This window comes from Episyrphus balteatus, chromosome 1, assembly GCF_945859705.1.
Source record: "Episyrphus balteatus chromosome 1, idEpiBalt1.1, whole genome shotgun sequence".
NCBI classification, from domain to species: domain Eukaryota; kingdom Metazoa; phylum Arthropoda; class Insecta; order Diptera; family Syrphidae; genus Episyrphus; species Episyrphus balteatus.
In genome coordinates this window covers 98389674-98519751 of record NC_079134.1, presented here as the reverse complement: position 1 = coordinate 98519751, position 130078 = coordinate 98389674, and the positions used below count along the sequence as shown (strand labels likewise).

General features: G+C 33.0%; 2 protein-coding genes and 1 long non-coding RNA gene across 4 annotated transcripts; 2 read left to right on the top strand and 1 right to left on the bottom strand.

Moving 5' to 3' along the window:
• Positions 1–8812: 8812 nt before the first annotated feature.
• Positions 8813–27927, bottom strand: LOC129918346 (succinate dehydrogenase [ubiquinone] flavoprotein subunit, mitochondrial). The gene is made up of 6 exons (XM_055998823.1): positions 27690–27927; positions 22736–23247; positions 21806–22682; positions 21548–21750; positions 9379–9529; positions 8813–9314 (listed from the first exon to the last, which is right to left on the bottom strand). Exons 1-6 carry the CDS (start codon positions 27741–27743, stop codon positions 9135–9137), a joined length of 1977 nt encoding a protein of 658 aa, XP_055854798.1. The 5' UTR covers positions 27744–27927; the 3' UTR covers positions 8813–9134.
• On the top strand, positions 25333–27904 carry LOC129918472 (uncharacterized). 2 transcript variants are annotated; one of them, XR_008772962.1, is made up of 3 exons: positions 25333–25898; positions 25969–27595; positions 27654–27904. It is a non-coding gene; the product is annotated as an uncharacterized LOC129918472 (long non-coding RNA). The 2 variants fall into 2 exon arrangements; XR_008772963.1 differs by having other exon boundaries at positions 25333–27595.
• Positions 27928–31055: 3128 nt separating the features above from the next.
• Positions 31056–82652, top strand: LOC129918334 (1,4-alpha-glucan-branching enzyme). The gene is made up of 7 exons (XM_055998813.1): positions 31056–31810; positions 64071–64240; positions 64305–64555; positions 64609–65126; positions 65191–65362; positions 70856–71671; positions 82475–82652. The coding sequence occupies exons 1-7, from the start codon at positions 31719–31721 to the stop codon at positions 82520–82522; spliced, it is 2067 nt and encodes a 688-aa protein (XP_055854788.1). The 5' UTR covers positions 31056–31718; the 3' UTR covers positions 82523–82652.
• Positions 82653–130078: the final 47426 nt, after the last annotated feature.

Below are 130078 nucleotides of genomic sequence, written 5' to 3'. Positions count from 1 at the left end.
GCATTACATAAGATTTACCATCTGCGGATTCCCACTTACGCCTGAGTAACCCTTCTTGCACATGAAGTGAGTCCCATTGTGCCCAATATGCTTTGAGATTGGGGCTTCGGTCGGAGATGTCGGCCCATTCTGGTTTCTCTTCATGTTCCTTCCATGCAAGGATGGGTTCGATGTCCGAATCTTCCTGTTGGGCCATCCTGAGTTCTTCATTACTCCAGCCGCAAATGGGATCAGCTCTCGTTCTTCTTACAGCGACCACTTCCTTTTCCTCTAGCCGTGTGCAATGCTTGCAGTCTTGCTTGCACGGGCGCCGAGATAATGCGTCTGCATTTGAATGTAGCTTTCCTCTTCGATGTTGAATCTGACATTGATACGTCTGGAGTATCTCGATCCATCTTGCTACTTGACCCTCTGGATTTTTGAAGTTCAAAAGCCAATTTAGTGCACCATGATCTGTGCGAAGAAGGAACTTCTGTCCATAGATGTACTTATGGAAGTGCTTTGTTGCCAATACCAGAGCTAGAAGTTCCCTTCTGGTCACGCAATAGTTTCTTTCTTGTTTCGAGAGTACCTTGCTGAAATAGGCAACGACCTTTTCTTCTCCGTCATGAACTTGCGATAAAACAGCACCAACTCCAACATTACTTGCATCTGCGTCAATGATGAATTGTTTGCCTGGAGTCGGATAGGCCAACACAGGAGCTTCACATAACCGTAGCTTCAGTTCCTGAAAGCTTTTCTCACACTCACCTGACCATTTAAAGGGTTTACCCTTCTCCGTAAGCTGGTGCAAGCTTTTGGCGATTCTCGCAAAATCCTTCACGAACCGTCGATAGTACGTTGCCAGACCGAGGAAACTCCGAAGTTGATGCTTGTCCTGAGGGGTTGGCCAATTCTTCACAGTGTCAACTTTTTCTGGATCAGTCATTACTCCTTGGGATGAGATGATATGCCCCAAATATTTAACCTCGGTCTTGAAAAGTGCACATTTCTTTGGATTTAACTTAAGATGTGCTTCTCGTAGCCTCTGGAATACAGCCTTTAGGTTTTCACAATGGTCATCAAATGTTTTCCCGTAAACGATGACATCATCCAAATAGACTAGGCAAGATTTCCAGGTTAATCCATTTAAAACGCACTCCATTAAGCGCTCAAAAGTAGCTGGGGCATTACATAGCCCAAACGGCATGACATTGAACTGCCACAGACCATTTCCTGTGGAGAAAGCCGTCTTTTCTCGATCTTCTGGATGGATTTCTACCTGCCAGTAGCCACTCTTCAAGTCCAAAGTCGAAAACCATTGTGCTCCTTCCATTGCATCTAGAGTATCGCTGATTCTTGGCAGTGGGTAGCTGTCTTTCTTCGTCACATCATTCAGTCTGCGGTAGTCGACACAAAATCGAGTGCTTCCATCCTTCTTTTTGACGAGAACTACCGGTGATGCCCAAGGGCTTTTGGAATTTTCGATCAGCCCGTCTTTCTTCATTGTCGATATCATTTCTTCAACTTCACCTTGTTTGGCCAAGGGGAGACGTCTTGCTGGTTGACGAATCGGCCTAGCGTCTCCTGTATCGATTCGGTGCTGCACCAGTTGTGTTCGGCCGTATTGCCCGCTGGGTGAAGAGAAGATATCAGCATATTCATGAAGAAGCCTTCCAGCAACATTAAGCTGATGTTGACTCAAGTTGTCTGATTTGAGAATTTGAGTCTTTAGTTTCTCAGAGTTCATAGTCATCTGTGTATCCACCTCGTTGATCTTAGTTATTGCGGCCACAGATTCACATTGCCCAACAACTTCTCCTTTCTTAAGCTTGATTGGGTACGGTTTGATGTTAAGTATCCGTACAGGTACCATGTTGTTCTTTGGTGCCACAAGAGTCTTCCCGATGAAGATGTTTTCGGAACTTTGCTCAACTTCTGGTTCGACCATGAGGTATCGATGGCTTCCACAGTTCCCCTTTAACTTCGTCCACACAAAAACTTCTGAAGAAGGAGGCAAGCACATATCTTCTTTGATGACAGTTCTAATTGTTGTTGAATTTTCGTTGCCATAGACCATTGGGATCTCCACATTTCTGTATTTCAGGACTTGATTACCGATATCCAAAATGATTCCATGCTCCTTCATGAAGTCGATTCCAATGATGCACTCGTCACATATATCTGCCACCAAAAACACATGCGAAAACTCTAGTTCTGCCATACGGATCGTAAGACGAACTTCACCGTACACCCTTGCTGCTTCTCCTGTGGCGGTCTTCAGACGGTAGCTGTTGGTGTTATGTAGCCACGTCATCTTCACCAAGTCTCTTCGTACAATAGAGGCGGTGGCACCGGTGTCAATTGTAGCCACGTGTTGTTTGTTGTTTATGGTCGCTTCCACTGTCAGACTTTTGTTGTCTCGTTTAGTCTGTGAGACTTGAATTGTGGTTCTGGGGCCATCGATATCAGAAATCAGCTTCTGCCCCTCGAAGTTGGTTCTTACTCGTTTTCCCGAATGGGAATCAAGATGAGCATGAGTGTTAGTTGTATCGCTTACCTGTTGTTGGGTAATATTCCTGTTTCCACAGTGTTCGCAAGCAGTTCTTCTTGGTGACAATCTGCACTGCCGCTGGAGATGTCCTGTCTTGTTACAGTTCCAGCATCGAGCAGCTCCGTCTCGCTGGTTTCTTTGGAATGCGAGTTTTTGACAAGAGCATTCCTCCACTGCAACTTCTCTTACCCGATGAACGCCTTGAGAAGCCTGTTCTGCTGCTTCCATAGTGAGTGCAAACGCTAATGCTTCAGGAAGGGAACGTTTTCCAGCTGTTCGAATTGCTCGCTGAAGATTTATATCAGATACAGCACGTACAAAGGCTTCTGTCGCAAACTGATTGATAATGTCGTCTCCTGCTGTCGGATATGCCAGGTGAGCTAACCTTTCAATATCTGCTTGGAGTTGTTGCAGAGTTTCTCCTCTTTTCTGGACTCTTGTATTGAGTTGGACGCGGAAGACTTCCTGCATATGGCCATCTCCAAAGCGTTTTTCAATGACCTGGACAAGAGCGTTAAAGTTACCATTCTTTTCTGGTGGTAAAGTTTGTAACAACTCAGCAGCAGGACCTCTAAGAGCAAGAGTCAGCGCTATACATTTGTCTTCGTCATCCCAGCCATTTGTTGTGGCAGCTGCCTCAAACTGTTTCTTGTAGATCGACCAAGAACTTTGTCCATCAAATGTTGGTGGATGCATTTCCTTCTTCTTTGGGTACTCACCAGAACTTTCTCGGATCTTAATTTTCCGAACCTTGTCAAGTTCCTCAGTAATACTTTGCATTTTAACTTCCATTCCTTTCAATTTGTCATCGAATTTTATTTCTACTTTCTCGAGTTTTTCTTCAACTTTCTCGAACTTTTCTTGAGATTGTTTTTCAACACCTTTGATGGAAGCATCAAGAGCAACGAACTTGTTCTCGATAGCATCAAGCTTACCTTCGATGAGGTTTTTCTGTTCATCCAGAAGGTTCTTTTGGGTTTCCAATTTTTCGAGAAGATTCTGTTGTTCACTCTTTTGTTCTGTTCGTTGCGCCTCGATTTTTTCTAGAACACTACTCTGTTGTTTTTCTATTTGTTCGAGAACATTCTTCTGTTCATCCTTTTGTTCTTTACGTTGTTGTTCCATTTGATCTTTCTGTTCTTCAAATTTTGCAAGGAGAACAGCCATCATGGATGATATATCGGAACTAGTACTTACTCGTTCTTCTATCATTTCAACTTCGAATTGAAATGTATCCAAATCTTCGTTTTTCTGGGTTAAATAATCCTGTAGACGAATAATGAGATCATTTTTCGATCCAGCAGTAGGAAGACCTCGCTTAGTTAATTCCGCCTTCAACTCAGTCAAACTTAACTGATTTAGTGTTTTACCCATTTTAACTTTTCAAAACGCGAGCACTTTCTTATTTCAAAATGTTTTACACTTTGTTTATTGTTAAAACACACGCGCACTTTTTATTTTATTCGCGAAATTATCTGATTCGCACAAATAAATAAGTTTTATTCCACTTTTCTGACACCAATGTAATGTTTTATTCCGGGTTCACAATAAAACTTATTTCGTTTATTTTAACTTCCACTTATCTTTCCGTTCAAATAAGAACACACTTTATTTCAAATCAATTTACTTTTATTATTCGCTCAAACAAACACACTTTTCAATCACTTTATTTACTACTAACAATTTCCAACACTTTATTTCACTTTGTACTGTACTCTTTCACATTCAAGATTAAACTGTGTCCGGTCGGTGTCCACGCTGCCCTTTTATACCTGAAATTCGGAATTCGAGAATGTCTTCGAAGGTTCTCGTCTTTGCTTCTCGAAGCTTCCTTTCCAAGAGGGGGCGCTTCATACTTCCAGTCCAGTGGGATATTTTGGGATATTCAGCAGTCGAGGGAATTTCTTTGGATGCGTTCAGAGGGTAGTTTCTTAATTACTAAAGGTCCGTTCACATTTCTACCTTTACTGTAGCAGGTAGTGTGTTCAGACTTTTATCTTAAAAGTAGTTCGTTCATCGTTACAGTATTTTATGAATAAAAAAACTAACGTCCACCTCAGTTATTTATAAATAAAGATAAATATAAAAAAAGCACCTATCTTTATTTAAAATTTGCTACTTTCATGAAATCTCTTATGATAAAAGCAACAAAAATCTCTCTTTTATTCTTTTATGATTCATAAAAGATTTCAAAACAGATTAAGACTTGCTGAATACCAAAAATGAGATTCGTAAAAGAATTTTTGATAGTTCCAACTTCGTAAAAGATTTTATAAAAGATATTTCATAGCAAATTGTGTATGCCGACTACCAAATATGAAAATCGTAAAAGATTTTTTGACAGATTAGATTTTTCTATGGAAATTCATAAAAGAATAACAGAATGGCAGAATAAAAGATCTCGCCGAATAAGCCCAAATGCAGAGATACCCAAAGGAGATGGGAAACTTTCGTACGTTTTACCCCCCAAAACCCATTTGTTTATTTCGTGTTGTTGTAATCTCTTTTGTATTCGTGAATAAATGTGAAAAACACACATAGTGTAGCCACGGTGTTTTTCCGCACACCTAAGCAAAAATGTGAATTTTTCACGCATACTTCGCCAAAAATGTATATTTTTTCACGCATACTTATCCAAAAATGTCTAAAGCAGCTTGTAGGCAAACCGCGTATGACGTCAGAAGTTTCTCATCTCTTTTGGGTATCTCTGCCCAAATGCCTACCCTTCAAGCAAACGAGTCCGACCTCGGTCTGAATCGGCTCCGAAGCTCAAATTAGTATGGAAATTATAATCACCGCGGAGCCGATTCCATATGAATTGGTATTTTCACTACGATTTCTCCTTCGACTTTGTGTTCATCATACACAAAAAGTTGTAAATGTGTGAGTAAAATGGCGTTTCCAAATGGAAAAATCAAACAGAACTCCGTTTTCTTGCTTGAAATGAAGACTACCTTAGGCCTCAGTTATAGCCATAAACAAAAAATACCAAGACTGGAAACTCGGCGGTCAACTGACGTTTGCCTACAAGCTGCAAGGTGTGGTGAATGTCGTGAACCTATCGTTGTGTTCGTGTCAAATGTGTGGTGAATGTCGTGAATCTATAAATGTGTGCGTGTTAACGTCATTTACCAAAGTGGTGGCTTTCACATATATTCACAGACAGCACTGTACACAAAAGGGTTTCGGGGGGAAAGACGTACGAAAATTTCCAGTCTTGGTATTTTTTGTTTATGGTTATAGCTATCAGTAAAATCCATCAGTAAAATTTGAAACATCAGGAATATGAAATCTTTTACTGATGAGCGTTTATAGCAATCAGCAAATTTACGTCATTAAATTTAATGTTTATTTGACATTCGCGCCTCAAGCAATTTTTTTACTTTTGATTTCATCAGTAATTTTTTTAATGATGGCACCGGAACAGTAAAGCCAGAACTATAATTGGCGGATGGAGTCGGATGCTAATGTCAATTGTTGTTGTATTTCCATAAGTTTCCATCCGACGAGTGCGCTCGCAACCGCACTCGTCGGATGGAAACTTATGGAAATAAAACAACAATTGACATTAGCATCCGACTCCATCCGCCAATTATAGTTCTGGCTTAAAAAACTAGAACGTTATCAGTAAAACGAAATGGAATTTTTTTTGGCATTTGGCAGTCAGCTGTTCATTAAAATGAAATTTCATCAGTAAAATTTGTAAAATGAATTTGTGTATAAAATTTAACACAAAATGCATTGATTCTTTTTGAAAAAATTAGTGGAAATATGTTTTCAATTTATTTCATCAAGATTTTCCACAAAATATAAGAATTAAGTATTCAAAATAGCAAAACTAAATTTTTACTGATGGATTTTACTGATAGCTATAACTGAGCCCTTACTGGATCAGTACAAAAAGTGAGTCAAATAACAAATATCATACTTTTCATTTTTTTCTATCGAAAAAGGGATTGATATTCATATTTTTTTTTATACGGTCATAATTTTAACAAAAGATATAAAAATGTTAATCCAGAAAGTGTTTTGTGTTTTGGCTTAGAAGACTTTTTGCTATTAATATTTCTTAGTTGTGAATTGTGATGTTTTTGGCACGATAAAACTGAAAAAAACATTTTTTTAATATTGGTTTTCATAGCTTGGGTTCGAAAGGGTTAATAAAAACAAAACAAAGAAAACAAAAACAAAAAAAGTGTTCATATTTATTTATTTTTATTTAATTTTAAATTATAAAAATTGTAATGCCCCAACCGGGACTTGAACTGACGAGTACTCTTCCGTCAGACCACCGAGCATTTGCAAATCGGACGTGAAATTAGGTCTGTTCCAGACTTTTTGTGCACTAAATTATGAAGTCTGTCAAATTAATGAGAGTTGCGAGAGAATTCTCTCAGTAGGAAATAAAACTACGAAAGACTGCCAAAAAGTCTGGAACAAGTTGAATACTATGAACACTATTATACAACATAATTTCATATTTTATGCTTTATTCGATAAACATTAACACTTTTTTAATGCAAAAAACACGTAAACGCGATTCAATTTAAAAAATCACTCCAATTTGATTTGTTTTCTTCTCTATTTATTTGTTTGACATACGTCAACTTTTCATTTGACAGAACTCATATTTCTGCCTGAAAAAAATTCTTTGCTCTAAATTTGTCAGGGTGGGGAAACTTTTTACTCTCTCGTGAGCGCTCTCTTCTACACAATTTTTGAAGTTGGGAACCACAGTACACATAATAAGGTAATATATTCCGAAAAATGTCAAGAAATGGGCACCAATCTGTCAGGCCGGCCTTTAATTTTTATATTTCAATCGCAGTAAACAGGAAATTTGTTTTTGTTTTAATTTATAAAATGTAGCATTATACTGCTTTCGACAGAAATTACTGCAATTGCAGATTCATTGAAAAAGGCCTCCAAATTAATTGGAAGTCAAAATACTAAAAAAAATTACTAAAATCCGAAAAACAAAAATGATCCCAACCCTCATCGTCAGCTTAGGCTCTTACTCAAACAAACCCAAACAGCCGTTTTAGAATTTGGAGGGGGCTCGAGCATGTGTGCTGCCTCTAAATCTCTAAGATTTACGAACAAGTTTCAGTTAATCATGTACATCATGATGAAATCAGCTAAATAAAAACATGATCTGAAGGCTTGGGGGGGGGGGGGGGGGCTTGAGCACCTGAACCTCTCAATACGCCACTGATCCCTTATCACTGGTGGGGGGAAATCTTCGGCTATACGTAGATGATCTGTCTAATGGAACTAAACTCGAATGAGATCCCTTTTATATTATAATTATGCTTACGCATCAAATCTTTGTTTGACTGTGGATGATTCAATGTTGCGAAATACTTTGGTATCCATTTGATACTCATGCACAAGCTGTTGAAAACAAGAAAGTGCTGATATGCAATTTAAGTCTTTGTGATCGCTTTATTTGTTTACATTTAATATTCTTTATCATTAATTGGTTTGCTTATTATTGATTTGTTTACATTTGATTGAAAGCAGTCAAGTTTTTGTTTGTGTAGGAAGATTTGGTATTTGTGAAGGCGCACAATTGAGCTTATAATATAAGCTATATATTAAGTTTCAGTTAGACACGATGGCGATGGTTGGAAGAGGGTCAGAACTTCTTAGATTTTATTACATAGTTAGTCTATTCCAAAAACAGTTGATTTTACAGGGGGCCTATTACGTAATACGAAACGAGCGGCAACTCAACGATACTGAAATAAACGATAGTCACGACAAAGAATGATTATGTAAAACGAGAAAGTCGTTTGGCCAAACTAGACCGAAAAAAATATTTTTTTAAGGCTCACATGAATTCTACCAGTAAGCGCAATAATATTGTGACAGCTGAACGAAAACGAAAGTTAAACGATAGGTAAATGGCAGTCGTAAAGATTAACGAGTATCGTTGAAGTCAAACGATTATCGTAATACGTAGTCGCATTTCAACGAAAACGAAGTAGTTTTAACGATAATCGTTTTACAAAATAGGGTCCCAGAAAAATGCATAAGGCAATATTTGTAGATAATTTAATGATAAACAATTTTTCTATAGACCCTATTGACCTTCGAGCAAAAGGTCGCGAGATATATGTGAAAAACTGATTTTCGTGACCTTTTGACCTTCTAACTTCTAACGTCACGATATCCATGCCAATTTTTCACATCTTCATTAAAATGCCGTAACGAAGGTGTATACCAAAATTACTGGACTAGTAGATGAACATGAATAAAAACAACAAAAGAAAAAAGTATATAATGAAATCAAAAACTAGTTAATTTCTTCGTTTAATACAAATATTGTAATATCTTCGACATAGTATAACAATCTAATAAATTATATAGGAAATAACAAACTAAAATAGTCAGAAAAATAGGGAACATGTTTTTTTAGACATAAATCAATGTTTAAGTATTTATGAGCGTTTTATTAATATTTGTTTTGTTTTTGACAAAAATAAAAAAAGGTTAGAAATCGAGAGGCATTTTAAAGTACTTGATGGTTTTAAATACATTTAGAAATAAGTTACTACATTTTTTGTCTGCTTTTCGATACTGTGAGAGTTTTATTTGTTTAGTATGAGCGAACCGCTGGAGGTACTGCTTGTACCGAGTCATCTAAAGGTGTGTCAATCACATTTCTGTATTTAATTTCAACATTGCCTGTTTCTGGGTTTATCCACAACAGTGTATGCTTGCGCCAATGTTGATCCAATGGTTTTCTTTCCTGTCCTTCAATAGGTTTGCTATAATCCTAAAAATATGACAAAACATCATTTTCATTTCCAAAACCTTATATAATTTTTATCAAAACTTACAAATTCATCAATACGGACTTTGAAATCTTCACGAGCGTGTGCACCACGAGATTCTTTGCGGTTTTCTGCTCCAACAATAGTCATAACTGCATTAGTTAACAGATTTTGTAATTCCAAAGTCTCAACAAGATCGGAGTTCCAAACGAGAGATCTGAAATAAAGACAAATATACAAAATATACATACATACACTTTTCATTGATAAAAAAAAAACAAATAGACGGAAAAATGTTAATACAAATCATAAGTTACAAGGAATAATATGATTTTTAGATTTCATATATCAATTTAAAATAGGGTTGCCACATGGAAGTTTCCATTTTAGAAGTGGCAATCCTATTTTTTTATTTTCAGTATCAACTTATCTTTTATTTGACACCAATTTTTTACCTCTAAACTTATGAGCTAAGTAACTTGACGGTCGCCTCTCCGACTATCATATTAGTGAACTTGTTACAAAGGGCCATTTGCTGAATCGAAACTTAAATAATTTATGTTGAACATAAACTCTTATTCCCTATTTTTTCCTCTGCGTAAACTGTCACATAAGGATTTATGTGGAACTCAAATGCTTAAGTTTCGATTCAGCAAACGGGTCTAAGTTTCTTGGCTTTTCTTTTGAAAATATTTTTAAAATGCGTTCAATGATTTTTATTTTTAAAATTATTAAAACTAAAACTCCTTCATATATCTTCAACAGCATTATATTTGGCGCACTTCGACTTCATCCAACTTCAATTTTGTTTAATTCTAAACAGACTATAATTAACTTTTTTAAGATTTTTAATGTGGTTGAAATAATCAATAACGAAATTTTCAGTTGCAAAAAATTTAAAAACGAAGGCATAACAATGGATGAAATAGCGCAGTTAATAGACTGCTCCAAGAAAAACATTTTTACAGCCTTATATTTGTGCTCCAAAGCGGAAACTAGTGGTTTCCGCGAAAAAAATCTTTACGCTTTTACAAAACTTTAATTCTTCTTTCCTAAAAATAACCATTTTCTTCATTAATTAATATGAAAAAGTGTTAAATGCGCCTGTAAAATGTCATACAATTCGATTGATTGAAACCATCATTCAAAGAAATCAACGAAAGGTACCATTCCTAAGAAAACAAAAAAAAAAACATTAACAAGCAATTAGTTTTTACAAAAAAAAAAAAACCCCTTGGTCGTTTTAACTGGATGGTCTTATGGCCCAATGAAACCATGGTGAACTTGTTTACATCCGACGGAAAATTTTATGAAGACCAAAGAACACAGAATTCAATCTTAAGTACTTTAAAAAGACAGCTAAAAACGGTATGGGTCATACTTTCCCCATACAAATTAGTATGGGAAATTTTTAAATTTTACGTAAAATTTTTGTGCTCTCGAGTTAAATCATCTATTTTTGAAATGTTTGTTGATTCTGGGGCCCAATTCCGCAAGAGTGAGTTTTTCTCTGCCTTGTTTCTAAGGCAATTTACACGTTTTTTCGTGTACACAGAGGAATTCACTCTTGCGGAATTGGGCCCCTGGTTGGAAAATAGTTACTTTAAAAGATCACATTATAAATTTCCCGTTAAAAAAAATGTTTTTATATTTTATTTCGGTTTTTGAAATTATTAGCTGTTTTCGCAGTTTTTGCTTTTACGTTTTATTTTATTCTTCTTAAAGTACACCACTTATCACACAATTTTTAATGCAGTTTCATTGGTTTTTAATTCTTTTCAAATATTGCGTTAAAAAATGTGTGTATCTTTTCAAATATTGCGTTCAGAAATGTGTATAATCAAAAATTTTAATTTTTTTAAATTTTTTTTAGTTTGGCCCGGTCACCCTTCAGATTATACATTATGATGGTTACAGTAACGATAAAGGGCTCATTTTATAGATAATTAAAAGTGCTATACTTCATTCTTGAAGAAAATCCCAAATAAATCAAAAGTTCTTCAGATATTTGAAAAAATGTCATTTTGTCCAAAACTTGCGAGACAAACCCGGACTTTGACCGACTGTAAAATTGAATTCAATTAACTCACGGAATTCATTTGTACATCATTTTTTAGATAATTTCATTGTACTTGGACATTTTTGGTTTAAATGAGTAAAAATCGAGCTATGAAATAAAAACGCCACCGAACTCTTTTCCAAGATGGCGACTGTTCCCGATGTCCTATCATCCCCAAAAATTCACTTTTTTGATAAGTTCTATGAAAAGTTCCCGCGAAAAATGCGACTTCATTTATTAATTTGCCTGAGCTATTTTGTTTAAAACACATTTGAGTATTTTTTTTGTTTTTCAAGAGAAACTTTTCGTTGGTCGTTGATTTTACAAGAACAGTTTTTCAGGCCATTGAAAAGTGTTGGTATTAAATGTTCTTCTATGCAATAGACCAAAGCTTATGGCTGTACGTCCATCCACTCGATCCGTATTTATAAAAATACGCATACACAAAATTGCACACAAGGCCATAAGGATGCAAATAATTTTTTTTGTTTGTCATACTTAGTTTATATTAAACCAATCCCTCGAAGTCCGTTTATTTTAAAAGTCTAAAAGTTACCAATTTATACGATTTTATCGTGTTTTAAAAACTTGCTTTTAACTAAAAAAGTCAAAAATATAGAAAAAATTCTAATTTTTGAAAAGGTACATTTAAGTCGTTTCTTGACAAAAAAAATTGCATACTATTACAGGATTCTACCTCTACTTTATTTTATTAGTATTAAGTTTCGACATACCGACTTCATACACAAAATGCCCTTTGATTTAGTAAAAGAAAAGAAAATCGTCAATTTTTGAACTTTTTTTCCTTGGTTTTAGGTTAGAATTTTAGTCAAAAATAATTTTTAAAATTTTTTAACCATCTTAACTTGACAGGAAATTTAATTTGCTACGAAAAGTGCCTTTGAACTATTTTAAAGGTAGGCTGGGTTTTTGAGTTAAATACAAAAAAAAATGAAAACTGACCAGTGTTGCCGTTTTCTCAGAAATGCACCAATGGATTTAGTAGCACTTTTGGCTGGAGTATTCTTTTATGCCAAGGGATCATAATTAGCAATAAAAACTCTTGAACGAATTTGTTCTATTTTTGCTCTGGAGCTCCGGTCTATTAAATAGACTATAAAACCAATAAATTCCAAATATGTGATGAGGCTTATCGTTGCTCTATGATATATGAGCTCTATCTATCGTTTTTTTTTTTAACTAGATAACAATCTTATTATTTTCAATGCCTCATGCATATGTATTATGTATGTATATAAAAAAATCAATGAATTAATTTTTCTGACCCTCTCCGTACTCGATTTTCTATCTCTCCTGGACTAGGTATTTACATTTCAAAATAAAAATCTCACTTCATTCATTCATTCATCATTTCATTAAAACTGGGTTCCCTTTTTCAGCGAAGTAAGATCTCATGTAAAAGCATTTGTGTGTATTAGTGAATGTGTTTCGCTCTCTCGCCATCGAATTCTCTGGTTTTTTCCTTTCAGGATGTTGGTTAAGCCAGAACTATAATTGGCGGATGGAGTCGGAAGCTACTGTCAATTGTTGTTGTTTTCCATAAGTTTTCATCCGTCGAGTGCGGTTGCGAGCGCACTCGTCGGATGAAAACTTATGGTAAACAACAACAACTGACATTAGCATCCGACTCCATCCGCCAATTATAGTTCTGGCTTTATGGTTTTCATTCATTGTCTCTTTGTGAGATCGCCATCGCACTCACGCGTTCGGGGTGGCATGCAAATGGATGTAGGTATACATAGATCTTTATATGGATATGGTGTTAGTGGACGAAAACTGGTTTGAAATTCAATATTTTCATGAAAGATTTATGGAGTGTATACCTATTTATTTTTGAAATGAAAAAGAAACTTGTTTCCATGTTGATGTTGTGGATGGCATTTGAGTTTTTTGTGTACCAGAGAAATTTTTTGGATTACATAAAATGATAATTATAGTTGTTCAGCGGAGAAGCAGGTAGAGGATGTGTTATGTGGGTGCATTGATTTAATATACTTGACAGTATCCTTTGTGTAGTGTGTATAAAAATATGAGTAGGTAGATGCGCAGAAGGATTGATTTTCAGGTTCTTGCTTACTTTTGAGTTGTTCTTCGTTGAGAAATTTTTTGTCTAGCACTCGCGCTGACATGTTAATGTATGTACATACAATATATAGAATGTTTAGGTTCAAATGTGTATGTTGTTTGAGGATGGACTCGAGGTTAGGTTCAAATGTGTATGTTGTTTGAGGATGGACTTGAGATAAATCTTGTATGACATTTACCCCGTTTGTATGATCGATTTAAAGATAGAATTGAAACTGAATCGAAATTTCGATCCAGGTATATGGAAGTACCAGATTGAGGAATCGAATTGAAATAGAATCGAAAACACAATTTTTCTTTTCAATAGGTATATTTGCAGTAAATAGAAAAATCTAACCAAAAACAAAGTGCAAGTAAAACTAGATATCATTAGACGTACATACAGTGAATTTGCAAATAAGAAGACAATCACACACAATTTCCACCATAAATTATATCTCGAGTATTCAATTCGTTAGGTATATATGCATATTTTCGATTCGATTCAGCTCCCCGAGTCGGATCGGATCGACAAATCCGGATTCAATTCGATTCAGGTATATATAGACCTAAATCCTGATTCAATTCGGATTCAAATCGCCATACAAACGGGGTAATTATGATCATGGAGAATGCCGCAAAAAGTGTCTCCTGAACTGATTTTTTGAAACTTAGGCCTCATGCTGATTGCACTAAATATTTAGCCGAGAATAAATTGATAGTTATGATTATGACTGTGTATAAAATTTAGCCTTGAATAAATATAGCTGTGTGAATTTGGATAGACCAAACAAACCAAGATTATTACCAAATTATTTTTATGCAAATATGTAGGTATATCAATCCAATTTACTTTCAACACCTTTTTAATAAAGATTTTTTTTAGAGTAACCAATGCAATGAACTCAGTTCGTAATTGAATCGATTTTGTTTTTTATTAACCTATACCTACATTATTAGGAAACAAAAATAAGGCAGCATTTATAACTTATGTTACTTTTTTTTTAAACCTTGAAATTAACTTTTCAATTAGGTATGTAATCAAAGTTTAGGGAAGTTTTCAAAAATAACTTTCATATAACTCTTTACCCATTCCCCCGCGAAAATATAACTATTATACCTAAAATGGCAAAAATTCTCTGTGGTAACCTACAAAAAAAAAAGCGAATCCGCAACATATAAACAAAGACAATGAAAAACAAAAGGACATACATATTTATATTATATAACCCCTCACGCGCGAGTGTAGTATAATAAACAATACAACCCAGAAATCAACCTAAATATGCAAATCATTGTGCACAAGCACATGTCAAATGTCAATACACATTTTTACACACAAACAAGTGAATACTTACCAATGTACCCACATATCTAATCCTTTACCTATATCCCCGCACGAGCGATGTGAATATTACACAATGCAAAGAATTTCGCTGACACTTGAAAAAAAAAAACCAAAAGTGTCAACTCGCACGCGCGAGTGCTATATTATAAACACGAAATGAATTGTTTGGAAAATTCCAAGAGTCAACAAGAACAAAACAACCCTTTTTGAAAACCAAAGATAATGATCTTGCAAAAAATATCTACTAGCTATCTACCTACTCTCTGCAGCATCTTCATAATTTCATGAATGATTTCTGCCTGCCTGAGTGAGGAAATAGGAAACAAAAAAAAAGTATTATGTAAACACAAAAAAAAAAACACAATATAACGAGAAAATGAGAGCACAAGAGCAAGTTTTTTTTCAATAAATAGAAAAAAGCAGAAAGAAAGAGTTCATCAGCGCCAGCTTATGCGTGGCATTCTTTTCTTCTTTTCTCTAAATTTGTATGTGTGCGTGATTAATGGAATTTTCAAAGTAAAAAAAGCTAAAATAGACACTTTTTCAACAATTTATATTAAAAATACTGTGAGCAAAAACATATATTTTTTTTTGAAACTGATTTGAAATATAACGAAAAAAAATAATAAAATAAATTGTGGATGCTTTGACTGCCCCTTTCTCAAAAACAGAATGCAAATATTGGTTTATTAAAATCAAATATTTTTTTTTGGCAAACTGGCTGCATGAAAAACTTTATTAACTTCTTATTAAAAAAAAACAAAAATATTTTAAAAAATAATCACGCTTTGCCCCACGACTAAAATGGTAAAAAAGTGCATTTTGACACTTTTCCTTCAAATTAACCGTTCAAACTAACTTCAAATTAAATTTTAGTAATTATTTTGGATTCTCCAACACGAAATAAAAAGAAAGGTAGGCCTAAAAACTCCTGGTACAAGCAAATGCAAAAACACCAGCATTCAGTTGGCCTTAGAAACGGAACAATACAAAACCGGGAGGCTTGCCGCAGATTTCTGAGGTCAACCCGGCGAAACCCACAGGCGGATCACTAGTGTGAAGCAGTAACGTGGGAAGGTTATGATCCCCTCGACATCGAGATCATAACAGCGCCGAGAAAAAGGTAGAAGAAGAAGATTTTGGATTCTCCTTATTCCAATTTACAATTTTCTTTTTGTTTCATCTAAAAACACCAATAAATGGTAAAGTTATTCTAAGAAGAGTGAGTAAGAAAAACATGAAATTACAGCATATTGACGAAGCTTTTTTTCTAATAAAAAAAAAAAAAAAATCTGTTGCGCCTACTGCATGAAAACACATTTGATCATTATAAAACAAAAACAAAAAAAAATAAAAAGTTTATAAACAACGGTGCCCCAACCAAAATTCTGATTCAATATAAATTTGCAGGAAAAAAAAATCTATTTCGACTCTTATAAAAATCGCCAAAGAAATGTTTCTTAATTTAAAAAAAATTTAAATGATGCAAAAATGTGCATACGTTTATTGCCTTTTCAAAAAAGTACGTTTCATAAAATTATCTTATAAACTGCAAAAGTTATACAACAATTAGTCAACCATCTTCCATTAAGGGGGGGTTTCCATAGCATTTTAATGGAAGATGGTTGACTAATTGTTGTATAACTTTTGCAGTTTATAAGATAATCTTATGAAACGTACTTTTTTGAAAAGGCAATAAACGTACCCTTCAAGCAAGAAAACGGAGTTCAGAAAAGACACTCCAACCTCCGACCGCGAAAGACGAAGTTGCACTCACACACTTGCAACTTTTTGTATATGAACACAAAGTCGAAGGAGAAATCGTGGTGAAAAAACCAATACATATAAAATCGGCTCCGCAGTGATTCTAATTTCCAACTAATTTGAGCCGCCTTCGGACCAGTTTCTGCCTCGAAGTCGGACTCAGCTCCGCCTGAAGCGGAGCTGATTCGGACCGAGGTCGGACCTGTTTGCTTGAAGGGTATGCACATTTTTGCCTCATTTAAATTTTAGAAACATTTCTTTGGCGATTTTTATAAGAGTCGAAATTGATTTTTTTTCCTGCAAATTTATATTGAATCAGAATTTTGGTTGGGGCACCGTTGTTTATAAACTTTTAATTTTTTTTGTTTTATAATGAACAAATGTGTAGGCGCAACAGATTTTTTTTTTTATTAGGAAAAAAGCTTCGTCAATATGTTGTAATTTCATGTTTTTCTTACTCACTCTTCTTAGAATAACTTTACCATTTATTGGTGTTTTTAGATGAAACAAAAAGAAAATTGTAAAATGGAATAAGGAGAATCCAAAATCTTCTTCTTCTTCCTTTTTCTCGGCGCTGTTATGATCTCGATGTAGAGGGGATCATAACCTTCCCACGTTACTGCTTCACACTAGTGATCCGCCTGTGGGGTTCGCCGGGTTGACCTCAGAAATCTGCGGCAAGCCTCCCGGTTTTGTATTGTTCCGTTTCTAAGGCCAACTGAATGCTGGTGTTTTTGCATTTGCTTGTACCAGGAGTTTTTAGGCTTACCTTTCTTTTTATTTCGTGTTGGAGAATCCAAAATAATTACTAAAATTTAATTTGAAGTTAGTTTGAACGGTTAATTTGAAGGAAAAGTGTCAAAATGCACTTTTTTACCATTTTAGTCGTTTTTTAATAAGAAGTTAATAAAGTTTTTCATGCAGCTGGCGCTGATGAACTCTTTCTTTCTGTTCTTTTCTATTTATTGAAAAAAAATCGCTCTTGCGCTCTCATTTTCTCGTTATATTTTGTTTTTTTTTTTTGTGTTTACATAATACTTTTTTTTTTTGTTTCCTATTTCCTCACTCAGGCAGGCAGAAATCATTCATGAAATTATGAAGATGCTGCAGAGAGTAGGTAGATAGTAGATATTTTTTGCAAGATCATTATCTTTGGTTTTCAAAAAGGGTTGTTTTGTTCTTGTTGACTCTTGGGTTTTTCCTAACAATTCATTTCGTGTTTATAATATCGCACTCGCGCGTGCGAGTTGACACTTTTGGTTTTTTTTCAAGTGTCAGCGAAATTCTTTGCATTGTGTAATATTCACATCGCTCGTGCGGGGATATAGGTAAAGGATTAGATATGTGGGTACATTGGTAAGTATTCACTTGTTTGTGTGTAAAAATGTGTATTGACATTTGACATGTGCTTGTGCACAATGATTTGCATATTTAGGTTGATTTCTGGGTTGTATTGTTTATTATACTACACTCGCGCTTGCGGGGTTATATAATATAAATATGTCCTTTTGTTTTTCATTGTCTTTGTTTATATGTTGCGGATTCGGTTTTTTTTTTTTTTTTGTAGGTTACCACAGAGAATTTTTGCCATTTTAGGTATAATAGTTATATTTTCGCGGGGGAATGGGTAAAGGGTTATATGAAAGTTATTTTTGAAAACTTCCCTAAACTTTGATTACATACCTAATTGAAAAGTTAATTTCAAGGTTTAAAAAAAAAGTAACATAAGTTATAAATGCTGCCTTATTTTTGTTTCCTAATAATGTAGGTATAGGTTGATAAAAAACAAAATCGATTCAATTACGAACTGAGTTCATTGCATTGGTTACTCTAAAAAAAATCTTTATTAAAAAGGTGTTGAAAGTAAATTGGATTGATATACCTACATATTTGCATAAAAATAATTTGGTAATAATCTTGGTTTGTTTGGTCTATCCAAATTCACACAGCTATATTTATTCAAGGCTAAATTTTATACACAGTCATAATCATAACTATCAATTTATTCTCGGCTAAATATTTAGTGCAATCAGCATGAGGCCTAAGTTTCAAAAAATCAGTTCAGGAGACACTTTTTGCGGCATTCTCCATTATCATAATGTCATACAAGATTTATCTCGAGTCCATCCTCAAACAATATACACATATGAACCTAAACATTCTATATATTGTATGTACATACATTTTCATGTCAGCTCGAGTGCTAGACAAAAAATTTCTCAACGAAGAACAACTCAAAAGTAAGCAAGAACCTGAAAATCAATCCTTCTGCGCATCTACCTACTCATATTTTTATACACACTACACAAAGGATACTGTCAAGTATATTATATCAATGCACCCACATAACACATCCTCTACCTGCTTCTCCGCTGAACAACTATAATTATCATTATAATGCATTTCTCTGATACACAAAAAACTCAAATGCCATCCACAACATCAACATGGAAACAAGTTTCTTTTTCATTTCAAAAATAAATAGGTATACACTCCAGAAATCTTTCATGAAAATATTGAATTTCAAACCAGTTTTCGTCCACAAACACCATATCCATATAAAGATCTACATATGTATGTATACTAGACTGGGCCAAAAAAAAAAATATTTTTTTTTTTGAAAGTTACTTCGAAAATCTTGTTCAGGATGATGAAAAAAAAATTTGGTGAAAATTTGAGCCGCTAAAAAAAATTTTAAGATGGTTATCATCGGTGTTTTTTATTTTTATACATGATATGATGTTTTACAACAGAACTGCTAGACGATCAAAGTAAAAAAAATTCTGTTCATTTTTTGTTATATAAAATTAAATTTCCTACAAAAAAGATCTAATTGAAAATTTTCGTCAGACGAGCCGTATTCGAGTAATTAAGCTTTTTAAATCGAAGTGTTTTTTCAATTTGACTGTTTCACTTTGGAATTTTGTGATGAGCAAATAAGTGAATAGAAAAATAAAACCACGACAGATTCTTATAGGAAATTTAATTCTCTACAAAAAAGGTCTCTTAGTAATTTTTCCTAAATTGAGTTCTAAAGAAGTTATTCACGATTTAAATCGAGAAAAAAATTAAAAAATCAATTTTCAATTTCAAAATTTTCTAATTCACTGAAAATTCAATATTTTCAAATTAGCAAGATGTTTTCTTGTAGGGACTTAAACGTTCTATAAAAAGTTCCTTGACAGCAAATTAATTGCTTTAACCGTTAAGAAGATATTCGTATAAAAACCAATGCCCACTGATTTCAATAGTTTTCTTATGACAAGTATGCATTGCGATTTGAATACGATTATCTTCTAAACGGTTAAAGCAATTAATTTGCTGTTGAACTTTTTATAGAACGTTTTAGTCCCTACAAGAAAACATCTTGTGAATTTGAAAATATTGAATTTTCAGTGAATTAGAAAATTTTGAAATTGAAAATTGATTTTTTAATTTTTTTCTCGATTTAAATCGTGAATAACTTCTTTAGAACTCAATTTAGGAAAAATTACTAAGAGAGGTTAACCGCATTAGAACCGATGACAAAACATTTGTACATCGCCCTAAATGTTAAAAGGACAAGCCAAAGTATTCAGCCCTATGATGGTAGCCGATCGGAAGAGATTTGTATCCGATTTGTACGAATTTTTCAGTTTTCATATGATTTTTACCCTTCCGACTGTAAAATCGGACAGGTTTACGAAAAAAATCTTAGGCGCGTTGAAAATTTAAAATAAATGCGATGCTATGCAGTGAACTGTCAAAATATTTGCGACGGAATGTGCTTTGTGCTGTTTTTTCTTTCCGATTCTTCCCGACACAAATTCAAACGTGAAATATTATCCGAAAAATATAAAAACCAAAAAAATGGGAAATGAGTGCGTTGTTTGGAAGTTAATTTTTCTTGTCAAATTCGGGTACCGTGAATACAAAAATCTTCCGATCGCAACTTTTCTCCGATCGGATATTTTTCCGATCGGCTACCATCATAGGGCTGATTATCTCAAGACGAAGAAACTAGGAGGATAGGATTTGATGGTCTGGGGCGCATTTTCCTGGCATGGTAGGACCCATTGGTTAGGTGGATGGCAGAATTTATAAATTTTTTTGTCTTAATATTACATTAGAATACCAAAGAACCATATTTCTCGCCAGTTAATCAGATATTCATACATGACAATGGCCCAAACATGCATCAAAAATAGTACACGATAGGTTTTCGGACGAAAAAATCGATGTTTGCACCTAGCCATCTCAAATTCACGATCTTAACCCCATATAAAATGTATAAATTGATGTCAAGGTTAAGCCTGGGGAAAGAAAATTCGAAAATTCAAAGGATCTTTGGGCCAGAATCAAAGAAGCGTGGTACAGTACTCCACAAAGTGGATATCAGACGTTAGTTGAAAGTTTACCAAAGAGGTGCGAAGGAACTTTGAAAAACTGTGGTCTACTAACAAGTTACTAACTTAGTAGTAGGTATTGAATTTATTGGAAATTGTAAGAATTTTTGCTTAGAAATGATTATTTTTATGATTTTCGGAATGTGTGCTATTTCTTTGTCCACAAGAAAAAAGGGTATTCTCTACAAATTATAATTTTTAAAAATTGAATTGAAATAATTTATAATTATAAATTTTATGAATCCCCATTAGCTAATGCATGCCCTGATATAAAAATTATAATACATAAGTTAAAAGGTCCCAAATAAATCCAATTTTTGTATGAAAAATCAAAAGTGTGCTATTTCTTTGTCCATAGCTGTATATTAATTTAAAAGCTTCAGGGTTCGGAGAAAAGTTGTGTTTTTTACTTTTTCCCATCACTTACATACTTTTGCCATTTAAATGAATTAACTATTTAATCTGTTTTATATAAAAATATATACTACGTATACTAAAATATTTGCAACCTAAAAATAGGAGGCATATCATACAAGCATATACAATATACATATTTATATATTTTATGTAAATACGCTTTTGTTAGAATCTTACCTATCTGATACTTTAATATCTTTGAACTCATTGAAGATTTCTCCCATAACCTTGCATCCCTCTTGAAGTACTGGACCATCACGGAATACAGCAGCATGCTTTTGCATAGCTTTCTGCATTTTTAATCTTAAATCAGCTGTGCATATCTTACCATCAGCATATCGCAATTTATCTAAGTTAGCCACAGAAGCCTCTCCAGCATTCTAGATCAGGAAGCAAAATTAGTACCAATATTGATTTAAAATAAAATAAAATTACATCAGAAAGCGATGGTGCAGGTGCACCAGGTTTGCACTCTTCAGATATTGTTTTTGCACAGGCACGACCAAATACAACCAAATCCAACAACGAATTAGCACCCAAACGGTTGGCTCCGTGAACGGACGATGAGGCTGACTCACCACAGGCATATAATCCAGGTACAACAACATCTTTTCCGTTTTTATCAATGGTTAAAACTTGTCCTCGATAGTTCGTTGGTACTCCACCCATGTTATAGTGAACGGTTGGCAGAACAGGTATAGGTTCACGAGTAACATCCACTCCAGCGAAAATCATAGCTGTTTCAGAAATACCAGGCAATCTCTGGGCCAATTGCTCTGGTGGTAAATGGTGCAGTTGTAAATAAACATGATCCTTCTCAGGTCCACAACCACGACCTTCCATTATTTCCACAGTCATTGATCGCGATACTACATCACGGGAGGCCAAATCTTTGGCCACGGGAGCGTAACGCTCCATGAATCTTTCTCCTTTTGAATTTACCAGATAACCGCCTTCACCGCGAGAGCCTTCAGTAATAAGACATCCAGCACCGTAAATACCAGTTGGATGGAACTGAACAAATTCTAAATCTTGATTTGGAAGATTTTGTCGTGCAACCATAGCTGTTCCGTCACCCGTACATGTATGCGCAGATGTACAAGAGAAGTAAGTACGACCATAACCACCAGTAGCAATAACTGTGTTGTTTGCACGGAAACGATGGAGTGTTCCATCTTCCAGACATAATGCAATCACACCACGGCATTCACCATTTTCGAACAAAAGATCAAGTGCAAAATATTCAATGAAGTAGTTACAATCGTAACTTAGTGATTGTCCGTACAGAGTGTGCAGTAAAGAATGGCCAGTTCTAAAAAATAAACAAAATAATACTCTAATACCCTAAAGTTAACTGTTACGTACCTGTCGGCAACAGCACAACATCTATGCGCTTGACCACCTTTGCCGAACTTCAAACTCTGACCACCAAAAGCACGTTGATAGATTTTACCATCGGGTGTACGCGAGAATGGCATTCCATAGTTCTCCAGCTCTATAACGGCTTTTGCTGCTTCACGAGTCATAAAATGAATTGCGTCTTGATCTCCCAACCAATCGGAACCCTTAATTGTATCATACATATGCCATTTCCAATCGTCTTCTTCCATATTACCAAGGGCTGCATTGATACCACCTTGTGCGGCAATAGTATGTGACCTTGTGGGAAATAGTTTTGTAATCACCGCAGTTTTGAATCCTTCGGCAACCAAACCAAATGCAGCACGCAAACCAGCACCACCTGCACCAACTACAATGGCATCGTATTCATGGTCTACAATGGGATACTCCTTCGAAATCGCATCGGATTTTGTGACATTTGAAGGCCCGTGAGTAATATGCAGCTTACGAGAGGTCAGCAAGGAAGATGCTCTGGTCTGAAAACAAATGAAAATATATTTTATCTAGCTATTTGTTCGTTTATTTTGTTTTAGAGAGAGTCATGACTCTTTTCGAAATTCAATAAGATGCATGTTGGTATTTCTCTTTCGTACTGATTGAATTTCGAAAAAAAAGTCATGACTCTTGAGTTATCGTGTAGTACCAGACATAGGAATAATATACCTACTAAAGATTGATATAAAGCATCGGTTCGAGGTTCCTCGACAGATTTTCTATAAACCATCAGAAATACGTCTTTAACATTATTCTAATGCTCAACAAACATTGTTGCTAAACGAACATTATCGTTTTTACTAATTTCCTCACTCTATTTTATTGCATTTTTGTACCCCTTTCCATAATAGATACGAATCTAACTTTCACCTTTAACCACCTACCAGGCGGTCTCAAAGACCGCGACGTTTTTTATATGCAAAAACGTTTTTAAAAAACGTTTTCTACAAAAAAAAAAACAATTTTCTTAGAGTGCCCAAATTAAATTTGCACTAACTGCTGCGAAAAATTGTGAATGTTGCTGATAGAGGCGTAAGTTGAGTTGCCGGGGCACCGCACCGGGGCAAGATTAAATTTTTGGGCTCCTTTGATATTGGGGACCCCTTTGATATAGAAAATAAAACAAAATAAAAAAGTACGTATAGGCATACGCCCTACATTATTTTTGGGAGCCCCTGATGTATCATTATGTGGCTGGCTACCAATTCATTATGCATTGCAATGAAGAATATAATTCTTTGCTGCCGGGTACAAAGGGGTTAAGTCAGTTTTTTTTCTCTTTCGGTTGGTTCTATCGGCATAGCTCCAGCGTATCTCCTTCCGTTAGAAATGATTCGGTACAAAGGGTTTAAGTAAAAAAAAATTAAAATTGTGTGGTACTAAGAGCGTAAGTTAACTTAACTCCTTTGTTTTTGCATTTATTTTTAATTTTTAAATAAAAAAATTGATCCTAAGGCGTTAAGTCAAGAGGAAGACAGAAAACGAAAAACCATTTTTCTACAGTATTATATTATTTCCAAAAGAATTCTCACATTTGGTAATTAATCAAATTGATATTTTCAACTTTCTTTTATAAATTAAACTTTGACATAATGTAAACAAAGATTTTTCTTGACTTAACACCTTTGAACCAAGTTTATTTTTGAAGACTAAATGGCTCTAAAGTGTTAAGTCAATGATGTTTCTGCATCATTACATTTTCAAAATAATAATATTCTGATTTACAAACAAAAATTTAAACTTCAATTTCATTTTCCTCAAAATTACCTTTTCTGACTTAACACCTTTGTACCCGGCGCACATTGCAGTAAAAACTTGGCCATAAGTCGATTTTCTGAATATCAAAATTGACACCAAAAAGTTTGGCAAAGTGGGTGCAAAATAAACATGTGACAATATGCTGCACTCATTTTTTTGTTTTTCGATCGTGTCTTGTTAAAAAATGAGTTCAAAGTTAACTGTTACATCTACCTCATTTTTATTTGAATGCGAAGTATTTTGGTAAATGTTATTCTACTGGGTGTCCCAAAAGTAATGGATCAAACGAAATATGCTGATAGGCCAACTTTAGGGCTCTCAGAATTTGGTAACTTGTTCATCCTAAATCCTTACGGTTTTCGATTTAATGCAGTTTTTGTGAAATTCCAAAAAATTCCGACTTTGCAACAGTATTTTGCTTCCTCCGCTCATAATTGATTTTTGTTTTTACAATTCTTTCACTTAAACATTGCCTGATAATAAGAAATAATTATTTAATCAGAATATTTTTTATTTCATACGCCATTTTCCTGCAAATGAATTAACAGTTCCATGTTTTATAAAAACTCAATTTCTTATTTTTATTTCAGAGCAACACCCTGAAAAAAATTTTTATGGTGTGACACAGTTTTATTATTTAAAAAACTTGCCGTGTTATTGCAGTTTTCAAAAATGTATAAAAATTTCCAAAGTTGAAGTTAGAACTAAAGATATTACAATTTAAAAGCAACAAAACAGGGCTTTTACAGAAAAATAACAAAATAAACACATTTTCTTGATTTGATTTTTGTTACTTGTTTGTTATTTTGCTCTGAAAACCTCTGTTTTTTTGCATTCAAATTGTTATATCTTTAGTTCTAACTTCAACTTTTATACATTTTTGAAAACTGCAATAGCACGGCAAGTTTTTAAAATAACTGTAAGTGTTGCCGTTGTTTTTTAATAATTGTTTTTGTATTTTAGGTGATATTTTAGAAAATTGCCCCGCCCACCTAAACGGGGGAGATAGACCCCCCCCCCTCCCATAGTAAAAAATGATTGTATTGAACTCCTCTACAGAATACCGTTATCAATTCTTGCCGCCTTAGTTATCGTACTCTCCTCTAAAAAAACCAACGGCCTAAGGCCGTGTGTGAATTGGTTAACAGTTAACCCCTGTTAAATTTTTGACACTATTGAGATGAATAAACAAAATTTTTGACACTATTGAGGTGAATAAATTCAGCTGTCAAAAATTTAATGGGCTCTGGGACCCGTTTAAATTGAAGTTAAATTTTTTTGGCGGATGGTTTTATTTTTTTTATAAAATGAGTATCATGGCAGAAAAGAGGCAGAGAAAAATATTAAACAACAAGCCATACACTTACACTATACTGTAAGTAAATTAATATTATTATTTATAAATATTATTTATGTACATAAGATCATATAATTCATTTTTTAAGGGACGCACGATGAGAAAATTCGGCTTATAAAGCTGAGAACGAGTACAAGAGGTGAAGAGTTACATTTTGATATCGTCAAGACGTAAATAAATAATAAATTATTTCTCGCATCAACCCAATGTTTTTTTTTTGGAGCTAGATTTTTTTTGCTTTTGCTTGCAGCAAACGCCAACGTAGATGTAGAGTTGTAGGGTGGAATGCAAAGTATTCTGAAGTGGCAAAACAACGCTGGAAGATTCCGTGCATTTATGCAGATTAATAATGGCATAAAGTTTAACTATACGTCGATGGTAAGTTTCTCTTCATTGCATTTATAATTTTAGGCATTTTTGGCGCACAGGAGAAGGAGCAGGCGATGACGCACCTGATGAGCGAATTGAAAAAAAGGAATGGCCTGGCAAATAATCATGCCCTATCAAGATTTGGTATTGCAATAAAAACACCAACATCAATGGCACAAACATTTCCGAAATGTCATCCATTTTATGTCTCAAAATAAAACAAAAACTTGGTTTAAATCAATTTGAAATTTATTGATTTTCGAGAATTTTATGTAAACAAACAAAACGTTAAAACTTAACCCTCGAAAAAAAATGTAACCCAATTCACACAGCTAATTGCCCCTTAAATTTTTGACAGCTGTAATTTTTTTTTATTCACCTCAATATTGCCAAAAATTTAACAGGGGTTAACTATTTAACCCAATTAACACACGGCCTAAAGCCTAGTACGCTCCTGAAGCGAAACGAAAGTCTCCAAAGTCAACAGCGGACATGTTAACGAAAAAATACCATCAGAAATTATAGCAAAATAAAAATAATAAAAAAAAATTCAAGAAAAAACATCCGAAAATAAGTTTTAAAGCAAAAACAAGACAACTTTAATTTCGTTAGCAAAATTTTGTGTGGAAATTTTCGTTTCGCATCAGCAGCGTACTAGGCTTAAAGGAATAATTCTATTTGTTTATTGAAACGTACATAATGCCAGAGGCTGTGACATAACTGTGTGTTACATTTCGCTTTATCGTAACAAGAAAACAGGGTTATCCAAAAAAAATTAAATAACACTGCGTTTTAAAAATAGTAAGTTTTTTATGGTTTTTATAGCACTCATTATGTGATCTAATTTTTTTTTTTCGGAATTCTATTGTTTTTTGAGAGTTATTATATAACTCTATGGGATTATACATGTGGATGACAATTTAATTTATCATACTTCATATATACCAACATTAGATACATTCTGCCACATGTATCTACTAAATATGTATTTTGTAAAACAAAACACGTAAACAGGTTTCCCCGCAATTGAATCGGTGCATCTTTTCATAAGGATATTTCAAATGTTGTGAAATAGCTTCATCGATTTTCATTCAAATTCATTCCTCAAATTTGCAGGCAACAATAAAACGAAAATGACATAGATACCTAATTGAAACATATTTATACCCATGATAGTCATTTAAAGAACCAATTTATGCTTCTTAAGTATTATTTTTTTTGCAACAAAAAAATAATTAAAAAATATACCTAAGATTGTTCTTTCTTCATAAAAATTCTTACATAACCACGAAACGAATACAGGAAAAGAAAATTTCAATTTAAAATCACAAGGCATTAAATGGAAGGTAATTTGCACAAAATAACAAAATAAGGCTTCAAAATAGAAGAGTTTCATATTTTTAGAGATTTGGTAAATGATTTGAAGCATAAAACAATTACCATTGCTGTTGCATTCCTAGCGAGAATCGACGGTAGTCGTATAAGACTGGCCATATCGGCAGAATATGTAGCACAATTTATCAGTTATCACACGAAATAATACAAAATTTTAAGTTGAAAAATAAATAATTAATTAACACTTCGAACTTATTTCTTTTTTGAGCAGCCCAGCCACCTGCGTTATCACCGCGAATTTGATATTTGATTTCTTTTCTCTTCTTCGATCAAAATCACTCGAATGAGAGAAAGCGTAATCTTTCAGGAAGAGAAACGTCAAAACTAAATTTTTGGCGAGTTCACCAAAAGGTCTGTTTGTTTCGTTTTTTTTTGTTTTTACAGAAGCCGCGTTCCTTTGGAGACCGTATAGTAGAATAGAAATCCAGTACGTACTACCAACCACAAAAAAGTCTCATGGAGAAATTCCAACGCTTGTCAATGAAATAAAATAGCCAAAGGAAAACAGAAAAAAAGAAAAAAAAATTATAGCTATAGAATAGCTATAATAATAGCTGAAGCGAAACTAAAAATTTTGAAGTCTCCAAAGTCAACAGCGGACATGTTAACGAAAAAGGCTGTGTTCCTTTGGGCTCAGCAAAGTACTTTTTAGTACTTCTGAATCCATTCAAAGACATTTTTTCTATAGAAGAAATTAAGTTGAATACAACCAGAAGTACTTAGCAGTAGATACTTAAGGCCATAAAAACTTAAAATTCTAAAATAGTCGCGAAATATACAAGTTTTTGTGGTTAAATGATTTCGACAACATACAGAGTGTTTCTTTTTTCTTTTTCCGAAAATTCCAAAAACGTGGAACACGCCTATTACCCAGCAAACGTAGAACTACAGAAAAAACCGGTGAAATATGTACGCAAAAGAAGTACTTCTTTTCCACTGAAAAAAGATAGGAGCTCGGGAAAAAACTCAGTTGTATACTTTCTGTGTATAAGAATATGGAAGCATCTATCTCTTTCTTGCATGCAAGATGAAATAAATTTTCCCTCCATTAAAAGTACAGACAAATGCACTTCAAAAATACATCAGCGAAGCACATCTGGAAGTGGTTCTGATGTACAGTTTCCAGTACTTTTTTACCTACAGAAAAACCACTGAAACTCTCCATGGCTCCTCAAATCTAGAAGTACGTAATTAAGTGGTAAAACTTGTCCGTAAGAGAAGTAGTTTGTTCCTAGTAAACCTAAATCTTTTGAAACTACACATGAAATTACAAATAAACTCTGAAGTTGAAACTTTGGTTAGAGATTTAGATTTATTCAGATGAATTATATAATTATCAAAACATATGCACGTCTTGTGTGACACTTCCCTGCAAACCAAACCTCAGTAGCTTAGGGGAAAAAGCAACCACCAACAAAGTCTACTTTGTAGATGTATGTGTTTCCTTATTTACCAAAATCTTTCCCCTCAAAAGATAGTAGTTTTGCATGGTATAAAAAGAGAAGGTATGATCATTAGAAAAAACTCGAGAGATCTGTATCGAGAACTGTCAAAATTTAAAAATGGCTACTTAAGGTTTTGACAGCTGCCCATTGAAATTGTTGTTGTAGCTAAACAAATTTGTCTTGGAAATTAATGTTGCTTTTGACTTTGCCAAATATTAAACGTCAAAACCTTACTACCCCATTTTGTAAGATGGCAGCTCTAATGATCATACCTTGTCTTTTTATACCATGGTAGTTTTGTTTCTCCTGAAAAAATAAACTCTTCTTTGGCAAATGGGAGGAAAAGAGCGCAATGTATGCTATGCACAGTTTTGTCTCTTTTGTTCGCGTTTGTTTTGGCTTTTGCTGCATTTTGTATTTTCTAGTGAAACCTTGATAGCTGTAGTCGCAGCAATATAACTTTGTTAAGCAAATAATTTAGAATTGTTTGTTCGATTTTTCCTCTGTACAGACAAAAACGAAAAATATATTTAAAAAAATTCCACAAAAATTAATTTCAGTTTCCACCATCAAAATGCGTTGTAAATTTTTTTTTGTGTTTAAGCCCAGTACGCAGCTCGCGCTAAACTAAATTTTATCTCGACAATTTTTATCTCTACACGCGTTCTCTAAAAGCAAAGATAAATTTAAATTTAAAAATAACGGCTGAATCACAGTTTCATTTACTTATACCTGCCTACATTCAATATTACATACATATTTTTTTTTGCCAGCAGAATACCTTTTTTACGCTCTCATTTTGTTTTGTTCCTCTTCTTTTATTATATTCCAAGGTTTTTTTGCCTCTTATTCCTTGCAGCAACAACAACGACCACAAAAATGTCAAAATTTATCTGTGAAAAAATGCGCTGAGCATTATTTCGCGAGCTAAATTGAGTGGAGACTTTTTGCAAAAGTAGTAGATGACAATTCGAATTTAGCGCGTGAACTGCGTACTACCTGGCTAAAAATCCTCGCTAAAATTTATCTTTGGAGGAAATTTGTATGAAAGATAAATTTTAGCGTGATCTGCGTACTAGGCTTTAAGAAGTGCTTTATTTTATAAATGATTTATGAAAAAATGAATAAAAAAAAGTGCTTGTAAAACAAAACCAAATGTTTATGATATTTTTCCTTTCTTTATTTTTTTTTTGCAATTGGTGTTGTTGCTTACATTTTTGTTGCTGTCGAAAAAGTAGCAGAAAATTTTGTGCCAAAAGCGTTTGGGTACTTTTACAAAATTTTTCTTTCTCTGAGAGAATTTCATCCCCACTCCTTAAAATTTGACAGGTTTCATATTTTTGTGCAAAAAGAACCCAAACAGACCTAATATTGTTCTCGTTTTCAACCTTTGCTTTGAGACGAACAGCTTCTTAAAAATTCAGAAAGACGATCCGACAATTATAGTTCTGGCTTTAAGCCAGAACTATAACTGGCTTTATAATTCACAACCGACGAAGTGAACTCTGCGAACGACGAAATCAAAAAAAGCAAAACAGCAAAAAAAAGAACAAGATAAAAGAGAAACGTCAAAATGAGTCTCCAATTTTTTGACCGGAGACTCCGGGGCATAAACAAAAAATACCAAGACTGGAAACTCGGTGGTCAACTGACGTTTGCCTACAAGCTGCGAGGTGTGGTGAATGTCGTGAACTTATCGTTGTGTTCGTGTCCGATGTGTGGTGAATGTCGTGAATCTATAAATGTGTGCGTGTTAACGTCATTAACCAACGTGGTGGCTTTCACATATATTCACAGACAACACTTTACACAACAGGGTTTTGGGGGGGAAGACGTACGAAAGTTTCCAGTCTTGGTATTTTTTCTTTATGCTCCGGGGTAGAAAATCTTCCATCCCTTTTTTTCGAACTTTCTTTCTCCCTTGCTCTTATGTGCATCTTAAACTTTACGTGTTCGTGTAGAAGCAGACTTGCTGACACTGACACCTGATAAACAAAAATAAAAGTTGCCAAAATGTTATTTAAATGCAATTTCTCGTGAATTCCCGAAATAAAACATTTTGCATTTAATAAATTAAATAAAGCTTTAAAGCAGTGAAGTAATCAGTTTACATAGCTGAAATCTTAGAATTAGAATTGTTTTCGACCGGAATTGTTGAAATTCCAATTTGATTTTTGAAGTGTGTCAAAATCTAAATAATCATCTCATACATGCCGGCATAAACAAATAAACATCACCTGATAAAAGAATTATATATGAGTAAAGATCAAGCCATGCGGTACAAAATTAAATGCCGACCAGAAAACAAAAACATTATCAGCCTCTCATCTCAATGGATTGTTTTTGTTAGTTCTACAAAGAGTAGTCTAAATAAAGAAATGTTCTTCCGCTTACTAAAAAAAAATTCTCTGAATAAATCTTAAGACTCGTAAAGTAATATACAAGCGCCCACTCAGTCGCTGAAAAAGCATTGGAGGTGCCGTTTGCAAAATCATTTATATTAATTTTATTTCTGTGCTGAAGCACAAAACTTACTAAACGAGATTAAAAATTAAATCAGATATTCAATACATAAGCCGTAGAAAGCGAGGCTAATAATCAATTTTTATTATCAAATTTATTAAAAAAGATGGATCCAATGCAAGTTGAAGTTAGAGGCATTGAAAAGCTCTTTGCTTTGGACGGATATCTGAAGCCATTTGAAAAAGAAATTCGCCGAAGGTATGTTTTTCCAAAAGACACGTTATATATTAAATTATTAAATAAAAATACTTATTGCATAGCTTTTCGTACAAAAAATTTGATTAAAAACAAACCAAAAAATCAAGCCAAAAATACAATGTCAGTTGAAGGTTATTAATTTTTTTATTAGGATTTGTGGAAAAGATCCGTTATCTTGAAACTAATATAAGATCATTATAGTTATGCTTAACAATAAAACATTGAAATTTGACATTTTTTAAACTAACATAATCAACTTGAAAGATAACCAGCAACTCAAGGTCATTTCGATTCATACGAGCAAGTGCGTACCTAGGGTACTTGTTGCTATTGGTACCAAAATAATTAATTATTAGAAAAAAAAAAAAAATAGAAAATAAGATGATAAGATGTGGACATTTAATAATAAATCAATTCATAATATGGAACCAATGGGCGTTTTTTTTTTGGCAAAGCTATCCGCAGTAGGATTTCCCAAATATCAACACTGTTGAAAAATTTATATGTATGCACACACCAAGAGAAAGGAAAACGTAAACTTGTACACTTCGTCAAAATTTTATCCGCAGCTTGGTTTAGCTTGTATTCCTATCGGCGGCTGCGTGTTGTTTTTGTAGTGCATGTAAACGCCAACTGCGGATACGGATAGCAATGCCAAAAAAAAACACACCTGTTGAAACATTTTAAGGGCCAGTTATAGCTATCATTGGTTTTCATCATTGAAACCAATCATTGGAATTTTTTTTGACAGATCATTTATAGCAATCATTGAAAATTTCAGTTTTCCTGGTTGAAATCCAAGTTTTGTATTGGTCCTTTTCTGAGGCCAACTGAATTGGTGTTTTTGAATTTGCTTGTACAAGGAGTTTTTAAGCCTACCTTTTTTCTTACTTCATAAACAGTGAAAACACTAAATCGCCGTTCACGATTTTAGTAGCTCAGATATTACAAACAACACGATTAACTTTAACAGACCTAGAGTCCACAGCGACTGTAGGAAAAGAGTACAAATTTTAAGTACGAATAAATTGCTTGTACCTACATTAGTTTAATTCCGGACTAATTATAAAATCAAGCCTCTTGTGTTTTAGTATGGTGACTTATGTACGTATTTCACCCACCAATTTCTTTAAAAACCCTATTAGTCTAAGAGCCCACAGCAGACTTGGGGAGTGGAGGGAGGTACATATAACCGAAAATCTGTTATATGTATGTGGGTAATTCAATGAAATGGTTTTGGACAATTTTTGTATGTTTTTTTTTTTATCTTATTTATTTATCGATTCATTAAAGTTAAGTATTAAAGACAGAAAGGTACACTTCTTATACTCATACAAAGTTTTATTTTCAACAATTAACGTTTTCGAGAATAGCAATTCTTATCTTCAGATTGTATAGCAAATTAAAAAATTATTTAAATAATTTTGTCAATAAAATCTAAACATAAATTTTTAAAAAATTTTTCTTAATAATAATTTTTAAAGGTTATAAACGAAATATATAATAAAGTTAAAGTGAATAAATGCATCTAGAATTTTGTCTCAAATATTTCTTTGGCCGAAAGTGGTTCTAAAAATTTGTGCAGCAAAGATCGTTCAAATGTTTTATTTTTGTTCATATTTTTTGTTTTTTTTTTATGTTAATAAATAAATAAAGTGGTTATCCAAGGAATTTGGTAAATTTGAGCAACCAATCGGCTTATACGTCAAAAATTCGTATGAATTCATCGATCGAACAAGAAATGTTGCCATACCAGAAGACTACATTCAAGCCTCAATTGACATCGATAATATGTATAACAGTTATGGAAGCTGAAAAATCTATTGAAAATTGGCTTAAAAGTCTAAATACTCTTAATGATGTAAAGGTAAGTGAGTACATGCATCTAGTACACCTATGTTTCTCAAAGAATTATATACAATTTAATAATAATGTCTATGAACAAATAAGTGGTTTAGCAATGGGAAACCCTCTTGCTGCTTTTGCTGCTAATTGTTTCATGGCCAATTTCGAAACAAATGTCAAAAACAATTTTTCAGACTTTCCAATATTATGGGTAAGATATGTAGATGACACTTACATAATAATTCATAAAGATAAACTACAAATTTTTCTTAATTTCTTAAATAACGTAATGCCGGGAATTATAAAATTTACATTTGAAAAAAAAATTGACTTTTGTTTACCATTTTTAGATATTATGGTAAAAAGAAATGAAAATCATGTTGAATTCGATATTTATCGCAAATCCACAAGCACTGATAGATGCATTACATCAAATTCATATCACCCTAAACAAACTAAATTTGCAGCTTTAAATTCGTTTTGCTACCGTGCTATCCAAATTCCCCTAAGTGAACAAAATTAAAATAAAGAAGTTAGAAATATTTATCGAATAGCTGAAGTTAATGGATACAATAAAAATGTAGTAAATTCTCTATTAAAAAAGCATAAAATTAAAAAAGATATAAAAAATTTAACATCATTAACTCCATCTATAGGTAATCCATTTATATACATAAGTAGTTCATTCGTTGAGGGATTAACTTATATTTTGGGAAAAATATTCTAAAAGTATTTTATTAAATTATCTCCAAATACAACAAGGAATAAAGTAAAAAATCTTTTAGGAACAGTTAAAGATAAAACAGAAACCATTGAAAAATCAAGGATATATTCGGTTATTTGTCAAAATTGTGATGAGGTATACATTGGTCAGACAAGAAGATCAGTAAAGACAAGATGGTCAGAATACTACAAATCAATTTTTTATAAAAAAAATAAACGAGTCCACTCCTGCCGACCATATGATCAATAACAACCATGTTTTAGCTGGGTTTCGTTTGTTAAAACAAGTAAATAAACCTAAATTATTAGATGCATTTGAAGAAATTTACATAAATAAAACAAAAAATATGAACAAAAATAAAACATTTGAACGATCTTTGCTGCACAAATTTTTAGAACCACTTTCGGCCAAAGAAATATTTGAGACAAAATTCTAGATGCATTTATTCACTTTAACTTAATTATATATTTCGTTTATAGCCTTTAAAAATTATTATTAAGAAAAATTTTTTAAAAATTTATGTTTAGATTTTATTGACAAAATTATTTAAATAATTTTTTAGTTTGCTATACAATCTGAAGATGAGAATTGCTATTCTCGAAAACGTTAATTGTTAAAAATAAAACTTTATATGAGTATAAGAAGTGTACCTTTCTGTCTTTAATATTGAAACTCATACAGTTCCTGAACGTGTTCTATACGTGTAATTAATTTTTAAAGTTAAGTATTTTAATACATTAACACTGAGTATATTTATTTATTTATTTGACTAAAAGTATTCCAATTATTGTGCTGTCTGAGAATATCTTCAAATAAGATGTAACGGGTGTGACTTTCTAGCTTTGTGATATCATCATTACAAAATTTATTTTACAAAATTGAATTGAAGAATAATTTCCATTATACAGGGTGATTCAGGGTATTTTGCCAAAAAACTCGAGCGTATAGGTTGGGTCGAGACAAGAAAAAATCGTATGGGAGAGGGGGGTCTATGCCGCCCGTTTAGTCGGGAGGGGCAATTTTCTAAAAATTGACTTAATTTGGAAAAAAAATTATTTAAAAAAATTATTAAAAACAGTTACACCTACGATGACGTGCTATACCTTTTTGTAAAACCAAAAACATCGTCTTTTATCTTGTTTGTGAATACAGGGGTGAAATCGGGTAAGCTGATTTTTGATAGTTGACTGTCAAATTCAAGAAAATTCGTCTGTGTAAGATGATAGTCAAAAGTGACTATCATATTTTTTTGACTTTTTCAGCTAGCACCTATTTAGGTGTCAATTTGATACAATTTAACATTTGTAGCATATTTTTTTCCTGGTTTTCGTGGTGCTTTAACTTTGTTTGGGAAAATGAATATTTTTGTGCCTGTGCAATTATTTTAAGCCTACAAATTAAAATAAAGTAAGTGAATATGAAATAGAAAATAGAAGAGTCAAACTTGAGGAACAAATTAAATTATATTTTACCTCCCCGACTCAAAGTTATGTGCAATCATACTTTTGTACACAAAAAAAATAATTTCAAAATAATATTTCGTGTTTTTAATAGACTCGTACAAAATTTTTGAATAACATAAGATACTTTTTTGAGTATATTCAACATTTAGGATCTGCCATCTGAATTGAAAGTTTATACAATATTTTGTGGGATTCTTTTTAAGCGATCCTCTTCGAGTTTTGTTTGCTAGGTAGATATTAAAGTTATAAATTATTATTTTAAGCGTTTTATATTAACTTACGTTTTTAATAATTGTCTTCTCAATTATTGTAGCTATGGAAGTGAACTCTTCATCGGTTATTTTGAAATTTACCGACGTTTGACAGATTTCAAACCCAAGTGATACCAAGTAAACCAAAATTAAAAATGATCACAAAATGATCACCTTACACAGATGGAAAATAGTTGACTATCAAATTTGGTAGTAAAAAATATGATATTCAAATATCATTTTAGCCGATTCCACCCCAGCTGATTTATGATACAGTTTTTGAAAAATTAATGTTTAAAATCAAAATTTCGAAAAAAAATGTTTAACTAATTTTTTTCAAAATTTTATTTAATTAAGTTTTCAAAATACAATGCTCTTATTGGGTTGGGCTCGAAATGCTGTATGTTGCAAAATTCTTTATTCAAAATACTGTATGCCACAATACTGTATGTCAAAATTCTGTATAGTAAAATTTTGGTTGGTCAATACTATATTTAAAAATTCTGTACATCAAAATTCTGTAAAAATGCTTTTTATATTACCAAAACGATATTTTTTATCAAAACGACATTTTGTACATCATTTTTACAGAACTTTGAAATACAGATTTATTTTAAAGAGGTTTTATTAAAAATTTCTATAAGATCAACTTAATAAAGAGGCAAGGTTCTAATGCTGGGGTCGAACTACGGCATTGATTGATTGATTGATAGAGACATAAAGCGTAAATACGTTAACGAACGTATGCCGTAGTTCGACCCCTGATTAATCTAGGAACCTTATTAGGAGCTACGGAAAAAGGAGAGAAAAAACAAAACTCTACACTTATTAAAAAAAAAAAACAATCTGAATTAAACCTCGTGCATATCTAAAACGAATTGCAAAAAAAATAAATTTATATTGATTTTGATATTTTTTGTATATTGTAGTTTAAGAAAAGTTTGATTTGTGTTCCTTGAATTGATTTACTTTTTTACTTTAATAATTATGTTTGTATAAAGTTACAACTTTATTGTCAATAATTATATTTAAAGCTAGTATTATGTGATTTTTTATAAAAGGAAATTTCTTAAAAAATACAATATTTTTCCCTCTTAAACTATTTATTGAATTCTCTCGTCTTTTTTGGTAAATTTAAATTTTTATAAATGTATTATAGAAATTTTTTGTTTGCTCTTTCCTACTTTCTCTTTTCAATTTCTCTTCCTCCCTTTGATTTCCCACAATTTGATTTCATTAATGAATTATATTTACACCCACCGCCAAAAGTTTGGAACCACTTAAAAAAATTGATGAAAATCGAATTATTTAATTTATTTCTAAATTAAGTTATTGGTTCTATCTCTATATAAATATATAAGAAAACAATATAAACAACTTTAATAAAATAGTTAATTCGATCAGAAAATAAAAAAAAATTTCCATTTTCCAAATTTTTCCTTTATTGTCAATAAACACTAGTGACCGCAACTCCCATAGAAAAAAATTTTTGTCGATTTTTTTTCGAGGGAACCCCATAAAATGTTAATCCTTTGCAGATTTTTAGATAGCCTAAATTTCAGCTCGATTGGATATGTCTAAATGGTGCCGACACTCGCTCAAAGTATCAAAAATCTGTCTTTTTCACTGTTTTGCGAAGAAAATTAGCTCTAGCTCCCAAACAGATGGGGTCATTTTCAATTTTTTATATATTAAAATTAAGGTAGTGTTTGTACACATTAATCAAATGCTAAATTTGTTTAGTCTTACTTAAAAAAAAACTATATTGTGTTCAATTCACATTTTCAGTACTGACCTCAAAAAAGAGCTGACGTGCAAACTCTGTTAACCATGAAACTTTCTATGTTATAAGGTTATGTAAGGTCCCTAATAGCAATTTTGCTTCTATAATGCTTTACAGAAGCAACTGTTGTATCTGTAAAGCTTTATAGAACCAAAATTGTTTGTCGGGGTATTTGATCGAAATGTTTCTCGTATAAATTTAACTACAATACAAGCATCAGGGCACAGTAAAATTAATTTTGAAATTTCAAAATCAGCCTTACATTCAAGAAAAATTGAGAACCTCCTCCTTTTGCAAGGTAGTAAAAGAGGTTTCAATATTATGGTCCAAAACAGTTCTAAAAAATAAAGCGAGGATATCCGTAAAAAATGCTAATAAGCACAAAACACTTGATGTAATAACCCAGATTACGGGAGAATTAAAGGCAAAACTCAACTTATGTCAGCTTAGTTCTTCATTATATTATGGTTATTATTATTATTATCCAACTGCGGATACGGATATCGATGCCAAAAAAAAAACAAAGCTAATGTCGATGAATAGTAAGTTTTTCTTAGAAACGACAAAATCACAGTTTATGAAAGAACTGGCCCATTTCTTTTACACTACGTGAAACTACTCATTGTTCTAGCAATTCAAATAAAAAATGTTCTTGTTGTATATAAAACTGATTTTGAAACTATAAAGTTAGTTGGATTCTGCCCTAGTGCTTCTTTTGCTATCAAAATTATACGAGAAGCATTTCGATCAAATACCTTACATCAATCTATAACATAGAAAGTTTCATTATTAACAGAGTTTGCATCTCAGCTCTTTTTTGAGGTCAGTAATCAAAATTTAAATTGAACACAATAAAGTTTTTTTTTTAAAGTAAGACTAAACAAATTTAGCATTTGATTAATGTGTAAAAACACTACCTTTAATTTAATATATAAAAATTTAAAATGACCCCATCTGTTTGGGAGCTAGAGCTAATTTTCTTCGCAAAACAGTGAAAAAACAGAGATTTTTGATACTTTGAGCGAGTGTCTGCGCCATTTAGACTTATCCAATTGAGCTGAAATTTAGGCTATCTAAAAAACTGCAAAGGTTGAACATTTTATGGGGTTCCCCCGACCAAATTTCGAAAATCGATTTCTTGCGGTCACTCTAAACAACACAATTATATATTCAAAACAAGTGTTATATGTTTTTTTATCAAATGAAATTTCTTGAAAAACACTATTGAAAATACAGTCTTTTGCCGTACAGAATTTTACAAATCAAGTCAATATTTTGTTCATACAGTATTTTGACATACAGAATTTTGTATTTACAGCATAATGATATACAGCATTATGGTTTTACAGTATTTTGACCCCCAGACATTGTAAAAAAAATTCTCAGGTAAGTTTTCAGGTGTTATCAATGGAAAAAGTTGATCAATTCAGGGTTAATCCAATACTGTGTCAATTTGTTGTATCCTCATTTAAGTCTGAATGTTTAAAAAATAATAGACAAATGGTTAATGTTTCATAAATTAATTTATCAACAAGTCCGGCCACGTAAGAACAAAAAATAAAGATGTTTCTTAGAAAAAAGTAGTTTTGGTTTTTTGTTGGTTTTCCGAAAATGATAAGATATTTTTCTGTTTTAGTTTAAAAACAAATAAGAGCATCGAATTTTAAAAACTAAATTAGTACTTAATTACATAAAATTTGAAAAAAAAAATTGTTTTAAATTTTTTTTTCCAAATTTTTTTTTCAAAACTTTGATTTTGAAAATTAATTTTTCTAAAACTGTGGTAAAAAATGACTTTACTTAAATTTTTTGTAAAAGACTAGGTTTTTAGCTTTACAAAAATGTATAACACGTTATTGTAGGTATAAATGTTGATTTCCAATTTAAGTCAATTTTTTTTTTAATTGCCCCTCCCCGCTAGACGAGGGAGAATAGACCCCCCTCCCATACAATTTTTTTCTTGTCTCGACCCAACCTACACGCTCTAGCTTTTTGGCACATTACTCCTGAATCACCCTGTATATGGGAGGAGTTTCATGAATACCCCTAATACTCGAATTCAAAATATACCATGAAGCATTTGCATGAAATAATAGTCCCCCTAGAAGTAAAAAAAATATAAACTACTGCGAATCTTTTTTTTTTAATTCATACAAATTTTTCCGTTGGCCTGCTATCACTATTTTCTTCAAGGAAATGAGCCATTTTTGTCTTGTCACACACACAATTACAAAAAAAAATTACTCTCATTATGTTCCATCACTCCGGAAAAAGGAGTAAAAATTTAGAGTACTCCTAAATATTAGACATTAAACTATTATATTAATGACATTTCGTACACATTCCAATAAATATTTATAATAGCGGTCAAACAAATGCTTTGCTCTTGTTAATATTTTAAATAGTTTTAATAGTGTTTTCGTTTGGTAAAAAAAATCAATTTATTTTTTGATCTAAATCTGTGAAATAACTGTTGTTGAGACTACTTAATTGTATTAAAACATATCAAAAATTGTTTTTTTATTGACAGATTTAGATCAAAAAATAAATTGATTTTTTTACCAAACGAAAACATTATGAGTTTGTGCTCCACATATCAAGATTTGACACATTACAGAGCCGAATATTGGAAATAAATACTAGAAAAGGGTCCGCCCATAATTGATTTTTTTTTACTATACTTTCACTAAAACGTTAATTAATCTTAATATTTTTTATTTCATCCGCCATTTTGTTGCAAATTAATTACCAGTACTTTTATTTCAAAGCAACACCATGAAAAAAAATTTGTATGGTGTGACACTGGCTTATTATTTTAATAACTTGTCCCAGTATTGCGGTTTGAAAGAGTTATTTAGCTTTGAGGTTCTGCTGGCACAAAAATCATCCCTAGCTAGCTCAGCTGTGGGTTCTTTTACCTCCTCGTTATCAAAAAAAAAATATGCCAGGCTGTATACATCTTGGTGTTATGATGCGCGAGATGTTAGTTCAAATCCCACCCTACCTGGTTGTTTTCTCGCCAAACAGCTCCTTTGAACACTTTTCTTTTCCTCGACCCCCCTTTACCCGTTCATCACTTTCTCCTCATCTTCCCCTTTTCACATAACTTAGAAAATCATGTTAATTTTGTAAGCATAGGATTTAATTAAAATTCAACTTTTTAACAGAGTAATTATTCATTATTATTTTTCACATTAGAATTCAATTTAAAAAATATGTTATTTAGAAGTATCTTTATCTTTTCTTTACCTTGAAAATCAAAATTATGGCAAATACTTCTTTTTGACATACACAACATGAAATAACTTACCCCCAAAATTATTCGTCGCAGTGGCCACTCTTCCGATGAATCTTGGAGTATTTTCTTTTTTGGTGCTTTCCTTTTAACATTTTTTGAATTTCGTAGAATTATTTAAAATTTAATAAATATCACCGCACTTTCTTCTTTATCTTTAATAAGATTTGCTAAAAGCATATATATATATATATATATATATATATATATATATATATATATAGGTGCATATATATGTATATATATATATATGTATTTCTTTAAGATTGCAAAAAAATTCACCAAAAAAAAAACTTAAATTATTTTGATTTTCAAAAAAAATTATAGATATCACAATTTACAATTATGTTTTTAATATAAAAATCAAAAAAATGAATTAAAAAAATGATTTGAAATTTTTGTTTGCTTTGTTCGCAAATAAAGCGATTATTGAAACGTATCTTAATGCTGCCGCCGCAAACGACGACGTTTTTTTTTTGTTTTCCACTTAGATTTTAGATTTTTTGACTTCCTTGGCTCTTGTACACAAATTAACGGTAGAATCACTATTCTTTTTGTTCAGGCCGCCAAATATCTTGACGACCTATGTAGCTACACATAAAAAAACATTTTTAAGTTACTTTTTAAACTCCTTAAATTCAAGCTTTCGCTAATGGAAGCTTACCTTGTCTTTTCGTTTTAGGAATTCTTTTCCGCAATTTTTAATTTCACGAATGTGTATTTGTCGTATATACGTACACATATATTTGGTACGCCCAAATTCAAGAAATCGTTCTTAAATCCGGCCTTTAGAAATAGATATTTCTTGGTTTAACTACTAAATTAAATTTACAATTAGAATAAAAAAAAACATACATATATTTGAAATTATGTTTTACTCACATTTATAACTGTAGATAATCTAAAATCCAAATCGGTATTAACGATTTATTCTTTCTTTTATAATTATTTATTTAGTTCGATCTCCTATAGATTCTCTATGGCTTCTTCCTGCCCGAGTTGTTCTTTTTGAAAAGAAAGTACATAACGTCGGCTTTGCTATAGAACCCTAAAAACTAAGAACTACACTAATAGCGTTTTCGTTTGGGAATTCTTAGAAGCGTCCGGGACTGTCCGATCCGGAATGCCAAACGATCAGAGTTGGATACTTTTTTTTGATTCTGAAGTTTGGGTTTCTTTGTATTTGTGAAACATCAAATGCGAGCGTCTGATGAAAGTTTTGTTTTGTTTATTTTTTTTATTATCATTAAGTTATCTATTTTTGTTTTGTTTTCTTCACATTATTTTAATATAGTTTAAAGTTTGTGCATAGTTAAAAATCTTAAAATTGAGAAATGAACAACAAAGAATGACATTTCATTACTTTGACGTCTTAAGTGTGAACATGTGTGCGTGATTCTGGTTTTGATTCTGCCTCAAAATTCGGAATCGATTTTCTCTTCTTTTCAGAATTAGAACTCTCATTGAGTGCCAAAAGATCAGTTTCAGAATCGTTCGGGAGAATTCCGGACAGTCCCGGACGACCAAACGAAAACGCTATAATACTTATTTATCTAAATTTTCCAGCCTTTGTTTTATTCAAATATACGCACATAATTAAACGTTATACGCATTTTTACGCAACTTAAATGTGGGTGAAAGTGCAATTGTATTTTCGTGCACTTGTCTTGATTAAATTCAAGATCAAAACCTGGATACATTTATTTCATAAATCTGATAAACATGTTTCAGCAACAAGGATGCGCTTCCCCAAAACATTTAACATTTTTATAGCGCTGAATATTACTCATTTTATAGCAAAAGATTGACATCATTCAAATTATATGAGAAACAAAACATTCTCCTCCTAGCAAAGAGGAAAGCCCTTTATCCTTTTTTTTCTTTAACCCCTATAAGTATGAATGAGATGACATAATTTGTTGCTTAATGTGCGGTGCGGGTTAACAAAAAACATAAATTTGAAGAAGTCGTAGTCGTCGGCCGTGTTGCTTTTTCTAATGTCGTTTTCTTTCACTCTATTAAGGAGTACTCTAAATTTGTACTCCTTTTTCTGGAGTGAAAGAACATAATGAGAGTAATTTTTTTAAAATGTAATTGTGTGTGTGACAAGGCAAAAATGGATAATTTCCTTGAAAAAAAAATAGTGATAACAGGCCTAGGGCAAACATTTTATGCACTGAAAAGAAAAATTAATATTAATAACTTATGAAGCATAATACACGAAGACGGAAGGCGCAGAAATCATCTTCCAATTTCCTTTTGATTTTCGTTTCGGTGCGTCACGCGCTTCTACACGTATTATTTTTTTGAAGACGCAAATTTGACAGTTATTTTTTTTTGGTTTTATTTTGTTCTTCTTTTCGTATGACGACTTCTACAGGAAGAGATGCACATAAGAACAAGAGAGAGAGAAAGATCGATTTCTCCTTTGCTCTTATGTGCATCTTGTGCGTCTACGTCTTCGTGTAGAAGCAGACTATGTATTTTAATTCCAAAAATATAAAAAAAATTCCAAAATATACAAAAAAAGCAACTCCCGTGCGGGGTCTATGTGCAACGAAAACTTTTGAATAAATTAAAAACGTTTCTATACACGCAATTAATACACAACCGACGAAGCAGATTCCGCAACCGACAAAATAAAATAAAGCAGAACAGCAAAAAAAAGAACAAGATCAAAGAGAAACGTCAAAAAGAGTCATACATTTTTTTCCCGGAGACTCACTGTAGAAAATCTTCCTTCCCTTTTTTTCGAACTTTATTTCTCCTTTGCTCTTATGTGCGTCTCGCGCTTTGCGTCTTCGTGAATAAGTCTGCTTTTACATGAAGACGCAAGGCGCAGAAATTATCTTCGAATTTCCTTTTGATTTTCCCTTCGGTAAGTCGCGCGCTTCTACACGTAGTAATTTTTATAAGACGCAAATTTGACAGCTATTTTTTTTATTTTATCTTGTTCTCGTTTTCGTATCTATTTTTATTTAAAAAAAAGCACCCAAAATATACAAAAAACAACATCAGGGGGCTCTATGTGCAACAAAAACATTTAAATAAATTAATAAAAGTTAGTATACACCCAAATAATATACATCCGACGAAGCGAACTCTGCCACCGACGAAATCAATTAAAGCAAAACAGCAAAAAAAAGAACAAGATCAAAGAGAGACGTCAAAATGAGTCTCAAAATTTTCGACCGGAGACTCACAGGGTAAAAAATCTTCCATCCCTCTTTTTCGAACTTTCTTTCTCCCTTACTCTTCATTGAATCTTGACTCTTGCGTCTTCATGTAAAAGCAGACTAAGTGGACTTAGTTTTACTTTTGGTATATTTTTCATTCTTATTGAGTTTTCAATTTCATTTTGGAAAAAGTGAAGAATTAACGCAAAAATGTATGTAAATAAATATTTATAATAAAAAGCCAATTCGGTTACAGGTTTTCAAAAAAGTATAAAACTTTCCAATTTTTAAGTTAGATCGAAAAATATTACAATTTAAATTCAACAAAACAGGGTTTTTCAGAGCAAAAAACACACAAAAATAAAAACATTTTCTCTTTTTTATATATTATTTAATATTTGCGATCTAACTTTAACTTTGAAAACTTTTATACATTTTTTGAAAACTGCAATACCGGTACATGTTTTTAAAATAGTAAATAGTTGCTCTGAAATAAAAGTTAAGCTTTTATAAAACTTGGAACTGCTAACTTATTTGCAACAAAATGGCGTATGAAATAAAAAATATTTAGATTAATTTATTGTTTAGTAATATTAGGCAATGTTTTAGTAAAAGAATAGTACAACACAAAAACCAATTATGTGCGGATGAAGCAAAGTACTGTTGCATGGTAGGGAATTTTCGAAATTTCACAAGAACTGCATTTAATCGAAAACCGTAAGGATTTCGGATGAACAAGTTACCAAATTCTGAGAGCCCTTAATTTGGCCTGTCCGCATATTTCGTTTGATCCATTACTTCTCGGACACCCTGTATATAACTAGCTGACCCGGCGGACTTCGTTCCGCCTTTTCTAGTATTTATTTCCAATTTTCGACTCTGTAATTGTAATGTGTCAATTTTTCCCAATTCAAAAAAAAAAATATTTTCTAAATTTCAATATTTTTTTTTTTGTAATAATAACAAGTAAAATAACTGTATTTAATAAAAACAAGCAAAAAAGAGGCCAAATTTAACAGAAACATTTGTTTTTTTTTGCGCTTGGGAAGGCTTTAATGTAAAAGATTCGGTACGAACTGCTAATATCATGGCTGGTAATACAGGCGCAAAATTTCCATTACCGACAGCTTGAGGTTAAACTTACTTGTTAGACATGAGGTGACATATGTTAGGTATTTATTTGTATACAAGAAAATAATATTTTGTTGGTGTATTCCTTACCGTTAATTACTTTTATTTGCCTTGTAAACGCGTTGCGCCCGCGATGTTGCACCCGCGATATTCTTTTTGTTATTTATTTTTTATGTTTTAAGATAATTGATTTAACGTCATTCGATATATGTAAGTAAAAGAACGAAAGTGTTTGAAAATTAACAGACTTTTATATTTTGTACTCAGATCTAAGGAAAAAAGGTAGGGCCGATTTTGTTGCATTCGCGATCGCACTTTGAACCCTTCCTAATGACGAGTTACTTATTTAATTTAAATTTTATAGTTAAATAAAAAACAGGTTTAAATGTACCCTTTTAAGTTATAATTTAATTAAAATATCTTTGTATTTGTTTGTAAATAAGCTTCAAATGAGTATAAATGTTGCACCCGCGATAATGGAATTTCCCAAGAGCAAATCATTTGTTTGACCGCTACTATAAATATTTATATTTACGAAATCACATTTATTTTTATAATTATTAAGGTATAATAACGTATCTTCAGCGGAAATTGTTCTAAGTCCTTAAAAAATTCAATGGAGATACAACAATTTTGCTTTCAGAAAACGTAATAGAAATAAAATTGAAATTGGATTCGATAGATATTATAAAAACATAAAAGCCACACATACAAAAAAAAAAATCTAAAAAATCTACAACTCGAGATATGGTCTTTTTTAAGTCATGATACTCCAATTCGATATTTGAGAAATAATTCACCAAAAATCAGTATTAAATTTTTGTTTAATATTTTTTATTTGATAAATTAGAAAAACTAAAATAACTTGACACGTATTTGTCAAATTTTTAATTTAACTTACCGTTTTTGCGGGGGGATTTTTTGAAAAGATGCTTATTTTCGTACTTCAGTATATTTAAGGAAAAAATTCCCGTCCTAGGACGACCTATCCACGTCATTATACCAGTTGAAAGCTATATTTTCCTAAGGGTAGTGTCTAAAGAAACAGTTTGTACATGATTTTTGGTGAATTATTTCTCAAATATCGAATTGGAGTATCATGACTTTAAAAAGACTATGGGCGAAATTCAAAGTCGTCACTCAAGTAAAATTTTTCTCAAGCACAAGTCTGAGATGAGTTTTCTGAGTGTTTGCTCACTCATTTACTTCAAAATTTCCTCAGTTGGTATTCATAAGCTAAAATCAAAGAAACCCTTAGGTTTTCTTAACGTAACAAGTAGCTTTAGCGGGCCAAACACAAGAGCAAATGTTCACTTGAGTAAAATTTTTACTTGAGTGACGACTCTGAATTCTGCTCTATATCTCGAGTTGTAGATTTTTTACATTTTTTATTTGTATGTGTGGCTTTTATGTTTTTATAATATCTATCGAATCCAATTTCAATTTTATTTCTATTACGTTTTGTTTAGAAAATAGATTTTTGCCCATTTTCTAAATTCACCTTTGTTTACCCTACTCAAACTTCAAATTTTAAAAAACCCTGAAAATTAAAATTTTCAAATTAAATTTCCTGTGACATAATATTTTTTTTATAACTCTTTGGGTTGCCATATAAGCAGGGTGGCGTATTCTAAAATAGGGAAAAATAAACTTTAAGGCCTGGCAACCCTATGCCTTGACTGGATACCGCTAGGCAACCCATGTGCAAACTGTTTCTTTAGACACTACCCTTAAGAAAATATAGCTTTCAACTGGTATAATGACGTGGATAGGTCGTCCTAGTACGGGATTTTTTCCTTAAATATACTGAAATACGAAAATAAGCACCTTTTTAAAAAATCCCCCCGCAAAAACGGTAAGTTAAATTAAAAATTTGACAAATACGTGTCAAGTTATTTTAGTTTTTCTAACTTATCAAATAAAAAATATTAAAAAAAAATTTAATACTGATTTTTGTTGAATTATTTCTCAAATATCGAATTGGAGTATCATGACTTAAAAAAGACCATATCTCGAGTTGTAGATTTTTTACATTTTTTTTGTATGTGTGGCTTTTATGTTTTTATAATATCCATCGAATCCAATTTCAATTTTATTTCTATTACTTTTTGTTTAGAAAATAGATTGTTGCCCATTTTCTAAATTTACCTTTGTTTACCCTACTCAGACTTCAAATTTTAAAAAATCCTGAAAATTAAAATTTTCAAATTAAATTTCCTATGACATAATATTTTTTTTATAACTCTTTGGGTTGCCATATAAGCAGGGTGGCGTATTCTAAAATAGGGAAAAATAAACTTTAAGGCCTGGCAACCCTATGCCTTGACAGGATATCGCTTGGCAACCCATGTGCAATTTATTTCCTTAGGCACTACCTTTCAGAAAATATAACTCTCAACTGGTATAACGATGAGGGTAGGTCGTCCTATGGCCGGATCTTAGACTATAAGCAGTAGATAAATGTTCCCAAAAGAGCGTACTAGCTACAAAAAATATTTTTTAAAAACAAAATCCTATGTCGATTTCTTTTAAATCACTCACTAAATCAATCACGCTACTAAAATTCGATACTTTTTGGCTGTTAAGGAAATTAAAAAAGTAGCAATCTATTTTTTGTTAATTTATGTATGTCCTAGTGACAGATCAAAAAACAAATATTAGGTATTTTTAAACCATTTTATAAAGTCATATAATTCACAAATTCATATACAAAAACTGGCTGGTTAAATTTTTGTTTTGTGCCAAATTTTAGTTTGATTTGACGTGTTGGAATTGTTAAAATTGTAGTGTGTGAAAATCTATGTAAATCCGTCTCAAGAGATTTGAAATATCAAATCTTGCGGAAAAGCTCTCCTTGAAGCGTACATGCTGAGTGCGGTTTTCTAAATACGATTTGATCCAAGAAAGTATCCAATCTGAAAACCCATATTTCTTGAGCTTCAGCAAAAGTAAAGAGTGACTAACTCTGTCAAAAGGTTTATTTAAATCAGCGTAGAATACATCTGTTTGCAGTCCATTTTGTATATTATTATTTATAAGATTTGTAAATTCGAGAAGATTTGTTTTCGTTGATTTATGAAGACAAAAACCATGTTGTTCAGGTACAATTAATGACTGGCAATAGTATTGAATGTGTCTACAGACAAGTTTTCGAAGAGCTTTGGAATACAAGAAAGTTTAGCTATTCCACGATAATTCTCTGCGTTCTTTTTGTTACCACGCTTATGAAGGGGTAAAATGAACGAAGATTTCCACAACTCAGGAAAAACACCAGATGATAACGAACAATTAAATATGTATGTGATTGCAGGACATATATATATGAGATATGACTTACAAGCTTTTACAAATATGGACGGAATATTGTCAGGACCAGATGAACGATTACTTTTTAAATCGTCAAGTACCTGGGTGACGAGCTTTACTCGGTATCTTTAAATTTTATAACTTTAAGGCCCTATTAACTCACACTCCATAAATTTAAGGTCGCCAATAAAAAGAAAAATTTATTCGTAGATTTATATTTGGTAATGCAGGCTATTTTGGTCAATTGATTTTAAATGCAAATAAAAAAACTTTATTTCATCTTTTACCCAACGTTTCGTCGTTTCTCATGACTTATTCAAGGGTTTTTATGATCTTTATTTAACATTATGAAACAAAGTTTTTTTGTTTATTATTTTACACAATTTGGTTAATTTTTAAAAACTTACATGTTGGTTTTTTTTTTGTATTTTACATTGTTTTTTTGGTTTTGTTTTTTCAACTTTTGTTTTTATTTAGTTTGAAAAAGGAAAATGAAAGAAAATTATTTAAACTATTTAATAAATTAACATTAAGAACAAGACTAATGAATTGAAAAGACAAATATATATTATCACAGTGTAGTTAGTTCAGGTACTTATTTTATTGCTAATGCGTAGCTTACAATGGTGTTTTCTCGATCTTCTTGTGTGTTCATTGTTCCTATTATTTTTTGTTGTATGCGCAAGCTTTCAAGAGTATACCTCGTCGTCGTTCTCTTCTCTTTGTCGAGTACTCTTACCTCACCGAAATTTGGTAGGTGGCCGCTATCAATTATATGTTGTGATAGCCCTGTTGATGGTTTCTTCTTTTTTATGTCCGCTTTGTGCCCCGTCTATCTTATACCAACTTGTCTTTTTGTTGTTCCGATGTAGGTCAAATTGACAACGTTGTGTTTGGTTCTTTTCAATGGAGCTTTGGTGTTCGTGAAAATGTTCCTGAGTGTGGCATTTGACTTATATGCGTAATGATTGAATGTAAGCTTCTACCGTTTGTTAACTTTGGAATATAGCGAATGCTGAAGTACCTGATTATGCTGTTGTTGTTATTAGTTGCTGTTGCTTTATTTATCGGGTTTGTTGTTTGATTTGTTTTCTTTTGGATTAGGTTGTTTATTATGAAGTTTGGATAGTTATTTATGTCTCAGAATGGTTTTGATTTTGTTTATGTAGTCATCTTTGAATTGATCGTCGCTTATATCAAGTATTTTGTTTATGAAATTTGTTGCTGTGTTAATTTTTTGTATAATATTTATGTTTTTTCTTTTAATTTTTGTTTTGCATTGTCAAGAAGGTCATCGAGTATTATATCTGCTATTGTAAGAGATAAAGGATTCCCAATAGGCATACCAAATGTTTGATTAAAAAGTTTGTTTTCGTATTGGAAATAGTTATTTTCTTTCAGACAGAACTCTAACATTCTTAGGAACTGTTTTTTTTTTGGCATGTTTTGTAAATTTTTCTATTGTTGTCCAGTTTTTCATTATGGCAAGGTAGATGGGTATGTTGGTGAATAGTGAGATGACATCAAATGAAACGAGTTTATCGTCTTCTTCTAAAATTATGTCTTGTAATTTTTCTTTAAGTTCGTAGCAATTTTTGACATTGTATTTGTTGAAAATAATGTTTTTCAAAATATCACCCATTTATTATGACATTTGGTAACAAGGTACATTTGAAGAGGAAGAAATTGGTCTAAGTGGTAGAAGAAGATTTTTTCCCTTTAAATAAAATAAGATGGCTGTTTAGTTTTGGTAACAAAGAAATGAACCATGAGTGTAAAAAAATTGGCAGATTTTTAAAAATTACTTCCATTTTTCAATCGCTTAGACCTTAGAAGAAAAACCTTTAAAAACTTATACCATGAAATAATAGAGGAACAAACCTTCAAATTTCCATCGAAAGCTTTAAAGCAGTTTCCGAAAAAAACTTATATATAAGAATATTGGGCGTGGCAGTGGGCGTATTTGTCTGAAAGTTCCAAAATATTTTACTCGCCTAGAGAACATCTCGTAGACGTGGCAGTGGGCGGATTTTTCTAAAAGTTGTTCCAAAATTTTTAACTCGCTTAGCAGAACAAAGCCTGAAAATTTTATCAAAATCGTTAGAGCCGTTTCCGAGATACCAATTTTCTATATAAATATATACATGTAAACAATTTTAGCTCCTTTAAAGTTATAAGATAATGATAATATGTAGGACCCGGATTTTTATGCCCTAAAAAACACTAAATATGCGCCAAAAATATGCGCTTAAAATTAGTAAATATGCCATCAAAATTCTAAAATATGTCTTAATAAATCCAAAATATGCTGCAAAAATACTCAAAAAGTAAACGAAAAAAAACATTCAAATAAAATAATAAATAATTCAGTCTTTTATTAATGGAAAGTTTTCACAGCAAACAGTTAATAAAATTAACATAAAATTAAGGTAGGTTTAATAAAAAATATAATATTTATATAATATGTTAATTAGACTGGGCCAAAAAAATAAAATATTTTTTTTTTTGAAAGTTACTTCGAAAATCTTGTTCAGGATGATGAAAAAAAAATTTGGTGAAAATTTGAGCCGTTAAAAATAATTTTAAGAGGTCTATCATCGGTGTTTTTTATTTTTATACATGATATGATGTGTTACAACAGAACTGCTAGACGATCAAAGTAAAAAAAATTTCTGTTCATTTTTTCTTATATAAAATTAAATTTCCTACAAAAAAGATCTAATTGAAAAATTTTGTTCCAAAATTTTTAACTCGCTTAGCAGAACAAACCCTGAAAATTTTATCAAAATCGTTAGAGCCGTTTCCGAGATACCAATTTTCTATATAAATATATACATGTAAACAATTTTAGCTCCTTTAAAGTTATAAGATAATGATAATATGTAGGACCCGGATTTTTATGCCCTAAAAAACACTAAATATGCGCCAAAAATATGCGCTTAAAATTAGTAAATATGCCATCAAAATTCTAAAATATGTCTTAATAAATCCAAAATATGCTGCAAAAATACTCAAAAAGTAAACGAAAAAAAACATTCAAATAAAATAATAAATAATTCAGTCTTTTATTAATGGAAAGTTTTCACAGCAAACAGTTAATAAAATTAACATAAAATTAAGGTAGGTTTAATAAAAAATATAATATTTATATAATATGTTAATTAGACTGGGCCAAAAAAATAAAATATTTTTTTTTTTGAAAGTTACTTCGAAAATCTTGTTCAGGATGATGAAAAAAAAATTTGGTGAAAATTTGAGCCGTTAAAAATAATTTTAAGAGGTCTATCATCGGTGTTTTTTATTTTTATACATGATATGATGTGTTACAACAGAACTGCTAGACGATCAAAGTAAAAAAAATTTCTGTTCATTTTTTCTTATATAAAATTAAATTTCCTACAAAAAAGATCTAATTGAAAATTTTCGTCATACGAGCCGTATTCGAGTAATTAAGCTTTTTAAATCAAAGTGTTTTTTTCAATTTGACTGTTTCACTTTGGAATTTTGTGATGAGCAAATAAGTGAATAGAAAAATATAACCACGACAGATTCTTATACTAAATTTAATTCTCTACAAAGAAGGTCTCCTAGTAATTTTCCCTAAATTGAGTTCTGAAGAAGTTATTCATCAAATCAATTCTTAAATCGTGAATAACTTCTTCAGAACTCAATTTAGGGAAAATTACTAAGAGACCTTTTTTGTAGAGAATTAAATTTCCTATAAGAATCTGTCGTCTAAACTCGTCTGACGAAAATTTTCAATCAGATCTTTTTTGTAGGAAATTTAGTTTTATATAAGAAAAAATGAACAGACATTTTTTTTACTTTGATCGTCTAGCAGTTCTGTTGTAACACATCATATCATGTATAAAAATAAAAAACACCGATGATAGACCTCTTAAAATTATTTTTAACGGCTCAAATTTTCACCAAATTTTTTTTTCATCATCCTGAACAAGATTTTCGAAGTAACTTTCAAAAAAAAAAAATATTTTATTTTTTTGGCCCAGTCTAATGTTAATACATTAGTTTCGTAAATTAGGTTTAAGGATAACATTGTGGAGAAATTCTTCATTTTTATGTATCCTTCGTTTTTTTTAAGAACATTTTCTATTTTTTTACAAATAGACTGACCCATTGAAGACTTTACTGCATTTATTTTCGAAATTTCTTCCTCCATCAAACTTACTTGTTTATTAACGAGTTCCAACCCTCTCGTTTTACTATAGTCTCGCTGAGAAACCCATAGTTTGAACTTATGAAAGTCAGCTGGAATTGTGTTTATTGCTGCCAAGTTTTCAACAGTATTCTTTTCAAGATGAAGATAGAAATGTTTTGTCGGAGAAATTAGTTTTAGGTCTTTAAAGTTTATTTTTCTTAAAATATGCTCGAAAAATATGCATTTATTGTGAAAATATGGTCATTAAGCCAGAATATGCATTTATACCAAAATATGCAAAAATATGCGCTAACGATTGAATGCCACTTTAATGCAAATCTCTTGATTCGAAAAACTATCTGATTTATTTGTTTCTAAGACTGTCCAAAAAGAATATGCATTTGCATAAAAATCCGGGCCCTGATTAATATGAAATCATTAAATTGTCTTAATATTTGGTAGTTCAAACAATTTAAACATATTTTAAAAATTTCACGAGTCTTCAACTTAAGTTGCAGTTTATCAATTTTCAACTGTGAGATAGCCTGGTTGTAAGGCACTTGCCTAGGAAGATTTGTAGGATCGATCCCCAGTGGCTGCTAGTCTTTTTTGTTTCAATTAAAATGTCTCCACATAAAAATAAGAGGATTTTCATTTTATATTAATTGGAAATCGTTGAAATTAGCACATTCAAGAAATTAATGTCGTTTTCTTTCACTCCAATGAGAGTACCCTTTTAGTACTTATTTTTGCATTTTTGAAGGTTTTGTGATCTTTAAAGCCAAAGTAAACAAAAATTAGTCCGGAGTAATTTTAGTACTACGGAGTACCCCAGATTTACTCCAAATTTTTAGTCAGATTTACGCCGATTTGCACACACACTTATGAATTAGAAGTTTGACAATTTAAAATTTTGTTTGAAAAGAGAAAAATGCGAAAAGTGTTTTTTTTAAATTCTTTTGTTACTAACAAAAACAAGCATTTTTTTTTTCAATGCAGATTCAATCGACTGCAGATTGAATTTTTGGTTGTTTGGAATTCGAAATAAGGTTCTTATCACATTTTTGTAAGTTTTCAGTAGTATTTTAGTTAGTAACGAAGTGTCTGAATTTAAACAAATTCCCTTAGAATATTAAAATTCACAGTATATTCATGCTGTGAGTTTTGTATAGTGTCGATAAACATCGACCAAAATAAGGCGTCTTAGTAAGGGTACGACAGATCTAGCTGATGAGCCCACTGTCGTACCTGAGCGAAACGCTTTATAAATTTGGAGTTGAGGTCACTTGAACTTTAAAATTATATTTTAGTTAGTAAAATCATTTTACTTTTAAACTTTCACTTTGGAACTTATGTAAGTATGATTGTAAAATGCTCACTTCAAAAAATAGCACAATTAGTTTTCAATTCCTTCAAACTTTTTTTCATAAATATTTCAAAATGGCCTTTTAAAAATTCGGCACTTCAAAAATTGGGCTTTTAAGAAATACTGCAATTTGCCAATACACTTGTGGCGACATCTCAAATTTCATCGCTGAATTTTCAATTTATTTGACATTACTTTAAGTCACTCATTCTTTTAAATTTCATTATTTTCTTTTAATTTCTTTTATTTCCTTTTTCTATCAAAATGTAAAATGTATAAATAGAAGGCTTAACCCAAAATCTTTCTTCTTGATAATCATGTACGCCTCCTGGCTACAATCGAAATTTGTATACTTTTATTATTTTGAAATGAAAGTTCGAATCTTTTTATTTAATTAAACGACTCCATACACTTAAACAATACGACTCTTTACAAATTTTAATAATGTGTACCTATGTTAAATTTTAAATAAAGCTGATGAATTGGGCAGCCAAAATTTGTTTTTGTGTTTTATTTTTGACATGATAACGTCTAATAAATCGATGAAACCCGGCTGAATACACAAAAAATATGACGCATTCTCCCGTTTCATTACCCGTTAGCAGTGTGCTTTAGATTATAATTTCATCTTAAAAGCCAAGTAACATGAAGTCAAGTCCAACTTAAGGGGGAAAATCCCTCTGGAAGACAGCTTTTTCAATATTTTTTTTGGAAAACCGAAAGCATTTGTTGAAATTTGGAAAAGTATATGATATTATTGACATTATGAAGTATTGATACAATTTTTTGAAGTAAGAAAAAAACAAAATGGCGGCTCTAGAGCTCTTTGAAGTTGACGCCTCGCGTTTGCGCCGTGCAATGCCCTGGTCCAGAAAACTATTTATGATCAAAAAAGAAATTTTTTTCCAATAAAATATATTTATACGCATTGCATGAACCTAAATTTAGTAAAAACAAATCTAAAATAAAAACTAGAGACCAAAAAAACGAAAAAACACAATGTTTTTTTATAAAGAAAAAGTTAAAAAAAAATTGTATTATAAATATTTAATTAAACTTTTAGGTTCATGCGATGGCCAATTATTTAACGAGTAATTTGGCTTTTATTTCAAGTCTATAGCTTCATTAGTTTTTGAGTTACGTTGCACGGCGCGGAAAAAAACACCTTTCGAGAAAAATGCGTTTAAAGTTTACGTTTTCGTACTGTGGTATGTTCGGAGCGCATGGGATTCATTCATTCTAAGGACTTTTGAGGCTTCATTTTAGACTAAGACCACTGAAAATAGTTTCTTCGGTTGATAAATGAATTTTTAGACAAAAAAAAATAATTCTGAAATAAAAAATTTCAGAGGGATTTCCCCCCTTAAGAAAGTTGAATGATCTTAAGCCCCAAACATTGAATTTGCTTATACCTTGACATCAGCGTCACCTTCCGGGTCCAATTATAAAAAAAAATTGTCTCAATGAACCCTAAATACGGATTGTTGAACGGCGACACTTGCCGACTAGAATATTCTGGATTTTAATCCTCCGTGCGAAAAAAAATGAAATGCTGCTACACACTTGTTGATTTTCGATATATAAATTTCACGTTTTATTAATTTTTAAGTAGTTATTGTTTATAATTGTGAATTTAGGTTTTCTTTTTAGTTTTAAGTTAGTTTAAGATAATTTTAACAAAAGCAAATGGAGACTGGTGAGCGAATTGTTTGAATGATAGAAAAAGAATGAATAAATGAATGACAGCTTTGAGTGAAGTTGGTGGTGGTTGAATGATTGAATGAAGTAATTTGAATGAATGGAACTTGAAACTGGTTGAATGGGATTGAAAAATGCAAGGTGCAAACACAATGTCCTTAAGACGATTACACTTTGCAGTTTCGTTTTCGCTACTTTTTTTACGTAGTTGAGCGTAGTTAAAACGTAGTTAGAACGTAGTTCAACATTACCGCCCGCCTTGCAATATTATTTGCAATTGTAAAGAGAAGAAAGTTCACAATTCGATCACAACAACCACCAAATTCGTACATTCAATAAAGTTAAAATCAATTTATAGTATTATATGTTTTAATTCATAGTTTTGATTTGAAATTAACTTATAACATTACAAAAAATTTTAGGTTTAATAAATCCAAATTGAACAATTCAAATTTTGTTTTGTTTTTGAAGATAATGTTTTGAGTTTTTACATATTATATTTTAATTAGCAAAAGAAAATAGATTATACAAGATATATTTTAGTGCAGTTCATTGGGAAAAAATTCCATTAAGTGATAAAATTCATTAATCAGTGTTTTATACGTATATGAAAAATAATAAAAATTCAAAGTTAAGTGTTTTAATTTTGTTTTTGTTTGTAATCAGTCCGAAGGCAAAATACACAGTTTGACGACAGAACGAGTAACAACCCCTTTTTGGGTTTTAACATCAACAACGCGTACTCTATCATCGGGACCACGGTAGACCTTTAAGACTCTACCAAGCCGCCACTCATTCGGTGGAAGCTGCTCATTTCTCAAAACGACTAGATCATTCACTGCGATATCCCTTTGAGGATATTTCCATTTATAGCGATTCATGAGCCCTTTTAAATACTCTTCCTTCCAACGCAAACTAAATTTATGATGAATAACTTTGAGAGTGTTCCATCTTCGCATAAAGGAAATGTTCTTTTGAGATTCACAAGGCTCAGGGGGACTAAGTAGAGGACCACCCCGTAAAAAGTGCCCTGGAGTTAATGGAAGTAGGTCTTCAGGATTATCAGACATTCTAGTTAAAGGTCTAGAGTTGAGGCATGCCTCGATTCGAGTAAGTAGGGTCGAAAATTCTTCGAAGGTATATTTTGCGTTGCCGGCTATTTTTTTGAAGTGAGTTTTGAAACTTTTCACCCCTGCCTCCCACAAACCACCCATGTGTGGGGAGCCAGGAGGAATAAATTTCCAAGTGATTTTTGAAAAATTGGGTGCTGAGTCAGCAGGATAACTTTGAACAGCTTTCTGCAGATCTGCAATGAGCAACTTAGATGCCCCTACAAAATTTGTTCCGTTATCGGAAAACACTGTTGCCGGCAGTCCACGACGAGAAACAAAGCGTGTAAAAGCGGCCAAGAATGCAGCAGCGGATAAATCGCTGACTGCTTCCAAGTGAATACCCTTTGTGGCGAAGCAGACAAAGAGACATGCGTAGCCCTTTTCTAGACGACATTTTCTTCCGTAGAAATTTTGAATTGTGAAGGGACCAGCAAAGTCAATGCCAGTGTTGGTGAATGGTAAGCTTAAAACTGTTCTTTCTGCCGGTAAGGCACCCATAAATTGAGCCTGGACAGATTTTTTGTATAAAACACAAGGTTTACACTTTCGAATAAAGTTTTTGATCAGGTTTGATAGTTTGGGTATCCAATACTCGGAACGCACCAAACGAGTCATCAATTGGATTTCACCATGTAACGACAATTGATGAATATAAGATAAAATAAGATGTGACAAATAAGATTTATAGGGAACAATGATAGGAAATTTTTCATTGTATGATAAAGTTGAGCATGCAAGTCTACCTTGAGAACGTATTACCTGGTTGGAGTCAAGAAACGGGCTAAGTGATAAAATTTTACTTTTTGAGTGTACTTTTGTTCCTTGAACGAGGGCAAAATATTCACCTCCAAAATACTGTTTTTGAGTTAATTGGATAATTTTTGTTTTTGTAGACTTGATCTCTTCATGAGAAAGGGATATCGTATGATATTCGGTTCTATTTGGAACTTTGCGAGCTGCTTCACGAAAACGAAATACATAGCTCATTACACGGAGCGCTCTATGCCATGAAGAAAATCTGTTTAAAATTTTGTTTTCGAATTCGATTTTTTGCAGTGCAACATTTACGTGTTTTGAAATTGATTTAAGTTCAAGGATTGATTCATCCGGAGGATCATGTTCCTGAAGTGAGGGCCAGTTTAATTTTGGTTCTTGTAACCAATTAGGTCCGGTCCACCATAATTGATTTGATTTAAGTTCTCCAGGGGAGATACCACGACTCGCCAAATCAGCGGGATTATAAGCAGAGGGAACATGACTCCATTGTACATCAGGAACGTTAGTTATAATTTCTGAAGTTCGATTAGCAACAAACGTTTTCCAAGTACTTGGTGGTTTGCTAAGCCACGCAAGAACAATTGTGGAATCAGTCCACAGATGAATAGGGATATTGTTTAAAAAATCAAATTGATTGAGTAATATTCGAATCATACGTGACAGAAGATATGCACCTTGGAGTTCAAGGCGTGGAAGTGAAAGTGTGTTAACAGGCGCAACTTTAGATTTGGCCCATAATAAATGAGATGTAACTAACGAAGAATCATGGCGGACCCTAACATAAACAGTGGCCGCATAAGCCTTTTCGGAGGCATCCGAGAAACCGTGGAGTTGCATTTTTTTCCAAGGGGAATAATCCACCCAACGAGGAATAGTGATTTTTTCTATTTCCGAGAAATCGGATATAAAAGATTTCCATTTTTTATGGGTGAGAGGCTTAAGATTTTGCTTCCACTCAGTTCCATCTTTCCAAATTTGTTGCATAATTATCTTCGCAGTTACAACAACGGGTGCAAGCCAGCCTGCAGGATCATACAATCTTGAGATGGCCGATAATACATCGCGTTTGGTGGTAGAAACCACGGATAAACTTTGTGGGTTGGTTGAAAAAGAAAAAGTGTCAGTGGAGGCGTTCCATTGAACACCAAGTGTTTTGGTTGAACTGTCATCTTCGATAGTTAAGAAATCTTTGTTTAAAAGATCTTCACTGGGAATGTGATTTAATAATTCAGAATCGTTAGCTGCCCACTTTCTTAGATTAAATCCAGCGGATCGCAGAGCCGTTATAAGTTCCGTTTGTGCTTTACGTGCTGATAAAATATCGTGACCACCAGAAAGGACATCGTCCACGTAAAACTCCTTTTTAAGAATTTTTGAAGCCAAAGGGAAACTGGTTTCAACATCGGATGATAATTGATGAAGAGTGCGTATTGCGAGATATGGAGCGCAATTTACTCCGAACGTAACAGTGTTTAAATTATAATCGACGACATTTTGATCACCATCGGGGCGGAATAAAATGCGTTGATATTGTGCATGGTCAGGATGAATACCAATTTGGCGGTACATTTTCTCAATATCACCGTTGAAAACGTACCTATAGAAACGCCAGTTAAGAAGGAGTAAAGTAATGTCACTTTGAAGAACGGGACCTGGATACAAAAGATCGTTTAGGCTGTTGCCATTAGAGGATGAGCAAGATGCGTTAAAAACGACCCTCAGTTTTGTAGTGGTACTTTGGGGCTTTAAAACAGCATGGTGTGGCATGTAAAAGGATTGAACACAACCATCGTTCCACAACTCGTAAGGTGGCGTGGATGACATATGACCTAATTCAATATACTCAGAAAGGACTCTATCGTATTCTGTTTTAACAGTGGGCTTAGACATTAAACTTTTTTCGTTTCGAAGATATTGTTTCATTGCATTGAAACGTGAAGTGCCCAACTGCGGTTCCTCCGTAGGATTCTTAAAGGGTAATTTAACAATATATCTTCCAGTTGCATCTCGAAAAGTTGTACTTCGATATAAATCTTCACAATATTGGTCGGATGGAGAAAGTAAGTAAATTTGAGGTAATTCCTCGATTTTCCAAAATCTTTCAATACAGTGACTTGGTGGAGGCTCGTCACTATACGAGACAAAAGTTGAAAAATTTGAAATGGTGGGAATATCGTCATAAGGACCGAGTAAGACCCATCCAAAAACTGTGTTTTGTGCTAATAAAGAATTTAAAACATTTTTCTTCACCCCTTCCAAAACTATATCTGGATAAAGATCTGCTCCGATGAGCATATCAATACTTGAACTCTGATAAAAGAAAGGATCTGCCAACGGAAAGTTAAAATTACAGTGTGTTTGATCAAGATCCATTGATACTGCTGGAAGATTACTAGTGAGTTTTTTCAAAACTAATGCTCGAGTCTCTATTTCAAAATTATTTAAGTTAGACTTAAGAGTAAAATTGCAAAGTTTTGAAGCGGAAGCAGTAACAGTTGAACCCATACCACATATATTGGCTTGAGTACTTTCAGTGGGAAGACCTATGAGCTTTTGGAATTTTTCTGACAGGAATGAAACTTCAGAGCCTTGGTCAATAAGGGCTCTAAGATCAAATTCTGAACCTTGATGTTTTATCTTCACTAAAGCTGTTGCCAATAAAACTTGGCGATAAGACTTAGTAAACATGACGTTATGATTGGTGATCTGAGTGGACTGTATAGTTGAATTGTTACTTTGTGGTGGCGGAATGCCCGAAGATGAAGGTGAATCAGAATATAAAGCTGAACTAGGAAGTGAAGATGAATTAGGAAGTGAAGATGAACCATGAAGTGAAGAAGAACCGTAAAGTGAAGAAGAATTGTGAAGTGAAGAAGAACCGTGAAGTGAAGATGAAGAAGTCGAACTTTTTTGTGAGTTACCATTATAGGATGGAACCTTTTTTTCAAAATGAAGTAACGTATGATGCCTGCCTTTACATCGTTGGCAGGTGCTAGTGCTTTTGCATTGATTAAGATTATGATTTATCGCAAGACAGTTAAAACAAAATTTATGTTTGCGCACTGTTTGATGCCTGTCATCTACAGACATTTTCAAAAAAATTGGACAAGTGCGAAGTGGATGTTGTTCACTGCATACTTGACATGCAGGAACGACTTTCATATGAAAGTTTCTTAGTGGTTTTGATTTCGTAACTTGTGGCGTTACAGGTTTGGTACTTTGTGTTTTGTTATGAGAGTTAAGTTTCATCTCAGAAACACTTTCAAGAATGCGATACCGATTTGTTAAAAACGTATTCATAGTTTCCCATGAAGGAATTTCGGTTGGTTTGCTTAAAGATGTTTCCCATAGACTAAGTGTCGTATCTGGGAGACGAGATGCACAAAGAAAAGTAATAATTGCATTCCACGCATCGGTTTGGATATCGTACGACTGTAGTGCGATCAAAGCATCGTTGATACTACTTTGCAAATTTTTAATATCCTTTGCGGATTCGAAAGAAATGGGTTTTAGATTTAAAAGAATCTGTATTTGATTGTTAACTAAAATTCGTTTGTTCTCATAATGCTCCTTTAGAGCATTCCACGCCAAGTGAAAATTATTGTCGGTTAAACCGAATTTATTAACGATGTTAAAAGCTGCGTCTTTTGTTTTAGACCGCAGATGAAAAAGTTTTTGTACATCGCTAAGCTTGGAATGGTTTATATAAACAGCAGTGAACATATCCCTAAAAGAAGGCCATTCTAAATAATTGCCATGAAAATCTTGCGTATCGCAAGCAGGGACTTTTATGTTGTGGGAAAGTTCACTGTTTGGATGAGTACTTTGTACAACTGGATCAATAGAAACCTTAGGATTTGAATTAAGTGCTTTTACTAAATCCGCAATGTCACTTGAACATTGAAAGAACGTTGAAGAGGAACTTTGATATTTTGCTTTAACTTCGCTTAGTGAATCTTTAAGATCTTCGTCGCCTCGTATACATCGCGCATAGGCAAACTTAACGTCTTGCCATAAACTTTTTAATTCGCTTTGAAATGCTTCGAGCAACGAAACCGAATGAGCTGTGGCTGGTTTTGCCTTAAAGGCCGCATAAAATTCAACCAATTGATCGGATGCAAAAATTAAATCGTCCAGCAAACTCATTATGACGTTAATAACTATGTAATTTTAACCCGCGTTTAAAAAGATTCTCACCAAAAACAAAATGATTTTAAAAAATCGATAGATACGATTTGCAATAAGTGAATTGCACGATATTGATACCAAATACGTATAAAAAAATGAAAACGAATCAAAATATATGTGAAAAATTAAATATAAAAATGTATAATGCAAAAAATATAGTTTTCTACAAAAGCACTAAAGTATATATGTGTATAAAGTACCTTGTACATTAAAATTTTATGATGCTTGATGTTATACAGGATACTGATGATCTTGAAGATGATGATGATGACTTTGTAAATGATGATAATGATGACGACTTCGCAAATGATGATAATGACTTTAAAGATAATGATTGATGATTTCGAAAACGATGAGTGGTGACTTTAAACACGATGAGTGGGGTGGTGATGATGATGGCGTGATGATATCGGTAACTGTAACGGTTTAGATGAGTCACAGTTCACTCCAGTGATCAAAAAATGTGCCACAATGCACAAACACGGCGAAAAATAACGGAGATTGTAACGGTGATGAGTTACAGTTCACTTCGTTGTTCCAAAAAATGTGCCACAATGCACAATCACGATCAAAAACAACGGTGACTGTAACGGTACTGAATCACAGTTAACTCCGTTGATCAAAAAGTGTGCCACAATGCACAACTACGATGAAAAGTAGTGGTTTTGATGTACCACTTCGTAAACGACGATTAAATAATGTGCCACAACGCACAAATGATGAAATAATGAGCCACCACGCTCCACAACTATGTATATGAAGTGCCACAATGCACAACTATTGAAAATGATGCGCCACCACGCCCCACGATGATAAAAAAGGATGTGCCACAACTCAAAACGATGATTAGAAAGGCACCAAAATTCAAATAATGTGCCACAATGCACAACGACGATGATGAAAGAGCACCAGGACTCCAAATATGTGCCACAATGCACAACAACGATGATGATGAAGACGACCACGATGCTGACCACGATTTTTTGACGATTTTTCGCCAAAAAGTTTGCAAATCGTAGCGATATGGTGCGTCCAATATAAAAAACGCTCGATTGATTCCAAAAAAATCAAAAATTTTCTCGGATGGCTGAGTAATGTGTGGATTTCTTTCCGCACGTGGAATCCGGTTCGACTGGACCAAATGTTGAACGGCGACACTTGCCGACTAGAATATTCTGGATTTTAATCCTCCGTGCGAAAAAAAATGAAATGCTGCTACACACTTGTTGATTTTCGATATATAAATTTCACGTTTTATTAATTTTTAAGTAGTTATTGTTTATAATTGTGAATTTAGGTTTTCTTTTTAGTTTTAAGTTAGTTTAAGATAATTTTAACAAAAGCAAATGGAGACTGGTGAGCGAATTGTTTGAATGATAGAAAAAGAATGAATAAATGAATGACAGCTTTGAGTGAAGTTGGTGGTGGTTGAATGATTGAATGAAGTAATTTGAATGAATGGAACTTGAAACTGGTTGAATGGGATTGAAAAATGCAAGGTGCAAACACAATGTCCTTAAGACGATTACACTTTGCAGTTTCGTTTTCGCTACTTTTTTTACGTAGTTGAGCGTAGTTAAAACGTAGTTAGAACGTAGTTCAACACGGATTTTGCATATAACTTGACAACAGCGCCACCTACCAGGTTCAATTATAAAACAAAACCTGTCTCGGATGACCTTATTTCACTGACCAAATTTCAGAAAAACCTATCAAGTCGTGTAGAAGGAGAAGGGTCACAAACAAACGCACAGGAGAATTATATATAATAGATAGATAGATCGATGTCCATCCACCGTTTAATTTCGGAAGAAATACTCGTAAGAACCACCTTAATGTACATATATATGACCATATATATATTTTAGGAAATCTGTAGAATAAAATACAAACATTTTAACTGTTTAAAGGCAAACTATTAATAAAATTATGAAGGTACATATTTTATTTGATTTAATTCAAGTTCAAAATTATCTATTTATGCAGACATGGTATCTTAAAAGAATGGCTTAGTAAAATCGATAACCTCGAAGGTGGAATGAATACGTTTTCGCAAGCCTATCAATATTACGGCTTACACTTTCAACCTGATAATTCTGTGATAGCCAGAGAATGGGCGCCTGGTGCCAAAGACGTGTATTTGACCGGAGATTTCAGTAACTCATAAATAATTATTTTTATAAGATTGAATTTAAAAGAAAACTGTGCATAATTTAATAGACAACTGGCAATGGGAAGCAACCCCTTATAGAAAATTGGATTTTGGAAAATGGGAATTGCACATTCCAGCTAACCCAGATGGATCGGCACCTATAAAACATCTATCAGAAATCAAAGTAATTATTCGCAGTCAAGCTGGAAAACTTCTTGACCGACTTTCACCATGGGCAGTGTACGTCAGGCAGCCACCCAAAGAAGCAAATCAGGGGGTCAACTACAAACAGTACGTTTGGAATCCACCTCAAAATGAAGTATTTATATGATAAAACATAAAAGAATTTAACTTATAATCGTGATGTTTTAGATTCATAAATTTGTCCACCCTCGTCCTCAACGCCCTAAATCACTTCGTATCTATGAATGCCATGTTGGTATAGCATCCCAAGAACCTAAAGTGGGTACCTATCAAAACTTTGCTGAGAATATTATTCCAAGAATAAAGAATCAAGGATATAATGCAATTCAACTGATGGCTATTATGGAGCACGCATACTATGCAAGCTTTGGTTACCAAGTAACAAGTATGTATGCTGCTTCTAGTCGCTACGGTACTCCAAATGAGTTGAAAAAAATGATTGACGTTGCACATGCTAACGGATTATATGTTTTGCTGGATGTTGTCCATTCGCACGCAAGTAAAAATGTTGAAGATGGAATGAATCAATTCGATGGTACAAACAGTTGCTTCTTTCATGATGGAGCGAGAGGGGAGCATGCACTTTGGGATAGTCGCCTATTCAATTATAATGAATATGAAGTTTTAAGATTTTTACTGTCAAATCTAAGGTGGTGGCATGATGAGTACAATTTCGATGGATACAGGTATTACTTCGAAAATGTTTGAAGATTTTAAACATATACATATATAAAACCTTATTTCTTTCAGATTTGATGGTGTCACTTCGATGCTTTACCACTCCAGAGGTATTGGTGCAGGTTTCAGTGGTGATTATAGTGAATATTTCGGATTGGGAGTAGATACAGAAGCGTTGATATACTTGGCTCTAGCAAACCATATGGTTCATGAACAAAATGAAGAAGCAATTACAATTGCTGAGGTAATTTCTCGAAATATTTGACTCAGGACAACTTTAGTTGTTGTTTTTATATTTCTGTACTTCATTTCGTTTTTACTTCCACGAAAAGTATTACTTTTAGACTTATTTTGTAGTTTTGAGTGAATTTTTTATTCATTAATGCGACAAAAACGTAAACATATCTCAATCCAGTGAGCGGCAATTTCAAGCAATGAGTGGCCCATTTTCTGAACAACAATACTGGACGATGACTTCTAAAGCGTTGTACATATAAGAGCGACCAACAAATGAGCGAATTAATGAAATTAAAATATCTCACGCCTTTTTCCCCCTAGATACCGCACGTACACCGAGTATGATGGCAATTTAGATTGCTATAACTCGAAAGAACATAGGACCACAGGGCATATTTTGACAAGTTTTTCAAGTTATTCGCAGTTTTTAATATACCTTTGGTCATTCTTCAACCTTCTCCCGAAAGATTGACTATATGAATATAATACTGGGTGTTATCCTTATTTTTATAGTAAAGAGATTCCTTAACTCGTCGATCTTAAAAAAAAAAAACAAGACTAAAAAAACTCGCGTTTAAACTTTTAACTTCAAAAAGCACTGCACGATGAAACTGCCAAGCTTTGATAATTACAAAACAATTAAACTCCATTCAAACGACCAGAGACAAGATGAAATAAACACGTGGTAAAGCGTAAATAAAACTTTTTTATGAACCCTTTTGCTAGCGGTTGTATGGCCTTCGTGAGAGCAAAGCTGAATCCTCGTCGCACCACTATCAAAAATTAGTTGTTAACCGAAACACCCCCGAATCGCAGCCGTACCATGATCTTTTTTGTCCCTTAATTCGTGTATCTCCATTACATAATTCTATGTGTGAATTTTTGATCATATAATTGAACCTTAAAGTTTTATCTTTTATTTGGGCTGTGATGATCTTTATTTTTGGATGTAATCAATGAAACACTAATTCATCTTTTTGTTACCCTATGTTTCGCCGGTTTCTTTCCAGCTTCCTCAGGGGTTTTTATTTTATTTTACTAAATCTCTCGCATTTCCATAAAAAGTTGTAAACCAATAACTAAAAACGACGATTACTCAAAACTTCAAATTTGGCACTTAACCCCTTCTTCTTCTGATGTCTTCAATTACAAATTAGATTCTTAAAAAAAACAAAAGGAGCATATTTAAATTTTTGTAATGGAACTTACTTTTAGTGGTGCAAATGAAAATTTAGTACATTTTTAATTAATTTGATATAAAAGAAGTGTTTAAAAACAATATTAATTCTATATTTAATTCAAGGTTAAAATATAAAAACTTATAAAATAATTTATTTAATTTATAATGTCGAATCTTATAATGTTCGTTGATGGTGATAACTGTCCGCTGTCGTAGTTGGATTTCTTCTTAAATCTCGCAATGGAAGTCTTACGTGATCTTCTGATGTTGCTTTGCTGTTTGTTGAAGTTTCTCGATCGGGTGTGATGAAAGCTGCTTTGAGACGATCAATTGAAATGTTTTGAATAGATCCATTGATGATGATCTTAAAATACCTCTTGTATTTTTTTTTTACTACAACGAAAGGCTCGTTGGATGGAGGCTGGAGTGGCTTCCGTACGGCATCCACACGAAAAAAGATATGCGAGCAGGTTTCCGATGACGGTTGAGTAAAAAACTGTTTGGTGAAGTATGGTGCACTGGGTTGACGAGGCAGTACTTTTCAAGTGGCTGTGAAAGCTTTCTCACAAAGTCATTATCGGTGACGTTTTCCTGTGGAGAAACAAAAAATTGACCAGGGATTCTCAGAGTCTTATCATAAAGCATTTCGGCTGGTGTTGCGTACACTTTTTCTTCGTATGCAACTCGAAGACTTAAGTATTATGAGTGGTAACTCATCTGACCAACTCCCAGGCATTTTAGTTTTGAAAGCTTCTTTTAACGAACGATCCCATCTTTCAATCATCCCATTGGGTTGGGGAGGATAAGCGGTGGTTTTCAAGTGACAAAAGCACAAGATGGTGTTGATTTAATGAAATAAATTGTCACCCACGATCTGTTGTTACTTGAGATGGAACTCAGTACCGAGACACACAGCCTGTTATAAAAGCCTTAGCAACCGTTTTTGATGTAATATCAGACATGGGTATGGCCTCTAGCTAACGAGTTGCTCGATCAATGATTGCAAGTAAATACGAATATTTATTTGAAAGAGGGAGAGGACCGGAATTTGGAATTTTATAACTTTTTAATGGACTTAATCATTTTATTGTATAAAATTGAACGCTCTACAAAAAAGTTGTTATTAATTTTTTAAACCACGGCGTTTCGAAGTTATTCAACTTAAAAATATAAAATGTAATTTTTTCTTCATTTTTTTTCAATTTTTTGACGAAATTATTAGGTTTTTCAAGAAATTTGGCAAACTTTTCGATTTTTTTGTATTCTATGTTGTTTTTTGGTTTCAAAAATCCTTTTATTTAACTGTCGATTCGAATTATTCATTTTTTCAACTAAAAATTAATTATATTAATTTTTTTTTTAAATTTTATAGTTGTATTTTTGTTGAGCGTTCTTAATGTAAGTGCTTCTTTATACTCGAAGAAAGCTATTTCGCAATCGGGAGTCCATTTAATTATTCGTTTGTCATTCTTAAGAGTGGGTGTCCCCGAATGACGAACTCAGACTTCATGTAAATGAGTTTGTGTGTATTAGTGACCTTTCTTCGCCATACATCTCTCACGTTCAACGTCATCTCAACTCAGTTCTCTCTCGGTGTCTTTATTTGCATTCTCTTTCCCTTTCTAGAGAACCAAAGTCATAAAATTAAAGTCTATTTGAGGTAGAAAAAACAAATCAGCATCAAGGAAATAGCAAAAAAAAAAAGGTTGCAAACAGGGATGGGGCTTTTTGAAAAAATGTCGAATTAGATTTGAACAAAAAACGCAGTAGATTCATTTTTATCGCAGTAGATTTTTATATTTTTAGAATTTCATAAAAAATAACAAATACTAAACATTCATTTCTTTTTAGAAAATATAACAAAAACGGACCAAAACAAAAATGTATGCATTTTTGTATTAATTATACGTAAAAACACACGTTACGTATTAGAATGAGATTGACTGCATTTACAATTACGATCAAACAAATAATATAAATAATATGCTGATAATATTTTTACATTTGATTCACGTGGAAATTTTCCACACGAAACATTCTTGTTCGCATGGAATTTTAATAACGGCAAAACTAGTTCTTTGTTCGCCACTAAATTTTAAGTGAGAAGAGATCTGTCGACTACCTCGCAGAGTGTGTTGCAGGTTTAGGCTTCAAAGGATTTAAGGATTAAGGATAGGAAGTGAGCTGGGAATAGGATATGTATAATGGCCGGTGCGACCATAACAAAATTTAACATTGGGTAGTAGTGTGGGGTAGAATAGAAAAAAAAGGGAAATAGGAGATTCGAAGCACAGGACTGGCACGCTGGCGACGCACCGCTTAGCTCGCCGGATATGGGGGGGATCTTGTCCTGGGATACGAGAAAAAACCACAACAAAAAAACATAAATCGTGCCATTTACTTGAAAAAGGAAAAACAAAATAATACACTTATTTTACTTCTCTTACCATTCCAACCATGACGTGTCTACCGTCGAGCTGCAGATGTTTCGCAGCATTGCCCCCTCCCAGCCTGGAGCCCATATTATTACCATTGGGACTCCCCTCAATAGGCATCTTCTTATCGCCTTCACTTCATCCTATTCGAAGTTCATTTTCCGCCCCTTTCCACACCCTGAAAAATCCTTAACAGGCCATCTCAAACTTTATTAAGTTTGAATAAAAGATTCACGTTGGCGCGATTCACAAACATTTATTTTTAAGTAAAAAATTTTATAAATAGGAAAATCATCAATATCAATTTTGGTTGCATTGAATTTGAAATATGAAATTTTTTATCGAAAATTACACAAAAAAAATAATAAATAACAGAACAAAAAGTTTACGTTAGAGCAACGAAAAATGAATAAAAAAAAACAATCAAAATGCGGAACAAAAAAATTATAATTATTTAAATTTTCAATCTAGGCATATGACATTAACCCTGATGGTCAACCTTTAGCCCCTTTCCTTGACACAATTATGGCCTTGCTTTTATCGGCCTTGCAAACGCCCGCGTTCACGCTAATTTCCTATATAGAGGTCTTTATAGTTGCAGTCTGTAGCGGATTTTATTTACTCAAAAGCTACCAGTTTCGCCCACGAAGGAGGAAAAGGCAAACTCGTAGTTTTAATACCCATTCACCACTTCAAAACTTTTGCTTTATAATTCCACCCAAAACTAGTTGCCACTAATTTTTAACACCAAAAATAATCATTGAACAAAAAATTAAAAAATACGAAATAAATACACTGCCGCTCATCTGAATAGGTTCACATTTTAGTTCATCTTACTTTTAGCCTGTCTTGGTATTTAATGCAATGGCACATCTTTTTTATATATGTAGAAAGAGAACATATTTATGCGCTTAGTTTAGGAGAAAAAAAATTGTCTTGGGGCCTACCGTTCTTCTCACACGGTAGCTAGACCAAATTTATTCATAAAAACAAGCGTATTTTTTGGCTCATCTGAATAGGTTCAAAAGCAAAAATGTTAATAAATGATGAGTTGCATGGGTCAGTTAGACTCAAAATTGTGTCTGTCAATAAATCTGATTGTCTTTTACCTGTAAGGACGAAAACGGGTCGGGAAAAATCTTTAAGCGCGGAAAAAATGAGGAAAATACAAGAAGTCTTTGAATTAGGTCGAAACCAACGATGCATTGGGACAAAAATAAACAGAAGTTAAAATTAAGTAAGCAGTTATTTGCGCAATATCCACGGTTATAGAAACAACATTTATAGTCGAAGTTACTCAGTCATAACATATGCCAATAGATGAGCAATGATCAGAACAGCATGACTTCGCGCTAAAAATTAAGCTAAAAACCGGTATAAAATGCAGTTTAACGACGGCAAAACGGGTTGTCAGAAGTGGTAAACATTTGAGAAGAACAAAACTTTGCAAAAATTACCACTTTACAAACCACAAAAAGAAACTTGCCTCCAAAAAAAAAAAAAAACTGAGTAGAAATGCCGGAACAAAAGTGGCACTGCCTTCACAGTCATTTAGACACCTTTAAATAATGCTTCCCTCTACGAAGGTCATAAAAATATGAATTTAGGCCATAGGGCCCAATTCATTCATTTTTTTCCTTTAAAAAATCACCGGTTGCAAATTCGGCGAGTTTTATTGCATTGCATTTTATTTTGGTTTTTTGCTCCGCGTGGATGTTGTCGATTCAATAACCCTCTCAATATAAATAAGTTGTTTAAATCCCAAATTTTCATACTTATCAACTTTCGATTGATAGTTTTAAGTCGCAATACGGGTGATGTCTGATATTTAATTTTTAGTTACTAAGTTTTTTAATAATTTTTTTTTTAATTTTTCATTTTCTAGGACGTTTCTGGTATGCCTGCTCTATGTCGTCCTGTTTCCGAAGGTGGGGTTGGATTCGATTACCGTCTTGGAATGGCAATTCCGGATAAATGGATCGAATATCTAAAGAACAAAACTGATGACGAATGGGAGATGGGAAATATCGTCCACACCTTAAGTAATCGTCGTTGGAAGGAGAGTACCGTGGCATATGCAGAGTCTCATGATCAAGCCCTTGTAGGTGATAAGACAATTGCATTTTGGCTTATGGACAAAGAAATGTACACTCATATGTCTGTCATGAGTGAACCGTCAATAATAATTGACCGGGGAATCGCACTTCATAAAATGATACGTTTAATCACGCACTCCTTAGGTGGTGAAGCTTATTTAAATTTCATGGGCAATGAGTTTGGTCATCCAGAATGGTTGGATTTTCCACGAGTTGGTAATAACGATTCATATCACTATGCACGTCGACAGTGGAATTTAGTCGATGATAAGTTATTAAAATACAAATATTTAAATGAATTTGATCGTGCCATGAACTTAACAGAAGATAAATACGGTTGGTTGCAAGCAGATCCTGGCTACGTAAGTTGGAAACATGAGGGTGATAAGATTATTGCGTTCGAAAGAGGTGGACTAGTATTCGTTTTTAATTTTCACCCAACAAGAAGTTTTACGGATTACCGGGTTGGTACAAATTGGGCAGGTGCATATAAAGCTATACTTAGCACAGACGATGAATTATTTGGTGGACAAAATAGAATTGACAAAAATTGTGAACACTTATCGGATCCCGATGGACATGCTGGTCGAACAAATTTTATACAGGTAAATTATTTTTTAGTTTTCAAACGATAATCGTGAACATGGTCGCCATTGGTAAGCCCTAAGTAACTCAATCACTTACGTGTCGTCTGTCGTCTAAAACACTTCATAAAAGTTTTGAGTGTTTAAGAAGTAGTAAATTGGGACCAAACAAATAATTATTATTGAAATGGTTACAGTTGGAGTAAATTAAGTAGAAAATCAGTTCTCTTTTGGAATATGTATAAATTAACAGATTTTTAACTCAAGCTTTCAACAGATAACAATAGTTAAAAAAAATGCAAATTAGGGCTCAGTTTAAGCTATCAGTAAAACCCATCAGTTTAGTAAGTAAGTAATTCATTTATTTATTTTATAAAGTAATCACATGATTTTTATATAAATGAATTATAACCCCTTGTAGCTCCATGTGACATATCTGTTACAAACCAACAAAGATCCCACAAAAGTTGCAGAAACTATATTTTTCTTCTTTTGAAGTTTATAACATAGTTTTTAGATATTGGCTTATCGAAATAGTACACCATATTTTCAATAAATGGCACCAATAGTTTTTAATTGGCAGTTAAATTTGAAAGTTTTTTTTAAAACAATCAAATTTGTGTAAAAACTACGAAATTGAGAAAAAATATTTTTCCTGCATAAACTGACGTGGTTTTATTTTTGGATTTTAGGAATGCGCCTAAAAATAAATATTAGATAGATATTTGCTTCAATTTTTGCATTTATCTACAAAAATAAATTATTTAAACTTATTTTTTTACTAATTAAATTTCGAAATAACTAAGTAAATAATGAAGATATGGAATTTTTAAAAAATACGTGTTTTATTTTAGCTAAAGGCAAGTCGATTGACATTATTAATTTTAAAATTTGCGATGTTGGGTTACAAGGGGATAAGCTGTGGCATTGCCGTCAGCTCAGTTGGCAATAAATATTTTAACAATTAATTTTTTTTTTTTGGTTTTAGATGTTAACATAACAATTTTGTTTTAATCAAATTCAGTTATCAATAAAATTAGATGTTTATAGACATTTTTTTATGAATAAATAAAGATTTTTCCAGTTCGGGCAAAATCAACTGTTTCTTACACTCCAATAAAGTGAAAGCAGTCGTCTCTTGATATGAGGTTACATATTGTGCAGAGCCGATCAAAACTTCCATTATAGGGTACACCGTTTAGCCCAAGGACGTCGCATCTGGTTTTAAATATTAGGGAGATTTTTGTATAACCTTGCAAGTCGCAAAAATAGTTATCAGCTTTTAGATTCAAGTTGAGTTTTAAGTACAAGAATCTGCTGTCCGACTGCTGGGCTTCAGCTTCAAGCAACGTTCTCTGATTATCTTCGATACAACCGATCTTTTGGTGTTATTCTATCGCCTGAAATTATGATCGTATCTTCTCCATAGACTTCGCCAAGATTTCGGCATTTCTTCATCCACCAATCATTATTTCGGATTTCATATTGAAGCACTTTTCGTATGAGTTGTGATTAAGGGAAGTCGAGCACTTTTAGAATTAAGTCTGTGTTTTAAGAGTAGTAGTAAAAATTTTAGGTAAACCTGTTTCTAAGTAAATAGCATGATTCGGAACTTTTATTGGCAGGTTGAACAATTTTTGATGAAACTTCGTCGCAGCTTTTCTATTTCTTCCAATTCATCGGTTCCACATACTTCTGCAGCGTAACACAATATCGATTTAACGACTGAATCAAAGATTTTGTACTTTGTTGACAGACTAACGTGTTCCTTGAACAAAACATTTTTCCTCGTAGAGTAAGTTTCTGGCAAGTTTTAGTTTTTTCTTCAAAATGAGTTTTGAAATCAAGTGTTGTATTAAGCTTTACTCCCAATAAGTATATTTTCTCACAACATCAAGACGGTTGAGTCCCAAGAACCAATTATAGCGCTGTGTTGAGTTACCCCAATTACTTCTTGAGAACACCATTACCTTCGATTTATCTGTGTCAATGATAAGTCCCCACTTTTCACAGAATAAAACCAGGCGGCCAATTGTAGATTTTGCGGAGTTTCAGACAAACTACCAAATCATCGGCGTACAAAAGAACATTTACGATGGTGCCTGCAATTCTGATTCCACCAGACTCCACCACGTAGTTCGGTCACCACTTCGTTTATAAAAAGTGCAAATAACAATGCATTAAGTGGGCATCCCTGCTTCACACCACTATCTGTTTTAAACCACTCCGATATATTGGTTCCATCCCAAACAGCAGCATTAGTTCTACAATACATTTCTTTGATGATCCGAATGAATTTGGTAGAGTCCGATTTGCAATCACTTGTACAAAAGTGCGTTTATATTAATGAGATCGAAAGCCGATTTAAAATCTACAAAAAGGGCGTACACCTTTTTGTTTCTCGCTTGAACCTTCGTCGGGAACCTTTCCCGATTGCACTTAGACTAAAAATGTGATCGATAATCGAGTAGTTGTTTCTGAATCCTGCCTGTAGTTCAGTCATGGTGTTGTTTTCGTCAATCCATTTTTCAAGTCTAGCGACTAGAATTCCACAAAAGAGTTTGCCAATGGTATTCGTAAAGGATAGGCCACGGTAGTTTTCTGCTTTATCTAAAGCGCCTTTTTTGTGTATGGGGAAGAGTGTTTAAAAAATTTTGGTACAATAGAGTTCGAAAAAATATTGTCATACAGTTTTTTGAGGTGCAACAGACATACGGGTGTAGCATTTTTACAAAAATTCGCATGGGATATCATCTTCTCCCGGTGCCTTTCCATTTTTTGATTTTCTTAAAACATTTTCAATTTCCACCAAAGAGAATTCACAATCAAGAATATCATCGACGATAAGAGGTTCGGCAGTTAAAAAAGTTATGTTTCTTTGATAACGAAGTAGAGTTTGAAAGTACAGTGATAGATGTGCTGCAGAAACGCCTGTGCCTATTTTAAATTTAGAATCATTTATCTCTTTTGTGGCTTTCCAGAATTCTTTTGAGTTTTTAATATTTGCAAGTTGAATAGCATTGTTGTTTTCCCAGTTGATTTTCTTCATATGACACATATATTTGTAAGAGTTGCTGGCCTCAGCGTACCATGTCTTTAAAACTTCGGAATCTATTTCTATCCATGCTTGTAATAGAGCAAAATATTTCCTACGAAACTTCGAGCATTCGGAGTCAAATCGCTTTGCTTGTAAATTTTTTCTGCAGTTGCCATTTTAATTGATGATTATATTATTTGCGACGAGTATTCTTCTACCGATGCTGTGTTCAAAACCGTATTTGAAAAAAAGTTGTCTATAGCTTGATGGTATATTCTTATTTCTTGTATTTTGCAGTTCATTGTTAGGAGCAAATTAAGTGTTTTTTCGTTTCTTTTAACAATTTTGTTTAGCTATTTTGAATACTTGAAAACTTTTATTTCGAGCAAAATATTGATGAAATAAGTGGAAAGCTTATTTAAACAATTTTTAATTTTAATTTGTTAATTTTAATTCACAAATCCATTTTATAAATTTTACTGATGAAATTTCACTATTGAACAGCTAATTGCCAAATGCCAAAAAAAAATTCCATTTCGTTAAATTTTTTACTTGCGATATAGGTACTATAGGGCAAGTTTAGGATTCGTAAAAAAAATCGAACTCGAGATAACAATTTTACATGACATTACGATGATGGAGAATGCCAAAAAAGTGGGTCCGACAATTCTGTCTGTCTGTCTGTCTGTCTGTGTGTCTGTCTCTATCTGGAGCTGCAGCCTAAACGAGTGAAGTGATTTTCTTCAAACTTGGTAGTTAGCAGTTTTTGGTGATTCCCTAGAGGGGAAATTAAAATTTTTTTTTTATGACCAAAACTAACGGTACTTGCCATATAACGGAAATAGAAAAGTTAATTTTTTTCAAAAACGGCTCTAACGATTTTGATTTAAATTTTTGTGTGTAGTACTACACATAAGAGCCAACTTTTAAAATAAAAAAAAATATTTTTTGTACCGTTATTAATGGTACCTGTCATAGAACGGTTTTTTTCGTTTCTGAATATCTCGTACAACATTAACCCGATTTAAATGAAAATTTTTATACAAACGTGTGTAAGTAAAGATAATATAAAGAATTTAGAAAATTTTCAAAAAACGCATTTTTGGATTTTTAAAAAATATTTCAAAATTTTTTTTTGAAAAATCAATTTTTTGAAAACGGATCAATGAAAAATTTTGAAATTTAGTTTTTATGTGTAAATTAATTATTTCTTCAAAATGGCATACCAACTTTTTTTTTGAAAAATGTTAAAAAATTTTTATACATAAAAAATTATTTTTTAAAAAAACGGCTCCTACAATTTTTAAGATAATTTAAAATGGAGTTTAATTAATTATAAAAACAGATTTAATTTTTTTATACTAATTATGATGAAATTTCTTCAAAATATCAAATTTTAAATTTTATGAATAAAAAGCTTTAACATTATAGTTACTTTAAGCATAAGAGCAAGTACGTGCGACCCCAGTCGTGCAATTTATTTAATGTTCCGGTGGCATCATTAAAAAAATTAATTATTAATTACCTTATTTAAAAAAAGTAGTTTTGGTTTTTTATTAATTTCTCGAAAACGACAATACATTTTCGGATATGTATTTCTGTTTTTGTTTAAAAACAAATAAAAGCATTGTACTTTGAAAACTAAAATAGTACTTAATTACATAAAATTTTGAAAAAAATTAGTTAAACAATTTTTTTTTCAATTTTTTTTTCAAAATTTTGATTTTGAAAACAAGTTTTTGAAAAACTGATAAATTAGCTTTATTCAAAAACAAAATAAAAGACGGTTTTGGCTTTAAAAAAAGGTATAGCACGTCATTGTAGCTGTAACCGTTGATTTTTAATAATTTTTTCTAAATTATGTCAATTTCTTAGAAAATTGCCCCTCCCGGCTAAACGGGGGGAATAGACCCCCTTCCCACACTATTTTTTATTGTTTCGACTTAACCTTCACGCTCCAGCACATTACTCCTGAATCACCCTGTATATAAAACGTTCAAAAATGTTGTCAACCTGGCTGACGGCATAGCCATAGCTTTAATATTCCAAATATTGTATTCAATTGTTAAGAAATGAAATGAATTACTTACTTACTTACTTACTATTACCATTTCGTGTAAAAGATAAAATAGCCAATCATTACTTGGTCCGTTTAATTTATACTAATGTCGAACTCCTTTCAATTTTTTGAATCGGAACATGAAAATAGACCGAATTCTTTTTGCGATTTGTGTGTCATTTGACAACAATTTTTACACGAACGTCAAGCTAAAATCAAAACAATTTCTGCAAAATAAAACCAGATTCCTTTGATTTTGTTTACTTTCTTCGGTAATATAAATTTATTTTAATCTGAATCAAACGGAAATTGCAGTTATTATTAAGATCTGAGTGAAGATGAAGTAGAAAGTTAATTATTTTGGCCGTATGCTGTGGTTTTACAGATAAAAAATTTACTGAAGACAATCACGGGAAGAAAAGTCACAGTAATTTGACTTTTTCACAAGAACTATGCCAGGAAAAAATATATTTTGATCGCGCATTGTTTTTTTTTATTCATTCTATATTTTTCCGCAATAAAAATACGATATTCAATTAAAATTTACTCTTTATTTGAAGTTGGTGTTCTTAAATAAACAAAAAACACGAAGAAAACTTTCAGCTTGACGTTTGAGAAATGTCAAATGTTCCAAGTGTGTGTGCAAATCCGGGTAAATCTCTCAAAATAGAGGGATTACAAAAAATTTGAATTCTGCTTCGTTTGATGTGAATTTTTTTTCTTTGGAACATGATTCTCTCTCAGTTACATAAGAAATCAAGCACCTGTGACGATTAACTTCAGATTTAGTAACTTGTGTCATCCCTGTATTTTTCCCCTACCTATATCTCTATCTTTCATATCCCATCTTCCCATCCCTGTCTGTACCTATCTTGCCTTCTCTCTTTATTTTGGGTGAGTTAGTTGTTTGGTTTAAGCGGCGGTAGTCGATTTCGATGAGCGTCTTGGCGATTATTTAAAAGAAATAAAAACTAAATTAAAATATAAATCTTGGCTTTCGTCTTTTATTTTAAAAGGAGTCTAACTCGACCATTGTGACAAAACTCAGAAGTGTGATTAAGAACTAACTTAAAAACTAGCCTACGGGATTTAAAAAAAAAAATCAAAATGAATCTGAGAGATTTATCAGTGAAGGAACTAAAAGAAATATTGAGAACACTAAACGAAAAAACGACGGGTAATAAAAATGAGCTAATAGCGCGTCTGGACAAGTTCGAATTCAATGAGGTTCAGAAAATAGCGGATTCGATAACGTCGTGCGAGGTTGACGAGGGAACGGATCGCGAAGATGAGGTAGGCAGGTTAAGGGACGACGTAGCAGCGCTCCATCGGTCAATGGAATTGCTAACCCAACAACTTGCTGCCGCCATCAATCGGCATGTGAAGTGAACAGGCGCGAAAATAATCTGATCGAATTCGAAAGAGAAAACAACAATCAAAACGAACTGACAGTTCATCGTGCGGAGTTGCCAGCACTACAAAACAATAATTTTCGTGAACTATTGTATATTATACCGGATTTTGATCCTTGCAATGGAAATCTGTCGTCAGTTCAATTTATCGAGCGATTTGAACAATTAAAAAGTGCATATCAATGGCCAGAAATTTCGATATTGTTTGCAGTGCAAACCAAAATGAAAGGTGCCGCAAAAATGTGGATTGATTCACAAAACGTTTTCCGAAACTGGTCTGATTTTATTAATGCTTTTCTCCTAGATTTTCCGTGTGAATTAAACACAGCCGATGTACATAGGGAGATGATGCAGATGCGCCTAAAGAGAGACGAAACATTAATTGAGTTTTATTATAGAGTTCTGTCTATCGGTCGTCGCGGGTGTCTCGATGATAATGCAATTATCAGCTACATTATAAACGGAATTCAAGACAGTGGGTTGCGTAGAATGCTTTCGGCATACTCAATACCAACGTGTTCCGATTTGTTGAAAACACTTAATCGAATAATCGCGAGTGAATGTGTCAGTGCACCATATTATGCACCAGCGTCACAACAACAAGTAGTAGGGCAACCGCGAGAAAATTTAGGTCCTGTGTGCTACAACTGCCGGGAACGCGGTCATGTGTCGAGAAATTGCCCACAAGCGCAAAGAAAACCTCGCTGTGGAAAGTGTTCGACTACCAATCACGAAACAAGAAACTGCTCCTTGCTTAGAGCCCCAGTAAATACCATCGCGAATCGTGCCCGTCAAGAAACATTAAAAGAAATTTACATAAAAGATGTGAAGTGCGTGGCTTTAATCGATTCGGGGTTTTTCGCTTATTCCTAGAAACTTGGCCCTTAATTTTGAAAACTTTATCGTTCCGTGCAATGAAAAACTATTCGGGTTTGCAGGAGGTGAATATGAGTGTCGCGAAATGTTGAAAATTCCAATTACTATCGACGGTAGTGAGTTCAAAGGCGAGCTTATGGTTATCGACGATAAACTAATGAACTATGATGCTATAATCGGAACAGATATTTTGTGTAAAGGTCGTGTCGTGATCGAAAACGGAAAATGTGAAGTGAGGGTTACTTTGGACAGTAACAAAATCGAAATTGGCAATCATCTCTCGGCTGATGAAAAACATAAATTGATCTGTCGTTTAAATTCTTTTGCTGATTGTTTTGGTGAAAACCTTGATGAGCTAGGAAAGTGCGCGTCGGAAAAAATGAACATAAAGCTTAAGAGTGATAAACCAATCGAAAAGAAACCGTATTCCATCCCCTTCCCGAAGCAACAAACAGTGAATTGTATAGTTCAAGAACTGCTCTCGTTAAATATCATTCGTCCTGCATCTTCCTCTTACGCGTCCCCCATAGTACTAGTCAAAAAGTCAAACGGCGAAGAACGATTGTGCGTCGACTTTCGCGAATTGAACGCGATAACAGAGAAACGTCCATGGTCAATGCCCACAATCGAAGAAGTTCTAGCTTCGATGGCAGGTAAGAATTTTTTCGATACATTACATATGATGTCTGGGTATTATCAGATCGAGATCGAAGAGCAACGCAAAAAATACACGGGATTTGTAACTCGAGATGGGCATTTTGAGTTCAATAGAATGCCATTTGGGCTCAAAAATGCTCCCTCAACCTTTCAAGAAATGATGCAAAGACTTAAAGAAATATTAAAGAGTAAAGTCTCGATATATGTCGACGAGATCGGTTCTGCATCCGACACTTTTGAAGAGGGACTCGAAAACCTTGCCGAATTTTTAACTTTCATTCGAAAAGGGACTTTAACTTTACGTTTATCAAAATGCTCTTTCATGAAAAATAAAATTAAATTCTTAGGCCATGAAATCGATGAAAATGGTGTGAAACCAGGGCAGAACAAAACGAATGCCATCGCGCAATATCCTGTCCCCACGAATCCGACAGAAATCAGACGGTTCCTGGGACTCACTGGGTTTTTTCGTAAATTTGTAGCTAATTACGCTCACATTGCTGTGTCTTTGACGAGTCTTACGAGAAAAGACGCCGAGTTCAAGTGGTCAGCCGATTGTGACGATGCGTTTCAAGTCTTAAGTCAACCAAACCAATCATTCCGCGCATAGCTCGCTGGTTTTTGAAACTACTTGAATATGATTGCAATATTATACATCGACCTGGAGAATCTATGAAGCATGTAGATGCACTGAGCAGTGCTCCAGTTTAACCTTCTAAAGAACCTGAAGATATTGGTGCTTGCATCATGACCATTCATGCCTCCGAACAAGATGATTGGTTATGGACAATGCAGAAGCAAGACCCGAAGTTACTGCAAATAATGAAAATAATGAAAGGAAATATAGTCTCGAGTCAAAGAGCACAATACCTTTCCGAATATGAAATAAAATCCAATCGACTTTTCAAGAAGATTGACGAAAATAGGCTTCTGCTGGTGATTCCTCGTGGTGTAAGATGGCGAGTCGTCAAATTATGTCACAATAACATTGGGCACCCTGGTGTTGATGGAACCATAAAACGAATCGCTCAACATTTCTGGTTCCCTAGAGCTCGAAACTTCGTGAAGGGATTTATAAAGTCATGCGTCAAATGCTGTTTCAGTCGTCAACCGAAGCAAAAAGAATGTCAACTGTATGGTATGGATATCCCGAGAACACCCTTTGAGATATTGCACCTGGATCATTTGAGGCCGTTTATTAGAAGTCGTCGAAGAAATGAACACATCCTTGTAATAGTAGATGCGTTAACGAGATATTCTATTCTCGTTGCAGTGTAGTCAACCAAGAGTAAACCCGTGATTGAAGCTATGAACCAACTAACGATGAACTTTGGTGCACCGAAAACCATAGTCACCGACCGAGGAACGGCCTTCACTTCAGCTATGTTCGAAAAATTTTGTGACGAGAATGCTATCAAACACACAAAAGTAGCCGTTAGAACTCCACGAGCAAATGGGCTCGCCGAACGAGTAAACCAGAGTATTTTGGCGTACCTCAGAACATCATCGAGTGATGCAAAAAATTGGGACCTGGAGCTGCGTGGACTCCAATGGACTATCAATACGAGAGTCAACACAACAACAAAATATTCGCCCCTTGAACTGATTTATGATTTTCCATTGCGAGATATTGGTGGTAACAAACTATTAGCAGCGCTTCACGATGACGATATTAACATCGATAAACCTACAATCACCGTTAGACGAGAAGAAGCTTTAACAATATCGAAAAAGCACGAGAGAAATGGAAGCGTCGTTTTAATGCTAAATATAAAAAACCCAATCCATACGAAGAAGGTGATCTTGTGTTGATCGAAAGTGCAATTCCAAGCACGGGCGAATCACGAAAACTTGAGAATAAATACAAAGGGCCATACATGATAGCCAAAGTCCTTCGATTCGACAGATATGTTGTTGAAGATATCGACGGTACGAGATTGAATCAGCGTAAATTCAGTACTGTAGCAAGCAGTAATAAATTGAAGCCATGGTGTGCTCTGTATCCAGAAGTCGATGCGTATGAGTCTGATGAAGAAGACGAAGTCTACAACCCAAATTAACTCGGGACGAGTTAAGGCAGGAAGGGCCGAGCTGTCATCCCTGTATTTTTCCCCTACCTATGTCTCTATCTTTCATATCCCATCTTCCCATCCCTGTCTGTACCTATCTTGCCTTCTCTCTTTATTTTGGGTGAGTTAGTTGTTTGGTTTAAGCGGCGGTAGTCGATTTCGATGAGCGTCTTGGCGATTATTTAAAAGAAATAAAAACTAAATTAAAATATAAATCTTGGCTTTCGTCTTTTATTTTAAAAGGAGTCTAACTCGACCATTGTGACATTTGCGAATTCATTTTTGGCAAATTATTTTTTCATACTTAATTTAAAACTTAAAGGCTTGGCCACACCGGAGGGTACGCGGTTGAGGTACTAGTAACGGTACGGGTATTTGTATGGAAAAAATTCCAAACTGACACATCAACGTTCGGGTGTGGAATTTTTTTAATACAAATATCGTTGCCGCTACCCGTACCGCTACCGCGTACCCTCCGGTGTGGCCAAGCCTTAAAGCAAAACAAATATGCAAAAAACAATAATCGCAAATATGGAGACAAAACTCTATTTCCTCTCTCTTCCTGACTCATTTGTATTCGTCCAGTCGATAGTGATTTTCAGAGTTACAGAAATGAACCAGTGTGCGGTGAAACGATCGATGATAATTTTAATAAATTACCCCTAATTTTTTCATCCTTAACAATGATAATTAAAAAATAAATTTTTTTTTTAGGTCTATGCACCATCGAGAACTGGTGTTGTTTATGCCAGAATTCACTAATCTGGATAACTAAGAACTCGTGCTTGCAGCTGCAGTATATTTCTATGGATATTAAAAATCCTGTTGCTTATATTCCTTCTTATTGAAACTATTGTTCCGAAAATAAATATATATATTTTTTATTACATAATTTAAAACCTTTAGTTTTTGGGAACTTTGCTGTCGTGAATTATTATTTTTATTAATGGGAAAAAGTGTCGCTTTAAAAAATACCTATCAGAAACTTTTCCCTTATTAGAATGCAGAAATGTCCGTAATATTGTTGTGGGGATAAATATGTAAATAAAAACAAATACGAATAAAATTTTCTAATTATTCCCAACAAATAAGAAACAGCTTGAAGACTTGTTACCTTAAGGGAAAAAACATCCAGGCTCCTATTGCATAGCATATTATTTACTTTATCTACAACAACGACTTTTAACTCTTTCCGGGCCGGCTGTATGAAAATCGTACCACTTATCTTAGCATTTTTTCAACTTTCAAGGTGCAAGTTAGGTTTCCTCCGAAGATGCAAGAAATTTTTCTCCCCGTCTGGTCCAGCTGTTATTTCTAAGGCATATATCCGTCCAAAGCTAGAATATAACTCCCACATATGGGCAGGTGCTCCAATAACGTCGTTGAGTTTCTTGGATAGAATACAAAATAGAGCTATAAAAATGATAGGTGATAGATCAATAACCGATACAATTACATCTCTCGAGCACCGTCGTCGTAACGTATCATGTCTCACATTGTTCTATCGTTATTTTTATAAGCAATGCTCAGAAGAAATAGCTACACTGAGGGAAAAGCCACCATAAAACAACGTGAAATCAATGAAAACTACATTGATTTTTTTTTTTTTTTGTTTTTTTTATTCAACATACTATATACAATTGACTTAAGCTTAACTTATTTCTAATAAGATACATTGATTGATATAAAATTTGTTGGCACATATGGGGCCTAACCTTATACAATGGATAAAAGATAAAGTATATATAAATATAGTACATGATTAGGCTTAATTTTACAAGTCTGCTGACTAGGTTATCCTCGGGGTGTTCCGTCCCGGTTGTCCAGTTGTGGTATTGATTTTGGTGGGTTGGGTGGTATGGCATTTAGCCGCGGTAGTAGGCCGATTGCGTTTCGGCGTAAAAGTAAACTACTTCCTCGTTGTCGGTTGGGATTATGTGCTCATCCAGAATATCCAAAGCACTAAGGTATCTGGGTTCGGGATGTCGTTGTTGGGTTCTCATGCTTCTCATCAGCTGATTGGGGTGGTTGGCGATGCTTCCGACAAGTTTCTTTGCAGATTGCAGCAGATACTTTTCCAACGTCATGATGTTTGCTTCATCGTAAAGTCGCTCGTTGCTGTAGTATTTTTGTCGCTGTCGATCGAAGTAAGGTCCGGTGCAGATCCTCAGGATTTTCCTCTCAAAAATTTGAAGTTCCTTCATGGCTGTCTTGGAAAAAAACTACATTGATTTAACTATTATTCGGAATGATTTTGCGTTGAAGATGAACATTTTAAAATCAACGTGGAAAATAGGTTAATTTTTGATGGTTTCGTATCTTAAAGTCACATAAATCAAAGTAGTTCAACTTTGAAACAACGACGTTTCAACTTCAATTTGTTTTTTCCCTCAGTGTAGTTGCATTCCTCCCCTCAAACAGTTTACCCGTGATACTCGCGCTTCAAGGAATGCTCATCAGTTTACCCTAGAGTCCATTTTCGGAAGTACCGTCAAATACAGAGATTCTTTCTTCAGCCGCACTACACGAATGTGGAACGCATTACCCGCTTCTGTTTTTCCATCGCATTTCAAAACTCAGGACTTCAAAACTAATGTTCATCGGTATCTCCTTTCAAGCCCCTCCCTATTTTCCTAATGCTCGTACTGTGTTTACCATATTAGACTAATCCCTTTAGTGCGCGCTAATTATAAAAAAAAAATGATATTAAATTAATACCACATTTCTATTAAAATTTTTTTTTGAAGACATATGTACATTATGTAGGTTTTAACTTACATAGAAATGTGGTATTATAAAGCTTGACAAAATGCTAAAATACATATGTGATACGATCTTCATACCACGTGCGGCCCGGAAAGTGCTATCATTAATAAATAGGTTCGACATGTTGGACTTTTCGAAGCACTTTTTTTTTAGCATTTGCAGTATTTAGATTATAACAAGTATTCCCGACGTTCAATCGGACTCAACTATTGATTTTTAAAGTAGATAAGCGCTGGTTATAGCGATCAGGAAAATGCATCAGGAAAAAGAAACAGTATGAAATTAAATATTTTTTATTAAGCTCGTTTATAGCGATCAGGAAAACTTACGTTAGTTGACACACACAAAATCTACCTACTCTCTACTTTTCCTGATTGAAATACACACGAAACAATTTTATGAATGCAGTGGAACAGGAACAATTTGAAGCACTTCAGGGGAACGATTTGTTTCATTTTGTTTCAAAAGTCAATCAACTGGCCGAAAAATGAATTTGCATCAGGAAAATACATAATCACAAAATATCTATTTGAAAATTTTTCCTGATGGCTATAACCAGCACCAGCAAACGTTGAACTACAGAAAAAAGCGGTGAAATATGTACGTAAAAGAAGTAGGTACTTCCTTTCCACTGAAAAAAGATAGGAGCTCGGGGAAAAACTCAGTTATATACTTTCTGTATACAGGGTGTCCCAAAAGTTAACGTCGAAACGAAAACGGTAGATAGGGTAGGTGGTGACAGTTATCAGAAAAATAATAAAAAAAATCGCAGCCATATATTTTGTGAGTTATTGGCATTTGAAAAATGTCCAAAAAATGGTCACCATGTGACGATTTTTCATGTGCCGTGACTACAAATCTTAATTTTTCTCATTTTTTTTCAAAATTTTGATTGTTTACTTGACAATTTTTCTTTTAAATACCGATTTTTAAAGTTATTTCAAAAATTTGCTAAGTAAACAATCAAAATTTTATTGATACAATTTGAACCCAAACTTTAGAACTTGGTACACTTTTATATCTCAATACTTTTTGTGCCAGCATAATTTCAACATAGGAGAACTTGGCTCTTTTTTTAACAGTAATGTTTTTGTTGTGATTTCACTACTTTTTGCAAGGTATTGCTGTAGAATTGAAAATCTCTATATTTGATGAAAATGAGCAGTTGCCACGCCCCCTGGCTGAAATTCTCAAACTTTATTTTTTTTCCTTTTTATAAACTATCAGCTCTACCATTCTACCAAATTTCAAGATATTCCGATAATCAGAAGAGCTCTAAAATATTTAATGAAAATTCAGCGGAAATGGGCGGTTGCCACGCCCCCTGGCTAAAATTCTCAAATTCTAAATTTTTTCCTTTGTATAAGCTACCAGCTCTACCATTCTACCAAATTTCAAGATTCTACGATAACCAGAAGTGCTCTATAATAATTGATGAAAATTCGGCGAAAATGGGCGGTTACCACGCCCCCTGAATTGAAAATCTCAAATTTTCGATTTTTTCCTTTGTATACACCACAAGTCTTATCACCATGTAAAATTTCAAGTTTCTACGATAGCGGGAAGGTCTCCATAATTTTGATGATCTGTCAGTGAGTCAGTTACGGTTTTCGCGATTTTTGAAGTCCTTTATCTCAGAAACTACTCATCGTAAGAAGCTGAAATTTTCTGAGGAATTTCGGTTCGGCGAAATTACAAATGTAGCGAGTTTGAAATTTCTGGCATCTTTGGTGTGGAAGTTAGAGGGGGGTCGAAAATGGCCTGAGTTGTTTCCTGTAAATAAGGGTGTAGTGCCAAAGTTGCTAGAGAACTTGGCTGGGCACTACGTTGAAAAATTACGAAAAAAAGTGAAAAATTCTCAAAATAATTAAAAATCTTTCAAAAAAAATTTTGTTCGAAGTCGTACCGATAAATCGAAAAACTAATGACGCCAATCGATTTCTCGAGTCCGAAATAGGGCGAAACAGTTATTCGCGCACCTGTCTCAAAAAAAATTTTCAAAAAACTTGCACAGTGTTATTAACAGATGAAGACGGTAACGGAGAAGACTTGTACGCATCTTCTCCGTTACTGCTTTATCTGTGAATAATTTGGCTTAGGGATGCAAACGATACATCGATGTTTTCAAAACATCGATGTTTTTGTTAAAAACATCGATGTATACATCGATGTTTCTTAAGCCGATACATCGCCGATACATCGACGTTAAATCTGCAAAACATCAACATCGTTCATTTTGTTACTCGTTTTTCCTTTTTTTGCATAATAACAGAACTTGAACTCTCAAACTCAATCTTTTTTGTCTAGTGTTCAAAGCTTCAAAGTTTTTTTTTCATGTTTTCATTCAAAAGACTGTTTCTGTGTGTTCAGAAATCAGAAGGCGACCATCAGAGGCGTACGTTGAGTTGCCGGGGCTCCGGGACAATATTAATTTTAAGGGGCCATTTCGATATAGACATTTTTTTAAAAAGGATATGTATACGCCTTTTTCTTTTTTTGGGGGCCCTAGAAGTATTATTTGTTGGTCGCTTAGATTATTTTAGTAGCATTTTTTTAGGTCCCTGAGGTAATATTTTTTCTACTTTATTTATAATAACAGTTTCCTTCTCTGCATTGTCTCCAGTCAGGGCCCTAGCGTCAGTTGGGGCCCCGGGGCACCGCCCCGCTTGGCCCAATGGTGTGTACGCCTATGGCGACCATTATTGACATGCTTGTGAGTTCCGTTCAGAGCTCTGAACGTTAAAAAAATTGATTCCATTTGATTAGAATTGATGGTATTTATATATAAATAAAATCGAAAATCGTATTAAGAAAATATGTTTCATTTTGTTGATAAATTTGTTTGTTTTGTGGTACCTAAAAATTGAATTCAACTTAGGTTTTTGGGTTTTAAAAAGATAAGACATAAATATTTTGTTCTTTAGATACAGTAGAACGCATTTATGTCCAACAAAAATACATCGGGAAAACATCGATGTATCGAAGATAGAACCGATGTTTTTTTAACATCGATGTTGTGAATAAAACATGTTGTTAAAACATATGATGTTTTTTTTAACGATGTTGCATCCCTAATTTGGCTACGTTTAATTAGTTTTTCGTGAAACTTGAAGAACATCAACTTTATCATGAGCCCTTAAGATCAACCAAGTTTCAAGAAAAAAGATTACTTCTTCAACGAGAGAAACTGGAAATAAGTTCAGTATGTCTTCTCCGTTACTTTGGAATGGCCGAGTGGTACACATACGAAAACAAGTCGGAAAGACCTCTACGCGTCGTGGTGAGGGGCTTACACTCTTCATGTCAAGAAAATCATTAATGATCCTAAAGAAAAGAATTACAAGATCTTAGACGCTAAAAACATAATCAAGATAGAAAAACAACAAAAAGATAAAGAAACAGTTGTGGTACAACGTGGTCTCCCACTATTTATACTCACGTTTGATAAAACAGAAAAACTAGAGGAAATTTACAAAATCAAAACAATACTTAGCCTCGTAGTTAAGATTGAACCTCTAAAAAAACGCACAAAACAAACGTGTAAACGCTGTCAAGGATTCAACCACACGCAAACTTATTGTAAAAAAGAACCTAGGTGTGTGAAATGCGCGGGAAAAAATTTAACCATTCATCCGTCGAACAAAGCAAGAGGCGGAGCATCATTATATATAAAAGATTGTATTAAATACTCGATAGGTCTTAAGCTTGAGCTTGAATCGATGCAACTTATAAGTGTGCAAGTTGAAACTAAGCATTATGTACTTAAGACTGGGTTCCCTTTTTCAGCGAAGTCAGATCTCATGTAAAAGCATTTGTGTGTATTAGTGAATGTGTTTCGCTCTCTCGCCATCGAATTCTCTGTTTTTTTCCTCTCAGGATGTTGGTTATGGTTTTCATTCATTGTCTCTTTGTGAGATCGCCATCGCACTCACGCGTTCGGGGTGGCATGCAAATGGATGTAGGTATACATAGATCTTTATATGGATATGGTGTTAGTGGACGAAAACTGGTTTGAAATTCAATATTTTCACGAAAGATTTATGGAGTGTATACCTATTTATTTTTGAAATGAAAAAGAAACTTGTTTCCATGTTGATGTTGTGGATGGCATTTGAGTTTTTTGTGTATCAGAGAAATTTTTTGCATTATAATGATAATTATAGTTGTTCAGCGGAGAAGCAGGTAGAGGATGTGTTATGTGGGTGCATTGATATAATATACTTGACAGTATCCTTTGTGTAGTGTGTATAAAAATATGAGTAGGTAGATGCGCAGAAGGATTGATTTTCAGGTTCTTGCTTACTTTTGAGTTGTTCTTCGTTGAGAAATTTTTTAGAAGAATTGGTCTTAACGATCAATTTCTTAAGTGGTTGGATTCATATCTCAAAAACAGATTAAATAGTGTTATTTTTAAAGGTGAACGTTCTAAATGTTTTATTTTCAACTCTGGTGTACCACAAGGTAGCCATCTTGGTCCTTTACTGTTTGTTTTATTTATTAATGATCTTCCGTCTGTCTTAAAAAACTCTATGTCTCTTATTTATGCTGATGACGTGAAAATTTTTCGAAAAATTAACTCAATATTAGACTGTGAACTTTTACAAGATGATCTGAAAAGATTTTGGGAATGGTGCAATAATAATCGTCTTTTTATAAATGTTGAGAAGTGCAAGTCAATGTGTTTTACACCTAAGAATAACTGGTTTGTCCATAAATATAACTTTAATTCCTCTGATTTATGTATTTCGTCTAGCTTTAAAGATTTTTTTTTTCAATTTTTTTGTTTTATTGAACATACTATATACAATTGACTTAAGATTAACTTATTTCTAATAAGATACATTGATTGATATAAAATTTGTTGGCACATATGGGGCCTAACCTTATACAATGGATAAAAGATAAAATATATATAAATATAGTACATGAATAGGCTTAATTTTACAAGTCTGCTGACAAGGTTATCCTCGGGGTGGTCCGTCCCGGTTGTCCAGTTGTGGTATTGATTATGGTGGGTTGGGTGGTATGGCATTTAGCCGCGGTAGTAGGCCGATTGCGTTTCGGCGTAAAAGTAAACTACTTCCTCGTTGTCGGTTGGGATTATGTGCTCATCCAGAATATCCAAAGCACTAAGGTATCTGGGTTCGGGATGTCGTTGTTGGGTTCTCATGCTTCTCATCAGCTGATTGGGGTGGTTGGCGATGCTTCCGACAAGTTTCTTTGCAGATTGCAGCAGATACTTTTCCAACGTCATGATGTTTGCTTCCTCGTAAAGTCGCTCGTTGCTGTAGTATTTTTGTCGCTGTCGATCGAAGTAAAGTCCGGTGCAGATCCTCAGGATTTTCCTCTCAAAAATTTGAAGTTCCTTCATGGCTGTCTTGGAAATGGTATACCATACCGGAAAGCTATAGGCGATGATAGGTCGAAGAAGCTGCTTGTAGATCAGGAGTTTCGTTGGTTGGCTTAATCCGTTTCTTCTCTTCATCAGGGGGTGAAGGCGATGGAAGGCGTAGTTGGCTTTTTTCAGGACAGACCTAGAGTGAAGGTTGAACCTCAGGAGCTCGTTAAAGTTGATCCCTAAATACTTCGCGTTGCGTTTGGCTGCCAATTTAGTACCATCAGGTAGTGTAAGTGTGATGCTCCTACAGTTTGCAGCTGACCGAATGCTTCGTCCTCCTGTTCGTCTAAAGCACAGTAATTCCGATTTGGATGAGTTGATCCGGATACCCCATTCACTGTAGAAATCATACAGTTTTCGAATGTGAGCTTCAACTTTCCTGGCAGCTATCGTTGGCGAGACAGACTTGTAGTATGTGAGCGAATCGTCAGCGTAAAGCAGGTTCTCGCACTCACTTGCAAGCGGCTGGTCTGACGTCAGGATACTATAGAGGAAGGGACCAAGTTTTGATCCTTGGGCAACTCCAGCTCTAATGCAATTCATTGCTGATTTTCTATCCTCCACTTGTACGAAGAAGTTCCTAGAAGAAAGAAAAGAAAAAATGATTTTTATTAGTGCTACAGGGAAGCCTAGTAAATGAAGTTTATGGATAAGGGCTTCTATCCATACGCTGTCAAATGCTTTCTCGACATCCAGAAAGCATGCGACCGTAACTTGATGGTTGTTCAAAGCTGAGGTGATGTCTTGGTGGAACTTCATGAGCGGATGCAGTGTGGAGTGCTTCTCCCGAAAGCCGAACTGCATGTCTGGGATAATGTTGAAATCGCTGCAAAACTTCTTGAGCTTCCTCAGTGTCAGCTCTTCCAAGAGCTTACTTAGGTTGTTGAGAAGAGAAATTGGCCTGTAATTAGATATAATGTTCCTCGCACCTTTCTTAGGAATTGCCACGATTCTTGCAGTTTTCCATTTCTGCGGGAAGTAGCTGTTGTTGATGCAGTTGTTGAGGATAATGGTTAAGAAGATTAATATTGTCTGCGGGAGCCTCTTAATGACGAAGTTGGAAATGCCATCCGGTCCGGCTGATTTCTTAGGTTTGGATAGGCTAATTATTTCGGCAATCTCTTCTGGGGTGCTCAGGTTTGGGCTGTCAACTGGATCACTTGCGGGATTGGTGTTGCTGAATGTTGCTACATCGATGTTAGGTACTAAGGTCCTTCGGATGGATGCTTCCATTTCCTGTAAGAAGACTGGGTCTGCGGAAGGGTTCGGTGTGAAGTTACCTTCGAAGTGGGCTGCAAATGCTTCTGCTTTTTCCTGAGATGTTGTTGCTTCTCCATTGTTGGTGTTAATAACTTCCGGCATTGGTGACTTCTGTCCAACAATTCGGTTGATATTCTTGAAGGCATCAGGTCCGGGCTTTATTGACTGCAGTCTCTTCTGGAACTGTGTGTTGTTGAAGTGTTGAATGGCGTTACGGAGCATGATGTTGGTGCACTGCAGCTCACTCCACACTGTCCGGTAGTTGGCATTTGATGTGTTTAAGTCCCGCTGGTGGATCCTTTGGAGGCGTTTTCTTAACCGCTGTCTGTGTGCGTATAAATTTTGCACGTGTACTGGAAGATGTTGGTAGCGGTCCTTTGATGTCTTCGCCTGTTTTTGATTGTCCAGTGCACTTGTGATTGCCGTTTCCAGAGAATCAATAGCAGCATCAATTTCAACATTCTGGAGATTTCTGTTGTGTGGTGGGAAAGTGATGGATTGTTCAACCTCTCTCTGCAGCCTGTCTTTATCCAATCTCCTATAGTTGATGAAGTGTTTTGCTGGTTGTGTCACTAAGGTGATGGGCTGATGAAGCTTAATACTGAGCTGAACTGCTTCATGGTCCGAGTCGCTGGGTACTGTTGAACAGATAAAGTTGCAGAAATCAGGATGAATATGCACAAAATTTGATGTTACTAAGAAGAAGTCCAATGTTGAAGGTGTTCTTGGGTAGGTTGGTTTCGGTTGAGAAATTACAACTAACGAGTGTTGGGCACTGTTGAAATCCAACCAGTCGGATATTGCCTTCCCTTCAGTGTTGATAGTTGTATCCATCCAAAGGTGATGTCTAGCATTGAAATCACCGCCGATGAGTCCATAAGTGCTTCTCGAGAGTGTGCCGTTGAGGGTCTGTAAGTCGCTCTGGATGTTTTTAGCCGTAGAATTGCATTTGAAGTACACGCTTATTATGGTGAGTGTCTCATCTCTTCCTAGGTTTAAGATTACGGCAGTAGCTTCACTGGTCAAGAGTCCTTTGATGATGGTTTCACTGGTGCTTATATTTATTTTATATATATATATATATATATTTATATTTTTCTTTACAAAAATTGCAGTCCCTCTGCGGTTCTCAGCTTTGTCCTGTCGGAAGGTGTTAAATCCAACGATGTCAATGTTATTTTTCCGTGTCACGTTGGTCTCGCTGATGAGGGCGATGTCTGGGCTGTTGTTCTTCAAGAACAAGTTGAATGATGTCCTCTTCTCCAGGCTGTACAATGAATTGACATTGTACGTCAGTATGCGGAGCTTCTTTAATGACATAGTGTGTAAATGAAGGTGGCTAAGGCCGCGGACTTATCTTTATCACTCAGAAGCCCATAGTTAGACGGAACGGCACTCCGGGCTTTCTGCATCACTGACACGAGGTCACTTCCCAAGAGGCGCTCAACTTCGTTGTTGAGATTCATCGGTGGTGGTGCTGATGTAGATGCTGGTCTGGTGGGCTTAGTTGGCCCTGTCTTAACTGGGATGCTCTTTGTTGGAGTCCTGGTTTGTTGTTGTTGTGTTTGGTTCTTCATTGGTGCTATTGGCTTGGGTGTTGCTGCCTTTGGTGGTTGTGCTTTTAGGGCCATTGCTGCATAGCTCACTGCTGGCCGGGTAATGGTACATGCTGACTTAGCAGCAAACTCCTGGTGAGACTTTTTCTCCGCCAGCACCTTATTCCTTTCGGTAAGCTTAGCTTTCAGTGTCGGGCATCCTTTGAAGCTAGCTGGATGTCCTTCCTTCTTACAGTTGGCGCACCATACATCCGATCCGGTGTTTTCCTTCCTTCTACATTGTCCTGGTTCATGGTCTTCTTTGCACTTAACGCAAACATATTGGCGGCCGCAGTTTGTGGCAACGTGACCAAAACGTTGGCAGTTTCGGCATTGCACGATGTCGTTGGTCCTAAGACGCTCCCAATGAACCCGGTGGTTCACTATCAATATCTTTGAGTAGACCTCGGCGATGTCACAGCTCTTACTTAGTTCTACGACGAAGTTGTTGAATTCTTTGCCCTGTGCCTTTTTGGACTTGAATTCAGTGACTTTGATGACTGGGAGACCCTCGAACTTAGGTCATCTTCTATTTCAATGGCTGCGAGTGTGAAGTGAAGTCCTTTCAGCAGCAGTAGGTTCTTCCTATCTTCCCGGGTGTAAAGGTATTAAATTGGATCTTCCTCGCCTTTAGGAAGTTTTTAATGTCCTCAAAAGATTGGCGGTTCCCAGTTGAAATGATGGTTGTCTTTGTGCTCCGGTTTTTAAATGTCACCTTGAGGTTTTTATTTTTGCAGAATCTGCTGATTTCCGCGATGTTAGCGGAAAAACAGAAGATTGGTGGCATTCCTGTTGTCTTGGTGGTGGTGATTGGAGGCGTTGGCAGGGCGGCAGTTGTACTTGCTGTTGCTGGTTGTTTAGCTGTTGGTGGCTGAGTTGCAGCTTGTGACTGTTGTGCTGTTGGCGGCTTGTTTGGACTGGCTGATGTTGGCTGCTTATTCGGGGAATGCTGGGCTGTTGCTGTTGATGGCTTGTAGAAATCCGTGATTATTAGTTTTTTGGCTGCAGTTGCTCCTTTTCCGGATTTCCTAGGCCTCTTCTGTCCTGGCTGGGGAGATTCACCATCAATTTCCGAACTGGAAGCAGAATCACAAGTATCCTCTTCTTCGCTGGCTGGTTCATCTTGGCTGGTTTGCACTTCATCGTTGGCGTGTGTCGATGAGCTTTCTTCACTTTCGGTTTCCATTTCATCTTCGGCTTTGCCTTCTTTGTTCTTCTGCAATTGATCATCCCTTGTGATAAAACTTCCTAGGGTTTTATTGATTGGCGATCCGTGTTCAGGAACCAGGTCGTTGATGATCCTCTTAATTAGTTCTTCCAGGGCAATAAACGCACTTTCAAGATTAAAAGGCTCACCCATTTTTAATTGCTGCTAATTGTTTTTACTTTAATTATGGCACCACTTAGTTTAATCCTCGCACGATATTTTCATGCGCACATTAATTAAGGGTTGGCTTAGGTAGATTAACTCTGCTAATGATTTCGGGTTTTATTACCACAGGGTAATAAAACTTTTGAAAATCGTCGCAGGTAAAACCCTTCGCTGGTAGATTTGGTGGTTGTTTTTGTTAAGTGTTTAAAACTATCCGCTGCACGTCTATCTGTTTTCAATGTCTGTTTGAAACTGATAGCTTTAAAGATCTTGGAATAGTATTAGACTCAAAGCTTTCATTTATCGATCATTTTAATTATATAATAAAAAGGGCTAATAAGGCACTTGGCTTTATTAAACGTTTTACTCGTGAATTTCATGACCCTTATGTCCTTAAAACCCTCTATGTTTCGTTTGTGAGATCAATTCTTGAATATGCGTGTGTTGTATGTTCACCTTATTACGCGACTCATATCAACAGATTAGAATCCGTTCAAACAAGGTTTATGAGATTTTGTCTACGTTTCCTTCCCTGGTCAAATAGAATTGTAATACCACCTTACTCTCATAGATTACAACTTATAAATCTGCCATCTATTTTTGCTCATAGAGAGTATTTACAGCTCTGTTTTAATGGTTCGATTTCAACACCATCGGTCCTTTCCCGATTGAATTTTACAGTAAGTCGTTATAGTGTAAGAAGACAAATGTCACTTTGTAACATCTTTAGTAGATCAAACTATGGCGCTTATAGTTCTCTCAATCTGTTAATTAAAGTATTTAATAAAAACTATGTTCTTATTAATTCCTGTAATGATCACAGTGTATAAGGAATATGTTTTTCAATCAATATCGTTAAAAATTAATTTTTAATCCAATGTTAAATGTTAATCTTAAATCTGTATAATCTGTACCATTAGTATTTAACGAAATAAATAAATAAATTCATCAAAAAGACTAGATTTAATCATTTTCTTGTTTTGAATTTTTAAGAGTTATAAAATTCCAAACTCAAAAACACAATCTTTCCCAAGTGATTTATATCGGAAATAGAAATTTTCGATGCGGCAGTACCATTGAATAATTATATATAGAAGTGACACTGATAGTTTCTAGCGCCACACAATTTTATTTTTTTTCGGCAATCAGATGTACTAAAAAATCCCCAGAGAGAATGGAGCTTGTCCTAGAAAATTATGTTTCCAAAAATTTGTTTTTAAAAAAGGAAATTTCTCTAATACAAACATAAGGAAACAAATATCAAATAAAAATAAATCGTATCGACACGTCGACATCCTATTAGAAAAAAAATAAGGAAATTTTACTCACACATAAAACATAAAACAAATATCAAACAAAAATAAATCGTATCGACACATCGACATCCTATAAATGAAAAAAGAAAATAAGGAAATTTTACTCATACATACAAAATTACACAAATATCAAACAAAAATATTTAAAAGTTAGTTGACATTATAAATGTATCCATAGTAAATCGAAACTAAAAACAAGAAATTTATTTTTTAACGACGAGAATTTGAACAAAATTAAATATTATTGTTGTATATCCTAGGCACGTTATATAGCTTATAGGGCATGAAAGTTACCCTTATTTCAAAAGCCTTATTAGCGTAGGTGATTGCTCTTTAATTTTGCTTTCTGAGTGCGTATCCCCACAGAGATTGCTATTTTTTTATATTATATTTTGTTTTGCAATATTATGAAATGTGTTACAATTAGAGCCTATTTTTGCTGAATCGAAACTTAAGCATTTAATTACAACATAAATCCTTATGTGTCAGTTTAAGTAAAAGTAGAACCTAAACGTTTATGTTCAACATAAATTATTTAAGGTTCGTTTCAGCTAATGGCCCTTAAAGAAAAAATGAAAAGCGTTAAGAAAAACTCAACGTAATATTGTAAATCAGGTAAGAGCTCAAACCAATAAGTCGATTTGGCTCAAGCTTAATCAAATTTAAAGCTGATTTTAATAACTATCGTAATTCTACATATTTCACCACACCAAAAAACAATTTAATAGTTTTTCAATGTAGAATTCCGGTAAATATTAAAATCAGCTTTAAATTTGATTTTTGATAGGGCCCGCTGCGAATAATGATTCGGTCGAATACCGAACATTCGACCACGCTTATACATTTACTTAATATTAGGCTATTATTACTTTTATTCACCAAAACTTATCATTAGTAAATTTTATTTTCTACGAGCCTTACCAATAATCAAATTCAAGGCTCACTTAAATATTTAACTGAATTATACATATTTCACTCAACCAATAAACAATTTAATACTCAGGTTAAAGGCTAACCTCGGCTTAATTTAATAGTTGAGTTTCATAACCATTAAATTTAACCGAGCGTTAGTTTTTAACCTGAGTTGTTTTTATACACTAGCCCAAAAAGTTTTTGAAAATTTGAAAAAAGTGTTCAATTTTGTTTTAATCCAATAACTATTATTTTACCATGATGTTAATCGGTAGATCCGTTTAGCTGTATACAGACAGACAAACGGGAATTCCATGACAAAATAAAAAGCATGTAAAAGCTGCATTCTTCTAGTTTAAGGATCTTAGACCTAAATATTTTATTTCAAATGGTGAAATAGAAAAATCATTGGAACTATCCAAAATCCACATTTTCTTTCATTTGCGATCAAAATGGGTCTTTTTACCTTTTGAGTTTATTTGAACATTTTATTAATAAATATCGTTTAAATTTTAGATAAAAAAAATGTTTTAATTAAAAATAAAGAAAAGTATCCAAAAATGGTACGAAAAGATTTTTTTTTCTTTTAAAATTTAACATTTCATAAAAACTTTAAATTTTCATTTAAAGTTGGAAATTTGAACAAAGCCGTATATCTAAAGTTCTTGTTTATCAGTTTAAGAAATAAACGAGGTTGTTTCGTATTGTATTAAAATACTTTGAAATATGTATTACATAAAATACTTTAAAATAATGTGAAATATGGCCATATTGTATGAACTTGATCCTAACCTACTCTTGCATTATGCGGTTTAAGAAAATAGTAAGTATATGCCACAGTGCATGTGGAAAACATTCAAATAATGTGAACTACAACTTTGGCCTAGATGTCATTACAAAAAGCACCCTAATAAAAATTAAATAAACACTTCTATAACTGAAGAAAATCTTCTTGTCGTTAATAAAAACAAAAAACAAAATCCTTTCAAATATACATAAGAATCAAACATTCAAAAATAAATATTCAATTCAAAATATTACAAAAATTTAAAATAAATTCAATTTCAATATTACAGAAACAAAAATAAACAAACACACTACTAGCACAAAACAAAACTAATACAAATACACCAAAAAAAAAATAATTTACTTAGTAACCAAAAGTCCTTTTCAGGGATTTTTCGGCCATCGAATACACAATCCTAAAACGATTGTGGCGCCACTCCTCAAACGATTGTGGCTCCACCCCTCAAACATAGCGGACGTTTTTTCCGGGGTCACTTCTATATATAATTATTCAATGGCAGTACTTAATATTATTATTAAGGGCTATAACTTTTACAGTATTTTTTTCGTCGTTTCTAACATATTTTCGATATAACTTTGAACGAAAAAAAATATTTTATTTTGAAACATTCTATTGTTTATACTAGGTATATCTTTGAATTTCGGGGGGATTAAACCCCATAACCCCTTCCCCCCCCCCCCCCTAAATACGGCTATGGCCCCAACACGTGTACAATGTTCAAACAAAACGTTATAGCTTAGTTCAAAATTTTTCAGAATTTTTTCTTAAATGCAGTTATTCTTAAATTAATCTCTCTACGACTTCGCGTTTAGATCTTAGCCCAAATTTCATCTTTCCGTTTTACCCCTGTTTACCCTATTAAATGACGGAATTTTTAAAAATCCTTCATTTGGATTAAGCTTTAGGTTATTATCTTTCAAAAAATAAGCTATAGAAGATTTTTGTATCTCTAATAGTTTATTTTTTAATTTTGAATTGAAATTTTTTGCCGCACTGCAAAAGTGCGAGAGTGTAACGTTAGAAAATGGCGTCACTTTTTTGTGGTGGCTGCTATGGTTCATCGATTTATAAGAAGTTATCACGTCAAAAAGATCGTTTTGTGATGCAAGCAAATATAGATTTTTTTCACAACTGGATTGCTTCACATAAGCAGGGCGACGAAAGGGCGGGCGGTTTTAAAAAAGGGATGTAAAAAAAAAGAAGAAAAACGAGTTTGTAAATGAATAGTGTAGATGGGGTAGGTAAGTATATGTTAAAGCAGGTTAATAAGTTTATTTTGAGTAGGCAGGTAGTTATATTTTTTCTTATAAAAATTTCGAGGGTAAATAGATATTTATTTTAATGTGTGCTAGACGATTAATTGGTTCATTTCTACCATAATTATACCTTGAAAAAGTGAGGTGAAAACCTACACGGAGGGTCCTGCTAAAAAAGTAAAAGTTAATTCGCTCGAGTAAATATTGACAGCTAATTTGGCTATTGATTAAATAATCGTTTACCAACATAATTGAAAAATATATCCTTCTGATCTCAAGCGATTGCATACCAAAGAGCATACATCTAACATTATATTGAGGCTTTACAATATTCTAATTTAATTTATAAAAACTAAGCGAGTAAAACTTTTTTGAATTCTTTCAATCCTATATGTAGGCTATTGATTATGTCGAAAAAAAACAGGGTAATAAGGAACTAAGACGTTCACGGGTTTTTATTGCAGGAATCGTTCAATGGGTTATAAAAGAAGATAAAACCGCGGAGTGCTATTAAATGAGAGGGTGGAAACTGAAGATAGGGGTGCAAAAGCCCCCTTTTTGGTTTTTTCAATATACCTCGTAAACCAAGCAAAATTTTGATATATTGTCTATACAACTTTTTGTAGAGAATTAAATTTCCCATTGGAATAATGTTTTTTTAAAAATTGAAAAAAAAAATTCCATACCAAAATAGTCGAAACAATCATAAAAAAAATATCAAAAAAATCGATTTTTTGAGTTTTTTTGCTTTTTTAGTTGTACATTTTTTTTGGGTTGAGATAGACATAAACATTGCTCCAAAGAAAAAAAGAAGACTAAATTTCCTTCAAAATGCTGTACTCACTAAATTTTTTCATTGAAATTGACCGAAGTATGGCCATTTTAATATATCTTTTTTCGCATTTTTAGTTTTACTTAAGTAAAACAGAAACATTTGAGGGGAAAGTACGATTACTTAAGCACCAAGAACTGATAATGAGACTTTGTAGAGGGGTTAAATACAATCATTGTTTACTATGGGAGGGAGGGTCAATGTCCCCCCGTTTTGGAGGGAGGGGCAATTTTCTAAAAAAAATACTTAAAATTAAAAAAAATTATTAAAAAACAACGGCAACACTTACAGTTTTGATTGATACTTTTTTCAAAAGCTAGAATTATAATCTTAATATTAATTTTAAAATTAAGTTATTTTAATCAATTCTTTTTGAAATAAATGAGTTATTCCGATAAAGAAAGTATTTTGTCTATTTTTCAATTTTCTCAAAAAGTAGAAGGCATAGGAACATTATGATTTTCATGATTTGATAAGAAATCAATTAAGGCAGTTTACTTTGTCGTATTGAAGTCCGCAGTCTTTTTAATATTAAGTTTATAATTCTAGCTTTTGAAAAAAGTATCAATCAAAACTGTAAGTGTTGCCGTTGTTTTTTAATAATTTTTTTTAATTTTAAGTATTTTTTTAGAAAATTGCCCCTTCCTCCAAAACGGGGGGACATTGACCCTCCCTCCCATAGTAAACAATGATTGTATTTAACCCCTCTACAAAATCTCATTATCAGTTCTTGGTGCTTAAGTAATCGTACTTTCCCCTCAAATGTTTCTGTTTTACTTAAGTAAAACTAAAAATACGAAAAAAAGATAGATTAAAATGGCCATACTTCGGTCAATTTTCAATGAAAAAATTTAGTGAGTACAGCATTTTGAAGGAAATATAATCTTATTTTTTTCTTTAGAACAATGTTTATGTCTATCTCAACCCAAAAAAAATGTACAACTAAAAAAGCAAAAAAACTCAAAAAATCGATTTTTTTGATATTTTTTTTATGATTGTTTCGACTCTTTTGGTATGGAATTTTTTTTTTCAATTTTTAAAAAAACATTATTCCAATGGGAAATTTAATTCTCTACAAAAAGTTGTATAGACAATATATCAAAATTTTGCTTGGTTTACGAGGTATATTGAAAAAACCAAAAAGGGGGCTTTTGCACCCCTATCTTCAGTTTCCACCCTCTCATTTAATAGCACTCCGCGGTTTTATCTTCTTTTATAACCCATTGAACGATTCCTGCAATAAAAACTCGTGAATGTCTTTGTTCCTTTCTAAACTACATAATCAATAGCCTATAAAGATAACCAATAATTTTAAATTGAAACCAAGAAATATCAATTTCTATAGGCCAGATTTAAGAACGAATTCTTGAATTTGAGCGAACGAAATATATATGTGCGTGTATGCTACATAAATAATTATCTCAGATACATATTCGAGTATTTAACGATATCCCAAATTACGGAAAAGATTTACTAAAACTTTCGAAAGTTGGTCATCGCGACGCGTCGTAAAAAAAAAGGAAAAGAAGAATCGCCAGTGAAAAGCAAAAACGTCGTCGTTTGCGGCGGCAGAATCAAGACACGTTTTCAATTACATACATACAAAGCAAAAAAAATTTTAATTCAAATTTTTTTTAAATTCATTTTTTTTTTGGTTTTTATATTAAAAGCATTGCTAAATTGTGATACATATCTATAAACTTCTTTTGGAAATCAAAATAATTTAAAAGTTTTTTTGTGAAATTTTACAATTATAAACATATATATACATATATAACCACATATATACAGTAGCGAGCAAAAAAAAATGCAAACAATAAAAACATTTGCATTTTTTTGCTCGTCTAAAAACGCATATTTAGGTAGACTTTTGACTAAAATTTAGTCAAAAGTCTACCTAAATATTATTTAATAATGGTTTCGAAGCAAAATATTCCACAAATTGACTCTGTTCAATGAAAATAAAACAGTTTCAATATGCCAAATTTGGTAACTTAGTTCTTGTTCAAAACTCTTTAAACCTCTTTCGTTTGCATTTTTTTTGCTATATATATATATATATGTATATGTATATGCATTTAGCAAATCTTATTTAAGAGAAAAAAAGAAAGTGCGGTAATATTTATTAAATTTTAAATAATACTTCGAAATTCAAAAAAGTGTTGAAAGGAAAGCATCAAAAAAATACTCCAAGATTCATCGGAAGAGTGGCCACTGCGACGAATAATTTTGGGGGTAAGTTATTTCATGTTGTGTATGTCAAAAAGGACATTTATATAATTCAATAAGCATTGCCCCCTTTTGAAATAAAATAAATCAGAGTTAAGTACATTTATCTATAATTACAAAAGAAGTATTTGCCATAATTTTGATTTTCAAGATAAAGAAAAGAAAAAGATACTTTTAAATAACTTAATTTTTTTAAATTGAATTCCAATGTGAAAAATAATAATGAAAAACTACTTTGTTAAAAAGTTGAATTTTAATTAAATCCTATGCTTACAAAATTAATATGACTTTCTAAGTTATTTGGAAAGGGGAAGCTGAGGAGGAAGTGATGAACGGGTAAAGGGGGGGTCGAGGAAAAGGAAAGTGTGCGAAGGGGTTGTTTGGCGAGAAAACAACCAGGTAGGGTGGGATTTGAACTTACATCTCGCGCATCATAAACACCAAGATGTATAGAGCCTGGCATAATTTTTTTTGATAACAAGGAGGTAAAAGAACCCACAGCTGAGCTAGCGAGGGATGATTTTTGTGCCAGCAGAACCTCAAAGATAAATAACTCGTTACATTGTTTACCATGTAATCAATGTGATAAGTAGGTAAATGAGAACCGCTTATCTAATACTATTCCCAAATCTTTTTTTGACACACTTTTTCTACAAAAAAATTATTTATAGCATAGTCATATTCTAATGGAACATTTTTTCTTGTACATATAAAGGGGAAACCGACGAAGTTACGACTACCAGAGTTACGGGCGACAGAGTTACGGCCGTCAAAGTTACGCGAAACCGAAGCTACGAAAAACTAGAGTTACGAATTCTAAAGTTATGTTAAGCTATGAAATGTGATTTTTGGGTTGGCAACAATTGCGAGGAACGATATGGAATTATGGAAATACAAACAAGAGATTAACATTTTTCTCATTGGTCAGAACTAAATGAGTAAAGCGAAAACGGGTGTTATTTAATCTTGTAAAATTTTGATTGGATAGGTATAGATATACATATATGGTTTTGTGTTTGTGAGAAGATCGCAAAAACGTTGAAATAGAAAAAAAACATAAGTATACTTATATAAGTTTGGGGGACATAATTGAAATTGACTTCTTATTTGTCCAACTAATATTGCACCTACGTATTTTGTTTTTTTTTCTATTAATTAATATAATTATTCATAGCGTATTTTGTAATACCCACTTTGTTCTTATTTATATTAAAATAATAACCAAACCACCCCTTTTTTTACAGACTTTATTTTGGTGTGGAGAACTGATGTGCAATGGTCTTTTATATAATTGAAGTTGCGATCATTCACTGAGCTTTGGTCTAACTGGCTGAATACAATGGTGTAGCTGTGGCTGTAGCTTGTAGTACTGTCAAAATTTTACTTAGGGAAACAACAATAAAAGTTGGCGGAAGCTGAGCAAAAAGTTGAGAATTCTTCAACTTGCGCTACAAGCTACACCATTTTATTCAGCCAGTAAATTACACTCCCGCCCTCTTTTCTCCTCAGAAGAAATTATTGAATGGGGAACAATTTGCTGACATTTGTTTTTTTCATTTCTATTTTGTTTGTAATATTGAATAGAATAATATGTGACAAAATGTGACGCCACAACCCCTTGAACGGAGGTCAGGGAACCACTAAAAAAAAAAAACAAACCAAAGATGAAAATGTTCTATTTCAATCGTTTCTGTTTTGTAGGGGAAACTCCATTTTTTTTTAACTGGGTGTATAACCTTTCCTTGTTTAACAAATTCATAATTATGTAAATAATTTGACAATAACTGACAAATAAAAGCAGGTCAAACATTATACAAATTCAATGCACACCTATTTAGAAAGAACAATGGTGGTGGCCGGTCAATGTTTCCCCAACTCTACAAAAAATGGATCGCAGATGTAAGAGAAGGAAGGAGCAGTCAAAAAAATAAAAATAAAAATAAAAAACCATTCACATCCGACCGTAGCGTTGCCGAATTGGCACGGTCGTGTACTTTTGGTGTTTTTTTTTTTTTTAATTAAATGGTACTGTGGTTCTCTAATGGCAATGGTAAGTGTATGAAAAAAACTCCGCATCTCAATGTTGATGTACGGGTTTGAAATTTTTTTTGGAAACGTACCATTATTGAATACTGTCTTGTGTGGCCATTCATTAAGTTCTTTTTATAATTAAATAAATTTACTAGTTTTGCGCTTAATAATTCTCATTAGTTATGTCTTTAGTCTTCAGACTTGTTTTTACTTTTATGTTTGAGACACGAAATGGCCCAAATAGGCACCTGTTGTTAACATTGGCACTTTAGAAAAAAAATTTCCCGGTAACGCCTCCGACGTCTCACCTACATAAAGGGGCCAAGGCATAGAAACCGTCGCATCCGTTGATTTGTCGACGGATTTTATTGACCTTGATAAACAACATTTTTATAAGAACCAATTCGTATATTAGTTGGACTTGATGGTTGCCGTTTGTTTATAGGTCTGTTTTCGTGAGAACTTATGTATTTTATTGAATTGTCCGTTGAATGGACTCTTAAAAACGTATACAAAAAAAAATTCATGTCCCCACTTTTAAATAAGTTGAAAATATATAGGGTTATTTTATTTTCATAACAATGAGTTCAGTCAATGAGGAATCGACAAAAGTTGTAACGTCTGCTAAGTTTGGATGCAAGTTGAAGAGGGGTTTATCCCGAGCATAAATCCTATAGAAAAAAATAGTACTGGGGAAAGAAAGATACCTAATTATATTTCCAATCTAAAAAGCCATGTTCGACCAGGCGTTCTCGAGATATTGAGACCAATGCGTTTTTCAGAATGGCGTACGCCCCACAAGACCAAATAATACGCAAACTGAGATTTTTACTCAGGATAAACCCCTCTTCAATACTGCATCCAAACTTAGCAGACAGACAACTGTCGGATTTTTCCCCATTGACTGAACTAAATGCAAGTTTAAGAAAAGAACAAGTCAACAAGTGATTTGTTAGGTTATCTCTTTCATAACAATAATATTGTTAGACAGTGACATCTTAAATGAAAAAAAAAATGCATTCTTATTGCCTCACCTAAATAAGTAAAATAAAAAGCGCATTTTTATTTACATTATATAACTCTGTTTCTGTTGTTAGATTGGGACAAACCTAAGCCAACGATAGATGACATCTTTCGCACACACACTCCCCACCTCCACATCAACTAGTCGAAAATAATGTGTCATTAAAATACGGGTGTAGTGTTATGTAAAGTATAACACAAGGTGGAGAGGGAGAAGTAGTCGAGTAGTCCAACAGATAGTTTCATGCTGTGATTGTGTTGCTCCCACTTCCACCTCCCACCAAAAAAGAACACTTAATATGGAACATTTTGTTGCTTAAATTTGTTTTACTTTTTAGTTGGCCTCTGACTTCCATCGAAAGAGGTGGTTGTGTTACTTCCTTTTTATATTTTTTTTCCTATAGGTATCTACCTGTCATCCTTATATTGCAATTGCCAGGTATAAGTTGATGATAAATACTGAAATTCGTTGTCTTTTTAAACTCAATTATTAAATTTTAATATTCATCAACTATAGTTGACAATAGCAATTGGGGTGACAATCTTCTAACGAACCAAAAAAAAAAACATAAAATTCTGATACTTGGGTAGGTGCATAAAATGGCACAAAAGACCTGCCCATATGGCAAATATATAGGTATATTAGAATTCTTTTTATTAGGTGGGGATTTTGTTTGATTTTAAACTTATCCTGTGTCAAATAAATAAACAAGGAATGGGGTTGTTTTTAGCATAAAAAGATTAAACCACACCCATTTTCGTTAAAATCTATTAAAATAACCAATGAGAATCGATTTTCTCTTATTTATGTTTCCATAATTCCATATCGTTCCTCGCAATTGTTGCCAACCCAAAAATCACATTTCATAGCTTAACATAACTTTAGAATTCGTAACTCTAGTTTTCGTAACTTCGGTTTCGCATAACTTTGACGGCCGTAACTCTGTCGCCCGTAACTCTGTTATTCGTAACTCCGTTACCATTTCTAAGTGCGTGACAGTTATGTTTTCAATAATTATGAAAATAACATTTATTTTATTATAATTTTGGTGCAAACAATTTGCTTTTGGAAAATAATATGAAATTGAGTTACTTTTTAACTTAATCTTGCATATCCAAAGGAAAAACACATGTGAAAATTATAAATGCTTCGTATCCAAAAATAGAAGATAAAATGCAATTGCGCGCCTCCATTAAACTTATCATGTTGGGACTCGTTGACATGCACTGATCCTATTGGTAAAAATTCCTCACTCTATGGGAAGTTAAATTTGTAAAATATTCACAGAAATCAATACAATATTTTTTACTAGAATCTTAAAGTAAGATCATTGCTACACCTTTTTAGTAGAAAGTATATTTTACCCTACGTATAGTAAATATTGCTATAGGTAAAGGGTATACTACTTTATTTTGTTCACTATAATTTTCTTGTTAAAATTACTTTACGGATCCAATAAATATTCAATACTTACGGTAAATTTTATTAAAAATCTAGGATTTTTTACTTTAATTATCTTACTAGTCAGATGGAGTAAAAAATACTAGATTAATTTTTCTCCGTGCAGCAGCAGGGAGCCAAAAAGTAGATATCCTAACTGGTCGTGATGCTAATGCTCATCACACAGTGTAGGGGAGTACTGACGTAAATGAAAGAGGTGAGTCACTTTTTGGTGTTATTCTATGTACAAGTGTCCTTATTTGTAATATTGGTAATGAACCTATTTTTGTCACAAAGAACCGACAAGAGGTATTGGACATTACCCTTATATCACAAACAATTCACCACAAGATTTGGAATTGGACTGTGTCTAATGATCACTCATTCTCTGATCATGGGTATATTCAATTCAGTCTCGAAGATGAATGTATAAAACCCACTGGTTTTCGTAATTACAGGAAAACCGATTGGGTGAAATATAGGGAAATTTTCAGTAGCTGCTTTAATAATCAGGACAACATCTTCCCTTCTAATACTGATGATCTTGACTAAGAAGTCAACGATCTCACTAAAGCTCTAAACAACTCCATGGCTAACTCTTGTCCTTTTACCATAATAATAGGAAAGAAAAAACCGTACTGGTGGAACAAAGAGCTGGAACCGCTCAGGAAAGACTGTAGAAAGGCTTTCAATAGGTCTAAACAAACAAAGAACCCATCAGATTGGGGTCTGTATAAAGTTTCTCTAAAAAGTTACAAGAAAAAACTACGGAAAAGTAAAAGATCCTCCTGGAGGAACTTTTGTAGTAAAATTGAAGACTCTTCTGAGGCATCTAGATCCAGGAGAATCCTTTCAACTAATCCAACCCTGCCGAGCTTTCTAAAAGACTCAATGACTCAATTCCTCCAATGAGGAATCACTAAACTTGCTACTAGACACTCATTTCCCTGGTAGCATGAACTCAATAAGTGACATTGGTCACCGATCCAACCAATTTTAGCAAATTAGTAAAGATCTTATTTCCAAGGATAGATTAATATGAGCAATAAATAGATTCGATCCGTACAAATCACCTGGGCCAGATGGTATCATACCCGCCGAACAACAACACGTCTCAGATATCATACACGGAGAAAAATGCGTCTAGTATTTTTAACTCCATCTGATTAGTAAGATAATTAAAATAAAAAAACCCTAGATTTTAAATAAAATTTAGCTTACGTATTGAACATTTATTGGATCCGTAAAGTATTTTTAACAAGAAAATTATAGTAAACAAAATAAAGTAGTATACCCTTTACCTATAGCAATATTTACTATACGTAGGGTAAAATATACTTTCTACTAAAAAGGTGGTATGAATGATCTTACTTTAAGATTCTAGTAAAAATTATTTTATTGATTTCTGTGAATATTTTACAAATTTAACTTCTAGTGAGTTTTACTTTACACTAAGGTAAAAACTAATACCGAACCGATCTCTAGGAATTTTCCCCAAAATGATCCAGTGCATGTCGACGAGTCTTGACATGAAGAGTTTAATGGAGGCGCTCCAATTGCATGTGAGAATTAAATATTAAGGAATATCATTTTTGATTTTCTGGATACGAATAAAATTTATAATTTTTACAGAAGATGTGTTTTTCTTTTGCAAATGGAAGATTAATCTAAAAATTGGAGCAAGTAACTCAATTTCATATTATTTTCTTAAGGCAAATTTTCTGCATGTATCTACCCAAATTATAATAAAATAAATGTTATTTTCATAATTATTGAAAACATGACTGGGTCATATGTACGCACTTACTCCTAAATGGCTTTGCGGAGTAAGTACGAGTTACCCAAGTTATGCTCTTAAATAATTATTTTTATTAATATAGGTATCTTTATTTTATTAAAATATTGGTAGATTCATGCATTACAATTTTCTTTAGGAAAATAATATGAAATTGACTTTATTTATGAATTATTTACCTCCCACAGAGGAGTTCAATTTACTTTAAAAAGCAGTATTTTCAGCCTTACAGTAAGGTAAGATATTTACCTTATTTCTAGTAATTTTTGTTTGAAATTCATATTAAAAAAGGCTTTACTGTAAAGTTAATCAGAAGCTACGAATTTACTAGAACAGTAAAGTAAATTTGATTTTATTGGGGAGTCATCCCTATATTAACTTTACATTATAGTTAAATATACCAGAAATAAGGTGGTGCATACCTTATTTTCTCTCCGTGACTGCGAAAGTTGGAAATTATAATGAAAAGCTGTATAAGCTTCTCGTATACTCCAAAGACCCAGTGAATTAGCTTTAAACAAGCTAATTCACTGGGCTAAAGGATGTGGATTGGATAGTAATCCCCACAAAACGGAACTTGTCCTCTTCACGAGGAAATACAAGATTCCAGACTTCAAAACAAAAATGAGTCTAGTATTTTTAACTCCATCTGACTAGTAAGATAATTAAAGTAAAATACCCTAGATTTTTAGTAAAATTTACCTTACGTATTGAACATTTATTGGATCCGTAAAGTATTTTTAACAAGAAAATTATAGTGAACAAAATAAAGTAGTATACCCTTTACCTATAGTAATGTTTACTATACGTAGGGTAAAATATACTTTCTACTAAAAAGGTGTAGCAATGATCTTACTTTAAGATTCTAGTAAAAAATATTTTATTGATTTCTGTGAATATGTAACAAATTTAACTTCCCATAGAGTGAGTTTTACTTTACACTAAGGTAAAAACTAATACCGATCTCTAGGAATTACCTAATTGTTTGACGGTTTCGTTAATTTGTTTCACCTATAACTCTCTCACTGATCGCACCAATTGTAAACAGTGAGACGTATTGACTTTTTCTACATTTTAGTCCAATGTGATGCTCTCATTCATTCTTTAATTATAACTTTTTTTGCAACATTAAGATAAAACATGTCTTAAACTCACTTCAAAGTTTGGTTAGGCTATCTTGAAAACATTCTAAGATATACCAATTTAAAAAAAGGGTGTCTCACTGTCCACACCTCTCCCCTACTTCTTTTACATGCATATTTCTACGTTTGCTGGGTAATCGCATTTGAACAAGAACGAAGTAGAGATAGATAGACAGAATGATTCTTTATTTTTTCATCATAAAGTTTAACAATATGTATAATTACCGAAGGCGCAGATGCACTGCGGTGGGAGTGAGAGTCACTTTCACAAGATTTCGTATTACCGGAGCCCCCGCGGCGGAAGGTATAGAATGACATTTGGCTATGTAAGTCCCAACTAACAATTTTGATTTTATAACGATGGTGAGAAGCTTCTCGTCATGACTAATTTCACACCTAAAAGACTCATATAACCCTCGTTAGGATCAAAAAGGCCCCCTTTTTTCACTCCTATTAAACCTATATGAGAAGTACAATAGGTGTGTTTTTTATTACCACCGGTCTTAACTGGACAAACAAAACGCATCGGGGCTTAACCTGAAATCTTGGCAGCACTGTATATTGAATGTTCCGAAAACAGCAGACACAACAAAAATTTAGAGTTGTCATATTTTTCGCTTTCGTCATTTTCTTGTATTTTACATATATGTTTTACAAAGAGATACAAAAATGTATGCTAGCAAAACTATTTTAATACATTTTGTCCTTCCAAACGTGAGTTTTCACGTTTTTAAACAAATTCTAAACAATTTATGAAAAAATTAGTTTGGTAGCACAGATTTAAAACTCTTCAAAAAGTTAAGCCCAGAGAAATCTTCGGGCTAAACAACTAAGCCCAAGGGGCTAAGGTGTTGTTGTATTTAACATGTAAATTGCTTAGCCCAGACTGCGCTTTTTTTGTCAAGTTAAGACCGGTTGTAATAAAAAACACACCTAATGTAAGACTCCTGCAAAGTTTCTCATCAAGAGCCGAAAGTGGTATTCGACCCTTTAAGTGTGCGAAGAAGAACACTGTAAGACTTCTGTAAAGTTTCTCATCAAGAACCGAAAGTGGTGTTTGATCCTATAAGCGTACCACAGAATTCATATTGGAAGCATAATAGGACTATTCAATACTCACCCAGCAAGTGATAGAATGACATTTGAAATATGTAGGTAAGCAGTTTAGGATGGTTTCGTGGATCGGTTATACAATTTATCCCGGGGAGGTCACGGATTGAAATTTGATGCGGTTGCGGATCGAGTAGATTCCCGGGGAGTGAATCACTGCGTCGCACAGTTGAACGAGTATATGGGAAATACGGCAAAATTAATATCTTGGGATTGAAGTAAGAAATTCGGCCAAATATGCTTGAAATAGTATTTTAGCACTTATTTCTATGATTGCAACCTAAAAACAAAGAAATTGATACACGAAAACATATAAATCTAGGATATTTTATTTAAAAGAGCTGAGCAGCGAACTTGTTTTAATTTTAATTTTTATTTTTAATTGTTTGCTTATGTTTTGCTATCTAGATTACATTATTTTTATAGCTAAATAAAAACTTAAACAAATTAGTACTTCTTTACATAAAGTAATCACCATCACACCATTAATTCTTCCGAATTTCCCTTTAAACTTAACATTGAACTAATTTGTATTAAAATACTAGTAAAATCAAGACATCTATTTGTTTTAAATGTTTATATCCCACCCAAATTTTCCACTTCTACTTTTGCAGAACTTTCAATAGCACTAGATTTTGTTTTTGGAATTGCTGATCTAGACAGTTCAATTCTTTTATTAGGTGATTTTAACCTCCCTAATATAGACTGGGTCCCATCAGAAGACGAATCCTACTTTGAAGCTTCTTCGACTTCATCTCAACAGGAGCTCCATTTGTTGGACAATATTATCTCTACAGACTTACAGCAAGTTAGTTTTTTCATCTGACGCTGTTAATACGGTAGTGACAGAAGCTTCCACTGCCATATCTAACATAGGCATTTACCACCCTCCCCTTGAAATTTTTTTGGATTTGGGCGATCATTTACTTGAAAATAGTACCTAATCCTCAAGACACTTCGTTTGCCTTTGACTTTCGTAAGGGCTCTCATGTCTACTAAAGATAATTCGAGTATGCTGAACACGATGGCGTACTTAGTTTTTCTGGATTAGTTCAAATAAGAAAGATTTTTGCGTTTGAAATTTTGTCTGCACATGCCAAAAATGAGGGTATAAAACACCATATATTTTCCAATTTTTGATTTTTTATCGATGTAAAATTATGGAAAATCTATTTTTTTTTAAGTATTATACGTAAGACAAGTTATTTAAAAAAAATCTGTCGAATGACTATTTAAATCATTATTTTATGGAAAAAACGTCGATTTTTCTTACATTTTTTAACTATATATAAAGGTATAAATGTATGCGAAAACTCAACATTTTTTGTAGACACCTTTTATGTGTTAATACTCTGGAATATTATACATATGTAGATGTACATATTTAATTAAAAAATCAAGCATGGTATCAATATTTTAATTTAAATTCTTTCAATTTGTTTTAAAATTAAAACATATTTACTATTACTTCCATCTGCATCTGCATACTGCATTATATGAGCTTACATACACAACACATAATATATTTATTACAGTCCATCTCTAACTTAAGGGGGTTTGTCACGCTTATCTGTTTTGACTGCTTTAACTGTCATCTATTTTTTATTTATTTTTTTAGCTACTTGAGCATGGGTGTTTTGCCCCCTTCCGATCTTACCTCATATTCTAGAATATTTTTTTTCTTAAGGTTCAAACCTTTAGGATTCATTCTCTCACAAAAAATACTCTTGAATATCCAACTTTCATTATAAAAAAGAATACGTTCAAAACTTTAACTATCTCACGGTAAAAAGTGCAACTTACTTTTAACATAAACGGTAACGATTTGTTGAAAAATTCCATATTTTATCCTAAAATACAAGATCAAATCGTTGCCACCGAGTGCTGCATTTTAATTTAAGTAATACGAAAAATATTAGAAAAATTGAAGAAAAATCGATGAATTCTTCCATGAAAATAATTATTTAAATAGTCTTTCGACAGATTTTTTTTCAAATAACTTTTTTACGAATAATACTTCCAAAAAAATAGATTTTCCATAATTTTACATCGATAAAAAATCAAAAATTGGAAAATATATGGTGTTTTATACCCTCATTTTTGGCATGTGCAAACAAAATTTCAAACGCAAAAATCTTTCTTATTTGACCTAATCCAGAAAAACTATGCCATCGTGTTCAGCATACTCGAATTATCTTTAGTAGATATGAGAGCCCTCTGTCGGAAAAAAAAGTTCCATTTTCGAACACAGTGTTATCAGCAGCTTTCCGACATTCTCAATACATCTGGTATTGAAAACTTACCCACTTCGGACGACATTGAGATACCTGTTTCTCACTTTTACCGTGTTTTAAACAATTGTATAAGCGAAATAGTCCCACAAAAAAGATCGAAATATTCTAACGTTTCTCATCCTTGGTATACAAAAGAGCTAAAAATTCTTCGAAATAAGAGAAACAAAGCTTGGAAAAATTATGTAAGAACTATGTGCCTCTAAGAAATAAAGAAATTTATATGTCACTTTTTGAAGAGTTTAAAACCCTCTCTAATAACTTATATGCAGATTATCTTAGTTCTATGGAAAGTTGTCTCAAGCAAGATCCTAAATATTTTTGGAAATTTGTTAATATGAAAAAGAAATCAGAAATCCAGTTAATTTCAGTTATAAAAACAACATCTTAAAGAGTACTTCAGATATTTGCGATGCTTTTGCGACTAACTTCTGTCAACCTTTTATTGACATACCCTCCAATGTGGACGTAGATTACTTCCGTTATTTAGAAAATTGCCCACTAGTTACATTTAATAATATTCAAATTGATATTTGTAAAGTATCCCATTTTCTTTCATTACTACATGAAGATTATTCTGTCGGACCAGACGGTATTCCTGCAGCAGTTTTGAAAAATTGTAAGTCAATTTTATCTCTTCCACTTAAACTGATTTTTGAATTATCTCTCAAGTTAGGTAAATTTCCTAGCATTTGGAAACAAGCGTTTATTACTCCTGTTTTTAAAAAAGGAGATAAATCCAATATAGTCAATTACAGACCCATATCTAAGCTGTCTTGTATTCCAAAGCTTTTTGAGCAAGTTTTTTGCGATAGCTTGGCGTTCCACTGTAAAAGAATTATATGCATTCAACAGCATGGCTTTATGCAAAAACGATCGACGGTTACAAACTTGCTTCCTTTTTTACATAAGTGCTCAAATACGTTAGAAATTGGACAGGAACCTGACTGTATCTATACGGACTATTCTAAGGCTTTTGACCAACTCTCCCATGACATTATCAAATTTAAATTAAAACTCTAGGTTTCCCTTTAGGCTTCGTTAGTTGGATTTCTTCTAATCTTGAAAATAGATCTTATCAAGTGAAGTTCAGAGACGCTCTCTCAAAATCGTTCATCGCAAAATCAGGTGTTCCGCAAGGAAGTCATTTAGGACCTCTTCTTTTTATTCTAGCTATAAATGATGCCCCATTATGTATTAACCATAGCGAAATTCTAATTTTTGTAGATGACATGAAAATTTATAAAAGTATCAAATCGGTTAATGATCGGAGGCTTCTGCAAGAGGATATTAATCATTTTTCTATATGGTGTAGTAAGAATAGCTTAGTTTTGAATCCAATAAAATGTCAGACAATGACTTTTTCCAAAAAACGTGCTCCTACACTGAGGGAAAAGCCACCATAAAACAACCTAAAATCAATGGAAACCACATTGATTTAACTATTATTCGGAATGATTTTGCGTTGAAGATGAACATTTTAAAATCAACTTGGAAAAAAGGTAAATTTTTCATGGTTTCGTATCTTAAAGTCACATAATTCAAAGTTGTTCATCTTTGAAACAAAGACGTTTCAACTTCAATTTATTTTTTCCCTCAGTGTAGTTTGTATGAATATAAAATATCCCAACACAAATTACAGCGTGTTCAGAGCTTTAAAGACCTAGGGGCTAATTTAAGTTATAATCTTGATTTTTCCGACCATATCAACGTCATCGTGAATAAGGCCTTCTCTATGCTAGGTTTTGTGAAGCGTTGGTCAAAAGAATTTCAAGATCCTTATGTGACTCTTTCTCTCTACAATTGTTTAGTACGCCCCCATCTTGAGTACGCATCGCAAGTCTGGACTCCTTTTTACGAGACCCATAATGTAAGACGGGAATCAGAACAACGTAATTTCATTCGTTTCGCCTTAAAAGGGCTGCCATGGTCTGATCCTTGTAATTTTCCTCCTTATGAACATCGGATTAATCTCCTTCAGATTCAAACTTTGGCTCAAAGGAGGGTTAACAATGACATAATCTTCATTCACCAGTTAATCACAGGCGTAATTGATGCACCAAATTTACTTAATTCTGTTGGTTTTAACTATCGAGGGGTGCTTATAGCCTCCGATGCTGGGATTTAATGAATATTCCACCACACCTAACAAATTATGGCTTGCATGAACCTTTAACACGCATGTGTTATGTGTAAACTTCTAAATTTAAATTCAAACCTTTTTGATTTAAACTTTAATAAAAATAGATTAAAAACAGTCTTAAAAACCAGTGTACCACGCTCATAAATGATAGTGTAAAATATTACTAAGATCTATCTCAATGGGTAATTCTGCAATTTAACTATTGTTTATCAAGTAAAATTTATATTTGGGTCACTTTTGGAGAATTGAAATTCAGCACTAGATCTGATGCTTTAAGTATAAGGATCTGACGTTACAAGCAAATGTTTAGTCAAATCGGTAATTGTGTTCACCATCGAACTCTTTTGAGTATGATCCAAACTAGCTTTCTTTATTTTTTTGGACCTTGTTTCCAACGTCTCTATCGAAAGAACACCTAGGAATCGGTAAATCAAAACAACCTTATTATGATTTTTACATGGAGTGAAAGTTTATATACACTGCTAGGCATACAGTACCAGCTGTACTTCGAAAGATAAAGATTTTTTGCTCCAAGAATTAGTTCTTCAAACGTGTCCATATTTATTTCTCGACCAGCAGCGCCAAAATTAATGCAAATTTAAAGATGAGATCCTTATATAGGTACATGGGCTATTTCAGAACTCAACTTTGGATTCGAAAAAGAACGCCGACTAGTATTGACATCATTTGTTGTGCCGTAACCAGGTTTGGGTATGTCCACCAGAAGTCCCATTTTTTGCCTGAAGTTCTCTAGAATAATTTGTTTTCTTTCATCAAACGGAAGCTTATGTTCTGGTCTACGAACTTGCCAAAAAAATTAAAGTGAAGCCATCGTTGCCTCCAAAAAACTATCCTTCTTTCTTTGGCAATGCTGCCATTTTTGAATCAAACTGACACAAAAAGCCTCGAAATTTCCTTAAATTTCGCAGTTTCTCCTTAATTAAGCTGTTCCAATCCAAATAACTGCTTAATTTTATTGGAAAAGTTTGAAATTTTCACAATGGAGCCATATTGTCAATAAGTCACCATTTTTTATGCACGCAGTTGAACTTAAAAATGTCAACTTACTTAAAATGACGGAAGCTTGCGCAAGATTTTTATCTTGGTTCGGTTTATAGACACATTGCTTACTATAAAACTAAAATAACCCCAAAAACCATATTTGACCATATGAAGAAAACTCCACTCAAAATTTGAAAATATTTTTGTTTTCTCATATCGCACATTTACATTCACATTCACAATTTAAAAAAAAATCATACGAAAAAACTGTTTTAATTTAAATAGGTACCTTGACTATTAATATACTCCATTATTAATTTAATTTTCAAAGGAGAAATATATTTGCACAACAATTAGCTGTAACAAAAAACACCTTAAAACTCTTAATAAAAAAAAAAACGGAAAAGAGGCTATGTTCACGTGTCTATAACTTATGGACCAATAAATAAATGCGAAAAATTTTATCGCATTTTGAGCTTTCATATATTTGGGATTACTTACCAATTAATTTCAAGTACCGCTAAAATAGTTGTATTTTTTAATTATTACAATGAGTCGTCCCACTGTGCATCGGTAATAGGCATGATTTTTATTATAAGATACACAAAAGAAAACCAAAAATAATATTTCACCCTTTAACCTACATATACTTAAAACACACGAACAAAAGGACAGCAATGACTTCAAATAGAGGTAAATATAATGAAATAAAATACGAAAACCTTCAACTGTTTAAAAAAATAAACGAAAAAGCAGAAAAACTAAAATTTCATTAAAGAAGTTAAATAAAATTCACTTCGCCGATATGTATTGTAAATTGTAAACTCAAAATAAAGTACCTACCTATTTAGAAAAAATATTCAGTTTCGAGAAAAATCTAAATTTTCTTAAATGTCAGAAAAACTATTTGCGCATGTATTTAACTTTGAATTTATGAACACTTTTTCTGATTTGCGTCATTTGTCAAAATTTTTAAGTTGCAATTCAGTCTCTTCTGAAAAATTAACAATATATTATCTTAAGGGGGGGTTTCCATAGCATTTTAATGGAAGATGGTTGACTAATTGTTGTATTACTTTTGCAGTTAATAAGATAATCTTATGAAACTTACTTTTTTGAAAAGGTAATAAACGTACGAATATTTTTGCATCAATTAAATTTTAGAAACATTTCTTGTGCGATTTTTATAAGGGTCGAAAATGATTTTTTTCCTGCAAATTTAGATTGAATCAGAATTTTGGTTGGGGCACCGTTGTTTATAAGCTTTTTATTTATTTTTTTTTTGTTTTATAATGATCAAATGTGTTTTCATGCAGTACGCGAAACAGATTTTTTTTTTTTTTTGTTTTTTATTAGAAAAAAAGCTTCGTTAATTTGTTGTAATTTCATGTTTTTTTACTCACTCTTCTTAGAATAACTTTACCGTTTATTAGTGTTTTTAGATGAAACAAAAAGAAAACAATAAAGGGAAATTAGGAGAATCCAATAAAATTTCTAAAATTTAATTTGAAGTTAGTTTGAAGGGTTAATTTGAAGGAAAGGTGTCAAAATGCACTTTTTTAGCATTTTAGTCGTGGGGCAAAGCGTGATTATTTTTTAAAATGTTTTTGTATATTTTAATGAGAAGTTAATAAAGTTGTTCATGCAACCCGTTTGCCAAAAAAAAATATTTTTTTTATTTACACACTAAAAATTTGATTTTAATAAACCAATATTTGCATTCTGTTTCTGAGGAAGGGGCAGTCAAAGCATCCACAATTTATTTTTATTATTTTTTTTCATTATATTTCAAATCAGTTTCAAAAAAAAATATATATTTTTGCTCACAGTATTTTTAATATAAATTGTTGAAAAAGTGTCTATTTTAGCTTTTTTTACTTTGAAAATTCCATTGATCACGCACACATGCAAATTTAGTTCAAAAGAATGCCACGCATAAGCTGGCGCTGATGAACTCTTTTTTTCTGTTCTTTTCTATTTATTGAAAAAAAACTTGCTCTTGCGCTCTCATTTTCTCGTTATATTTTGTTTTTGTTTTTTGTGTTTACATAATACTTTTTTTTTTTGTTTCCTATTTCCTCACTCAGGCAGGCAGAAATCATTCATGAAATTATGAAGATGCTGCAGAGAGTAGGTAGATAGTAGAGTAGATATTTTTTGCAAGATCATTATCTTTTGTTTTCAAAAAGGGTTGTTTTGTTCTTGTTGACTCTTGGGTTTTTTCTAACAATTCATTTCGTGTTTATAATATCGCACCCGCCGCGGTTGCGAGTTGACACTTTTGGGTTTTTTTTTTGGTGTCAGCGAAATTCTTTGCATTGTGTAATCTTCACATCGCTCGTGCGGGGATATAGGTAAAGGATTAGATATGTGGTATGCATTTGTTTGTGTGTAAAAATGTGTATTGACATTTGACATGTGCTTGTGCACAATGATTGATTTCTATATTTAGGTTGATTTCTGGGTTGTATTGTTTATTATACTACACTCGCGCGTGCATGCGGGGTTATATAATATAAATATGTCGTTTTGTTTTTCATTGTCTTTGTTTATATGTTGCGGATTCGGTTTTTTTTTGTAGGTTTGTAGGTATAATATGTAGTTATATTTTCGCGGGGGAATGGGTAAAGGGTTATAAGTGTATTTGTGGTTAGAATGTACTTGATGGTATTTATAGAAGTAGTTTTGAATAGGTGAAGATGCTCAGTATGTTTCCTTAGCAAAAAAAAAAAGTTTTTAAAATTACACCTACTGAGGAAACAAGCAAAAAAGTAGCTAATGCCTATCTGAATTTATAAATAAAATATCAGTTTGAAAAAATAGATCATTTTTTTTCAAAGTGTTGAGCTTGAAAATTATTTTTGAAAACTTCCCTAAACTTTGATTACATAAGCCGTGTTTTATTGGTACTCAGTATTTTACTGAGTAAACTTTTTATGCTGTAAACAACAAAAAAAAGATTACTTTTAATTGTTTTTTATAATCCTATATTGTTGAAGGGTCAAAAATGTATATGTCTATAAAAAAATTTTCTCTTTAAATCAACAAATAAAAAACTTTTATTTATCCTTAGCAATCATTTGTTGTTGTTTACCGTGTAAAATTTTACTGAGCTAAGTACTAAGTTACCAATAAAACACGGCTATAATTGAAAAATTAATTTCAAGATTTAAAAAAAAGTAACTTATAAGTTATGAATGCTGCCTTATTTTTGTTTCCTAATAATGTAGGTATAGGTAAATAAAAAACAAAATCGATTCAGTTACGAACTGAGTTCATTGCATTGGTGACTCTAAAAAAATCTTTATTAAAAAGGTGTTGAAAGTAAATTGGATTGATATCGAGTCCATCCTCAAACAACATACACATAAGCACCTAAACATTCTATATATTGTAAGTAAATACATTTCCATGTCAGCCGGCACGCGCGTGTGCGAGACAAAAAATTTCTCAACGAAGAACAACTCAAAAGTGAGCAAGAACCTGAAAATCAATCCTTCTGCGCATCTACTCATATTTTTATACAAACTACACAAAGGATACTGTCAAGTATATTATATCAATGCACCCATATAACACATCCTCTACCTGCTTCTCCGCTGAACAACTATAATTATTATTATAATGCAAAAAATTTCTCTGATACACAAAAAACTCAAATGCCATCCACAACAGCAACATGGAAACAAGTTTCTTTTTCATTTCAAAAATAAATAGGTATACACTCCAGAAATCTTTCATGAAAATATTGAATTTCAAACCAGTTTTCGTCCACAAACCATCCATATCCATATAAAGATCTATGTAGTATACCTTACCTACATCCATTTGCATGTCACCCCGCACGCGTGAGTGCGATGGCGATCTCACAAAGAGACAATGAATGAAAACCATAACCAACATCCTGAGAGTAAAAAACCAGAGAATTCGATGGCGAGAGAGCGAAACACATTCACTAATACACACAAATGCTTTTACATGAGATTTGACTTTGCTGAAAAAGGGAACCCAGTCTTAATTCCATCCTTTAAGAAAGAAAACTTTTTTTAAACATTTCTGTCAATATTTACAAATTTATTATATCCAAGAAATTTGCGGCTATTTTTGTTATTTTGACTTGAATTTTCAATTAATATTTTGACAGAATTGAGAAACAAAGAAAAGCTTATCGTCTTTTAAGTCATGTTCCTTCTTTCTTTAAGTTTAAATTCATTGCGTATGAGAATAATTTCATTTGCACATTTGCGCTGCAAATATTTGCGTTTTACATTTATGAACACCTGACATTTGTCATTTGCATTAATGAAAGCTTTGCATTCGTCAGATTTGCGCAACCATTCATTTATGAAAGCGCCCGATGTCTGCTTTCAGTCACAATCGTAATCGTAAATACAAATTACTGCCGATTTAAAAGAAAACCTACAAATGGAATATATTCTCACACATATTTTATTTGCACCAACATCAGTTCTTTCTCAGATTTGTTTACATGCCGCCTCCACAGGAGATAATTTTTGTCATGTTGACGTGTCTTAACAAGAAATGTCTTGTGGAGGCTCGCCATTTCTTGTTGTGATTAAATGTTAGACAACCGTGTCTTCGATTTTGTCTGAACACGATTGTCTAACATCGAATTTGACAGATGTGTTTTTTTTTCTTTTGGAACTGCAGTTTTTTCATTATTTTTTGTCCTCTCATGAAAAAGGTTGTCTCCGTAGTAGCGGACGACAAAATATATTTGTTTGTTTTGCGAATTTTTGCATCTTTTATGTTGAAATGAATTAGATTTCATGAAATGGTATTATACTTTTTGAATTTATTTAATAATTTTGAATTTATTTAACAGGTATTATAATTGATTTTTATAAAAATAAATTGTTTATTTTTTGGAAGGCAAATAAAAAACAGACCAAGCATTGGGTACATGTACAAATTGAAAAAAATTAAAAAAAAAGAAGTATTCATACAAAATTGACCATATAAAATAAATTTTGTCCGCAAAAAATCATACATCATCCTCTGGCGAACGAAGCATATGAAATGATTGTCCGAACAAAAAAAAAAAAAAAAAACAAAACCACAGAAGCAATTTTTTTTTTGACAAACGAAAAATGAGGATTGTTTTTTTTTTTTAATGTAGAGCCACATCATAATTTCCCCCAACGTATTTTTAAAGGAAATTTTTGGGATTTTTTTTAATCCATATCCGGCGATTGGAATTCCGCACAGTGGGGCAGAATAGGTCGATTTGTGATATTAATTACTTCTATTAATAATAAGACATTTTTTGTCACTTTATTTGGTTTTGTAACTAAAAAACAGACTTCTTGAATATTATGAACTTTTTTCCATTAAAATTTTATATTTCTCCAGGAAGTTAAGTAAGGGGACAAAGTACATTTGAAAAACCTATAATTTTGAATTATGTTTTTTTTTTTTTGTTTAAAAAGTGAACTTTATTTTAAGAAATAGTTCTTCAGTTTAACCTAAGAAAAAAATTGTATGGGAAGGGGGCTGTATCACCCCTCGTTCCGGTGGGAGGGGCAATTTTCTGAAAATTTAGCCTTTAATAAAAACAAAATATATAAAATTAAGAAAAAGACATAGAATACTGTGGAATAGCTTTTTTGAAAGCTTATTTTGCATTTTTCAAATGCTTTTTGATTTAAGTCATTTCAAAGTCAAAACTTTGAAAAAAATTGTCAAATTTGGTGTTCCAGTTATTTTTTTTTTTTTAATTTGCTTTGTAAGGTGGGACTTTTTTTTTTAAAACCTTATAGTCGCATCAATTTTAATTGGAAAAAAATTAAAAATAAATTAAGTTAAAAAATATATTAATAAAAAAAAAAAAAAAAAAAAAAGCACTAACTTTATACAACAAACCACCCTGCTTCACGAAACTTCTTATAATAAAATAAAAAAAAAAAAACAACTTTTAAAAGAAAAAAAAATTGCTTATAAGTAATCAGTGCATCATTGTCAAAAAAGAATGATTTTGTAATTTATTTTAATAAAAACAAAAAAGCACTTTCTTTAAAAAAACCGTTTTTTGAATTTCAAAATTTTATTAAAAATATTTTAGCAAAATATTTAGCAAAAGTGTTTATATGGGCTTATAGAGTAATTACTTATCATGCTTTCTCCATTTTTAGACTTGCTAAATATTTGTCTAAACAGAAGATTTTGAGAAAAAACTTTAAGATGCGTTCAAAAAATTCATTATTTTCTCATTCAGTTTTTAAATATAATTTTTTTTTTTTCAGAAGAATAGTAATTTACATACTTTTATCTATGCGAGAAATTTGTATTTTATTTTTTTCTCAAATAATTTTAAGTTTAAACAAAAAAAAAAAGAACACCTTTTTTATTACTTATTAACAGGGATAGGATGTTGTGGAATTTGCCTTTTTTTCTTGCTTAATCGTACGACATTATAGATTAAATACAAACACGTTTTACGTCCCCCTCGTTCCAAATATATGTATTTTATTTTGCCTTTTTTTTGCCTTTTCTTTCGTTATTGCCTTTTTTTGCCTTTTCTCTTGTTATTGCCTTTTTTTGTCTTTTCCTATGTTTTTTATCTTTTTAGCATCTTAAAGGTAATGTCTACACACAAAACACTCAAAAATACAAACAAAAAGCTAACTTACTCAGTATATTACTTACTCAATATATCTCTTCTATATTAAAAATTCACTAATTACCCCACACAAACAAAATTCGAATGAAAAGATCTACCTATGCAACTTGTTTGTCTGCTATTGCTACCATTTATTGTCTTCTACGTTCTATTGCGCGGCCGACAACCGACACGTATCAGAGTTCAAAAGCTAACATTCTCAATTTACAATACTCCATTGAAGAAGTTTTCCAGATTTTGGACATAATCCAGAGAGATTTGGAAGCTGCGAAAGGGGCAGTCGCAAAAGATGAACAAATAAATTGCGTAATACATTGGAACACAAATCCAGGGGTCGAACTACGTACGTTAACGTATTGACGCTTTATGTCTCTATCATTTTCTTCTAATCAAATAGAGAAAGCAATAGTCAAAACGGTAACGAACTTATGCCGTAGTTCGACCCCAGAGCACCCTGCAAATGTTGAAGTGGGCGATGTCGAGTTATTTAATTGGGGTCCAGTCGTCTCTACAGATGTAGAGAGATAATTTTAGCTCCTTTAGAGCACTCTTAAGCCTGGTACGCTGCTCGCGCTAAATTTTAGCTCCCATACAAATTATCGAAAAATTTTAGCAGAGCTAAAATGAGTCCCATACAAATTATTATCGATAACTTGTATGGAAATTTTATTTTAGCTAAAATTTAGCGCGAGCAGCGTACCAGGCTTTAAGGGACAATCGCAGGCGCTTGTTAACTGAAAATTTTAAAAAACTCATGATTGTTCCAAATTACTGCAATTAATTTTTATATTTCATTCTTTTCTCAATAAATGCCTTTTTATGCCTTTTTCGGAGTTTTATTTTGCCTTTTTTTAAGTTTTTAGGTCCACAAGATCCTATCCCTGCTTATTAAAAATATAAATCAAACACATTCATAGCGGCAGCTTTAAACTGTATTATTTTTTTTTTTCTAATCCGAATCAAAATTCATGAGATACTTCCAAAAAAAATGTTAAAAAAAACTTGTCAACAACAAAAAATATTTGATTCATTTCAATTCAGTTTCAATTTTGTTTCATTGAACTTGCTATTTTAAGTTTGGCTTAAAATTGCCGGCTTGTCGGGTACAAAGGCATTAATAACACTGTGTCACAAAATAAAAATCATGTCAATTACTTTGGAAGTGAAACCAGAGGTTGTAGGTATTACTGAGTATTTCGGCACTTGAAATTTTTCGTAGACAATGGGCACGTTCAAACAGTTAACTTAAAGCTATCGGATAGCTTTTTGTTGTTGTAAACAATGTTAAAAATTAGTAAAGAAACGAACCATTTTCTGTCAAAAAATAATCTGAAGGTATCCGAGAACTTTTGGTATGCCTCAGGTATCCGAGTGATCAGCTGATAAAGATTTGTTTTTTTTTTTTTATTTTGATTTCTATTTGCGCATTATTCAGCTTGAAAATAAAATAAATTTGCAAGAATTAAAGTTGAATTGATTGTAAAAGTACTATGCAACAATAAAAAAAAGGATTTCGCTAAAAAAAAAACAATTTCCTCTTTTCAATATTTACATATATTTTTTTGTAGCTGCTTTGGCAAGCCATCTGGATAGCTTTTCGTCCAAAGAGATATTCCAAATACGGGTATCCCAGATAGCCTATCCGATAGGTGTTTGAACGTGCCCAATCAAAATTTCAAGTTATTGTCAAAAAACCGTTTTTCAATGTTTTCAGATTTCAACGATTTTTTACTCAGTCATTTCAATTTCAGATTTTTGTACAGTTCTGAACAGAGGAGTACTTGTTCTTTTTGAAAATACTTTTCTATTATGCTCATTCTCTATGGGCTGAATCTCATAGTACAACATTTTTTCACCGTTTTTTAGAGTTACATTTTGTGTTTTGAAATTTTTTTTTATAAAAAAAATCTGAAATTGACCGAAAAATGACAATAAAAAATCGTTGAAAACTTGAAATTTTGAGGGTCTACGAAAAATATCAAGTGCCGAAATATGATGTACTCAGTAATACCTTTAACCTCTGGTAGGTCACTTCCAAAGTAATTGACATGATTTTTATTTTGTTAGAACAGTGTAACCTATTTTCAGTACAGCCCAATGAGATAATTCGCGAAAATATCTCATTTGGGCTCTAGTGAAAACCGGCTATTAGTCACAAAATTGAAGTTTTCGAGTTTTGGTCAGATAAAAATAAGCTCTTTATTCTTTTTTATTTGGTATCAAAAACATAAAATTGAAGCAACCTATAAAACTCATCGACTTCCATCGCATTTTCTATCATTTATGACTTTACCCCAGGCGGTAAAATATAAAATTTCATTGAATTGGCAATACTGCACGAAACGTCACAGTTAGTATAGGTAGTAGTGGTTGTCAGGCAAATTACTCGACACACTGGGTGCGTTCACGTACGCACAGATACCCTAACCCTATCCAAGATACCTTAAGTATCCGATACGTTTGTGAACACGAATCAGCTGTTCTTTTGTTTTTTTGTTTAAACTCAAAATTATTTGATAAAAAAAACAAAAGAACACGTTTTTTATTACTTATTAAAAACTGAATTTTTGCTCTTAAACTCTCGACTTCAATCGCATGAATAAAAATAAATCAAAGACTTTTAACAAAACAAATATGCTCATCTTATCAATTTCACTGTAAAGTTTAGAACTCGCGATCTTTTTTTTTGCCAAAGCTTTAGTTTAAAAAATAACATTTATATCACCACACTATATGGGGCTGCCCCACCGTGCGCCGTACCCTGATCATAGCGGCGATTTTTTGAGTGTCACCTTCTATTTGTATTTTTCAATGATCACATTTTTATTAAGTGAAAATTAATTTAATTTTTCCATCCCCCTTGCATCCATGTTCCTGCGCATATGCGCGTTATGGCTATTCCATAAGAATTGTGTGTGTTCGACAACTCACTCATGCCATTTTGACATAAGCCCATGCGCGCATATGCCTATTATTGTTGGGTCTCAACGATTTCTCCAGAAGTTGCTGCTCTCTATAGCCTTGTTCCATTGGAGGTGGTACTCGTGAGTAGAAATCTAGTACAACAACTACATATTCCTATCTCCTCGAGTAGAAGATCATGTGTTAATTCTAGTACTAGATCTACTCATGAGTCATGAGTAAACTACCACCTCCAATGGAACGGGGCTTATGTTAGAAGGAAACTCCATCTAGGAGAATGCTTCTACGAGGACACTAGTAGTCCATTGAAATGTTACATTAACCTTGCATTTTGGGTAGGAAAAGATTTTTTTGTTTTGATCTGCAGGGGAGGTTAATTTGGGTATACAATCCAGTTTTCGGGGTTGAAAGCCCCCCCATTTGGCCGCCATCTTGGAAAAAGGGGGTAAGTCTCTTAAAAAAATGTCTAAAGCGATTTTGTAAATAATTTATTTTTCTACAATTTTGATTAAGATAGGTACTTTTTTCTGTAAAATTGAAAATAAGAAAGTTATACTTGAAAATAGATGTACATTTTCAAGAAAAAATTCTTTGAAGGGATATAGCTTTTTTTCTAAACCTTTTATTGAAAAAATACTCATGACAGTTTTTAAAGATCATTTAATTTCCAACAATTTGATGTGCTCATTTTGCAGATTTCGTTTATATGTACAAGGCTGCTGCAATGGTTTTACAAAAAAAAAGGTAGGTAACAATTTATTTTCGTACTTTTATATGTTTATTTTATTTTTTTTTACTTCAATATAGGCTGATTCAGATTATGTAGGTTGGGTTGAAACAAGAAAAAAATCATAAAGAAAAGGGGGTTCATTCCCTACCGTTTAGTCAGGAGGACAATTTTCTAAAAAATTGTCTTACTTTTGAAAAAAAAAAAAATTACTAAAAATCAACGGTTACACCTATTTTAACGTGTTATATTTTTTTGTAAAGCCAAAGCCTTTTCTTTTACACTTTTTTTAATTGAACCTATTTTATAAAATAGCTTTTGAAAAAATAATTTTCAAAATAAAAACTTTGAAAAAAAAAATATAAATCGAACTAATTTTTTTCAAAATTTGATATAATTAAGTACGAATTAAGTTTTCAAAATTCAATGTTTGTTATGTGTTTTCAAACAAAAATAGAAAACCGGATGCAAAAGAATCTTGTCTTTTTCGAGAAATTAAAAAAAAAAAACAAAACTAATTTTTTCTAATAACCCCATTATTGTTTGATTTTACTTTAAAAAAGTATGAAATTATTCAATAAATTTTGTATAATTTATATTTATCTTTTTTTTTCTTCACAAAATACTTGACAACTGAACGCTGTGAAAATGAATGTTACATATGGATTTTAAAAGGTAAACAGACCCCCAGAGAGCAATTTAAAGGAAGAAAAGGCTTTTGGCTTTACAAAAAAATATAACACGTTAAAGTAGGTGTAACCGTTAATTTTTGGTAATTTTTTTTTCAAAAGTAAGACAATTTTTTAGAAAATTGCCCTCCTGACTAAACGGTAGGGAATGGACCCCCTATACTTTATGATTTTTTTCTTGTTTCAACCCAACCTAAATAAAAATTAATAAAATATAAGTCAGCTGTTATGATACCTTTCTCACACACAACTTAACCCATCAAAAAAAAACACCCTTTCACCAAAAATAATTTTAAGAACCTTATGAATCCTTTTTCCCTGGTTTATCTAAAACCTTCATCCCGAATTTTATCGGCGTAGCATGTTTTTCACATGGGTTTCGGTTATATTTTACCTGTTGAAGTCAAAAAACAAGCACCCTTGTTTTAAATAAACAATAACTTTTCTTAGAGCAATTGTATTGACTTTATTTTTATGTCATTAGATTCAATATCAAAAAATACCTTGGAAACATGTGTCATATGATGATATTCGAGAAACAATTTTGTCCAGTATATTTTTGATCTTCACCCCCTCCCTCTTGCCCGCGAAAAAACACCTTTCCACCCAACTTTTTTTTATAGATTTTTATCCCAAAAGCAAACTTTTTGCCAAGTTTCATGAGTGTAACAATTTTTTTTATTTCTTGATTTTATGTACTATTTTACATGTACCTACTTTTTACTTTTTGTTTCGATGACAAATTGAACGTTTATACTATCTACTTAGGCAAGTTCTTAGACGTTTTACACGAATCATTGGCTTTTTGGGACCAATTACAGATATTACTGTCTTTTTGCAAAAAAACACCCTTTCACCAAAAATACTATTAAGAACTTTGCCCCTGCTTTATCTAAAACCTCCATCCCGAATTTCATCAGTACCTATATCATGTTTTCCATATGGGTTTCGGTTATATTTTACCTGTTGAAATAAAAAAATAAGCATCCTTGCGTTAATTGACCTTATACCAGAATATTTTTAAGAAAGTTGGCCACCTAGGTTTCTATAGATTTATTTTATACCACAGGTGTTTAAAATTTTTCATAAAATACTTTTTTTACATTTTGCATCAAAAAACAGATTTCAAAATTTTTTTTTACGAAAATGTGCAATAGCTATGAAATTTTTAAAGTGTTTATGTACTCATCCAATTATTGTAGAAAATTATAAAAAAAAGAAATAAATAAAATTCATTCATTCGTGGTTGTAGTGAACGAAAACATAAGATGGTAAAATTTAAAATACACTGAACGAAAAAAAGTCCATATTTTATGAACTGGTTGCGATAGAACTTTTTTCTTTCTGTTTTTAGAACAATCATAAGTGTAGCTATAAGCCGTTTTAGGGTTGTCCATTCTCTATTGCACACCCTGTATATTTTCAGACATATTCTAAACAAAAATTCCCAGGGAAATGGTTTCGGGAGAAGGGCCCCAATCGGAAAAATGGCCAAAATTTCCATTTTTTTTTTGGTTTCCCCATTTTCTTAACAGTTGAGGAACGAAATTCAAGCTAAAAAAATAATGAAATTTCAGGAACTTTTCAGTTAGGAGTTTTTTTTTCAGGAATAGGATTATGACGATTACAACTAAACTTCAACTTTTTGAATCGTTATACCTAAGAAACGGTGGGTCTTAGGAAAAAAAGTGTCATGACACTTTTTATATATAATAATCTGGTCTACAATTCTTGCATTGAATATTTTTTGATAAGACTTATCGTTTTGCTGAAAATCGTGAAAATTTGTGACCTTTTGACCCCTATAACTCTTAACGCGGACACGATATCAATGTCGATTTTTCACATCTTCATAACAAAGCCGTCATTAAGCTGTATACCAAAATTCAGCCCAGTAGGAATTTTTCCGCAGATAAAACCTAAAATTACTGGACTATATATACCTTAGTCATAGTCATAATATTTTTGACTCGGGAGAACGCAAATCACACTTACCTAAGAAAAGGTCTGAAACCGACTAAAGAAAGAAACATTTCAGGGTGTAGGTTAGGTATTCGTATTACTGATTTGGATAGTGTACTTTCATCAAAGTAGACGTCGAGGGCGGAGCCAAAAATAAAATCAACGTATACATACGCGATTATTCTTAAGAAAATCAATGTGTGATTTTTTTTTATTTAGTATAGGTAGATACATTTTTATTTTGTTTGTTTAAAAAAAGTAAGTAGCGACCTGATTGGATGAAGAGCGTTGAGGTCTTAAGAAATGTAAAAGTGGTAGTAAAAGAAATTAAATGAATGTAAAATGCATCTCTCCAAAATTAAGGCTATATAGAGATAGACTATGATGTTAAAATTAGCCGACGGAAAAAAAGCATCAAAATGTTAGGATATAAATAAACTATATAGGTACACAATTTGTAAAAGTTCTTAAAGGTTCGAGAAATTGTAACCATAATGCTTATAGTTATCATATTCCTACGTTTTAAAAAACTGAGTCCTTAATTTTTAAAATTCAATTTCAATTTTGAAAGCGTTGGGCAATATAAGAGGGGTCAAATATGGGATTGAGGCCATAACCCTTAGGAGAATAAAGTTGTTGCACCTACCAACCTTTGCGAAATTTTGAGTTTTACTTTATCTACACTTTGTTGAAGTGAATTAAGTATTCAAAAATGTTGTTAAGGCTTGTAAAGGTAAAAAGTTAAGATTATATATCTATTTAAAAGCATCAATCTGAGTTTCGAACTTAAATTAAATAACATCAATGAGACATCAAATGTATTGAAGTTATATAGTTATAGTATGAATGTGGCCACAACCCATGATGGTATAAAAAGAGAAGGTATGATCATTAGAAAAAACTCAGTATCGAGAACTGTCAAAACTTATGGCTACTTAAGGTTTTGACAGCCCAGCCCATTGAAATTGTTGTTGTAAACAAATTTGTCTTTGAAATTGTTGTTGCTTTTGACTTTGCCAAATGCCAAACGTCAAAACCTTATTACCCCATTTTGTAAGATGGCGGCTCTAATGATCATACCTTGTCTTTTTATACCATGGCCATAACCAATAGAGCCAAAAATTGTTGAGTGGGCTTATGATGCTTTCCAATTCACTATGATAAATTAAAACCATCTAGGTAAATCGATTTAAAATAGATTGAGATATTTTTGCGGCACATTAAAAAATGCGGAGCATTATAGTAAGACTTAATTTTTGTTTTCTTTTTCGATTTAAGCGGTTATTGGCTGTGGCCACTAATATCTGTAGGTATAGGTAGGTATACCTACTCAGACTTTGAAATTTACATTGTGGATGTGATATATTTTTGTTAGTTAGGTAGGTAGGTACCTACCTACATACCTATGTAATGGAAAAATATAGTACCTACCTATCTAAATTAGATCATTATATACATATCTAAGCATCAAAGGAGCCCTTTGTGTGGCTGCACACCTTGTCGCGGTGCAGAGGCTTAGTAGAGGTCAATGACTCTTGGGACTAAACATTCCCTATGAGGAGATACGAAGCTAAGATGCAGCCATCCCCTCCCCTCCCCCTTCCCCGCCTTTTTCCTATTTCCCTACTCAACTTACCTTTCCTTACCCTCCTCCAA

Bases quoted from the DNA above. Each gene is read 5' to 3' on its own strand.
- LOC129918334 (XM_055998813.1), top strand. From the start codon at position 31,719: ATGGATCCAATGCAAGTTGAAGTTAGAGGCATTGAAAAGCTCTTTGCT. The intron at 64,556-64,608 runs GTATTTATATGA...GTGATGTTTTAG, and splicing joins GGAATCCACCTCAAAATGAA to ATTCATAAATTTGTCCACCC. The intron at 65,363-70,855 runs GTAATTTCTCGA...TTCATTTTCTAG, and splicing joins AAGCAATTACAATTGCTGAG to GACGTTTCTGGTATGCCTGC.
- LOC129918346 (XM_055998823.1), bottom strand. From the start codon at position 27,743: ATGGCCAGTCTTATACGACTACCGTCGATTCTCGCTAGGAATGCAACA. The intron at 23,248-27,689 runs GTAATTGTTTTA...ATTTGTTTTCAG, and splicing joins CTAGGAATGCAACAGCAATG to ACCAGAGCATCTTCCTTGCT. The intron at 9,530-21,547 runs GTAAGATTCTAA...TCTTTATTTCAG, and splicing joins GATATTAAAGTATCAGATAG to ATCTCTCGTTTGGAACTCCG.